The sequence below is a fragment of the Akebia trifoliata genome, chromosome 14, assembly GCF_017979445.1.
Source record: "Akebia trifoliata isolate Shusen 1 chromosome 14, ASM1797944v1, whole genome shotgun sequence".
NCBI classification, from domain to species: Eukaryota; Viridiplantae; Streptophyta; class Magnoliopsida; order Ranunculales; family Lardizabalaceae; genus Akebia; species Akebia trifoliata.
Window position 1 is genome coordinate 6,717,011 of NC_141388.1, and position 109,501 is coordinate 6,826,511.

At 34.6% G+C, this 109,501-nt stretch overlaps 9 protein-coding genes and 3 pseudogenes across 12 annotated transcripts; 7 read left to right on the forward strand and 5 right to left on the reverse strand.

The window, feature by feature from the left end:
* Window positions 1-4,930: 4,930 nt before the first annotated feature.
* On the forward strand, window positions 4,931-8,479 carry LOC147385875 (NAC domain-containing protein 53-like). The gene is made up of 6 exons (XM_086422148.1): window positions 4,931-5,309; window positions 5,388-5,665; window positions 5,774-5,965; window positions 6,735-7,325; window positions 7,422-7,536; window positions 7,753-8,479. Exons 1-6 carry the CDS (start codon window positions 5,159-5,161, stop codon window positions 8,196-8,198), a joined length of 1,773 nt encoding a protein of 590 aa, XP_086278274.1. The 5' UTR covers window positions 4,931-5,158; the 3' UTR covers window positions 8,199-8,479.
* A 1,567-nt stretch (window positions 8,480-10,046) lies between these two features.
* Window positions 10,047-19,336, reverse strand: LOC147385876 (phosphatidylinositol 4-phosphate 5-kinase 9-like). Of its 2 annotated transcripts, none has more exons than XM_086422146.1 (9): window positions 19,190-19,336; window positions 16,663-18,045; window positions 14,925-15,092; window positions 13,515-13,680; window positions 13,253-13,363; window positions 12,896-13,083; window positions 11,660-11,814; window positions 11,018-11,186; window positions 10,047-10,586 (listed from the first exon to the last, which is right to left on the reverse strand). In XM_086422146.1, the coding sequence occupies exons 2-9, from the start codon at window positions 17,913-17,915 to the stop codon at window positions 10,316-10,318; spliced, it is 2,481 nt and encodes an 826-aa protein (XP_086278272.1). In that variant the 5' UTR covers window positions 17,916-18,045; window positions 19,190-19,336; the 3' UTR covers window positions 10,047-10,315. The 2 variants fall into 2 exon arrangements, with proteins under 2 accessions (XP_086278272.1, XP_086278273.1); XM_086422147.1 differs by having other exon boundaries at window positions 10,048-10,583.
* A 3,005-nt stretch (window positions 19,337-22,341) lies between these two features.
* On the reverse strand, window positions 22,342-26,919 carry RPL9 (ribosomal protein L9). Its single transcript, XM_086423925.1, has 7 exons — window positions 26,716-26,919; window positions 26,451-26,578; window positions 25,377-25,422; window positions 23,403-23,500; window positions 23,272-23,319; window positions 22,850-23,033; window positions 22,342-22,642 (listed from the first exon to the last, which is right to left on the reverse strand). The coding sequence occupies exons 1-6, from the start codon at window positions 26,857-26,859 to the stop codon at window positions 22,913-22,915; spliced, it is 585 nt and encodes a 194-aa protein (XP_086280051.1). The 5' UTR covers window positions 26,860-26,919; the 3' UTR covers window positions 22,342-22,642; window positions 22,850-22,912.
* A 1,963-nt stretch (window positions 26,920-28,882) lies between these two features.
* LOC147385879 (protein fluG-like) lies at window positions 28,883-40,056 on the reverse strand. Its single transcript, XM_086423882.1, has 13 exons — window positions 40,005-40,056; window positions 39,812-39,907; window positions 37,942-37,990; window positions 36,743-37,008; window positions 35,374-35,546; window positions 34,269-34,389; window positions 34,130-34,182; window positions 33,916-34,045; window positions 32,521-32,666; window positions 31,751-31,939; window positions 31,037-31,267; window positions 29,725-29,869; window positions 28,883-29,098 (listed from the first exon to the last, which is right to left on the reverse strand). Exons 3-13 carry the CDS (start codon window positions 37,985-37,987, stop codon window positions 29,036-29,038), a joined length of 1,563 nt encoding a protein of 520 aa, XP_086280008.1. The 5' UTR covers window positions 37,988-37,990; window positions 39,812-39,907; window positions 40,005-40,056; the 3' UTR covers window positions 28,883-29,035.
* LOC147385878 (protein fluG-like) lies at window positions 28,883-69,761 on the reverse strand. Of its 2 annotated transcripts, XM_086423879.1 has the most exons (19): window positions 69,547-69,761; window positions 68,981-69,232; window positions 66,479-66,547; window positions 66,222-66,336; window positions 66,015-66,120; window positions 65,382-65,538; window positions 65,189-65,284; window positions 63,389-63,437; window positions 62,188-62,453; window positions 60,825-60,997; window positions 60,152-60,272; window positions 60,013-60,065; window positions 59,799-59,928; window positions 58,414-58,559; window positions 57,643-57,831; window positions 56,950-57,182; window positions 55,619-55,761; window positions 54,884-54,995; window positions 28,883-29,022 (listed from the first exon to the last, which is right to left on the reverse strand). In XM_086423879.1, the coding sequence occupies exons 1-18, from the start codon at window positions 69,709-69,711 to the stop codon at window positions 54,933-54,935; spliced, it is 2,526 nt and encodes an 841-aa protein (XP_086280005.1). In that variant the 5' UTR covers window positions 69,712-69,761; the 3' UTR covers window positions 28,883-29,022; window positions 54,884-54,932. The 2 variants fall into 2 exon arrangements, with proteins under 2 accessions (XP_086280005.1, XP_086280004.1); XM_086423878.1 differs by lacking the exon at window positions 28,883-29,022 and having other exon boundaries at window positions 54,780-54,995.
* On the reverse strand, window positions 40,009-44,244 carry LOC147385880 (protein fluG-like). The gene is made up of 5 exons (XM_086423881.1): window positions 43,998-44,244; window positions 43,437-43,688; window positions 41,068-41,136; window positions 40,811-40,925; window positions 40,009-40,160 (listed from the first exon to the last, which is right to left on the reverse strand). Exons 1-5 carry the CDS (start codon window positions 44,160-44,162, stop codon window positions 40,135-40,137), a joined length of 627 nt encoding a protein of 208 aa, XP_086280007.1. The 5' UTR covers window positions 44,163-44,244; the 3' UTR covers window positions 40,009-40,134.
* LOC147385881 (beta-phenylalanine coenzyme A ligase pseudogene) lies at window positions 48,801-53,833 on the forward strand (annotated as a pseudogene).
* LOC147385882 (thaumatin-like protein 1b) lies at window positions 64,729-75,535 on the forward strand (annotated as a pseudogene).
* Window positions 75,536-78,721: 3,186 nt separating this feature from the next.
* LOC147385883 (thaumatin-like protein 1b) lies at window positions 78,722-80,499 on the forward strand (annotated as a pseudogene). Its single transcript, XR_015172134.1, has 2 exons — window positions 78,722-78,885; window positions 79,800-80,499. The product of XR_015172134.1 is annotated as a thaumatin-like protein 1b (transcript).
* A 7,504-nt stretch (window positions 80,500-88,003) lies between these two features.
* Window positions 88,004-92,711, forward strand: LOC147385884 (beta-phenylalanine coenzyme A ligase-like). Its single transcript, XM_086424507.1, has 4 exons — window positions 88,004-89,419; window positions 91,646-91,713; window positions 92,168-92,270; window positions 92,459-92,711. Exons 1-4 carry the CDS (start codon window positions 88,004-88,006, stop codon window positions 92,585-92,587), a joined length of 1,716 nt encoding a protein of 571 aa, XP_086280633.1. The 3' UTR covers window positions 92,588-92,711.
* A 1,889-nt stretch (window positions 92,712-94,600) lies between these two features.
* Window positions 94,601-96,332, forward strand: LOC147385885 (thaumatin-like protein 1). Its single transcript, XM_086422716.1, has 2 exons — window positions 94,601-94,776; window positions 95,566-96,332. The coding sequence occupies exons 1-2, from the start codon at window positions 94,728-94,730 to the stop codon at window positions 96,240-96,242; spliced, it is 726 nt and encodes a 241-aa protein (XP_086278842.1). The 5' UTR covers window positions 94,601-94,727; the 3' UTR covers window positions 96,243-96,332.
* A 432-nt stretch (window positions 96,333-96,764) lies between these two features.
* Window positions 96,765-104,016, forward strand: LOC147385886 (thaumatin-like protein 1b). The gene is made up of 3 exons (XM_086422715.1): window positions 96,765-98,886; window positions 101,945-102,060; window positions 103,204-104,016. The coding sequence occupies exons 2-3, from the start codon at window positions 102,012-102,014 to the stop codon at window positions 103,878-103,880; spliced, it is 726 nt and encodes a 241-aa protein (XP_086278841.1). The 5' UTR covers window positions 96,765-98,886; window positions 101,945-102,011; the 3' UTR covers window positions 103,881-104,016.
* Window positions 104,017-109,501: the final 5,485 nt, after the last annotated feature.

Consider the following 109,501-nt stretch of genomic DNA (forward strand, 5'->3'; position numbering starts at 1 on the left):
ATAAAAATAATGAGAATAAGTAAAAGTTGGGGTGCTAATAGAATCTATCTCTTGTTCTTATTATTTTGTTTTTATGGGATTAAGACTCTATATGAGCCTAATTATAACTGTAAACAACCTCTGAAATTGTTTGAACAAGTGTTACAATGTTTTGTAAAGTTGAGATAATAATTTGAGCCATACCTTTATAATGTTTGATTGGTGCATTTTAATCTTTAATTGAGGCGTGACAAATAATTTAAGAAAATGGGGTTTAATAAGTAAAAGTTGGGGCATTAATTGTTATTTTTGAATACTGATTTCTTATGGCAAAGAGAGAAGAAGTTAGAACAAATCTTAATTTCGAAATTGAATGTAAAAGAAAAATATTACCTAAAAAGAAATGGTTGAGGTGTGCACAAAGCACTGTCCTAAAACGAAATTCGCCCCTGCTACGGTACTACAGTCTGTAGGCGTTCGTTTTGTAAGATTCAACAACCCACGTATCCAAAAGGGTACTCTAAATTGGAACGTAACTTCGAACTCGACGATGTTGTGTGCTCTCACAACGAATGGTTGAGGTGTAAATCCGAGAATTTGCACCTCCCCTGCGCGCACACGCATTAAGGTTTTCGGACCGGTGGATCCAAATTCCTATTAGAACCATGGGTTGCCTTCTTGGACCCCCGTGTGCGCGCATGAGCCCACCCACTACTTCTATCCACTTTAAAGCTATTAGAAGCACAACTACTTAAGAATTGCAAATCAATTCTTCTCCTAGTCGATGTGGGACTAAAATTACTTAAGGCAAAATCAAAACATTCAACTAAACATAAAGCATAAAACATAAAGTAAAAAGCAAAAAGCAAACATGGGATTTAAATACCCTATGGTTAATAGATTGATTTACCATATGGTTGCAATTACATGAATATTAAAGGGTTTTCTAATTCAACCCTTTAATTCTAACATTAATAACAACTCTCTAACTCTTTAGTTATTTACATATAAATTGGGGTGGCATTAGCAAAATTTGGTGCGGCAATAGAATATCTCAAAATAATTGAGAGATGCTATTCAACTTTTACTTACTACACCCCAATTAAAAATAAAGAAAATAAGTGAGTGCTTGAAAATAAGTAAAACTTGGGGTGCCAATAGAAGTTATTTCTCTTTTTTTTTTAATGTTAAATTTATATTTTTTGAATTTATGATTTTATATGAGCTAATCATAATCGTAAACAGTTACTAAAAGTGTTTGAATGAGTGTTATAATGTTTTGTGATGTTGAGATAATAATTTGGGCCAAACCTTTATAACATCTTAAAGGTGTTTTAATCTTTAATAGTGGGGTGACAATTAATTTAAGAAGGGCTTATCAAAGGCCCTCATTCGATACTTAAGTTAGATTTATAGTATATTTTATGTGGGAGTGATGATCCTACAACTCTTGACGACTTGTTTCATCACTTGGAGGTTAGATTCAGTTCCAATCAACACTTTAGTCTCATGGCAAGACAATGTCGTCTAGTAGTAGGTGATGAAGCATGTTCTCCCAACCCCTCCTCAGGATACCAGGAAACTTTCAACTTGATTTCTTGCCTTTCAATGCAGTTCTCTATGTTGTAGTGTATAGTTCCTATAGCAGCATACAGTGTCTATGTGGTAACTTTTTCTTCTTTTTTTTCCAAAGATTTAATACATTGGACTGCGTGCTATGTAGAAAATGGTTTGATTAGGAGCTTGATGTATTTTAAGCTCCTAGCAAAAGGTGCCATGTAGTAGAGACTATTTTTGATCTCGATTCTTTGTATGACTTCCCCTACATTATGTTGCCTGTACATCACTGTGGAGTATTTGATACTACTTTTCATGTTGGGTACTCTATGATGATCCCAACCTCCTCTCCTCCCGTGAACAACCAAATATTGTAGTTCATTTCAGGAATTACTACCAACTCTCAATTATGGTTTCAGAACTTGTACAATATTGATGTATTGCCCGAGTCGTCTCAATATTAGGCATGAACGAGACGGATGGACAAGTCAATTTTTCGAGCGCAATTTAATACCTCATGTTCATTTTTTAGATTTTTGGACGAGACATCTCAAACGTATCGAAAAGCTCGTCCAAGATGACTCGGTATCTGACATGGATGAAACGAGACACGAAACCAAGTTTTAAAACCATGCTCTCAATCCTCCAACTCCCACAACTTCAATACTCAATAGACCTTTTGTCTGGGTGGGGATTTCATTCACCATTTAAAACATTCATCCCCACACTTAATTAATCTTATTATGAGGTTTAGATATCTATTGGACTTTTCTAAAACGATAATTAATTCAATATATATTTGGACAATTGAGACACAAAGTTTCTTCATATTCTCTGTAAGGCATCTCTAGTTGAAAAATCAATTCCTAAGTATTCGAATGAAAACAACTAACAAGTCTTATCTTTTGCATTTCTACTATATATACGCCCAACTATGGCTATCAAATGATTTTTTCTTCATCGGGGGAACATAGTCGTAAGCCTCGGATACCACATAGAGAAGTATCAATGGTACCCACCCAAATATGAAATATCCAAGGAAATTTGATCAATCCATACCATCCATACATGGTGTTTTGATATAAGATTTCAATTCTTTCATGTTTCAGTTGTAGAATATTATTCTAAGGAGCTAAGGTCCAAAATATGAAAAAAAAAAAAAAAAACAAGCATTTCCACGACTCTACTGATTTATTTCCTTGCTATTGATGGTTAATGAGTCAGTCCATCAAGTTATTAGTGGAATACTTTAGTTTTGATAGATTGATATGAAATCAAGTGGGACTTGTAAATAAATATGGCTAATGTAATAGCTCATTTGGACCATGGTTTTATATCTCGAACGAGGCCCTATATGGGAACTGAATCACTCCCTGACAGAGATCGACAAAGATTTTGAAAAATCTCTTGCCTGTCATATTGATCTTGAATAATAGAGGAAGTGAACACTGTAGAAGATGGAAGGTTTCTTAGGTTGGGTGGTTGTCCAATTTCATCTATTTGCAAAGATTTTGAATTCAAATGTAAAGCAAGAGTAATTCAAAGAAGAGGTGTAAATCCAACTCAATTCGTGCCTCATAGTGGCCACATGAGTAGTCTTCCTGAGGTCAAATATAAAGCATTTCCTTTTGCACCAAATCTTTAAAAAAACGTTACTTACAAATGAAAACAAAATCTAAATAAAAAGATTAGAAACAGTAATAAAAAATTTTCAATTTTTATTACCTTTCCTCTTCCCCCCTTTGAAGGCGATCCTCTGTAGCCCATTTTTCATGTAATTCATTGTAGTTCTTGTTCTGCAAGCGACAAAACATCAAATTGAAGAAGAAAAAACAAAGGCAGTCCAATTGTACTCATGGTTTAGATCAAATTTGAAAATAATAAATAAATAATCTTTTGCCCTCAATTCAAGTTCTTGAAAATGAACGGTAATTGAATCCTTAATTTAAAGCATTGGATGTAATAGTCTTGATTATGTGGCATACTCCAACCGTTGAGATTAACTATAGAGGAGTTGTTCCATTTTTTCAATTGAGGCCATACTAGCTTTACTAAGTTAGTAAGGATTTCACCCTTACTAAGGGTCCTTGGGCTCACCTTGTGGCATCTAAAAACATGATCCAATGCTTCCAGAGTTGTAGATGATAGAATTCTTTGAATTTTTTTTTCTAAAATAATAGTTTTCACAGTTAAATTTTAATTTTAAATTTGGTAGTTTACCATTCTCAAAACCTTGGATCAAGCTCTAAAGGTTTTTTTTTTTTTTATGGATGTGATAATCCATTTGAGCAAAACAATCCTTAGTAAGATTTAAAATCTTATCATGTTAGTAAGAAAAGTGTTTCCCTTTTCAATAATACCTCACTTGCTTACTTGCTTTATTGTCTTTCCTTTTTGTTTTTTTTTTGTTTATATCTTTTTTCAATGACACCCTTTAATTTTAGTGAAACACTTTCCTTACTAACATAGTAAGATTTTAAGTCTTACTAAGGTCGTTTTGCTGAAAAAGATTACCACATCAATAATCCAACACCACAACACTCTAAGTTTCATCAAAAAACCTAAATCCAATTTTTTTTTTCCAAAAAATAATTTCTTTTGAGTTTGATACAAGATTTTGAAAATGATGGTCATTAAACTTCTACAAAACCCCCAAACTTAAAATTGAAATTCAATGGTGAAAAACAATATTTTTTGAATTTTTTTTTTAAAAGCTCATAAAATTTATCCTCTACAACCCCGAAGCATAGGACCAACACTTTCTTCACTATATAATAAGATTTTAATGGTAAACATGATTTTATAGTAATTTGTTGATGGTGAAATTTAAACCCAAGTCTCCCATATCATTACCTAAAGGCTTTATTAACTAAGTTATAGTTAGGATGTTCAAATGGATAATTACATCTACAATCTAACACCACATTCCTCTAAGTTTCATCGAAAAATTCATATAAAAAAAATAAGAATTTTTTTTTTAAAAATAATTTATTTTGATATTGATCCAAGATTTTGAAAATTGAATAGTTACCAAACTTTTACATAACTCCCAAACTTAAAATTGATATTCAAAAGTGAAAAATAATGTTTTTTCGGAAAAAAATTCAAAATATATAGAATTCTGTTCTCTACGACCCTGAAGCATCATATCACGTTTTTTTGATATCATAAAATGAAATCCTTACTAAGTTAGTAAGGCTAGTCGGACTCTTTAAAAAATAGACCATTTTAAACAAAACAGAATCGAAGAACATTGCCGTTAAGTTTTAAGTTGCACCAATCCAAATTTCTTAGATATGGCTTTCATTATGATAATGACGCGTGGCATTTATGATTAGAGTTTAGGGTACGAAGTATTCAATGGTCCGCGGAATATAACGTCATTGTCCCACCAGTAAAAAAACGGAAACGAAACAAAATCCACCAGTAGTACTCTCTCTCTCTCTCCGAAACTTTTCGGTACATCTTCGTTGCAATCTTTGATTTGATAAGATGTACAAGCTTAGTTGTCTACTTCAATGTTCTATTAAACCCTAATTCCCCCAAATCCCTTTAATTTCCACCTTCAAAATTCAGATTCACATTCTCAATAATCAAAATATCCATTTGAGACTCATATTCGATGGGATCACTCGCTCCAGGATTTCGATTTCACCCAACAGACGAAGAACTCGTTAGTTACTACCTCAAGAGACTGATCTGTGGAAAGCCCTTTCATGTCGATGCGATTTCCGTAATAGATATCTACAAATATGAGCCTTCGGATCTTCCAGGTCACTCATCATTTGATCATCTTCTTTGATCTGATTCTTTCTGTATTTTTGATGAATTTTTTGGTTAATTCTGTTTAGGTTTGTCGCGATTGAAGAGTAGAGACCTAGAATGGTACTTCTTTAGTCCCCTAGATAAGAAGTATGGTAGTGGGTTGAGGACGAACCGAGCTACGGATCAAGGGTACTGGAAGACGACCGGGAGGGACCGGCCGGTTCGAAGGGGAGATCGAACGGTTGGGATGAGGAAAACCCTTGTGTTTCACATTGGACGGCCTTCACGTGGGGAGCGGACTAATTGGGTGATGCACGAGTACAGAATCGTTGATGAAGAATTAGGGCAAGAAGGTTTTGCTTTGGTGAGTCAAAAGTTTATTTATGCTATTGGATTTAAATTCAGAGAAATATAAAATTGATTTAAATTGTTTGTTTATCTTATTTTTGTTGGGTTTCCTTTTGGTGGGAAGGATGCATTTGTGTTGTGTAGGGTTTTCAAGAAGAGCGGTTGCGGGCCGAAGAATGGGGAGCAGTATGGGGCGCCCTACGTTGAAGAGGAGTGGGATGTTAATGTGTTGGTTCCAGAAGGAGGAGTCAATGGAGATGCCGATTACAAGGTTGGCGTGGAAGAAGAACTTCAGAAGCTGAATGATGATGAAAAGGTTTTTTTTCTTTCCCGTATTTTTTATTCAATTTTATTTTCTAAGTTGTTCCTTTTGCAGTGGGATTAATGATTTTAGCGATTGAATGCAAAGGTTTTTCACTCCACTGTTAGCTTGAAACATAGCATATCTGTGACATATTTTATTATTTAAGACAAATTTCTTCAATCTATTAGAAAGCATTGGGATTTTACTTAAAGATGCTTCTCTGATGACTAATGGGAATCGGAGTTCTAGTTTCATGGATCTTTGCTACAAAATAGGCCAGTTCAAGTTATTTATCTTACTCATATATAAATGGATTAATATAACCAAGAATGGATAGAATGTTGCAAGAGTGGCATAATATACTAATTGGGTTGGAGAGTTCATTCTTCTCAAATTCACCTCCTTGCCCTAGATACTTTGGTTATTAAGATCTTAAGAGAGATTTGGAGTCCTTTAAAGTACAAATTTATTGAGTTAGGCACTTGTGTGGGTAATTTTTTGCTCCAAAAATTGGAACTTTAGAATTCTTTATGGTTTATGAACGCCATCTTTCATATCCAGCTTCATTATGACAAATAGTTTCTGATAGCAACAATAAGGAGGATGGTTTTACTGGCTGTGCTGGACTCCAGATGCATTCAGTTCAGTATTATTTTATATGCTTTTACTTATCTTTAGAGTTATTTGATTAATACATGTACCTATACAATATGCCTCCACAATCATTGAGTTTTTACTCCAGAAATTTCTTTATATCTGAAGAATTTTTATCTGTTTCCAGAATCTTGAGTTGGCAGATCCCTTTGTACATGGCCTTCCGGTGAGCTCTGATGGCCAACAGCCCATCATTGGTTTGGTAGAAAATGATGGTTTTCCAGAATTGCTTGATGAACAGCAGTTCTTTCAGATGGACCAGCCATCAATCCCAATTGAATATTTTGAACTGGATGATCTTTTGAATCCTTTGGATGCTGATTCCAATACCGTCGATCCGGTTGATGGGGAGCTGGCATGCTATGATACTCTTTCTCATGATCCATCAAGTGTAAATGGATCATTCCTAGAAATTAATGATTTAAACCCTGTCGATGCAGAGTCTTCAGGCTTTGAAATGCTTGATCACAATCCGGTTGATGGGGAGCTGGCATACTACGACGCTCTTTCTCATGATCCATCAGGTGTAAATGGATCATTCCTAGAAATTGATGATTTAAACCCTTTCAATGCAGAGTCTTCAGGCTTTGAAATGGTTGATCAGTACCTTGAATACTTTGATGCCACCGACAATTACTTGAACTATATGGTTAATGATTCTTCTATAGTTTCGAAGGATGAAGATCCTATTTTGAACCAATCAGCCCTCACCAAGGAGGTAATAATATTCTATCGAAGTTTTCAAGTGCCTTGCATATATCTCTTGCAATCTATAATTGCTACTCATCTTTAACATGTCACTCTATTGTAGCAGAGGACTAGAGGAAACGAACAAGCATACCTGGAACCCCCAGAGCCTTCAAAAACACATGGTGACAAAGGTGCATCCTCTTCAATGCAAAAGACACAGACCCCAAAGGTTGCACCAGGTATAGGTTCTGTTTTAGAAAGAATAATTTTCGCAAACGCACCTATAGTAGGCATTTGTGCCGTCAAAAGGGGAATAAAAAGATGAGCGATTCTGTCTCCTTACTTGAAAATTGTGCATCCAAATTTGGGATTTTGTATTAATAGTAGTGAAATATTATTTTCCTTGCCGTTTTACCTCATTCAATATCATTTTGTGTCTAATTTTTATGGTGCAGATGTCCAACACGGTGAGGGTTGGGGTACTACACTTGCCAAACAGGCCAGTGTCATATTAGGGTCCATTTCTGCTCCTCCCGCATTTGCTGCAGAGTTCCCTACAAAGGAGTCAACCTTCGGACAGAACTCGACCACACACTCATCCAGTTCAATCCATGTTACCTCCGGGATGATCCACATAAGTGGCGTGACAGTAAATGGCGATGGAAAGAGCTGGTTCTTTGAGAAGAGTGAAGATGCTGATTTCCTCCTTCCCTATGACATGAAAAGGGATGATGTGATGACTGTTGAACGCCTGATGAGTAATTCAACTGAACCAATGTCTAACATCTCATTAAGCAAGGCAGGAACAGTGATGGTGCGGAGCGGATTCTATTGTATCTTCCTCTGGGTTCTGATTCTTTCAGTGAGCTACAAAATTGGAAGCTACATTTATTCTGGGTAATTCAATAATTATTGGAGGGTCCGTTATACTACACAGGAGTATTTATCCCAAATACTCGAAACGGTGTTTTGGGTAGGAAAATGATTGCTGATTTGATGGATAAGGAAATCTTAGACTAACACTTGGTTCTTTTTTCTTGTTACTTGTATTTATGAATAATCTGAAATTACAATGTTGCAGCCTAACTTTCATGCTTGTATATTTTTGGGGTGCATGCTGTCTTTGCAAGACACCTTGAGAAGAATTCTTCCCCCCTAATATATTTGTCTAAATGATCTTAAGTTATAGGTGCCATCATGTTTAGTTGCTATAGGTACCAGTCAAGTGGCTTCTTGACTGGTGTGACTTGACATGTTTGGAGATCAGATGGATCAGATTGATGCTTTCTTGGAGCTTAGTATAACTGTGATCTGTTTTTTTTTTTTTTTTTTTGGACTAACGTCGAGGCCTCTTTATATGATAAGATATGTTTGGATGATCTGGGCATGTATGGCAATACTTGAGCATGTATTGGTTTATGTGCTGACAAAGGGGTGAAGAGTTGTCAACCAGCATAAGATTGAGTTTGGGTACTTCCAACTTAAAACGTCTCCAAATATTAGCTTAGCATGCCAAAAACTTGTTACTTCATTATAAGGATAAAAAGTTCTTACCTTGGCTTAACTAAACTGCTGGCCTTGAGGTCCCAATATAGGCCAAAGCTTGTAAGAAACCGTAATCCATAGTTCACTGTTTAAAACCGCCCAGAACTCTTGTTTATGCAGTGGTGGTGGTTATAGCCTGGTTTGGTTTTACAGGCTGTAACAATGGAGTCTGACTTTGAAGTGAGCATCCCCTTTCAAAATTTGAAGGAACCGTTCTTGTTACAAGACACGTGGCATTTTGAATTTATTTCATGCCCCTACATTTCTGCAGAAATTTGAAATAACTCCTTCAAAATGCTACAAGTAATACAATGGAGAGGGCTCCTTAAAATTTTTGAAACAGGGCTGCCCGCTTCAAAGTTTTTTCCATAATAATGGGTTGTCAATGATATCTGGACTCGTCAAACATTGTCAACCATTTGAAAGTTGATTTGAGTAAGGTTTAGGAACATATGGGTCAGATAATAATACTTATGGACGACTGGCCGAGGAGGACAGCACGACTGAGTATGCAAGTGGGATAGGTGAAGTAGCATGTTTAGCATGGCGGCGGAGACTAACGATGGAGATGAATGATCATTAATCTAACCTAAATAGGAAGGGTTGTTAGTGCCTTGGTTGACTGTCTTGCCTAACAGATTGATTTTGCTCCCTAGTAGGCAGCATCCAACCACCTGTCATTTATATGTGTGTTTAAAATTCACATTATGTATCAAAATTTGGTATAAAGACATCCCAAAATGTCATCACACCTTAGCTAATGTAACTAAACTCTAGACTGATAATTGATTTCTAGATGTTGGTTTAAAAATCCCAAATGTAATGGCTAGAAATCATTAACCGAAGTGCTTCCATAGGATGTACTTCTCTTTGTATCATTTCTATTAGACTTGCAATTGTGAGATTGGACCCTAGGGTGAATGTTAAAAATATTAATTAATGATCATTCATCTCCGTTGCTAGTCTCCTGCACAACATTTGATACAAAACTGCTTTTGTCGACTTTTTTTGATAAAAATATTAAGGGTCTTGTTAACATGTGCCCTTAGGGCACATGTTAAAGTCCAATAAATACACTTTGGAAATTGGTATCTGAGTGCTCGCCTGATGATTAATCACTTTTGAGGGTCCAGGACTGGGAATCTTGGCCCCAAAACACTTGAAAGCCATGCTGTTAGGTCCACTTGGGGGCAAAAATTCATAATGTTAATGGGACTGAAGAATGTCTTTGCCAAAGCTTTGAAAGGGTGTTTTTATTAATGTAAGAAAAAGCTCATTTTATCTTCATTTAGCTAAGAACATTCTATGAATTGAGAAGAGCTGATATTTTAACTTATTAGCTATACAAATCCTGAAGCAGTAGATATCCCATCTTCCAACTGAAATCTCCTACAAGACTTCCATAGCCATACTTGAAAGACTGGAAGAGTGGCCCTTGGCCTTACATTTGATGTCCAGAGGCCTTTAACTTTGCTAAGAATTTGAAGGGAATACCTTCTGAATGAATTCCAAGAAACGGCGAGAGTAGAACATAGGGTTGACTGCCGAGATGGATACCGAATCAAATTGAAGGGATTTATAAGCATGTTCAATCTTCTTACTCATGTTGTACTCCTGCAATATGTCAATGATACCCACGTAGAGAACAACGTCATATACTTTGTGGAACAATTGTGTTTTATCTTCCCTCGGAATATGCTCTGCTCTTGCAGGCATGTTTACTCCAAGCTGGATCTGGAGCCTGCTTCAAAAGATATATGGCTCAATAAATTTCTAAGAAGGCATACAAACAAGACATTTAAATTCAAAGACTAAAATTCTTTAGAATTTATTATATAAACAAGCATTTATTATTCAAAAGATCAACATACCCTTGTCTTTTTCACTAAAAGATAAGATGGACAGGGGTATTATTGGAAAGTGAATGTGGTGGAAAATGCTAACGTCCCCATGAAGTCTTGAACGTGTGTATATATATATATATATGTATGTATAGTATAGTAGAGGCCAACAACAATGCCGAACTTAGGATCAATTCAACATCTCGCAACCGTAAGCTTGGCACCTTTGGTTGAAGGCGTTATACGATATCCGAACAGGACAATAAATGTTTAACATTGCTGTATTGAAGGCTAACAAATTCAAGACCCACTATAAAGCATTAAAAGAGCATACCTTGCTGTACCGAGGAGGAGATCCACATCAACTTCATCATAGCCAGCAGCTGAAGAACGCAACCGGCTACCTCTGATGTGAGAACCCATTACAGCGCTATTATCATTGGCTCCACTTGGTACCAAAACAATTCCATGTGGGTAGTTGAGAATATCGTCCTCGTGGGCATCTGGATTGGATGATCATGATTCAAAATTAGAAATCAGTTTTGAGTACCAATGGACATGAGAAGTAGACTTTTTAACTGTAAGGTTTCCAACATTTCTCAGAAACATGTGTTTTCTACCAATATTTTTTAAGTGCATTATTGGAATACAAAGATAAGTGCAAAACTCATATATTTTAACAAAAGTTGCAGGCGTTTTCTTCATTCTTGTCTTTCCTATCCCTTTGTAGTTTGTACTCCATGTGATATTTAAAAGAATTGTACCTAAAATAATTCCATAGCAGATCCATCCATTTTGTTCAGTAATTACTATCTTTTTTTTTTTTCCTCATACTTTTCCCTATTTTACATCTTTTAATCCTTGAAGAAATCTAACACTCAAATTCTTGATACTTGCTTCTGTTTTTATCCAACTTAACCATGCAGGAATAATTTCATATGCATTTACTGTTAATATGATTGATTGTAAGGCATACCTTCTTCACAAATTCCCAATCCATCGGCTGTTATGCTTTGATGCTGAGATATTAGGGATCGCAAACGCTTAGGGGCTTGAAAATGCACGCCCAACAAAAGGCTGTAATCCATTATGCATTGTGTTTCCAAAAATCTACTATCGATCTCAATCTGCCTGCACAACATAGATAAATGAGATTGTGCATCCTTTGAACGATGACCAATCTATGTATTGCTGATGTTCAACATCAATGCTATCAGCATAAGAAGGATTGAAAATATAGCTTATATCCAGCTGATTCGTCAAACATGTTCATTGAATCAACTCCTGGGTTAGCCACCTAGCTGACTCCCCCCCTAAAGTAGCGCTACACATTGAATTGGACAGAACAGTTATTTGTTTCACCTGTACCCTTTTACTCGTGGAAAATATTTTTTTGATGGATATACGATTTATTACAAAAAGAACTGAAAGAAAGGAGATATAAGGGACCTACCTATTGCAGAACAAAAGAAAAGCCAACCAAAACAACAACCAAGAGAACAGAGCCCACAAATAAAAACATAGAATTCATCTAAGGATTTGCACCAATAGAAAATGAGGTTTAAAATTCTACTAACGACCTGAAGTATGGCATGCTTATTCCAACAAAAATGACTATTACTATCCTTCCAGATGTGCCAACAAACAACAAACGGAACCAAAATCATGTTGGAAAAAGATCCCTTTCCTGCATGAATGTTGGTCTCACAAAAAGGGCTTACATGAATTTCTTGGATGGAGAAATAGTTCATAAGGATCGTGTGTGCATGGGTGTGTGCGAAAATTTGCTTCTTGAGATATTTAATAGAACTATTATTTTTTAGTGGTCCTTGTGCTCAAATCTTGCTAACCTTTTGCATCTCTAACAGAGTAGAGTAAAAGTACCATGCAAACAGTTTGGTTTATTGTTAATTTTTATGTGTCTTTGAACCAAAGACATGCTTTTATATTTTTCTTGAGTCTCGGTGATCCAGAATAAGGGCAGATTTTGTTTTAACTAATATAGGTAAAAAAAGGTGAAACAACATTAATGAGATAAAAGGAGATTGTGGCTATCAGTAGCCCATACTATCAATGCTATGTGACACTGCCTGACTTGTCAGGTGATCCTCCAAACACCAATTAACCTATTACATGCCCATCAAAGAATAACGTAATGTAGCCTACGAAATGTCATTGAATTGAAATAGGAATTAGTAAAAAGTATCCTTACGTTAATAGAGCCTCCCGCCAAGAAGGCTCCAAATAAAAGCAGTAGTTTAGATCCAAATCTTTAAGGGTTGTATTCTCATCAATTTCAACCTTGTCTGCAGAACGCCCCAGGGAGGAACCTTTCAAATCAAATCTACGATGAATCCTCAATTCTGTGCAGAACATATTGCCCATTACTACGAAGCGAAACTGCAAAATCAGAATCAGTTTACAAAGATTACCTTTTTTGTAAAAGCACCCTAACATCTCTGAAATTTAGATTTTAGAGAGACGTATAAATGTAAAAGAGAAACAAACAACAAACTGTCTGATATAAAATAAACACGCGGCTTGAAATTGTGATTCATTGTATTATTACCTTTTGACCGCTTGAAGGTTTAATCCTGTGAAGACCAAAAAATTTAGTTATGAGTGTATTCTCGTATGTATGCACATGATGGTGATAGTTTGGAAGCATCCGCAGAAGAACCTACACATGTAGAACCTTGGTCAGTAGAAGGCTGGCTTATTTTCTCCTTTTGAGATGAGTTAAAATTTGAATGTCTGTGCAGTTCAAACTTTGGCTGCCAGTGTATGGGACGGATGGAAATATATTAAGTTCAAACAGAGATAACATGCACCTTCACTTCAGACTTTCGGAGGGTCTTAATCATGAATCGATCATCTTGAGACAGGAAAAAAACACTGCCACTCTTCCCAGGGGAAGAAAGTTCCCTAAGAGCATCATTTCCACAAATGGAAATCATGTAGTCTGCAGCATCAATCTTGAACATCTCTCTCAAATTTCTGAAAGGAGTGTACCACCATTTTCAGTAGATGATCTTACGTGAAAAGATAAAAATTTCATTAACCTAAGTTTGTAAATAGAAGACATTTCTGATGCTATCTTAACCAATGTACACCACCAAAGAAAAACAAACTCTGGTAAGAAGAATATCTATTAAGTTTTCAGGCTCATTTTCTTAAAATAGCTCATTCATTGCATATTGAAGAGAAAAAGCTGGTATACAGAAGCAGAGCAACTTGGTATCTGGTAAAGGTAGCACAGTTCAGCTTGATATACATAAGCAATAAGCAAGTGAAAAAAGGGCTCTGCAGCTTATGCATTAGGTTTAGAGATTTGCCGAAACATTTGACATAAAAACTTCCAAGGTGTCAAATTAATGGATGATACGAACAGGATCTATGTACTTGATCTCAAATTGCTGTAACCAATCTGTGTGCAAAATTTGTTAGCCTAACCAAGAAAAGACTACCACGGCTTTATTTTTATTTTTTTGAAAAGTATAATATATTGCAACGAAGAGAACAAAATACAAGGAGGCCGAGGAAGCCTCACAAAGCAAAAGAAAGAAAAGAACTAAACAACATCACTGGATACATAACAAAGGCCATCTAAAAACAAAATCAGCAAAAGAATTTCCCGCGAACTCAATGTTTTGCTTAGACCAAAGGTATAATAATCCCAAGATTTCCAAGAACCCTGCCTGTGAGCTTCTAATCTTGTCATTGAACACCCTGTTATTTCTCTCGTTCCAAATCCCCCAAGCAATAGCCGAAGGGAGCATAGTCCACAGGTAACGTTTTTTGGTGTGAAAGACATTACTGGTCCACTCATCCAACAATGAGGAAAACTTACGAGGAAGGACCCAATCAATACCAAATAAACCAAGGAACTTTGACCATATATTATAGGAAAATGAGCAATGAATTAAAATATGATCAATAGATTCCCCTTCCGACAAACAAAAAGGACACTACCACGGCTTTATTTAAATACGCCATAGTAACAATAGTTATTCATTAATTATGCCTTGATAAGAATGCTATATATTGGTGGGTGGGACTTGGGAGGAGAAAAAGAGTTATAAACAGGAGTCCTGCTAAAAATCCCTACGAGAACTGAAGGATATGAACTAATAAATTCCCTTGATACAATAAGCTCATAAGCATGGATCAAAACTGTAACTCATCAACAAAAAGACTTTTTTTTTTAATACAATTATCACAGTTAAAAGAGAACTGCAAACCTGAAAACCATTGGGCAGTAATCTTTCCACTTAAAATCTTCTGATTGGTGAGAGGGTGTCAATTTGGATCCTTCTTTAGGAAAATCCATCCAAAAGCTTGCTCGGGGACCAAAGTCTGATGTCCGAACTTCTCTTCTCTGTATTGGCGTTATTTTCCCCACAGTGTACCTACCATGTACTAATATATATTCAAAATAAAAAAATCTAAGAAAAACATGACATCGGGGATTGCATGTATCAAGAGATATTTTGTCTGCTGATAGTAATGAAATATATGTATTCTGCAAGCCTAAAATATACAATATCAATGGAAGGGAAATCATGACTCCAAAGGGAACATAACCAAATCGAACAAGATAACAACTGAATAAAGAAAATAAGCACTTAAGAAGTGATTTTCTTTTGATAGAGAGAAACCTCTAGAGATACTTTTACAGAGGGACATCATATAATTTACTTATATTTCTTGTGGTACCCCAACCAAGTGGACCTTCATATTGAATATCAGTTCAGCCAAGATGACAGGGTGACATATAACATATGACTATTATAGTGGTGTTCTTTGATTTGTTTTGATGTCTGCTCACTTCAGAGGGTTTTTTTTTTTTTTTCAGGACTGTTGTCCAAAAGTTGTTTCAAGTCTATGATGTTCTGACTTCTGAGAACCATGCTACAGTAATCACTACCGTCAAACAGAAGCAATGTTGCATTGATACTGTTACATGTGTAACATATGTACGGAGTGCCAGATTTGGCATACCCTGAAAAGAGGCTTTGAGGATTCATAAATACACTTTTTTTTTGGCTAGGCAAGCAACGGGTGGTTGGTAGTTAACATAAAAGTGGGCTCATTGAGACTTGAACCTAGGTTGTGGGATCAACACTCCACACCTTTACCAACTAAGCTAAGTTGGCACCTTCAGAAATGCACTTTAAATAATGTAAATCTTTATATCTTGCAAGAGGGAACAAACAAGTAGAAATTCAGAAGTATTGAAAAGAATCTGGGGCATGTCGGAGTCCATCACATTTCTGACACATACTTCTTCCATTTAGGAGGACCCATGCAACATAGCAGAAGCAAGATTTATTTAGAATCATCTAAATCTGCGAATACGTATATGGGTGGAAACTTGAACAATGGTGATGTTAGTGTTGACGACCATTTACCCCAAAAGACCAATCTGATGGAGAAGGCGCAACTATGAATACAAGAGGGTCACGGGTCGAACTGGAGCACGATACGTGAGCACGAGACACTAAGGAGAGGAGGCGGATAACACAACACTCAACAATTAGTTGTAGGATTAATTGAACATGATCCAAGTTATAAAAATTGAAATGCAAAAGAGTTATGTTTTGGTTAATACGCGCAACAGGCATTACGGGTCAATCCCCGAAAGAAATATCACTAGGAGTATTTTTTTAACCAAGAATATGTACATGTATATATAAAGATATATGTGATGCAAGGTAAACCAGTTACAATTATCATTACATGTAAGAGACTACAACATGTATTGAGAACAGTAGTTTGTGAGAGCCCAGAAAATAACTCACTTTTAAGTTATGTGGTGATCCAAAAATAAAATCAGTAAGAAAATGTGCAACAAATTGTCCTAAGATGCAGATAATAAATAAGTATAGATGTGTCAAAAAGGAGAAACTGGAAGCAGTTTGGGCAAGGGAAGTATGTGGAGAAATGCACTAATATGTAAAAATTGAAGGAGAATATTACCTGATTCCAAGCTGTAAACTAAGCATTAGATCATAGCTTCTGTGACCTTTAATGATTGTTTCTCCTGGCCTTTTGACCTCCTTCGAAAGTTTCTTCTGTCGCTTTCTATCTTTTGTGGACAATGAAGAAAAATTATTGTTTAGCGCAAGCTCACTAATAAGAATACCTTGCACATATTCTCGTTCAAGGGTTGGAACATTAATGCTAGTCTCTTTTACATCACTTTCTAAAATAGCTTCTCCTGAACTCGAAGTCAAATCATATCCAATTATTTTTTCAAAAGAGACCTCAAGACTCCAACGCCTTTCCAATGAGACATTTTTGAATTGAGATTGGTCCAAATTTAGCAGATTTCCTCTGGAGAGCATATCAGACTCATCAAACTTGAAATTTCCCATATCTACTGTAGAAGCATGATGAATGTGCAAACCATTGTTCTGCTTTTTCAGATATGGCAACAGCCCTCGCTTTCTCAAAGCATTAACGTAAAGTTCCTGTACAACTGGAAACTTGCTTCCATTTGGATAAAAAGCACCCTTTCCATCCTTCAAGCCCCTTGTCCAAGTTCCAACATAGAAGCCACCATCATTCCAGGTATAGACACCAAATCCATGAATCATGCCATCGAACCAACTTCCTTCAAATACGTCCCCATTTGTCCAAAAAAGAGTTCCTTTCCCAGACATTTTACCTCCTTTCATGTTTCCCACATAAACATTTCCATTAGCCCATACATACTTTCCAGGCCCTTCTATAGTACCTTGAATCCAAGAACCTTCAAAGACATCTCCATTAGGATAAGTTTGACATCCCAACCCATTTTTGAGATTCAACCTCCAATGTCCCTTGTAGGTGATTTTATCAGGTCCAATATATATTCCTGTACCATGCATATAACCACCTGAAAATTCACCCTCATAGACAGATCCTGAAGGCCATTGAATCGTACCATACCCGTGCTTCATCCCTCTTCTCCACTCACCATCATATATGGAGAAATCTGACCATACATACTTCCCTGAACCCTCAGGCATATTAAACAACAATGAACCTGAATATGAATCCCCATTGTGAAGCAAAAGCTCAGAGACTCCAAAGCTAGTGGGTTCAAGAGATGGTTGAGAAACTTGTCCATTAGTTAATATTAGAGGTTGATCTTTTTCATTGAAGGAAATGGCATCAAGAGATCTAGTTCTTTCAGCACAAGAAAGTACTCCTTCCATATCACCACCAAGGGCCACAGGGAAAGACATGCATAATGGCCCGAAGGATTCAGTCCTTTAGTGGATGATAAACTCTCAGAATTAACATAAGGTAATAGACATTATTAAAACACTTCACATGGACACGGTAAAACTCCCCAGAACCTTCTCATTCTTTGTTCTGCCAATAAAAGGAAATTAAGAAAAAATATAAACAATAGGGATATTTCCCTTTGAAATCCAACTAATGAAAATACTATTAACCACAAGAAATGAATGGGAATACCAGTGGAAATTTAATCACAAAAGAATTTTACAAAAATATTATAAAAGAAACTTGATAGACAACAATAGGACCAAGTCATACTCAACCACCTATCCTTCTGAGTGGAGTGTTGTTCTACATATTCCAAGCTGAAATGCACTACTGATTCAACAGTACTTCATCACCCGGAGATATAATTTGAATAATGAGATCATCTCAGCCAACAATATGACCAAGAAAACTCGAACCTAATTGTTTTTATCTCACTCAAATACACAGTATCTTACCATTTGGGCCTCACCCAAATCGTCAAAATGGCAAGTTAAGGTACATGATTGCAAGTAATTGACCAGCTATACATCACTAATAACTTACCCTATAAGACCAACTTAGAATTTCTTATTACCTGATTACATACATAGTCTTAATTCATTTATCATACATATACATCCCACCAATACAATTTTCATAAAGCATAACCATCATCATAAAAAAGAGAAGAAATAAACAGCATGAAAACAAATAAATCCATATATAAATATATAATCATAAACAATATGTGAATGACTGAACGGCAAATCGCCAACTCGAATAGACGAAGTATGAAGGAGTAAGAAAATCACAAGTACACAGTGCCACTGAAATTTGTCACACCAAGAAAAACTACATTTTTCCGGATGGTTCCTCTAACAAACAAAAGCGAGGATTTCGTCACTTATATTTTAAAAATTACATTTTTTTTTCGACAATCTCCATCTCAAAAGAGATTTTAAGAGACTATGTAGCTCGAATTCAACATTCTTCAGAGCATAAACACCCAATTTTTAACAATAAGTCTACTTCAATTATTTAATCCTTTTATTGGTCCTACTAAATCTCAGAATTAAAAAAAAAAAAAACACCATTTTTGACTAATCTAGTGTTCTAAAGATACAGAAGAATCAAATCAAACCAGAATTACAAACTCTGATATAAGAATTTTACTGATAAATTCTTCAGGTTTCTCTTCTTTCTAACTAGATTGATAATCGAAGAACAACAGAGGAGAGAGAAAGAGAACCTTGAGTGAAGAGTGAGAGGAGGCCAGAGCCAAATACCAGCAAGAACAAACTAGCAGGATTGTAGTTGTTGTTAGTGGTAGCGTTGGGTTTTAACGATGGATTTTGAAAGAGATATTCTATTGGAAAACCAAATTTTACTTACAACACACCACTCCTTTTTAAATTACATTGTTGTATGTGAATGTCTATACATATATATTTGTGTGTTATGGGTAAATAGTTGATGTGTTAATAGAATCTCTCTTAGATATACTAACACACGCGCTAACGCGCGTTGTGATTGGGCGAAACCTAGAGAGAGAGTTAAAACCACCGTTAAAACGTTTCTCACACGTACGAGAGCATCTTAGAACTGACTGTTTGACCTTAGTTGACTAAGATGTTTTGCTTCTTTGTGGTTCCCACGATACCATTTGACAAGACTTTGAAACCATCTCAGTGAAATCTGTGTTTTTTCTTCTTATCTCAGCCGTATGTTTGATAGAGAGGCGTCAAACGAGGTTGATGCTATGGTTGCATCTATTCCAAGAAGAATCTTCGGAGGAGGGTGCATAGTACATAAAGAAAGTTTCTATTTTACTAATGCCACACCAATTCCTATGTAAATTACCAACGGATTGCATAATTAATTGCATGCTATTTTAACAAAACAAACTCTTATATTATATTATATAAAAAGCTATTAATCATCATTTGAAATTTGCTGTCTAGTTGTTGGAAATGGATCTGAGGACTCAGGTGGGTCCATAGCTAATTACAGGATCAATCGACGGTTTTGATCATCCAATCATTGATTCTTTTATTATGGACAGCTGTGTCAACAGCCTAATAAGATAACAACATCTAATCAATGTGGGACATACTACTGACAACGTGTGGCCATCTGCCCGTTAGACAGCCATAGTCTGTGCCATGGTCAATGAACCTAGATCCGGGGGGAGGGGTGGGGCGGAATGCCACGTGGCACATTATCCTTGGCTCAGTGAAAATCAGCTGTGAAGTAGGGGCGGAAGGCCACGTGGCACATTATCCTTGGCTCAGTGAAATCAGCTGTGAAGTATGGAACTTCATGCAGAGATTCTGAATCGGAAAAAGTTTTGCTCCACCACTCTTAAAAATGTTTGATCAACCAATTCCCTACAAAATGCCACGTGGCTCTTTTTTTGTTTGTTTGTTTTTGGAGGCATGATGTGCCATGAGTGTTTAGCTCATCCAAGGCCAAGCCCCCACATAATAAAAGATTCCCCAAAATAAGCATTTTTAGCTTTAATTTCTAAAAAGTGTGTATATGTTTTAAAGTGCAATCAAGGTATAAAGTTAAGTTTAATCCTTCAAGACAAGTTAACTGGTGGTTTCTTGATTCTCCTTCCAAAACCAAAGTCAAGGATCATTGGAGGAAATACTTTGCTTCATAATTCAAATAGTTGACAAAGAAAGATGCACTAAAGGGTTAGTTTAGTCATTCTTCATTACTCCAGGTAAAAGTCAAGGGAAGCAAGTCAAATTAGCTTAATAATTAAGGGAGGTATGTTAAAAAAAAAATTAAGAACTTTTTATATTCCTTACCCTAATAATCCAATTGGAAATTTTTTACATATAGAATTTTGGCCCTAAATTTGGTAAGTGATTCCAAAAGGGGTAAGTGTCAAGTTGCAAAAGTGATTCACAATTGGTGGTCAAGTTGCAAGGGGCATCCAAGCTAAAATGGACTTTGATTTCTTTATGAATCATTTTTCCATTTTTAAGGAAACCATCAAAAAGACTTTGGAGGCATATAAAAAGGTAGAGAAATAAGATGCTGAGTGGGAGAATTTTGACATAGATGTTAATAACTTTTAGTGTAATGATTTTCTGACGCCCTCCATGATACACGTCCCCATAAAAAAAAATTGTAAATCATTTGCCTCGGGATACACATACACATGGTGAATTAGGGGTCTGTGAAAGGGGGCGTCATATTATCACAACTCTTAACTTTTATGACCTAGAGAGTACTTTTAATTGGGCTATCAGAGGTTATACAACAAAGAGAAAAATTACTCCTTATGGTAGTAAAGCATACAAAAAATGTAGGACTAGCTTCAATAGATAAATTGCGAAAAAGTGAATTGAGAGGAGTTGGACATGTTCAGTAAAAATCAATAACATCCCTGATTAGAAAAAATATTTTAGCTGAAAGTCCTAAAAATGTTTGAGAAAAATTCAGAAGAACGTAATTAGAGATAATAAAAGAAGTATAAAGTCACTTTTAGAACACAATAGAATGGAGTAACTCCATTCATTTAACCGACCCCAAATCTTCGAGAAAAGCTTTGTGATTGTACTGAGTGTACAATAGTATGCCATATTATTGTTTTTGTGAAATTAGAATTTGATCAATTAGATGATATCTAATGTAATTAATAATTATGCGCATTATTGTAACTCAATTCATTACTATTCAAATCATCCCTTTTTTTTTTAATTTATTTAAATTTTCTATTCAATAGTGCCTCAGAGGAGATCAGTTAATATTGATTATTTCGAAGTCCATTGCAGTAACAGATCCCCAACAGCACTGCGATCACCACTGTATACTTTGCTCCAACTTTCTCTTATATATGTCACTATGAATCATAAATTAATAATATGGTTTTCAGCCTCTGTTTGCAGGTATGGATACGAGCTATAACTCAAGCCCGCTGCTCCATGTATAAAACCTAATGTCAGTTAGTGATAGAGCGGTTATGTAGAACCCTTTTGGATAGAAAATAAAAAGTAACTTTTAGAATGTAGAAAATAATCTTCTTCTGCTTTTTAAAAAATAAATTTTTTTTTTTTAATAAGTAATTTTCAAAATGAATCCCAGCAGACTTTTTAACTTTCAAAAGTCAAAAAGTTACTTTTTTTTTTCATGTATCCAGACGGGCTAGAAGCTTGTACCAGAAAGAATTCTTACTCAAGAACCTCCCCCTCCCCCTTCCCCTTCCCCTTCCCCTTCCCCTCCCAATTGACCTTCAATATACAACAAACTATGCACCATACCTGATCATTCTCGCAACCTCTACCAAAGATGACCATCTCTCATGTGGAAGGCAACGTGGTCGACCAAAAATCAAGAAGGGTCTAAATATTTACGGGGCTTGTTAATAAATTTGCCCAAATTCTAAGCTGGTATCCAAAATAAAGATTTTGATGCAATAGTTCTTAAGAGCTTCCACAATTTTTTTTTTTAATAGACAAGGAACATAAACAGAACTGTAGAAAACATAACTCAAGAATGATAAAGCCTGGGCTTAGACCCGTAGCTTAAGTTCAGCTTTACCCATCTGAAAACTAAAAAGAGAGAAGGAAAAGGAATGATAAAGCTCTACATTATGTTTCTCAATACACCAAAAACACATATGCTCATCATCATTCCCAGGGTGTCTTTCAGCGTTTAATTGTGCATTTAGGTGCCTCCTGCAAGATAGCTGCAACACGGGGATTGATATATCGTTTAAGTGAACAATGATCAGCCTTGGATCCATAGCTAGCGTGGCATATTGTAATGCAATTTTGAGCACCCAAAACCATATTACTATATACCAAGATCCATAAACAAGATATTCTCCTAATCACCTTCATTTGCCTTCATAAAAAATCCTGGAATCAATAAATTGTATGGTGGGAGTATGTACCTTGAGTGATGTTAGCTGCTCACGCATTATTCCATCCAACATGGTCTTGAATGATGCTTTGTCTTAGTTGGCGTAAACATTCACCCTTACTCGAGCAGTAACTTCAGGGTGAAGCTTCAGCTCCGCAATGTATTCCCCAGTTTCACGAATCTCCGGGAGAGAAACATTCCGCTTGTCAACATCTCTACACATACAAAGTAACAAATTTACTGGTAATAAGGTGAGGGAATCGACTCAAGGCCATGAGAACCATTTCTGAATTATAATCTCTGAAGCGGTTGGATGCTTCCGCCTACCGAGTTTTGAGGGTAAGCATGTAAAATTCCAGTCTCATGATTGACATACAAAATGTCGGCATCCTATTATAAGGTTTGGTTAGGCAATATAGTTCCAGGTGGACTACAAGAATAGGAACACAATACCTCTGAAGCTGTGCCTTGATTATGTCAACAATATCTTGAGCTGTAACACTGAAAAAACAAACGTGCATTTTAGATATAATGTAGAGAATGGATAAAATTAATTGCTTTAATTCATAATTGATCTCACTCACGTCCCAAAAATTTGTTTTGATTTCCCACCCTTGCGCTTCACCTTGAAAGCTCCAACAGTTTCAAAAATTACAGCAAGTTGTTGAGCCTCTTCTTTCACCTGCAGATACGCCAATGCTGTTTAGTCCTTTTTTTATATTTATTATTATCTGTATTTAAGCCTGGCTTGAGTACTAGAATTATGGTTCCAGCAAAGAAGAAATCAAAATAAATGATCGAGTGTCATACATCCATTTTTGCAACTTAACAGTGACAGAAATGACCAAATTAGAGATATTGCTACATAGGGGGTGTTTAAATATATTTAATGATATTCAATATGCTGTTGTATCCACAAATATAAACAAAAATGTCACTATGAGAAATGAAAAGAACACAAACTGAGTTAGTGAGAGTAAACACTAAAAAAGTCATAAAACAGAATTGGTGGAGATTCTGCACCACCACCATGAGGTTGCGGACCAGCCTGAGACCAGTTTACCTTCCAAAAATGAAAGGGTGATTTAAACAAACCCCCCTCTTCATATTTCGGTGAATATTTGAGATACGCTGTGTTATCAAACTACTAACATGCCCCCCCCCCCCCAAAAAAAAAAAAAAAAAAACCAACCTCTCCCCAACCTTGATCTTCTCTTATAGGCTATTGAAAGGTGACCTAAATGCCCTCATCTTGAACTTCTAGCCAAAAACCCTTCTTTTTTCTCCCAGAAATATGTCATCTTCAAGCTCACCTCACCTAAACCTCTTGAAGCAAAGCCTTGATTTTTGTACCCAAAATTCCATCATCTTCTATTTCACTAAAAAAGTCCTATCTTTCTTTTGAGGTTTGAAGGTTGGCGTAGATAGAGAATCATGAGATTGAAGGTGAAGGTAAATTTTTTTTACCAAGAGGTTAAAGATGACTGGTTTTGGCAAGAAAAATCAAGGGGTTTTGGCTATAGGCTGGAGATGAGGGTATTTAAGTCATTTTTCGTTAGTATACGAGTATACTGAGGTCAAGGGCCATGTCATCAGTTTGGAAACACGGCCCGGGGGGAAGGGGGGGGAGGGGAGGTATATCAAATATTCACCAAAACATGGAGTATGTCTAAATCACTCAAAAGGAAAAAAAGTTTTATCCTCCAAAAATGTTCTTAAAATTAGACCACAATTGCTTTCTAGTCATGAAGTGGCCCCAATGCCATAGCAGCAATCATGATTTTTAGAAATCAAAACTCAGACTAAGGGATGATACTCTGGTAAAATCATCTCATATCCCCAAGAAATGTATGGTCATCAACAAACATTAGCATTATGATGATGTAATCATCAAATCAATGACAAGTAGTATTGCCTTGTTCATAATAGAACAAGAAGCATCGATGGCCTTGGAATTTTTCTATAAATAAAATGTAGAAGCCAGCTAGATATGTTGCCATGGTTGCTCAAGAACTGATTTGACTCGAAGTTTTTGGTTGGTTCACAAGCATTTCCTTAGTTGAAGGCAATTATCAGAAAAAGGCTTCAAATTTCTTTATTTATTCCCATAAGCTTATGTGCTTGACTAGGAGAGGAATTACTACACAGGATAGACTTTCAAGTTTCAACTGTATGTCCAAGATGAAGTTTTTTGGTGCAAAGTTTAAATGCACATAGATGATGACTGCCCAGATGTGGAGACAACTGTATGACATATTAACTTCTTGAAAAATTACATATGGAATACTTATCCAAATCATATAAGACAAGGTTAGAGGCAGCTAGAAAAGTATCTCCAGTCCATTATTTTTTTTTCCTATTCATGATTGGCTGGTATGATTTTCTCTTTTGGTAGGTAAGAAGCTAAAAACGCTGCATACAGTCTTTGTGTCAGTGTTTTATGATACAGCAGAACTACTCTGGCATACCAAAAATGCCAATATCTCGATCTATTTTCGAGTATGAGAACAAGCATTGAGCAAAACTTGCACCATTCTAGAATATATGAGAGAGATTACCCGCTTTTTCTCTGCTTCGATTCTCTCTTCTTCCATCCGCATTTCCCTGCAGAAATGGAACTACTAGAATGTCATCCCATTCACTAGTGCAAGAATGATCAAAATATACAGTACAAGCACATTGTACTCCATGTGAAATATTTGATCAGTAATGTGAAATATTTGATCAGTAAAAGCCCTCCTTTGATTTTATGTTGGTAGCTTCACGTATCTAATCCAAGTATGTAAAAGAAAATATTCGAGTAGGTTCCCCCTACTGAAGGGAGTTTTTTTAGCATATTGACTTTTTGTATTTATGAATAAGCTGGGATCAAACCTGTGACCTCATGTTGCAGTGAAAAAATGCCAACCACTTGAGGTACAAGCCTTACACTTCTTTATATACATTGATGATTGAAGGGATGACATATTTTAAACCAAAACTCTCGGTCAAGGCTTCAAGATACAACCCCTAAAAAAAAATCTAACCAGGGATTCTTCTATATGGATTAAGCCTTTGTGCAGAACTTAGTTTTCAATAGAATTTTTGTGGCTAAATTGTGATCATTAATATTTACAACTTTCCACCTCCAAGAAGGAAATCCAAGACATTTTCCGCTCCTAAAAGTGCTTGATAAGAAGTATAAACATCCAACCATTATTGAGGAAGCCGTGCTCTCTATTAGAAGACTATTAGATAAATCCGTCTTGGTTATTCAGTTTAATTCAAAACCCAACACACTCTCCACCTGTTTGATTAAATTTTTTTCCCTGACTAACAATCAATTCCCCACCTTTCCCACAAATCAACTAACACTAATAAATTCATTTCCTGATATGAGTTTCCATCCGACTTCGTCTAAGTAATTTATTCTAATTGATAACTTCAAATAATTGGAAGGACCATAGTTCAAGGAACACTCTATATTATGGGTTTATTTGTGATAAAATTGTTCACTAATAGTGCGAAAAATTTCTTCCTGTCTTATGGGTTACTTCTGATACCACACATACATACTAAGAATGTTAAAAATAAATAAATAAATAAAATAAAATCTGCAAAATTGGGAGATATGGTTTGTATTTTTATCTTACTTGAGAAGAACAGGGGTGACAATTTGAGCCTTCCCCATGGGGTGGAGGTAGTTTCTGTAAAATCCAGCCTTAACGTCTAGAAGTTGCCCCTTCTTTCCCAGCTCTGCTACGTCCTCCTTCAGAATTATCTGCTCTAACACACAAACAAACAAATGGGTCATCACCAAAATAAATAAAAAAACTGAGAACCCAATATCAGAAAAAAGTTTTAAACTAGAATCCCATTAAATTCAGTTGGTCTCAATTTTATGTCATTTCAACCTACCTTTCGAGTCTTGAGGGCTTTTTTTTGAGCTACCACCAACAAAACCGATCCCTTTTCCGAGATTCTCGTGGTTTCGTTTGTGACTCCGCCTAAGCTCTGAAACCAAGAAGACGAACTCCATGACAGAGCTGTTGTTGATGCCATTGCCACTCCTCTCTCTCTCTCTCTCTCTCTCTTATCTATTGAGACTCTCTAACGTTCAACTGTTAAAGCCTTCCAGTGTGGTAAGTGGTAACAATTGTACAGACCATTTCGTTTGCTAAGAAAAGACCCTTCTATTAAAGATAACTACAATATTGCCATCCTTCAGATACGCATTGGATAGACCGTAAGAATGGCCTACCATTTAAGGCTAGTGTCTATGTAGTATGTGGTAAAGCCTCGTTATATGAGGTCCCATCTTTTTCTTCTTTTTGGAGCAACAAGTCCACGAATTACGTGGGACTCTCAGGCGGCAATTAGATGTTTTGCGAATGAATAATGATTTTCTAACTAAAAAGTCTTCACTCGATCAAATACTCGATGTGTTATAGACACTGAACCATAGATTTGTTTTCTTGGGATATACAAATGCAAATCTCCATAAAATATGTGTATTCGTGTATCTCAAAAAATTAGATCTATGATTCTATGTCTATAACACATCAGCCGAGTATTAACCCAGTTAAGACTTTCCAATTAGAATAGCAGCACCCTTTGGGAATGAGGAACTCCACTTTGTCCATATTGTGAAGGAGAAAATTAGATTTCTTAAAAAAAAATGTTGAGTTCCAACTTTATTATTGTTGAATTATAACGACAGATATATCCGTTGTAATAACTCTTAAAAATTGTCAAACTCAATAATTTTTAAACATTGCGGAACTCAACAATAAAAATCTTAAACTTGACAATGTAACTATGATCTATGTTTTTGTCGATTTTTTTTTTTTCATTATTATTTTATTATTTTCATTTTTTCAATTTCGGATAAATCTTCTCAAGATAACCAAAATGCATATATAATAAGAGTTGCGATCCAATAGGAACAATGTTTGCGTGGCATGTTTGGATTGGCGAATATAAGTGCATGCACAGCTTGGTTATGAGCCCTAGGTGTTTTTAACTCCAATTGAAACATGCCACATAGACATCGTTCCTATTTTATAGGTACAAGATATCATAGTGGATCCTGAGTCATATTATAGTTGTGAAATGGCACTCGAATCAACAAATTGTGATGTAATATTTTTTAAAAATTAGAATCCCAATTTCATTCATCATTTTTTGTTACAAATCGTTGAAATAAAAAAAAAAAAATACATTGAAATATTCAAAATTAGAAGTATATCATTCTTCATTCGTCATTCATAATAAAAATGGTCGAAATAATTGTAATCGTTGTTGAAAAACCTAAGCAATGGAAGAAGATAAGAAAAGAGTAATTTAGATACTCCAAAAATATTATAATCAGAGATGAGGTTTAAAGACAATCAAGAAAGAAAACTTTAGCAAATGAACTATCAAGTCACCATCCAAAAGTTAGGGATTATTTAGAAGAAACACCCCACTTAGGGTCTATTAAATAATTTATCCTCACTTATAACTAACATTCCTAAATGAATCCGACTAGCCTTATTAAGTTTGTAAGGATTTCACCCTTACTAACGTTCCTTGGGACCACTTTGTGGCATCCAAAAACATGATCCGACATGCCAAGATTGTAGAGGATAAAATTCTATGAACTTTGAAAAAAAATGATGAAATACTGCATGACCTGGTCTTTTTATATAGACTAGTTGTCTTATCCAAGGGGTTGAAGATGATTAGTATCGGAAAGAAAAGTCGATGATTTTTAGATCATTTTTCATCAGCCTATTAGAGAAGACCAAGGTAAAGGGGCATATCGTCTTCAAAACATTACGATGGAATGAGGCATGTCATCATTTTGTTTGCATTAGATTAGCTAAGTACAGTGTACACATACTAACTAACCAATGCAATAGTTCAAAATTTCATGGGACCATTTTGACTTTTCTCATAACCAAAGATTTGGAGTCAAGTTGAAAAAATCGTGTTCCTTCATTCTATGTAATGTTGTCTATTATACCAAATAAAATTGAAGAAGATAAGAAAGCAAGTGCCCATGATATTGCCTCACACACCTATGTGAGACATGATAAAAATAAAAATAAAAATAAAACATAAAATTAAAGGGATCCAAAACATTTATAATAATAATCAAACAACGCAAATGCTTATTACATATGAGTATAATTTTGTATTGCTTTGCCATAAAAACTCTTATTAACGCCAACCTGTTTGAAACCGAATCAGGTTATTAGTATTTGTATATAAGTTGCTTGAATGCATCCTTATTCTTTGAATAGTAGTCAATCTCTGCCTGCAATCCAGTTAAAACAAGGAATCAAGGTCAGTGATCTGGTCTTGTACTTAGTTCACAATTCATTTGTGTCTCAATCTGAAGCGAAAAATTTCTTTCTTCTCTTTTACTTTGGTGGGAAAGATGGGATTAAACTTGCAATGTCAAGATCACGACATAAGTCTGCTTGATGGAGCTAATAAACTAAGATGCTTAAACTTTAAGGACTCCTAGACTCAGATCTAGTCTGTAAGAAATTTAAAAATAATAATAATAATAATTCAGTTGGAGTTCAAGTACTAAGGAGTCCATTGTCTTTGAGAACCCAATAGGGAAAGCCCTGGAGAATGAAAACTTTTTAAGGCTGTTTTTAGGATTTTACTTGTGGAGACATTTTCTTATTTCTCAAGTGTTTTGAGTGGTTGAATTCTTTCTACCAAATCCAATAAAACTACTCATTCTCTCTTCTTCTTCTCTAGTTTCTCTTACATTTTTGGATTAATTTGAAAATGGGTGTTCGTAGTGCTTCATATTCTTATTCGCTTAAAGTAAAAAGATGTTCATATATTTGCTCCATTTCATCATCATTCAAGGCAACATGTGTAAATTAAAACACTCAGAAGAAGGCTATTTGGAATATAACTTACCTTGCGAACACCTATGACAGCAGTCATAAGCTTTTCACCAATGAAATCTTTCAAAATCCTATCTTTCTCAAGAGCCTCTACAGACTCACTGAGTTCTTTCGGCAGTCTTTGAAGCTTTCCATCAAGAATAGAAGGATTTGTTCCTGTTCCATAAAATAGTGTCAATATGTCAGATTACTGATTAACCATCATCAAATATGTTTTGCATTAAAAGAATTCATAGAGGAGACCACAATGAGTTAAATGAGGACTCGGTGACACTCTTAAAAGCAAAAGATTCATCATCAAACTAGAAATAATAAGGCTACTTCATTGTCTTTGACAGATCTAGAAGTACAACATTATAGAAGACGCCACACTTTTCTGGCAAAACTTTTCCTTTTTTATTTTTTTTCGCTCACTAGTCCACATACTGAAGGTCAGTTAGTCACACGGCATTCCATACATGGATTTTTTTTTTGCCCTGATGCTTAAGCTTTCACAAAGCATCAGAACTGAAAACTTGGAAAGTTACAAACAAAGATGCCCTCAAACTCATTCTTCTTGGATTTGACGTGAAGAAAATGACGCTGAAAAATAAGATGATGAAACTTTAGAATCTCATTGATCTCCCGTTGGCACAAAGAGAAGTGTAATACTGTATTTTTACCAAAGAGCTTTTTGTTTTGTTTAATGAGTGCTTGCATCAAGGGGAAAGCCAAAATGAAAAGAAAAGGAAAAAAACATAAAACTTTGGAAGTCAAACCAACCTAAGGAGGTTATACATTGAAAGGAAAAAACCAAGATTAATTACTGACCATTTACAAATGTATTAGATAAAAATTAAAAATCTTCAAAGAGAAGGCAGATGCATTGATGATGGAGAGTGTTTTCAACCTAGAATGCCTAAGTAATATTATTCAATAGAGTCGTGCTGGAGTGACCTCAAGCTTGAACCTCATATCGCACATCTTGACGTGAAAGTGGATAGCAACCATAGATGCTTTTCACTCGTATCTCGATGAAAATCATCTATGGTTTCCATACACTTTCACATCAGCATGTGTGATGTGAGGTACAATCTTGAGGTCACTTCAGCATTATTCTATTCAATATTTAGAAATACTGATTATTTCAAAATCCAAATACTTGGGAGGAACCCCGTTAAGATATTAAAGTCTAAACATGGGAAGATGAATTGTTTTATAGATAACCATGATTGAGTCTAAAAACTTTCCAAGTTTGAAAATGGATATCTTATAAGAATAATATATTAAAAACACAAAAAGGAGAACTAAATCACTTTTCATGGTATAAAAAATTGCACAACTATATTGGCTCAGGCAAGCTCAGATGTCTACGAAGACCATCAATCCCAGCAGCAACTATTGAAGCCAATCCCAAGTGCGGATTTGCACACCCATCAAAAGACCTGAGCTCAAAGTTGCTTACAAATCCATAAGATATTCCAGGTGGACATGCAGTCCTCAATGGAGCTTCTCTGTTTTCCTTTCCCCAGCAATGGTATGCTCCACTCCATGTATTTGGTTGAATCCGATCATAACTGCACATCAATTAATCAGTTGCACAAGAATACATGAGATGATTGCAAGTGAAGTGCCATCCTTCCGGTGTATGTACAATAAATTAAGTTTGGGACCACTAATTAAGAAATTACAAACTTCAAGCCAAGTGTCACTAAACGGTATAACATCTGCATTCACATTATTCTAGGGAACTAGATAGTAATTATTCTAGGGAACAAGATAGTGCAAACAAAAATTTACACAAGGGGGTACAAAAAGAGTGGGAAGTAAGGCTAAAAAGAAAGAGAGAGAACATAGCATATTATAATAATATAGGAGTCATTGAAATGTTTAGTGGGAAAACAATATAATGAATATTTATCTAGTTTATATTCTAAGACTGTATGCCCATACATGAACTAATTCATTTACTGAGCATTATATATACAACACAAAAAGAACAATTATCGAAAAGCGCTTATAGTGGAATTGTTTTACTAAAAAAAATAAACAATCTTAACCTATTTGGAAGTGGGGCTGTAAATGCCATGATCGAAGGAAGATGACAGAAAACACCAGCCATAAACTCCTCCCCAACCTTGGACATCCCATATTCAGATGATCCACTAGATGCCGTAAAAACATTCTTCCCATTTTCCAACAGACTTATATGCACATGAGATCCCGAGCCAATATCACCCAATGAGTACCTGACATAGTAAGGGGCAACATAAATGTGATTCCATGAAAGAAAGAAAAAAGGTTTTAGAAGTATTCAAGTGGAAGTTTTGCTAATAAGGAACTATTGAGAGTTTGATCCATGTCTAAACTCAAAGTTTATTGAAGTAAATTGATTCAATCCAGAGTCGAAAGAACGTGAGAAAACTCTACTAGGGTGTGGGGAGAGAGAGTCGGGGAGGGGGGGCTGTTCGGGGTGGATAAATAACAAGGTAATTTATCAATGATAAAAGTTATACAAATTAGAATAATCATTCCTAATGCATAAGAGAAGCACACAGAACAAAAAAAAATCTATAGTATACAGCTCATTAAGGCTAGCGTACACAAGGAAGAATTCATGGCGAACAATATGAACACTAAGATTTTTATTTTATGTTTTAATTTGTGACCATATAAATAATCTCCTAAGAAAATAATTGTGGAAGAATATAAAGTTCAATGTTTATATCAATGATATGTTTTCTAGTACCATCGACGACCCAAAAAATAACAAAATCAAAAGGGATTTTAAATAAATAAGTAGAGAATTGTAGTGAATACACAAACTTACTTTGGCACAAATGTTGCCAATAACCCGTGCTTTCTTGCAACAGCCCTAATAACCTCGCGCGTGAAAACTAAGTTGTCAGCAGCATGAGTACAAACTGTATGCCCCAGTGCTATTTCAAACTGACCTTTCCCAGATTCTGCATGAAGCTGAAACATTGAGGAAGGTAACCAATAAAAGTCAACTACAAAAAGGAATTACTTACATGCACTTGTAAGCATTAAAATAATTATGTATAACTTCATAGGCTAGGATATAAAACTAGTGTTGCAAAGCAAGTAATAAGTCAAGAAAATGTGTTGCCCCTGTTAAGTAAATTAAATAAAAATCTTCTTGATTAGCAATTACCAGTATGATAGAACACTATATCAAAGGTGCGATGCACCGAGATGAAAGTTTTAAAATTACAATTATTTACAGAGTTACAGAAAAGATTTTTTAATGGAGAAACATGACTAGTGATGGGACTGAAAAGTTGATATTCCAAAGAAATACAAATACGGAACAATGTTCTACTGAATATTGATAATAGATAAACAACATAGAAGCATATATAACCAAGAGAAAGATATATATATAATCATAAAATCATCATGAATAATCTCTAGATATTTTCCTTTATACTGATACACTTGTACATATCTAATTTTAAGGTGATGTGGATGCAATGCCATATATCATTGACATGATTAGACATTTCTCAGCTTCTCAATTGAAACCTCACTAACCTTAATGTTTTGTTCCCAAAAAAAATCAGTTGTGGAGGCCACAGCATGGCAAAACTTAATAAGTTGAGCAAGACAGAGTTTTTGACTTTGAACTTCTTCAGCACAACATTATTTCACATCCAAATGAAAAAGATTCCAAGTTTGCATATTGTGGAATCAAAATCAATCTTCTTGCGAGTATTCACTCCTTGAAATCAGAATCAGTCAAGTAGAAGAATCCCCTAAGATCATATGTGAACCACATAAAAGCAATAAAAAGCTACTGAAATTCCTTTTACATTCTGGGTTGTGGGTACACTTTTCTTTACATGCTCTAAAATTGCAAAATGAGAATGTTACAGGGTTTCAATTCTACTCTAGTGACTCAAGAAGTGATGGCTAGAGGCAATATCTTAAAGTTGAAGAAAATAATAACATTTTCTTTTCTCAGCCTGAAGGTGCCAACTTTGTGAGTGGTTATAAATATAAAAATAATAATAAAATAGTTTCTACCAAAAAAATAAAGTGTATGCTTCATTATAGACATACAGTGTAAAATGGAAGGATTTATGAAATACTGGAAATAGATGGATATATAGATTGTACATGTCACACTCAAATACAATAGTGAGAATGCTTCCATAGCCCACAATATGAAAACATCATCTAATTTTCAATGGATCCTCTGTACCTGTTCCACAGAAATAGTCATGGATTGGAGAGCCGAGTTAACCTCTTGTAGTAAAAGGGACGCAGCATCAAAGGATGAAGTGGAGGCGTAGAGGGTGGAATCAAATGGTACCCATTCTTCTTTCCCTTCCCTGGAGAAGCTCGTCTTATGATTATGATGATGCAGATGAGAGGTATAAGCAATGTAAGACAAAAGAAAACATCGCATAACATACCTTAGCACATTCCTCAAAAGATAAAATTCATTTTCAAATCCTGCATCCATTTCCTGCACATAAAAGTATTTTTAAACAAATAAGGAAGATGGCTCCAAGCACTGGACTCGGAATATCTGAATTCTGATTTCTGAATTACCAAGTTAAATTCATCCTTCAAGACTTTTGAAACCCTTCGTAAGGCTTCTCTGGGACAATATTCCCAAGCTTCACCAGGTTTCAGTTGCATGTCAGCCAAAACCATTTCTTCCCGGGGTGCCCTGTTGGGGCAAAGGTAAGGAATTGATATAAATAACAAATATATACACATCTACATCAGTTTAGCATATTCAAATGTAAATCATATTGACATATAGAAACATAAATTTGATGGATCAAACAGTTGCAGTTAATGTGTACAAAGGATCAAGGTTCAAAATATCATTTTGATACAATGTTCGGTTATTAGAAAAATCAAGACCATATTGTCCAAAATATTTTGATAAATTCCGATAGAATCCAAAACATTCCTGAAACATTCAATAGTCCAAGGTCAATATTTGGGTCTTGACTGGAACTGGAATGTTCCACCAAAAATGGCACGATAATTTCAACCATGCCACGAATAACATAAAACATGTAAATAACTACATTGCCCATGTGGTGTGCAACAAGTGCAAAAAAAAATTATGCAATTTATACACCAAAAGGATGTCGAATGTTGTGTTATCCACCTCCACTCTCAGGTGTCACATGCTCGCGTATCATGCCCCAATTTGACCCATGACCCTCTTATATTCATAGTTGCGTCTTTCCCATCAGATTAGTCTTTTGGGGTAAAAAGGTTGTCAACATGGTATCAGTGCGCTACATTCATACAGGTCCATGGGTTCGAGTCTCCTCGGAGGAATTTTCCACCCTTATAGGTGAGGGGGAGTGTTGAGTGTTGTGTTATCTGCCTCCGCTCCCAGGTGTCACGTGCTCACGTATTGTGCCCCAATTCAACCCGTGGCCCTCTTATATTCATAATTACGCCTTCCCCATCAGATCGGTCTTTTAAGGTAAATGGTTTGTCAACAAAGAATACATACATTTCATACATAAAAAAAAAATAAAGAAAAAAGATAGAAGCAAGAGAAAATAATTTTGTTTGGCTATTTGAGCAGATGCATGTCCAAAATGTAAATAGTCGCAGCAAGCGTGAGAAAATAAGTGTCTAAGGCCAGATATGCCACTGATAGGTGAAAGAACATAATTTGTATTACCATGGAAGTCTCCACTTTGTTGACAAATCAGGCATCAATCTGATCTCACCCACACCAGTTAGATTAGTCCCATCAGCTGGTCCATCACAACTTGAACTCATTCCCATAGATGCAAACGTTAAACCTACGCCATTCTTCTTGACAACATCATAAAACCGCTTTACTGGGACTACCTGATACGATAAGTTGTTAATTGAACCATAATCATCTTACATCCTATCCCAAATATTGGGGTCTGAAACATGAAGCCTATTTCACCATTCCACTCTACATCAGACGGTATATTCAGTTGAGGCATTATTTATGTTGATAATACTACAAAAAATGTAGTAATTTGACATCTTTATTCTTACAATGTGACAAAAAAAATATCAGGACGGTAAGCATAAATTTAAATGCAGTGCTATAGAAAAGCATGACAATGCATGAAGAAATTGTAATAATAAATAACACATCAAGAAATATATAATTTGTTGGACTTTGCACTTAAATCATTGACATGAGACAATAACCAAGCCCAAGATAGTGTTATGCAACTGAAACTTATCTTTAACATTAACAAGTGAGTTGGCATCTTTCACCAATGATAATATTTCTTAAAACCCTAAAAAAAAAAGTTATACACCAACAAACCAAGTATATTCCTGGCCTTGGGCATGTGTTTCATACAAGATTTATGCAGACATCATTTACTGGTTTTGTCTCTCCTTCCCTCCACCTCAAGTCATCACATACAATAAATATTTCTCTAGCTAAAAACAGGAATGGCATCATCACCATCAGAGCCTTATTCCAACTATTTGGAGTTTCACTACACAAATCATGAAGGCAATCCTATTTTCCTCTGGCCATGTCTTTTATAAAAGTGTGCATCACCAAATCTCTTTTTCTATTTTTTGTATTGTATTATGTATGAACTGACAATAATCTAGAACAAGAAGAAAGAATAAATAGCTACACCTATGGTGAATGTTGTAGCCATCACCAAGGTGCATGGAATATGGTTATGACTTTAACACACAAGAGTTTCATCTCTAGACAAACAAGACGTGTGAATATGCCTATGAATTCCCATGCAAATACAAATAAGAAGAGGGAGGGAAGGAGAAGAAGAAGAAGAAGAAAAGTGATAGGTGTATGAAAGTGGCGTAGACAACAATGAAGAGAGTTAATATCTATTATTATTTTCATTCTTAAGGAGGATCTTGTCCAAGCACTTATTTGTTTTTCAACTAAATTCATTTTTCATGTGTTTCAACTAATTAACATATTCCAAAACTTCTCTTGGAGAAAAATGGTGATGAAAAAAAAACATAATGATATAGTAAGTGGTTGGAGCAAACATATATATGAAGAGCAAAGAACTCACACGACATCTGTGTTGTCCAGAAGCATCAACCCAAATAATGCGAACAAATACAATATCCTGTTGTGCAACATTATTCTCTATTGTTACAGGGTTGTGAGGTATAGAATTCTTGGAAGTAGATATAATCCTACTAATCTTATAAAGTCGAGCTGCATTTTGCTTTAAAATGTCTTCAGCCGCTTCAACAGCTTCAGGAATTGTAAGATCACCATCATCACAAGAATTACATAGAACAGAAAATATAACTTCGCGAGCTTTCTTTGCACCTATAGAATCAACCAAAAGACAATAAATAACTAGATATAATAGTTCATGTGACCCAGCAAACAAGAATATATAACATTCAATAGATTGAGAGAAGAGAAGAGAATCCATGTTAGCGCTACGAATTTTGAGCAAGAGACAAACTAACCTCTGCATACAAATAACATATAAATGGTAAATGACCAAAACTTACTTCCCAGGTATGAAGTGGCAAGGGAACTGAAGAAAAACATAAATATGCAAAGTTGATTTAAAAGTATTTAATGAAAGTCATAGAGACATGATGTTGTACACTGCAAGATAAGTAGATTGATACTCTTTAGATGGATTGGTACACTACCACTTGAGCTGACTACGTCACAAATCCTAATAACCAATATTAGACATTGGATACAACATATTTGAAAAGATCCATAAATGATGAAGGTGTGCAACACAGAACATTGCTAGTACAATCCTGAAGTTAAGTACAGGTCTGTGGCATGTACTACCCATACTACTGTATACATGAACCGTAAAGGGTTGCTCAAGGGTGCCAGAAATGTTGCTTCTTTTCTGTCATTGCATCATGTGACTTGGGTTTACTCTCCCTATGACACAAAATGTTAGATCATATTTTAATTTATGTATCAAGTATTTATTTAGTTTTTGAAGGCAAGTGGATCATTAATGATTAGTAGTTGTCACTTAGTGGGTGAAGGCAAGTTACAAAAGCAGGACATGGTATTGACAATCACGGCCAACTTAGATAATTGACAACTTCAATTTGCATATCAATTTATCGCCCTGTACATTTAAAAAATGCCATCAGATATTTTTGAATATGAAAAACCATAAATTAGGCTTTAAATGCAATGTTTTCCCATGAATGCACAATAATTTCAACACTGAATTATGCTAGAATGTCTTTTGGATAATAAACAATTTAAACATACCTAAGTAGAAAGTTTCAGGAAATGCATAGCCATCAGTACTGAACATCACCTGCAAAAAATAAGCTAAGGTTAACTGTTATAAATACAAAATGAGAAAACGACAGTACATAATAAATGCCCAGGCATTGTGTTATTCATCGATTTAACTATTTCCAGGACCATACTCATGGAAAAATAGTAAATAGAAACAATAGAAGTTAAAAAAAAAAAAATTAATTCATAGTGAGGCGGTATGAAGCTTATGTTAAAAGAGAATGCATCCACACGGCCAAGTTATTTGGTTGCTAAAAGTAGATTCACATTCTGAACAGAGATTTGAAGAAAGAGGTAATTTGGATTTAGCATCACTACTCCAACAAATACACAAACCTCGACTTTCAGCCTAGTATAGGCTTGAATCATCATCACAAATTGAAAATAAAGTACAGATTTCAGATCAGATACAATGCAAGGAATTGTCTCAATCAGAAAAACAATTATAGGCATAGATTTAAAGTTTTGTACCATCTCAAAATGTCTCAGCCGAGACTGAAATGAAACATTGAATGTTTCGGGATTGTCTCGGAGACAGCTTTGATATTCTCCAGATAGAGAGAATGTTTCGAGATGAGATTTTAAACTTTGATATAGGTTCACTTTGGTGAAAGTATAAGAGATGCAGAAAATATCATGTTCATGAATGTCTTTATCCTATTCATGGGGCATACTGGTCGTTTTTTGAGCTAATTGGCCTTATAGAACTGTACCCATTTTCATCTTTTCATTGATCATGGAACACATTAGAAGACCTTGAGATTTATCTGCAAACAGAGACAAAATCTGAACCTCAAATTAACAGGTCATCTACAGCCTCTGCTTGAGATTTTAGGATGCACTAGAAAACATTTGTGGAGAAATTTACTTGAGCCTGACCTTCAGATCACTACTTCACAGCCAAAACACCACCAAAATCTACTATTCAAAGTCTAATAATCAAGAGATGATATTACATGAGGTGGTCTTCTCTCGTCTCTCTCTCTCTTTCTCACATCTGATAGTCTCCATGAGCCTCACTCAAAGCAACAGGACAAGCAAGAATTCAAATTCAACATCTTCATTGTCACCTCAGCTTCTCCATCCTCTAAGCCCGTCAAGCAAAACCAATGTTGGATGATACATCTCTAATACCTCCTCTTAGAATTTCTCTCATGAATGTTCTCTTTGAGGATTTTCAGTGTGTCATTGTTGCAACTACTACTTGATGGACTTCTTTTATATTAATAATATAGGCACTTTCCTATTCCAGATTCCTCCTCAAACTAGTTTTTCATTCTTTTCTTTTTTGTGTGTGTGTCATGTCTGACTTGTAATTTGCCCAAACGAACACTGTATCATTGGAAAATAGCTTGAGAGTCATTGACTGCACTTCACAACCGGGGGTTAACCTTGTATTTTTTTTTGGATAGGTCACTCTTAACCTTGTTGAAGATACATTAACTATGTATCAAAATTATCAACTCCTTACAATAAATGAAAAATAGTATGAGAAAGACATCATTGGCGCTTGGTGCAAATATTTTTTGGAGCAGTAAATGCAATTGTATTGCAGGGTTTAGACTCATTGATAGCATCTCAAAAAGAGTGAGACATAATTAATAAATGAGAGACTACATCTGTAATACAATCTTCCTCCACTTAAAAAATCAATAATAGAAACATTATTATAATTGGTCAACATAGAAGTGGTCCTTGCTTCACAAATTTAGAGATCATGTACAACAGAAATAATCAAACAAGCATGAAAATCTTTTCAACATGATAGATGCATCAAAAATAACATAAATACAATGCACAATTGACCTAAAATATTAAAGAAAGCTCAAGTGCTCACCTTCTTTATTGGAGCTAACTCTAAAAGTTCTTTGACACAAGTTATCCTCCCATGGACACTAAGCTTTGGCACAGCCAATCCGAAATCAAGGTAAACCTGATTGTGAAAGCATTACTAAATCTGTGAAGGAACTTGTAAGTTTTGACTTGAATAAAAGTCCAAAAGGCCATATTCAAAGTACAAAATAACATACCTGAGGGTAAACAGAGGCTAGATATGATGCTTCCTTAGAAAAGGATAGGATGCATGTAGGAGCACAATACAACATTTAGAATATCTCTTGTCTTCAAGAAGGGCTCGCAGATGAAGGGGATTACTCAGCCTCAAATCCAAATCTCTATCTCCAAAACTGATACCCAATTTTTTTAAAAAGAAGTTTAGTATTTATGGAAAAAAAAAAAAGAGGTAAAAAAGAAAAAAGATCAATAAAAACTAATGAAAGTACAAGAATATAGCAGAGAATCTTGTAGTTCTATGATCAAATGCATACTCATGTTAAATGTATGGGGGACTCTCTAGCCAAAGAATGAACCTCTAAAGAAGAGAAGCCTTGTATGTAAGGATCGCTCTATTTTACAAAATAAGTGAAACTACACGAAGTATTTTTGTAACCACTAAGAAAATAAAAGACATCTTGGCTTAACTAAATTGAATAAGAAAATGATAGAATTAAATGCATATCTCTACAAGTGCCAACCATATTCCTTGCAAAATAAATAGGGATCTAGATAAATATGTGTGTTAGGATGCATTAGTTTGGTAAGTGTGAAGAAATCAAGACTCGTGTATTATCCTGTGTGTATTTGTATCGGTAAGTCAAAGCACAAAGCAAAGTTCAAACTACACATAAAGATATAGTCAATGAAGCTTTTATTCTTGATCCGAAAAGGCTTCCCAACTGCAAGAAGTGACAAAAGTATCATCTTCTGCTGGACATGAAAGAGTTATAGCAACGTATTTGATTATAGTTTATATTAAATGCATATATCTCATACTTACAACTTAAGACTTCAGTAAGTCCTTCCTCAGCATCTTTCTTAGTAACAAGTGGATTGATTTCTAGACCACTTCGGTAAGCAGCTATGCTCTTCAAGGCAACACATTTATGGACAACTGTAACAAAGGTGCTAAGGAAACTAACCAAATGAAGGACTGACATCTTTTACCAACAAAAGATCATCTTCTTCATAAAAGCCTTTTCTTTTACCATTTAACAATAAAAGATAAGATTTGGAAAACATAAATATGAAAGGATATGCCTTCAACTTTTCCCTGAAGATTTCGGTGAACGTATCCATTGTCCATTTTGATCCATATGGTATCTCCTGAAAAAAGAAAATGTATGGATACACCTCAAATTTTAAAAATAAAAATTAAATTAAATTAAGACGCTCTCTCCATTAACTTATTCAAGGTATTATAGTGAACAAAGAGGCTACATAAATATTAAAACTCAATTTATCATCGGGATCCCCAACCAAGAAATAGCAAAAATAACCGATACAGTAGCCTGAAATTTGTTATTTTAGTTTGAATCTGAAATTTACCATCTTTAGTAAATTACTACTTTAATGTTTTTAGGTCAATTTTAAGATGTTTTGTGTCCTAACTTTTTTAGGACAGTACTATTAAGTATTTTAAGATTAATATCAAAGTTCGAGTCAAATTAGGATTTTTACTATGCTTTGAAAATTTTATTTCGGTAAAATTTTTACTATTTTTGGAAACTTTCTATTTCTTCCTTAGCGTAGTTTCCTTCTTTAACTTTCTGTACTCTTCTCTTTATTTTGTTGAGAACAAACTGTGATTTGCATTAATAATTTATAATGAGATCATTCCTAACACAGGATCTATAGTTGACATTGTTCATACTCGAACTAATCTTAACTTCTATAACTTAATATAGAAATGGCATAATCAGAAATAAACATTTAAGCTCCATTATTTATTTATTTTATCTTTGTTTGCCTAGTATGATTTATATCTCTACAGCAAATAATTATTTTCTATCTCAATTTATTTCTAAATGCTCCCATTATTTTGTGTGCCAGCAATCAGGCTTCAAAGTTTTCATTTCAGAATGTTTCATTCCAGATATTTCGATTTCAACCAAGATCAAAACGAAACATTGACTCCTAAACATTGAATGTTTTGGATTTTCTCGGAATGTTTCGGTATGTCTCAGGATATTCCAAGACATACCATTGAGAGTCTTGATTTTCTCTCGGTCGAAACATTGCCTCGAGACGAGATTTTGAACCTTGCCAATAGTAACAAAGAAACAAAAGAAAAATAATGAAAAGTGAGGCACAAGCATTGGCCAAATGATGTAAGCCTCAGTTGTTTTTACATTTCTTCCTTGGGCCTTGTGATTTGTTTAATGAGCCTTGCCTTGAGAAGCATCTTAAGGCATATACCTCACACATGAAAAAATGCAGATTGCAAATATATAGGTACACAACATTAAAATATAAAGCATGAACATAGCCAAATTTAAGAAAATAAACAAATCTTTCTCTCTCTATGCAATATATATTACATAAAATTAGGATTTACATAAAATTAAATTATCATTTAAATAATTATTTTAGAAATTTTAAATAGATAATCTTATTTTATATCAAAGTTTATCATTTACTATATTCCTAGGGCAGTATTGTAATCTAAAATATTAACTAAGCCGATTTTGAATTTGCATTAGAGGTCCCACTATAATAATGGAGATGTAAAGGATATTTTTGTAATTTTAACATGACTAATGGTGAAGTGACCTCAAGATTGGACTTCACATAGCACATCTTGACATGAAAGTGAAAAAGCATTTGTGGTTCTTATCCACTTTCACATTAAGATGTGCGATATGAGGTCCAATCTTGAGGTCACTCCGGCACCGCTCTTTTAACATAATTAACTACCCAATTATGGGAGTGGTGCATTTGTAACTTATTTCATTTTTGAAAGAAAAGACCCCAATTATTAGTAAGTTTAACTGGATTGTGGGGGCACTTTTAAAATTTAAAACTTCAAGCAGGGGCGGATTTACAGTGGGGTCACTTGCTCCCACAAGAAGTTTCAATGTCTATGGATTAGTGACTTGTTAGGACAGATTTTAGCAACAGATAAAAAAATCTGTCACTGTTGCCTCCACAACTATTTTTTTTTTTCACTCTTAGTTGTCCCCACAAATTTTTTTCTACTCTTGGTTGTCCCCACATGAACAAAATCCTGGCTCGGCCCCTGGAGTCAACAAGTCTCTACTCCACATCTCCACCTTCTCTCATCTTTATTATTACAATGAGAAAAGGCTGAGTAGAAGTGGTCCGACATCAAAATTTGGAATCCCACAAAAGACCCCACCTTTACATTTAAGCTTAATACGATGAGAGTAATTTTCATCAAAAATCAATAAATTACAATCCCACGATACCTAAAATCACATTTGTCACTTTTCTAAAATTATAAATATACTTTTCTAATGTTATCTTCAAAATTCCCTTATTCAATATTTTAGATAATAAAAATATATCTCCAAGAAGAGAACATTTATAGAAAAAAAACATCGGAAAGAAGAAAAAATTCATGTAAAAAAGAGCAAAAAATATTCGAAAAATCAAAAATGTCTCACGTTATCAAGAATCTTCTCGGCCAGACGTTCAATTCGCAACACTCTACCAACAACAGGTGCAAAGCTCTTGTGCCAATCGAGATCATGCATTTTGTCGAACTCAATTCCATCATCAATAAGTAAGGTAGAGATCTTAGCAGCTCCAAAGCACTTTGAACTAATCCATTGTAATCCCGAGGATCTGCGATGTGTTTCAACCCCATCCAAGGATTTCTCACAACCATACAGTTCTGCAATCTCTCTCAAACTTCTCTGTCATTCATAAAATTCCAAAAAGAGAGGGAAAAAAAATCAGATTTTTATCGGTGTGATTGAGTTATACCGAAAAAACACTAATTTCTTGATCAAAATCAAAAGTTAAAAAAAAAAAAAAAAAATCCAAGGCAAGGATTGAAAAGTTTAACGAGAAAATAATAGGGGATCGCCCGATTGAGTGACTCAGAGGTGTCGTGCAAGTTCAACTCGTTTGACTACTAGTCAAACTCATGTTTTATACCATTGATGCTATTCAATCCAACAGTGACTGGTGAACAAGCGCACGACAGAAAGATTGAAGTTTACCTCGAAAGAGAGAGTGTGGGGTGCGTAGGATAAGGCCTCGCCTTCTGCTTCAGAGAAGCATCTTAAGAAAGGGAAGGTGGAGTCGAGGGAGATGATATTGTGCGCATGGGCGTCCACCAGCTCCACCTTCTCCACTGCTTCTCTCAGCTCCGCATACTTCTCCATCTCTCTGTCTCTCTGGATCAGGAGTTGGTCGTGTATGTAGTTGAAACATGAATCGTTGAATTTCTTTTGTGGGAGTTTTGATGCAATAGATCTGAGGTTCAAAAATAATCTTGCATCATTAAAATTTATTTCAAATATAATAATTATTAAAAAAAAATTTGAAAGCTGGTCCTCGAATTTTATGATATTAATATCGATGAATATCAACGGTTTGTATATTAAAAAGATGTTGATACGGTACATCTCAATCTTCTCCCAATAGAAACCTCCAAGTTAAGATTCAAAAAACTACGGCTAACGGATCAGCTCGTAAGTTATGCTCCACGACAGTCGATATTAATTTGCTATTTCCTTAAATAGAGAAATATGGATATTTCACAAGGCCAATCTCGACAATTTGCATCATTGACACACACACACACACACAGCCGAGTCAGGTCGATGTGGTGTGGTGAGATAAGGTGTCTTTGATTAGTTACTTATCTTTTTCTTACAAATTACATTTTAGATTGGGTCCTAACGGGGAAATTCTACACCAAGTTAAATCAATGACACACGCGCGTTGAGCCGAGTCAAATGTGTTGAGGTGAGGTGTCTTTCATTAATTACTAATCTTTTTATTATGAATTACATTTTATAATAATTAATTATTATTTAATTAATTAATTTTTACCATTTAAATTATACTAATTAAAGTATTAAAAACATATTAGCCATTTAAGCTTTTATTTTCTATATATTCAAACATAATCCCTAAGGGAAAGTAGATCTTTATATTCTTTCTTTCCTTTCGAGTGATATTCTTTTCTACTCAAGTTTATTTTCCTGTTCTATCTTCTTAAATTAAATAACTGTTTTTTACTTTATTTTATTTTGCAAAGATTTTGGGTGTGAATTTGGATTCTTGTCTAAGATGCAATATATAGAAGAAGATCTAATTGATATTGGACAGTTGTGTCCTTAGAGCGTCGTGTCATTGTTCTACTTGCATTTCTAAAATTTTACAAATACTTGAAACGCCTTAAAGAGAACGATTAAATTTGCGCCTCGATTCAATTCAGTTATTACATGTCAGATAACAATATTACTAAAATTTTAATACAATTCAAAAGATTCAAGGCCAGGTAATAAAGAAATTTTTTAGTCTCTGTTAATTTTACAATTGATCAACAACACTTATGGAAAAATAATGATAACTTGACTATAATTGAATTTCAGTTTAGGGATCAAAAAATAAATAAATAAAGTTTTAGCTCGGATTTGAAGTTTGATAATTCAATAAAAGAAGTGCAAGATGGAGAAAATATAATAAAATAACAAAAGTATAATTCAAATAAAATAATACATATTTTTTATAGAATTAATAAATAAGGATTTATTTATTGAAAAATATATTAAAGTCATGTACCAAAAACAAATAAAATCAGGTCCAAAGTCATACAAAGCAATATTAAATAATATTTTTTTCAAAACCATATACCAACAATCCCTATTCAACCACCCTAGATGTGTAATTAAATTAGCCTATGTAGATTAGTCTACCTGCCATGACCTAGGCATATTGGACAGCATCAATATTTGACCAAATGGTGTGGATTCTACAATTATCATCATCATCTTTACTATTATAACGAGAGAAGGTTGAGTTGAAAAGTTAATAATTCCAACAATTAGATTCCAAAAATGCCATCATCTTAACATATAAAATTAATATATTCAAATTTATTTTGGTCGAAACAAAAAATCTAAAATCGAGTTGAAAAGTCACATGTGATAAAATATTAAACTACATCTCCAAAATCAAGTTAATTAATTTTTGAAAGGAAAATGTTGAAGTAACATTGAAATTGACATCATTTGACATTGTCATCGTGGATGTGTGTACATAACCATACATGTTTTTCATCGATATACAAGTGAGAAGCATTTGTGGTTCTATGCACACTAATGTATGAAACGATGTCAATGTCACTCCAGCACTAAGATTACAATTCCATATTCACACTATCATGTAATTCCCTTTTTGTTTAGTTTCACTCACGCGCGTCGCACAGGCATTCCACTAGTCATGGTTTAAAAATATGTAAAGATTTGGTTTAAACCTCTCGATCTTGACGATGACAGAACAAGTCATTGGAGGATTATCTCGGTTTAACCCATAATGTCTCAGTTGAGAAGGTCTCAATACCTCGGACCGAGACAATGCCTTGAGATGAGATTGTTGTTATTCATAATCATCAAAGCCTTATCACAAAAATTTGGGGGCGAAAGAATCTTATTCATCCATTCAACGAAATGCTGTCTACATATATTTTTCCGAGGCAGATCAGACTGCAATTTGTACATGAAATTGCCTCAAAACACCTATTGTGAGACTGATAATGAAACGCAAAGCAAGTGATTATCACACATGAGTATAAATTTGCATTGTTTAGCCATAGAAAAGAAAGTAAGTAAAGTGCAGTTCAGATTGAAAGTTTATATACAACAACATTCCCTTACAAAGGCATACCTGTTCGAAACCACATCAGTAGCGATGTATAAGTTGCTCGAATGCATTCTTGTTCTTGGAATAGTAATCAATCTCTGCCTACGATCCAGTCAAAACAGAACATTAAGGTCAACATTCTCAATGTGTCACATTTTCATTCACAGTTAGTAACATAGTTTTGGTCAACAATGCAACATATGTAAATTAATAATTTAGTAGTCTTTTTTGAAAGGAATAATTTAGTAGTCGATTTGGAATTGTAACTTACCTTGAGAACACCAATGACAGCAGTCATGAGTTTTTCACCGATGAAATCCTTCAAAATCCTATCCTTCTCAAGAGCTTCCACAGACATGCTGAGTTCTTCCGGTAGTCTTTGAATTCCTCTGTCAAGACTAGAAGGGTTTGTTCATGTCTACACTGTGGACAACGGATTGAATACGTATTTAGGCTTTGCCTTGTCCATTGACCATGTTCTTGTCCAAGGACTAGTCCCGAGCACGTGCAACACCCGCACATCACACACACCAAGTGAGAGTGGTCCCGTGAGGAATTAATGCTCATTATTACATTAGTCAGATGGGTCCAAATAAGGCCCACTAATCACATAGATGGATCTCCAGGGAATCCATAGACAAATACTAAATTTTATTTGTCGATTTTTAGTTATTAGATTGGATTATTTTCATTTATTTATTTAAGTTCATTATTGGTTCCATCATCTCACAACGACCGTTGTATGACACACATAAAATGATAAAAATATACAATATTAATGATGGTAAAAACATGAAATCCAATGATTTATAAATAAAAAAATGTTTCTCAAAATATGTCACATAATAAGCGGCAATTGTTACTAGCAAGCTTTACTGTTTCTGTTATCACTATTAATCAATAGGGAGGCACTAATCTTTAAACATGGCCAACCTTAAGACTAATACGAGTCAATCGGGAGGGAGGGGGGCATAGAGTCTGATTCCATGTCTCTCCTTCTCAAGTCGTATCTGTATTGTTTATGTCTTCGTAGACTGTCATGCAGATTAGGTTTCACATCCAACAATCTGATCATTAAAAAGTCAGATCCATGCCTTCCTCTACCATAAGAAAAATTCTAACCATTGTTAGATTTCATGTTTTAATGATTGGAATTAGTTTTTAAAATGTCTTTCTTCATTAATCCTGACAAGATATATTTTGTTGATGCTTATATCAAGCATAAATCTCCATTGTTTGATTTTGTACTTACTTTAGTTAAGATCATGTGTTGTTTCTTGACTCATTATTTGTGAGTCAACTTGAGATAGTACATATCTTTAACTTGAGAAGTGGAGGCCTTGAGTTTGAATTCCCCTCTAAGGGCCACCATTAAGGATTTATCCCAGATTTATCAGGTGTGTGTGAAACAAGGGGACTACACGTGCCCCCAAGGATAAGTTGGGTGTTCTAAGAGGCCCAAATACCTGAGCTCCAAAATAAAACCAAAACAATCCATCTTGCTTAACTATTTGACAGAGGAGCTCACATCAAACTCGTTTCCTCAATATTATTAAGAATGAATAAAAATAAAATTTTGGAAGTTAAGAAATGTAGATATTATTTACATTTTATTTTCCTAAAGTTGAGAAAACATTTCTCCAAATCCTACATCTTCAACTTGATTATAAACACTTTCCTCTGTGTGGTTCTACAATATCACTTTCTCTTGAATAATATGACCTATCCCTAATGCTGCAGATAAAGAGAAGAGTGTTGATTTTCTAACTCAATCTGATATAATAACTCAAAAACTCACTAACATGGCATGTGCAAGAATCATAGATTTTTTTTCCAACTACACATGTTATTAGGGATGCAGTTGTGTACCCCAAGGGAAAAAACTACGGCTCTTACACATGCCTATACATGAGATTTTGAGTTATTCTGTCAGAGTTGAGTTAGAAAATTGTTACATTAAAAAGAATGGACTCGCTAAAGTTTGCAAGATCAATGCAAACTCCTCCCTCATAACTTATGCTTCTTTCACTAGGCAAGCAAGGATTTAACGGTCAAAAAAGATGAAGGTGGGTTCAATGGGATTTGAACTTAAAGTGATGGGATGAGTGTTCTTCGTGCCTTACCAACTTAGCTAAGTTAGTTGACACCTTTCGCAAGATAGAGAATATAGAGATCAATATATCATCAAAGTCATCAATTTGTTGTATCCCTAAAGACAAGAGGTTTGATGGAATTTTTTTGGGCCCATTCCTTCGAAAGGTCATTTTTCTTCAGCTATTCTAAATGCATCTCTACGAATCTTCCCTTGTGAAATGCCAAAGATGCCATGACTTGGCCGTGCCGGCCTCGGAACCAACTAAGCAAAAATCCAAACGTATTGCCAAGCAACGGACTTGTCGAGGCCTCGTTTCACATAAAGTAGGCTCTATGTTACAGAACTGAACTTAAGAACACTTAATTACAATGTCGACGGAAGACGGGTGGACCGCTGTTGAGGATGCACAAACCGGTCGGTCCAACCGCTCACTCAATAAGAGTGGGTTCTGTTCTCGCACTGGTATCTACCACTCACTCCATCAACTCAGCGATAGCAACCGAATCCCAACTCAACCGGATCTCGACACAGCCACATATGTTTTCTCTCAATTCCCACACCCTGACACATCCGAATCACGAGTTGCACTAATTGACTCGGTGACCAATTGCCGAGTCACTTACGCTCAACTCAGACTCTCAATTAAGTCACTCGCTTCAGGTCTGTACCCCGGAATTGGTGTTCGTAAGGGCGATGTGGTCTTCCTTCTCTCCCCAAATTCTCCTTTATATCCAACAATTTGCCTCGCTGTGCTCTCAATCGGAGCGATTCTCACCACTGCCAACCCACTCAACACAGCCTCTGAAATCGCCAAACAAGTGAGTGACTCAGCTGCCAAACTCGCCATCTCCTCACCCGAAGAGTTTCACAAACTAGTCCCCACTGGTGTACCTACATTACTCACCACTCGTTCCTCAGACAATGACTCACTCTCAGTAGAAGAACTAATCGAAGGAAGCGATCCATTAAACTCACCACAAATCCGGTCCACTCAGTCCGAGACAGCAGCGATTCTGTACTCGTCGGGGACCACAGGTGTAAGCAAAGGTGTTGTTCTAATGGTTTTTAAACTCGTCCAAGACCGAGACGTATCGCCCGAGTTAACTCGGTATCGGAGGTGAACGAGACCAACTCACAATGAGTCATGAGACGACCGCGTATTGTGAGTTATGCGAGTCGTCTCGGATGATATTTTCGCAAAACTCGTCCGAGACGAACGAGATATCTGAGACAATATAGTTTTTTCATTAACTCGTGAGACAAACGAGTTGACTCAGACGAGATTTTGAAAATCTCGTCCGAGTTAACCGAATTTAAATTTTCAAAACTAAATGTAAAGCTTATATTTAGGTGCAAATGGATACGGATGGAAAATTATAAATGGTTCGGTTTTGGATCAATTCTGTTTTTTGATAAATATCTAAAGGACCAATATCCTTAATCATTTTGCCCTTGATGGGTTGGGTTTGATCCGATCCATTGGTAATCTTAGCGGAATGACTTCCGATTCAATAAGAAATCTGAACCAAAAATCATATTGGATTGGTTTATGGGTAAATCATATCCAAATCCAATAATAGATGTGGATTGTGGATCAGTTTTATTGAAATTCGGTAGGTGAATCCAATTGGATCACCCTTTTTCTGATCTTAAAAACAATAATAATGCTGAAGTGACCTCACATAAACAGATCTAGTCATAAAAGTGTCATAGATAAATAAATAAAAAAAATAAAAATAAAAATAAAAAGGCATCTATGGCTCCTATCCACTTTTATGTCAAGATTGGGAAATGTTCGGCAACAAACATTTTGGCAAAACATTTTTTCAAAACATGGGTTAGAGGTTTTGGAATGGGCTGATTTTTAGTGAGGATGATCTCTACGGTGAGGAGATCATCATCACCAAAAATCAGCCCATTCCAAAACTTCTAACCCCATCAAAAATCGTTTACAAAAAATGGACGGTCCACGATTTTTCAACTTGTAAACTGGGGTAGAAGTTGTGGAATGGGCTGATTTTTGGTGAGGATGATCTCCTCACCGTAGAGATCATCATCACCAAAAATCAGCCAATTCCAAGACCTCTAACCCATGTTTTGAAAAAAAATTTGCCAAAATGTTTGTTGCTGAACGGGACCCGTCAAGATTTGTGATATGAGGTCCAATCTTGAGGTCACTCTAGCATGACTCCAAAAACAATGCAAACACAACATAGGAAAAGATGAAGCATTTTTCAAATTTAACATTCAAAACTTGAGAAGGGATAACTATGGGTGTGTTAATATGAAAAAGATAAGTTATTTTTTCTCATTTTTTAATTTTATAATTTTTGGGGGGTTCATTTTTTAATAGGAATCCATTTTGAATTTTTCCAGAATTTTTCAGAATTTTTAAATGGTTAAAAACCATTATTTCAATGTTAAACGAGACGACTCGACGAGACGAGACGTATCGTCCGAGTCAACGCGGTATCGGAGGTGAACGAGACGAGACGAAATACCGAGTTAAAAAACCATGGTTCTAACACATTCAGACTTCATATCCATCATGACTCTCCTCAAATGGAAGGTCGACATTACATCATCTCAAAACGATATCTTTCTTTGCTTCATCTCTATGTTTCACATCTACGGTCTAGCTTTCTTCGGTCTCGGATTGTTCTGTGTAGGAGTCACCATTGTTGTGATGCAGAAGTTCGATTTCCAAAGTATGCTCGAAAGTGTACAAAATTACAAAATCTCCAACATTCCTGCTGTTCCTCCTGTAATTCTTGGGTTAGCTAAGAACACAAATAATTCTAGGGTTTATGATTTGTCTTCTTTGAAGAGAGTTGGATCAGGGGCTGCGCTATTGAGCAAAGAAGTCACAGAGAAGTTTAGAGAGAGATTTCCATGGATTGAGTTGAGACAAGGGTACGGTTTGACAGAGAGTTGTGGTGCGACAAGTTATTTTGTGTTGGATGAGGAATCAAAGACTCGGCCTAGATCGGTTGGGCAATTGCTTGCTGGGTTCTGTGCTAAGGTGGTTGATGCAGAGACAGGGGTGACGATGCAGGCATATGGGGAAGGAGAACTTTGGTTGAAGAGTTGTACTGTGATGAAGGGGTATTTAGGGAATGATGAAGCTACGAGTGCAACGATTGATAGAGAGAGGGATGGTTGCATACTGGTGATCTTTGTTATTTTGATGAAGATGGGTTTCTTTATATTGTTGATCGAATTAAGGAGCTTATTAAGCACAATGGCTACCAGGTAGGGGTGCACATTGGATTGGGTAAATCCGAGATCCGAACCAATCCGAAGCTTTTGGGTTGGATTGGTTCGGATTAAACACACCCACGGTTCGGGTACGGATCGAAGAAAAAAAAATCCGATTAATTTGGTTCGGTTCCGGATTAGAATATAATATAACCGAACCAATCCGAAAACCGAACCAATTATATATAAATAAATAAATATATATATATATAATTATTTAAAAAATAAAAATTTCGGTTTTTATTTCTTTTTTCTTCTTCCTGTTCGAAGAATTTTGAAAACAAAATCCTAGCCGTCGTCGTTCTCAATCTCAGTCGTCTCTCTCACTCACCTCACCTCACCGCCTCGCCAACTCATTGAAAAACGAAGATTGAACTCTCTCTCTCTCTGATTCAAAAAGCTTCAATAAATATCTGAGCTATCGATCTCTCAGGCACCTTCAATTAATGGTAAACAAATTTAAATTCTTCTCGAATGGATCTTGAATATATTTCTTATTTATTTAGGAGAATAACATAAAATCTCCTAAATGCCATTATTTTAAACCTCAAGCCAAAACCCCTTCATTTTTCTTGGAGAATTTTTTTCATTTTCAACTTATTGAACTCATCCTCTATCTCATCTTCTATAAAATCTACTGTTTTCTACTTATTGAACCTCATTTGCATCAAATTTTTTAAATGAAATATAGAAAAATTTTAATTTTTTTATTATCCCAAAGTCCATGCTTAAAAAAAGTCCTACTTATTTTTAAGGTTTGAAGATTGGAGGAGATAGAATGTTTGGATTGACGAAGAATGTATCTATCTTCAATAAGTATGAGAACCGAGAACCGATCCGAACCAATCTGAACCAAGATTGGATTGGATTGGTTCGGTTCTATAGGATAATTGGATTGGTTCAGTTTCAAATTTGTAGAACCGATCATGTTTGGTTCGGTTCCAATTTTGCCAAAATCCAAACCAATCCGAACCATGTGCACCCCTACTACCAGGTATTATAACTAGGAAACAACTGGATTTCTTATTAATTAATTAGGAATAATGATAATCTGACTTAAAAAAAGACACTCAAACTTCACTCGATTGCACATAACCATAGATATTTTCTTTGTAAATCCCAAGGAAAAAGAATCTATGGCTCTGTACACGTGCCACATCAGGTGAGCGAATTTTGAGCTTCTTTTCTTAATTGAATCCTATTTAAATCTCTATGAATATGATTCCCTGTATAAATCATTAACCTGCTTTACAATAATTATTAGAGTAGTTTATAAAATTCACTTGCTGACATGGCATGTGCACATAACAGTAGATCTTTGAGTCGTGATGAATGCACATGATTTTTGGTACGCAGCTAACATGGTAAGGGCACAGAGCCATGGATCTTTTTCTTCGAGATACATAGGAAAAAGATTTGTGATTCTATGCCCTTGTCATGTCAGTCGCATACCAAAAATCACGTTCCTTCATCATTATTCTAGATCTTTTTCTTCCTAATAATTATTTTCTAACTAGAAATCTTCACTCGATCAATACTCAGTTGATGTGACATGGACACGAAATCATAAATCTTTTCCTCGGGATACACAACTCCACATCTTTTCGAGAAAAGATCTATGGTTCTGATCCAATAAGAACAATGTTTGCATGGCACATTTGAACTGGCAAATATAAGTGTGCACGGCTTGGTTATGAGCCTTAAGGGTTTTAAACTCCAATTGAAACATGCCACATAGACATCATTCCTATTTTATAGGTACAAGATATCGTAGTGGATCCTGAGTCATGTCATAATTGTGAAATGGACACTCGAATCAACAAATTATGATGAAATATGTTTTTTTTTAAAATTAGAATCTCAATTCTGTCCATCATTTTTGTTACAAATAATTGAAATAAATCAAAAAATACATTGAAATGTTCAAAATTAGAAGTATATCATTCTTCATTCATCATTCACAATAAAAATGATCGGAAATAATTATAATTGTTATTGAAAAAACTTAAGCATGTGAAGAAGATAAGAAAATAGTAATTTAGATACTCCAAAAATATTATAAGCAGAGATGAGATTGAAAGACAATTAAGAAAGAAAAGTTTACTAAATGGCCTATCAAGTCACCATCCAAAAGTTAGGGATTATTTAGAAAGAAACACCCCACTTAGAGCCTATTAAATAATTTATCCTAACTTATAACTAACATTCCTGAAAGAATCCAACTAGCCTTATTAAGTTTATAAGGATTTCACCCTTACTAAGGTTCCTTGGGACCACTTTGTCGCATCCAAACACATGATCCGACACGCCAAGATTGTAGAGGATAAAATTCTTTGAACTTCGAAAAAAAATGATGAAATACTGCATGACCTGGTCTTTTTATATAGACTAGTTGTCTTATCCAAGGGGTTGAAGATGATTAGTATCGGAAAGAAAAGTCGATGATTTTTAGATCATTTTTCATCAGCCTATTAGAGAAGACCAAGGTAAAGGGGCATATCGTCTTCAAAACATTACGATGGAATGAGGCATGTCATCATTTTGTTTGCATTTAGATTAGCTAAGTACAGTGAACACATACTAACTAACCAATGCAATTGTTCAAAATTTCATGGGACCATTTTGACTTTTCTCATAACCAAAGATTTGGAGGCAAGTTGAAAAAATCGTGTTCCTTCATTCTATGTAATGTTGTCTATTATACCAAATAAAATTGAAGGAGATAAGAAAGCAAGTGCCCATGATATTGCCTCACACCCCTATGTGAGACATGATAAAAATAAAAATAAAACATAAAATTAAAGGGATCCAAAACATTTATAATAATAATCAAACAACACAAATGCTTATTACATATGAGTATAATTTTGTATTGCTTTGCCATAAAAACTCTTATTAACGCCAACCTGTTTGAAACCGAATCAAGTTATTAGTATTTGTATATAAGTTGCTTGAATGCATCCTTATTCTTTGAATAGTAGTCAATCTCTGCCTGCAATCCAGTTAAAACAAGGAATCAAGGTCAGTGATCTGGTCTTGTACTTGGTTCACAATTCAATTGTGTCTCAATCTGAAGCGAAAATTTTCTTTCTTCTCTTTTACTTTGGTGGGAAAGATGGGATTAAACTTGCAACGTCAAGATCACGACATAAGTCTGCTTGATGGAGCTAATAAACTAAGATGCTTAAACTTTAAGGACTCCTAGACTCAGATCTAATCTGTAAGAAATTTAAAAAAATAATAATAATAATTCAGTTGGAGTTCAAGTACTAAGGAGTCCATTGTCTTTGAGAACCCAATAGGGATAGCCCTGGAGAATGAAAACTTTTTAAGGCTGTTTTAGGATTTTACTTACGGAGACAGCTTCTTATTTCTCAAGTGTTTGCGTGGTTGAATTCTTTCTATGAAATCCAATAAAACTACTCATTCTCTTATCTTCTTCTCTAGTTTCTCTTATATTTTTGGATTAATTTGAAAATGGGTGTTCGTAGTGCTTCATATTCTTATTCGCTTACAGTAACAAGATGTTCATATCTTTGCTCCATTTCATCATCATTCAAGGCAACATGTGTAAATTAAAACACTCAGAAGAAGGCTATTTGGAATATAACTTACCTTGCGAACACCTATGACAGCAGTCATAAGCTTTTCACCAAAGAAATCTTTCAAAATCCTATCTTTCTCAAGAGCCTCTACAGACTCACTGAGTTCTTTCGGCAGTCTTTGAAGCTTTCCATCAAGAATAGAAGGATTTGTTTCTGTTCCATAAAATAGTGTCAATGTGTCAGATTACAGATTAACCATCATCAAATATGTTCTGCATTAAAAGAATTCATAGAGGAGACCACAATTAATTAAATGAGGACTTGGTGACACTTAAAAGCAAAAGATTTATCATCAAACTAGAAATGATAAGGCTACTTTATTGTCTTTGACAGATCTAGAAGTACAACATTATAGTAGATGCTACACTTTTCTGGCAAACCTTTTCCTTTTTTATGGTTGCCTTTGTTTTTGCTCACTAATCCACATACTGAAGGTCAGTGAGGGTCACACGGCATTCTGTACATGGATTTGTTTTTCTCCTTTTTTTGCCCTGAAGCTTAAGCTTTCACAAAGCATCAGAACTGAAAACTTGGAAAGTTACAAACAAAGATGCCCTCAAACTCATTCTTCTTGGATTTGACGTGAAGAAAATGACGCTGAAAAATAAGAGGATGTAACTTTGGAATCTCATTGATCTCCCGTTGGAATAAAGAGAAGTGTAATACTGTAGTTTTACCAAAGAGCTTTTTGTTTTGTTTAATGAGTGCTTGCATCAAAGGGGAAAGCCAAAATGAAAAGAAAAGGAAAAAAAAAAACTTTGGAAGTCAAACCAGCCTAAGGAGGTTATACATTGAAAGGAAAAAAACAAGATTAATTACTGACCATTTACAAATGTATTAGATAAAAATTAAAAATCTTCAAAGAGAAGGCCTTTCACATTGATGATGGCGAGTGTTGTCAACCTAGAATACCTAAGTAATATTATTCAATAGAGTTGTGCTGGAGTGACCTCAAGCTTGTACCTCATATCACACATCTTGACGTGAAAGTGGATAGCAACCACAGATGCTTTTTCACTCGTATCTTGATGAAAGCATCTATGGTTCCCATGCAGTTTCATGTCAGGATGGGCGATGTGAGGTACAATCTTGAGGTCACTTCAGCATTATTCTATTCAATATTTAGAAATACCGATTATTCCAAAATCCAAATACTTGGGAGGAACCCTGTTACGATATTAAAGTCTAAACATGGGAAGATGAATTGTTTTATAGATAACCATGATTGAGTCTAAAAGCTTTCCAAGTTTGAAAATGGATATCTTAGAAGAATAATATATTAAAAACACAAAAAGGAGAACTAAATCACTTTTCATGGTATAAAAAATTGCACAACTATACCAATTGGTTCAGGCAAACTCAGATGTCTACGAAGGCCATCAATCCCAGCTGCAACTATTGAAGCCAATCCCAAGTGCGGATTTGCACACCCATCAAAGGACTTGAGCTCAAAGTTGCTTACAAATCCATAAGATATTCCAGGTGGACATGCAGTCCGCAATGGAACTTCTCTGTTTTCCTTTCCCCAGCAATGGTATGCTCCACTCCATGTATTTGGTTGAATCCGATCATAACTGCACATCAATTAATCAGTTGCACGAGAATATATGAGATGATTGCATGTGAAGTATCATCCTTCTGGTGTATGTATAATAAATTAAGTTTGGGACCACTAATTGAGAAATTACAAACTTCAAGCCAAGTGTCACTAAACAGTATAACATCTGCATTCACATTATTCTAGGGAACTTAGATAGTGCAAACAAAAATTTACACAAGGGGGTACAAAAAGATTGGGAAGTAAGGCTACAAAGAAAGAGAGAGAAAATAGCATATTATAATAATATAGGAGTCATTCAAATGTCTAGTGGGAAAACAATATAATGAATATTTATCTAGTTTATATTCTAAGACTGTATGCCCAAACATGAACTAATTCATTTACTGAGCATTATATATACAACACAAAAAGAACAATTATCGAAAAGCGCTTATAGTGGAATTGTTTTACTAAAAAAAATAAACAATCTTAACCTATTTGGAAGTGGGGCTGTAAATGCCATGATCGAAGGAAGATGACAGAAAACACCAGCCATAAACTCCTCCCCAACCTTGGACATCCCATATTCAGATGATCCACTAGATGCCGTAAAAACATTCTTCCCATTTTCCAACAGACTTATATGCACATGAGATCCCGAGCCAATATCACCCAATGAGTACCTGACATAGTAAGGGGCAACATAAATGTGATTCCATGAAAGAAAGAAAAAAGGTTTTAGAAGTATTCAAGTGGAAGTTTTGCTAATAAGGAACTATTGAGAGTTTGATCCATGTCTAAACTCAAAGTTTATTGAAGTAAATTGATTCAATCCAGAGTCGAAAGAACGTGAGAAAACTCTACTAGGGTGTGGGGAGAGAGAGTCGGGGAGGGGGGGCTGTTCGGGGTGGATAAATAACAAGGTAATTTATCAATGATAAAAGTTATACAAATTAGAATAATCATTCCTAATGCATAGAGAAGCACACAGAACAAAAAAAAAATCTATAGTATACAGCTCATTAAGGCTAGCGTACACAAGGAAGAATTCATGGCGAACAATATGAACACTAAGATTTTTATTTTATGTTTTAATTTGTGACCATATAAATAATCTCCTAAGAAAAAAATTGTGGAAGAATATAAAGTTCAATGTTTATATCAATGATATGTTTTCTAGTACCATCGACGACCCACAAAAATAACAAAATCAAGAGGGATTTTAAATAAATAAGTAGAGAATTGTAGTGAATACACAAACTTACTTTGGCACAAATGTTGCCAATAACCCGTGTTTTCTTGCAACAGCCCTAATAACCTCGCGCGTGAAAACTAAGTTGTCAGCAGCATGAGTACAAACTGTATGCCCCAGTGCTATTTCAAACTGACCTTTCCCAGATTCTGCATGAAGCTGAAACATTGAGGAAGGTTACCAATAAAAGTCAACTACAAAAAGGAATTACTTACATGCACTTGTAAGCATTAAAATAATCATGTATAACTTCATAGGCTAGGATAAAAAACTAGTGTTGCAAAGCAAGTAATAAGTCAAGAAACTGTGTTGCCCCTGTTAAGTAAATTAAATAAAAATCTTCTTGATTAGCAATTACCAGTATGATAGAACACTATATGGAAAGTGCGATGCACCGAGATGAAAGTTTTAAAATTACAATTATTTACAGAGTGACAGAAAAGATTTTTTAATGGAGAAACATGACTAGTGATGGGACTGAAAAGCTGATATTCCAAAGAAATACAAATACGGAACAATGTTCTACTGAATATTGATAATAGATAAACAACATAGAAGCATATATAACCAAGAGAAAGATATATATAATCATAAAATCATCATGAATAAACTCTAGATATTTTCCTTTATACTGATACACTTGAACATATCTAATTTTAAGGTGATGTGGATGCAACGCCATATATCATTGACATGATTAGACATTTCTCAGCTTCTCAATTGAAACCTCACTAACCTTAATGTTTTGTTCCGAAAAAAAATCAGACGTGGAGGCCACAGCATGGCAAAACTTAATAAGTTGAGCAAGACAGAGTTTTGACTTTGAACTTCTTCAGCACAACATTATTTCACATCCAAATGAAAAAGATTGCAAGTTTGCATATTGTGGAATCAAAATCAATCTTCTTGCGAGTATTCATTCCTTGAAATCAGTATCAGTCAAGTAGAAGAATCCCCTAAGATCATATGTGAACCACATAAAAGCAATAAAAAGCTACTGAAATTCCCTTTACATTCTGGGTTGTGGGTACACTTTTCTTTTCATGCTCTAAAATTGCAAAATGAGTAGGATTTCAATTCTACTCTAATGACTCAAGAAGTGATGGCTAGAGGCAATATCTTAAAGTTGAAGAAAATAATAACATTTTCTTTTCTCAGCCTGAAGGTGCCAACTTTGTAAGTGGTTATAAATATAAAAATAATAATAAAAAAGTTTCTACCAAAGAAATAAAGTGTATGCTTCATTATAGAAATACAGTGTAAAATGGAAGGATTTATGAAATACTGGAAATAGATGGATATATAGATTGTACATGTCACACTCAAATACAATAGTGAAAATGCTTCCATAGCCCACAATATGAAAACATCATCTAATTTTCAATGGATCCTCTGTACCTGTTCCACAGAAATAGTCATGGATTGGAGAGCCGAGTTAACCTCTTGTAGTAAAAGGGACGCAGCATCAAAGGATGAAGTGGAGCAGTAGGGGGTGGAATCAAATGGTACCCATTCTTCTTTCCCTTCCCTGGAGAAGCTCGTCTTATGATTATGATGATGCAGATGAGAGGTATAAGCAATGTAAGACAAAAGAAAACATCGCATAACATACCTTAACACATTCCTCAAAAGATAAAATTCATTTTCAAATCCTGCATCCATTTCCTGCACATAAAAGTATTTTTAAACAAATAAGGAAGATGGCTCCAAGCACTGGACTCGGAATATCTGAATTCTGATTTCTGAATTACCAAGTTAAATTCATCCTTCAAGACTTTTGAAACCCTTCGTAAGGCTTCTCTGGGACAATATTCCCAAGCTTCACCAGGTTTCAGTTGCATGTCAGCCAAAACCATTTCTTCCCGGGGTGCCCTGTTGGGGCAAAAGTAAGGAATTGATATAAATAACAAATATATATACATCTACATCAGTATAGCATATTCAAATGTAAATCATATTGACATATAGAAACATAAATTTGATGGATCAAACAGTTGCAGTTAATGTGTACAAAGGATCAAGGTTCAAAATATCATTTTGATACAATGTTCGGTTATTAGAAAAATAAAGACCATATTGTCCAAAATATTTTGATAAATTCCGATAGAATCCAAAACATTCCTGAAACATTCAATAGTCCAAGGTCAATATTTGGGTCAGTCTTGACCGTGGCCCTCTTATATTCATAATTACGCCTTCCCCATCAGATCGGTCTTTTAAGGTAAATGGTTTGTCAACAAAGAATACATACATTTCATACATAAAAAAAAGTAAAGAAAAAAGATAGAAGCAAGAGAAAATAATTTTGTTTCGCTATTTGAGCAGATGCATGTCCAACATGTAAATAGTCGCAACAAGCATGAGAAAATAAGTGTCTAAGGCCAGAAATGCCACTGATAGGTGAAAGAACATAATTTGTATTACCATGGAAGTCTCCACTTTGTTGACAAATCAGGCATCAATCTGATCTCACCCACACCAGTTAGATTAGTCCCATCAGCTGGTCCATCACAACTTGAACTCATTCCCATAGATGCAAACGTTAAACCTACGCCATTCTTCTTGACAACATCATAAAACCGCTTTACTGGGACTACCTGATACGATAAGTTGTTAATTGAACCATAATCATGTTACGTCCTATCCCAAATATTGGGGTTTGAAACACGAAGCCTATTTCACCATTCCACTCTACATCAGACGGTATATTCAGTTGAGGCATTATTTATGTTGATAATACTACAAAAAATGTAGTAATTTGACATCTTTATTCTTACAATGTGACAAAAAAATTATCAGGACGGTAAGCATAAATTTAAATGCAGTGCTATAGAAAAGCATGACAATGCATGAAGAAATTGTAATAATAAATAACACATCAAGAAATATATAATTCGTTGGACTTTGCACTTAAATCATTGACATGAGACAATAACCAAGCCCAAGATAGTGTTATGCAACTGAAACTTATCTTTAACATTAACAAGTGAGTTGGCATCTTTCACCAATGATAATATTTCTTAAAACCCTAAAAAAAAAAAAGTTATACACCAACAAACCAAGTATATTCCTGGCCTTGGGCATGTGTTTCATACAAGATTTATGCAGACATCATTTACTGGTTTTGTCTCTCCTTCCCTCCACCTCAAGTCATCACATACAATAAATATTTCTCTAGCTAAAAACAGGAATGGCATCATCACCATCAGAGCTTTATTCCAACTATTTGGAGTTTCACTACACAAATCATGAAGGCAATCCTATTTTCCTCTGGCCATGTCTTTTATAAAAGTGTGCATCACCAAATCTCTTTTTCTATTTTTTGTATTGTATTATGTATTAACTGACAATAATCTAGAACAAGAAGAAAGAATAAATAGCTACACCTATGGTGAATGTTGTAGCCATCACTAAGGTGCATGGAATATGGTTATGACTTTAACACACAAGAGTTTCATCTCTAGACAAACAAGACGTGTGAATATGCCTATGAATTCCCATGCAAATACAAATAAGAAGAGGGAAAGAAGAAGAAGAAAGAAAAGTGATAGGTGTATGAAAGTGGCGTAGACAACAATGAAGAGAGTTAATATCTATTATTATTTTCATTCTTAAGGAGGATCTTGTCCAAGCACTTATTTGTTTTTCAACTAAATTCATTTTTCATGTGTTTCAACTAATTAACATATTCCAAAACTTCTCTTGGAGAAAAATGGTGATGAAAAAAAAACATAATGATATAGTAAGTGGTTGGGGCAAACATATATATGAAGAGCAAAGAACTCACACGACATCTGTGTTGTCCAGAAGCATCAACCCAAATAATGCGAACAAATACAATATCCTGTTGTGCAACATTATTCTCTATTGTTACAGGGTTGTGAGGTATAGAATTCTTGGAAGTAGATATAATCCTACTAATCTTATAAAGTCGAGCTGCATTTTGCTTTAAAATGTCTTCAGCCGCTTCAACAGCTTCAGGAATTGTAAGATCACCATCATCACAAGAATTACATAGAACAGAAAATATAACTTCGCGAGCTTTCTTTGCACCTATAGAATCAACCAAAAGACAATAAATAACTAGATATAATAGTTCATGTGACCCAGCAAACAAGAATATATAACATTCAATAGATTGAGAGAAGGGAAGAGAATCCATGTTAGCGGTACGAATTTTGAGCAAGAGACAAACTAACCTCTGCATACAAATAACATATAAATGGTAAATGACCAAAACTTACTTCCCAGGTATGAAGTGGAAAGGGAACTGAAGAAAAACATAAATATGCAAGGTTGATTTAAAAATATTTAATGAATAGTCATAATGACATGATGTTGTACACTGCAAGATAAGTAGATTGATACTCTTTAGATGGATTGGTACACTACCACTTGAGCTGACTACGTCACAAACCCTAATAACCAATATTAGACATTGGATACAATATATTTGAAAAGATCCATGAATGATGAAGGTGTGCAACACAGAACATTGCTAGTACAATCCTGAAGTTAAGTACAGGTCTATGGCATGTACTACCCATACTACTGTATACATGAACCGTAAAGGGTTGCTCAAGGGTGCCAGAAATGTTGCTTCTTTTCTGTCATTGCATCATGTGACTTGGGTTTACTCTCCCTATGACACAAAATGTTAGATCATATTTTAATTTATGTATCAAGTATTTATTTAGTTTTTGAAGGCAAGTGGATCATTAATGATTAGTAGTTGTCACTTAGTGGGTGAAGGCAAGTTACAAAAGCAGGAAATGGTATTGACAATCACGGCCAACTTAGATAATTGACAACTTCAATTTGCATATCAATTTTATTGCCCTGTACATTTAAAAACTGGCATCAGATATTTTTGAATATGAAAAACCATAAATTAGGCTTTCAATGCAATGCTTTCCCATGAATGCGCATTAATTTCAACACTGAATTATGCTAGAATGTCTTTTGGATAATAAACAATTTAAACATACCTAAGTAGAAAGTTTCAGGAAATGCATAGCCATCAGTACTGAACATCACCTGCAAAAAATAAGCTAAGGTTAACGGTTATGGCAAAATAGTAAATAGAAACAATAAAAGTAAAAATAAATAAAAAATTCATAGTGAGGAGGTATGAAGCTTGTGTTAAGAGAGAATTCATCCACGTGGCCAAGTTATTTGGCTGCTAAAAGTAGATTCACATTCCGAACAGAGATTTGAAGAAAGAGGTAATTTGGATTTAGCATCACTACTCCCACAAATACAAACCTCAACTTTCAACCAAGTATAGGTTTGAATCATCATCACAAATTGAAAATAAAGTACGGATTTCAGATCAGATACAATGCAAGGAATTGTCTCAATCAAAAAAATGATCATAGGCATTGATTTAAAGTTTTGTACAATCTCAAAATGTCTCAGCCGAGATTGAAATGAAACATTGAATGTTTCGGGATTGTCTCAGAGACAGCTTTGATATTCTCCAGATAGAGAGAATGTTTCGAGATGAGATTTTAAACTTTGATATAGGTTCACTTTGGTGAATGTATAAGAGATGCAGAAAATATCCTGTCCATGAATGTCTTTATCCTATTCATGGGGCATACTGGTCATTTTTTGTGCTAATTGGGCTTATAAAACTGTACCCATTTTCATGATAGTCATCTTTTCATTGATCATGGTAAACATTAGAAGACCTTGAGATTTATCTGCAAACAGAGACAAAATCTGAACCCCAAACTAACAGGTCATCTACAGCCACACTGCTTGAGATTTTAGGATGCACTAGAAAACAGTTGCGGAGAAATTTTCTTGAGCCTGACCTTAAGATCACTACTTCACAGCCAAAACACCACCAAAATCTCCTATTCAAAGTCTAATAATCAAGAGATGATATTACATGAGGTGGTCTTCTCCTGTCTCTCTCTGTCTTTCTCACATCTGATAGTCACCATGAGCCTCAGTCAAAGTAACAGGACAAGCAAGAATTCAAATTCAACATCTTCATTGTCACCTCAGCTTCTCCATCCTCTAAGCCGGCCAAGCAAATCCAATGTCGGATGATACATCACTAATACCTCCGCTTAGAATTTCTCTCATGAATGTTCTCTTTGAGGATTTTCAGTGTGTCATTGTTGCAACTACTACTTGATGGACTTCTTTTATATCAACAATATAGGCACTTTCCTATTCCAGATTCCTCCCCAAACTAGTTTTTCATTCTTTTTTTTTTTGCGTGTGTCCCCTGTCTGACTTGTAATTTGCCCAAACGAACACTATATCATTGGAATATAGCTTGACAGTCATTGACTGCACTTCAAAACCCGGGGTTAACATAGTATTTTTTTTTTTTTCTGGATAGGTCATTCTTAACCTTGTTGAAGATACATTAACTATGTATAAAAATTATCAACTCCTTACAATAAATGGAAAATAGTACAAGAAAGACATCATTAGCACTTGGTGCAAATATTTTTTGGAGCAGTAAATGCAATTGTATTGCAGGGTTAGACTCACTATAAAATACCAGATACAAAAGAATAATAGCATCTCAAAAAGAGTGAGACATAATTAATAAATAAGAGACTACATCTGTAATACAATCTCCCTCCACTTAAAAAATCAATAATAGAAACATTATTATAATTGGTCAACATAGAAGTTTAGAGATCATGTACAACAGAAATAATCAAACAAGCATGAAAATCTTTTCAACAAGATAGATGCATCAAAAATAACATAAATACAATGCACTCTTGACCTAAAATATTAAGGAAAGGTCAAGTGTTCACCTTCTTTATTGGAGCTAACTCTAAAAGTTCTTTGACACAAGTTATCATCCCATGGACACTAAGCTTTGGCACAGCCAATCCGAAATCAAGGTAAACCTGATTGTGAAAGCATTACTAAATCTGTGAAGGAACTTGTAGGTTTTGACTTGAATAAAAGTCCAAAAGGCCATATTCAAAATACAAAATAACATACCTGAGGGTAAACAGAGGCTAGATATGATGCTTCCTTAGAAAAAGGATAGGATGCATGCAGAAGCACAATACAACATTTAGAATATCTCTTGTCTTCAAGAAGGGCTCGCAGATGAAGGGGATTACTCAGCCTCAAATCCAAATCTCTATCCCCAAAACTGATACCAATTTTTTTTAAAGGAAGTTTAGTATTTATTTATATAAAATTATAAAAGATTTATTGAAAAAAAAAAGAGGTAAAAAAGAAGAAAGATAAATGAAAACTAATGAAAGTACTAGGAATATAGCAGAGAATCTTGTAGTTCTATGATCAAATGCATACTCATGTTAAATTTATGGGGGACTCTCTAGCCAAAGAAGGAACCTCTAAAGAAGAGAAGCCTTGTATGTAAGGATCGCTCTATTTTACAAAATAAGTGAAACTACACGAAGTATTTTTGTAACCACTAAGAAAATAAAAGACATCTTGCATAAAACAAGCTTAACTAAATTGAATAAGGAAATGATAGAATTAAATGCATATCTCTACAAGTGTCAACCATATTCCTTGCAAAATAAATAAGGGCCCAGACAAATATGTGTGTTAGGATGCATTAGTTTGGTAAGTGTGAAGAAGTGAAGACTCATGTATTACCCTGTGTGTATTTGTATCGGTAAGTCAAAGCACAAAGCAAAGTTCAAACTACACATAAAGATATAGTCAATGAAGCTTTTATTCTTGATCCGAAAAGGCTTCCCAACTGCAAGAAGTGACAAAAGTATCATCTTCTGCTGGACATGAAAGAGTTCTAGCAATGTATTTGATTATAGTTTATATTAAATGCATACAGCTCATACTTACAACTTAAGACTTCAGTAAGTCCTTCCTCAGCATCTTTCTTAGTAACAAGTGGATTGATTTCTAGACCACTTCGGTATGCAGCTATGCTCTTCAAGGCAACACATTTATCAACAACTGTAACAAAGGTGCTAAGGAAACTAACCAAATGAAGGACTGACATCTTTTACCAACAAAAGATTATCTTCTTCATAAAAGCCTTACCTTTTACAATTTACCAATAAAAGATAAGATTTGGAAAACATAAATATGAAAGGATATGACTTCAACTTTTCCTTGAAGATTTCGGTGAACATATCCACTGTCCATTTTGATCCACATGGTATCCCCTGAAAAAAAGAAAATGTATGGATACAGCTCTAATCTTTAAAAAAAAAAAAAAATTAAATTAAATTAAATGAAGAAGCTCTCTCCATTAACTTATTCAAGGTATTATAGCGAACAAAGAGGCTACATAAACATTAAAACTCAATTTATCATCGGGATCCCCCGCCAAGAAATAGCAAAAATAACTGATGCAGTAGCCTGAAATCTGTTATTTTAGTTTGAATCTGAAATTTACCATCTTTAGTAAGCTCCTGTTTTTAGGTCAATTTTAAGATGTTTTGTGTCCTAAATTGTTTAGGAAGGTACTATTAAGTATTTTAAGATTAATATCAAAGTTCGAGTCAAATTAGGATTTTTACTATGCTTTGAAAATTTTATTTCAGTAAAATTTTTACTATTTTTGGAAACTTTCTATTTCAGGACTCTATTTCTTCCTTTGCATAGTTTCCTTCTTAAATTTTCTGTACTTTTCTCTTTATTTTGTTGAGAACAAACTGTGATTTGCATTAATAATTTATAATGAGATCATTCCTAACACAGGATCTATAGTTGACATTGTACATACTCGAACTAATCTTAACTTCTATATCTTAATATAGAAATGGCATAATCAGAAAGAAACATTTAAGCTCCATTATTTATTTATTTATTTTATCCTTGTTTGCCTTGTATGATTTATATCTCCACAGAAAATAATTATTTTCTATTTCAATTTATTTCTAAATGCTCCCATTATTTTGTGTGCCAACAATCAGGTTTCGAAGTTTTCATTTCAGAATGTTTCATTCCAGACATTTCGATTTCAACCAAGATCAGAACAAAACATTGACTCCTAAACATTGAATGTTTTGGATTATTTTTTTTTTATAGGTTGAATGTTTTGGGTTTTCTCGGAATGTTTTGGTATGTCTCAGGATATTCCAAGACATACCATTGAGAGTCTTGATTTTCTCTCAGCCGAAACATTGCCTCAAGACGAGATTTTAAACCTTGCCAACAGTAACAAAGAAACAAAAGAAAAATAATGAAAAGTGAGGCACAAGCATTGGCTAAATGATGTAAACCTCAGTTGTTTTTACATATCTTCCTTGTGCCTTGTGATTTGTTTAATGAGCCTTGCCTTGAGAAGCATCTTAAGGCATATGCCTCACACATGAAAAAATGCAGATTGCAAATATATAGGTACACAACATTAAAATATAAAGCATGAACATAGCCAAATTTAAGAAAATAAACAAAATCTCTCTCTCTGTAATATATATTACATAAAATTAGGACTTACATAAAATTAAATTATCATTTAAATAATTATTTTAGAAATTTTAAATAGATTATCTAGTTTTATATCAAAGTTTATCATTTTATGTATTCCAAGAGCAGTATTGTAATCTAAAATATTAACTAAGCCGATTTTGAATTTGCATTAGAGGTCCCACTATAATAGAGGAGATGTAAAGGATATTTTTGTAATTTTAACATGAATAATGCTGAAGTGACCTCAAGATTGGACCTCACATAGCACATCTTGACGTGAAAGTGTTTGGGAACTATAGATTCTTTTCCTCAAGAAATGAGTGAAAAAGCATCTATGGTTCTTATCCGCTTTCACATCAAGATGTGTGATATGAGGTCCAATCTTGACGTCATTCCAGCACAACTCTTTTAACGTAAGTAACTACCCAGTTATAGGAGTGGTGCATTTGTAACTTTTTTCATTTTTGAAAGAAAAGACCCCAATTATTAGTAAGTTTAAATGGATTGTGGGGCACTTTTAAAATTTAAAACTTTGGTGTCAACCAGGGCAGATTGACAGTGGGGGCGCTTGCTCCCACAAGAATTTTCAAAGTCTATGGATTAGTGACTTGTTAGGACAGATTTTAGCAACAGATAAAAAAATCTGTCACTGTTGCCCCCACATAAAAAAAACAAAAAATTCATTCTTAGTTGCCCCCACAACTATTTTTTTTTTCACTCTTAGCCGTCCCCACAAATTTTTTCCTACTCTTGGTTGCCCCCACATGAGCAAAATCCTGGCTCGGCCCCTGGAGTCAACAAGTCTCTACTCCACGTCTCCACCTTCTCTCATCTTTATTATTACAATGAGAAAAGGCTGAGTAGAAGTGGTCCAACATCAAATTTTGGAATCCCACAAAAGACCCCACCTTTACATCTAAGCTTAATAGTATGAGAGTAATTTTCATCAAAAATCAATAAAATCACAATCCCACGGTACCTAAAATCACATTTGTCACTTTTCTAAAATTATATATATACTTTTCTAATGTTATCTTCAAAATTCCCTTATTTAATATTTTAGATAACAAAAATATATCTCCAAGCAGAGAACATTTATAGAGAAAAAAAAACATCGGAAAGAAGAAAAAATTCATGTAAAGAAGAGCAAAAAATATTCGAAAAATCAAAAAATGTCTCACGTTATCAAGAATCTTCTCAGCCAGACGTTCAATTCGCAACACTCTACCAACAACAGGTGCAAAGCTCTTGTGCCAATCGAGATCATGCATTTTGTCGAACTCAATTCCATCATCAATAAGTAAGGTAGAGATCTTAGCAGCTCCAAAGCACTTTGAACTAATCGATTGTAATCCCGAGGATCGGCGATGTGTTTCAACCCCATCCAAGGATTTCTCACAACCATACAGTTCTGCAATCTCTCTCAAACTTCTCTGTAATTCATAAAATTTCAAAAAGAGAGGGAAAAAAATCAGATCTTTATCGGTGTGATTGAGTTATACCGAAAAAACACTAATTTCTTGATCAAAATCAAAAGTTCAAAAAAAAATTTTAAAAAAAAATTCCAAGGTAAGGATTGAAAAGTTTAACGAGAAAACAATAGGGGATTGCCCGATTCGGTGACTCAGAGGTGTCGTGCAAGTTCAACTCGTTTGACTACTAGTCAAACTCATGTTTTACACCGTTGATGCCATTCAATCCAACGGTGACTGGTGAACAAGCGCACGATAGAAAGATTGAAGTTTACCTTGAAAGAAAGAGTGTGGGGTGCGTAGGCTAAGGCCTCGCCTTCTGCTTCAGAGAAGCATCTTAAGAAAGGGAAGGTGGAGTCGAGGGAGATGATATTGTGCGCATGGGCGTCCACCAGCTCCACCTTCTCCACTGCTTCTCTCAGCTCCGCATACTTCTCCATCTCTCTGTCTCTCTGGATCAGGAGTTGGTCGTGTATGTAGTTGAAACATGAATCGTTGAATTTCTTTTGTGGGAGTTTTGATGCAATAGATCTGAGGTTCAAAAATAATCTTGCATCATTAAAATTTATTTCAAATATAATAATTATTAAAAAAAAATTTGAAAGCTGGTCCTCGAATTTTATGATATTAATATCGATGAATATCAACGGTTTGTATATTAAAAAGATGTTGATACGGTACATCTCAATCTTCTCCCGATAGAAACCTCCAAGTTAAGATTCAAAAAACTACGGCTAACGGATCAGCTCGTAAGTTACGCTCCACGACAGTCGATATTAATTTGTTATTTCCTTAAATAGAGAAATATGAATATTTCGTAATGCCAATCTCATGAAATCACAAAACTAAAATCGTGGATTTTAATAATTCATGTTGAAACATCGAGATCAAAGATTATAACAAGACTAATCTCGTCAATTTGCATCATTGATCCTGATAATTCATGTTCAAACATCGAGATTTAGGATTTACAATCATTGATAATGTTGATTTTAAACTATCAATCTAGACGATTGAAGCAAAGGTAGATCGAAATGATTTGAATTGTCAAATATTGATAATTTGAATTATTGATGGTAGAGGGGTTAAGAGTATTAAAAAAGAAAAAATTTATTATATAAATTATTAAATTACGATAGAAATTTTTTGATGGTCTTTTTTGAAAGAAATGTAGGTGCATTAAGTAATTTTTCCAAAATAGAATGGTAAAAAGGATTATGTTTGAGACTTATTTGTAGAGATATTTTAATATAAAATAAATAAATATAAATAATTTTTATAATTTATTAATTTTAGTAATTTGTTCTCCTCTAATTTTTATTAGTGGTATAGCATAGTGAGCACCGTTAGAGAGAGAATGTGACAGTAACAATGTGTACTATTAGAATCTGTGATAGTGATTACTAATGTAAGGCTCTCCATATTTTTTCCTACGTCCTTCATGAAAGACAAGGGTGATGTTCTCCTTTCAAGGACAAGAATACAGCTTTTGGTTGGGCAAAGAGGGAAAATTGTGCACCGAGTTAAATATATGACACACACTAAGCCGAGTCAGGTTGACGTGGTGTGGTGTGTTTGATTAGTTACTTATTTTTTCTTACGAATTACATTTTAGATTGGGCCGAACGGGGAAATTCTACACCTAGTTAAATCAATGATACACGCGAGTCGAACCGAGTCATATGAGATGAGGTGAGGTGTCTTTCATTAATTACTAATCTTTTTATTACGAATTACATTTTGTAATAATTAATTATTATTTAATTAATGAATTTTTACCATTAAATTATACTAATTAAAGTATTAAAAACATATTAGCCATTTAAGTTTCTATTTTCTATATATTCAAACATAATCCTTAAGGGAAAGCAGATCTTTATATTCTTTCTTTCTTTTTCGAGTGATATTCTTTTATGCTCAAGTTTATTTTCTTGTTCTAATTTCTTAAATTAAATATCTGTTTTTTATTTTATTTTATTTTGTAAAGATTTTGAGTGTGTATTTGGATGCCTGTCTAAGATGCAATATATAGAAGAAGATCTAATTGATATTGGACAGTTGTATCCTTAGAGCATCGTGTCATTGTTCTGCTTGCATTTCTAAAATTTTGCAAAGGCTTGAAATACCTTAAAGAGAACAACTAAGTTTGTGCCCCGATTCAATTCAGTTATTACAGGTCAAATAACAATATTACTAAAGTTTTGATACAATTCAATAGATTCAAGGTTAGGTAATAAAGAAATTTTTTAGTCTCTGTTAATTTATAATTGATCAACATCACTTAATGGTAAAAATAATGATAACTTGACTATAATAGAATTTTAGTTTAGGGATCAAAAAATAAATAAATAAAGTTTTAGCTCGGATTTGAAGTTTGATAATTCAATAAAAGAAGTGGAAGATGGAGAAAATATAATAAAATAACAAAACTATAATTCAAATAAAATAATACATATTTTTATAGAATTAATAAATAAACATTTATTTATTGAAAAATATTTTAAAATCATGTACCAAAAACAAATAAAATCAGGTCCAAAGTCACACAAAGCAATCTTAAATAATAATTTTTTCAAAATCGTATACTAACAATCCCTATTCAACCACCTTAGATGTGTAACTAAATTAGCCTATGTCGATTAGTCTACCTGCCATGACCTAGGCATATTGGACAACATCAATATTTGACCAAATGGTGGGGATTCTTCAATTATCATCATCTTCTTTACTATCATAACAAGATAAGGCCGAGTTTAATAATTCCAACATTTAGATTTAAAAAATGCCCTCATCTTAACATATAAAATTAAGAGAAAATTATAAATAAATAAAAACTCTAATAAAATAATTATTTCTCAAAAAGAACTGAATTTATTGCAAATTACCATAACGATAATAAATCGACCATTCAATAGTCGATTTTTTCTCTCTCTTGATTTTTTTTAAAATCGAAATTAAAAAAAAAAAAAAAACGGCCATTGAATGGCCAGGTTTTTATCTCTCCTCTTTCTCTCTTTTTATTATTTAAAAAAAAATGAATTTTTAAAAAGACATTGAATAGTTGATTGTTTTCTCTCTCTCCTCTTTCTTTTTCTTGATTTTTTGAATAGCTTTGCTTCTCCTCTCTTCTTCTTTAATAAACTGTAAGTTCTTTCTATTTTTACGCCTTTTCATTTTGATTTTTCTCTATTATTACATCATGGCATAGTTGTTTATTGGATGTTTTAATTTAAAAAATCCTAATTATCTAAAAGGGACTTTATAGGCCAATTTCGAAAGAATTAAGCTATCTATCATTTGCACGTTGTAAGTCCTTTAATTTTTTTTCTCTTTTATTTTTTCAAAGGTTTTTTTATGTATTTATTTCATAAAGAGAAAGAGGAGAGAGAGAAAAAAAATCAGTTATTCAATGTTTTTTTTTAATTCATTTTTTTTTTAAATAATCAAGAGAGAGAAAGAAAACAGGCTATTCAATGGCCATTTTTTTTTAAATTCGATTTTTAAAAAAATATAATCAAGAGAGAGAAAAAAAAATCGACTATTCAAAGGCCGGTTTATTATCATTTTGGTAATTTGCAATATTCAGTTCTTTTTGTGAAATAATTATTTTATTAGATTTTTTTTGATAATTTTCCCTAAAATTAATATATTCAAATTTATTTTAGTCGAAACAAAATATCTAAAACCGAGTTGAAAAGTCACATGTGGTAAATGCTATCATACATCTCCAAAATCAAGTTAATTAATTTTTGAAAGGAAAATGTTGAAGTAATATTGAAATTGACATCATTTGACATTGTCATCGTGGATGTGTGTACAGAACCATAGATGTTTTTCATCGATATACAAGTGAGAAGCATTTGTGGTTCTATGCACACTAATGTATGAAACTATGTCAATGTCACTGTCACTCCAGTACAACTCTTTCTGAAATTACAAAAAGAGTTAGAATCCAGAACAAGAATAGATCCTTTTGTAGTGAGCTTTTCTTGTAGCATTTTTTTATGGTTAGAAGAGTACCACGTCAACTAGATACAAAAAAATACATGGTTGAAAATTGGTTGAACATCGGTGGTTCAATGACCACCCATTTTCCATGTGTTAGATTATGCAAATAACACATTTTTTCGGGTTTTTTTTATTATATAAATAAGATCTAAGACTTTCATACTAGAGTTCTGTGTTTTTATTTTTTTTCTTAATATGATCATATTTCTACTATAGATAAAGCACTACAAGAAAATCTCATTACAGACAATCTGCTCCCATCCAGAATAGAGTCCAATTTCTTTATAATACAAACGGTGTCTACATAGTAAGATTTGATTCAAGGTTAAAACTCATAAGCTACTAAACAATCGTGTACGCAATTCTATGTGTTTTAATTCCAATAAAAAAGTGTTATGTAGACACTCAAATAGTTATGAATCATGTCAAAAAATTCATTTCTGCTTAGGCCATTTCTAAAATAGAAAATCCTATCTATGTCCCCAAAATAAAAAATCCGTTGGTAAAAAAATTAGAAAAGAGAAACATTTTCCTTACTAACTCAATAAGTTCTTAAGCCTTACTAAGGGTTGTTTTGCTCAAATGGACTAGCACATCAACAATCCAACGCTCCTCTAAGTTTCTTCTCTATCAAAGCAAACACTCCAAGCTCCAATCTACTTCTTCTTCTTGCTATTAAAATCTTATTTCTCCATTGGTCTCATTCAAATAGATTAGAGACTCTAAAAAATCACAATTAATTTATGATCATTAATCCTCTTCCAAAAAAAATTATTTCTAATTTTTTTGGGTGAATTTTGCATCAGATTAAAGTACGGATTTAAGGAAAATATTATCATATTTATTCATTGTTCTTATTTAAATAGATTTTAAAATAGTTCTTTTTATTTTTTACTCTTTAGGATTCTTGAGAAGTTGAAGGGACCCATTGTGGTCTCTCAATAGACCTTGAAAATAAATCAAGATTAACGTATGTTCTTAGATATATTTTAAATGGTAAAAATTCTGTTAGAAAAAATCTGGTTTTTTCTAGATTTTTGTGACCGAGTGGGTCTATTCGAGTTATGATTTAAGTAGGTCCCACAATTTATTTGAGGCGGGACCATTTAGAAACTTATTCTTCTTATTGAAGAGAATAATTTCATGTTTTTAGTTGTCAAAAATCACTTTTGATGAGGATGATCTATGTGGAGGATGATCTCTTCACCACAGAGATCATCCTCAAAAAAAAAAAAAAAAAAAAAAAATCAGCCCATTCTGAAACTTGTAACCCCTATTTTGAAAAATGTTTGACTCTCTTTACGGCCTCCGAATGTTTCCCGGGTTTTATATCTTATTTTGTAAAATACTTAAGTCATAAACCGTAAAGCGCTACAAATTAAGATCCACTCAATATCAGTGGGGTCAAGGCCAACAATCATTGATGATTAACGTTTTGACGAAGAATTTTTGTTCATGTTGGCTTGCAGGTGCATTCGGAGCTACATTTACATTTAAAAACAACTGCCCGCACAAAGTGTGGCCAGGCACATTGGCTGGTGGAGGCGCAGCCCAATTATCTTCAACCGGGTTTGAACTTGTACCGGGTGCATCATCTTCATTAGATGTCCCACCACCATGGACGGGCGATTCTGGGCTCGGACCCTTTGCTCCACAGACTCCTCCGGCAAATTCACATACCCCACTGGTGATTGCAGATCGGGTCATATTCAATGCAATGGAGCCGGAGGGGCACCACCAACCACATTAGTGGAACTAATAGCAGCCAATGCTAGCCAATATTTCTATGATGTTAGCCTCATCGATGGTTACAATTTACCAGTTTCAATGACCCCACAAGGTGGGCTGGGTTGCAAATCCACGAGTTGTGCCGCTGATGTGAACTCAGTTTGCCCACCTGAGTTGAGTGTGAAGGGGCCCAGTGGGAGTACAATAGCTTGTAAGAGTAGTGCTTGTGAGGCGTTTAAAGATCCAAAGTATTGTTGTACCGGATCGTTTGATAGCCCCACGACTTGTCCACCATCGAATTATTCGATGATCTTCAAGAATGCGTGTCCTCAGACTTATAGCTATGCTTATGATGATAAAACAAGCACATTTACATGTTCTGGTGGGGCCAACTACTTGATCACCTTCTGCCCTTAAACACATGAAGAAAAATAAATTAAATTAGATAAATAAATAAATGTGTATCTGTAAGCAGATGGAGAATCACTTTTACTTTACGTAAGTTCTTAATAAGAGGATGATGCATTTATGGAATAGTTGTGTATTGTTCCTATTTTCAAGAACATAAGGAACTCTTTTTTTATTTTTAATACAGACCCAAAGGTATCCCAGAAGAAAAATGGATGGTAATGATGATTTCTTACACCTTACTCATGTATACTTTGAGAACACTGAATCAATATGATACTTGCCAAAAGGGCCTCCGATGATAAAGTTGATTGGAATTTAAGCTAAAGAGAACATCGAATCACAATATTCTCTAATCCTTTCTACTTACCTTTTCCCTTCTAAATATAAGGATCTCTCCCCAGTTGTCTTAATTTGGCGGTTTTCTTGTATCATATCTCTTTAATTTCTATGATCATAGAGATCTTCTTTGTAATTATAGATTCCTTCCACCCCTAGACACTCCCTGTTGGGTGCTAGCTAATTCTTGACCCTTTCCCAGAGCATGAGGCACATGTGTCACAGATTTGTCCTTGGTCACATGGGCCTGTCAGTTGTTCTTATCCCTCACTTGACCCAATAGCAACTCCTTTGAGGAAGGTCATTTGCTCTCATTCCAGAGATTCCATTGCATCGCATTCAACCGAGCAGAATGCCTTCAAGCATTCAATACTCACCCTAGGAGCAAGAGATGGGGATTCAAGGGAATCTAGGTACTCGTCTTTGGCATCAGAATAGGAATTCCAATCATTATTTCGCCTTCAGGGGAGCGGTTGGAATAGATGGACCTGAGATGGGAGATGAAGGAGTTGACTCAGTTGCCCCCACCCCCCCTCCCCCTTTCTTGTGGTCAGCTTGGTTCACCAAGGTCAAATTCTGCTTCTCTTGTTGATGGATATACATCGCATCCAATGAATTGTCTCTCGGGGTTCAGTAGTTCCTGCTTGGATGCTGCCTAGTACAGGAACGAGAGAAAGGGAATAAACAGATTCCTTTGGATCGTGAGCAAAGGATCAATGTAATATGAGAGCCAATTTCAAGTGCTTCCATTAGTAGTGACATACATACACTTTGCTAAAGTCGGAGTGAGCAGACGCTGAAGTGAGACGGTTAGAGGTCATACATAAAGTGAGGTTGTCCGTGTGCGATTGAGTCAGTCTGTTCGACCTAAGTTACCTTTAAAAAAGCGTTGTAATTAAATCAATCTATCCTTCCTTCCAGTCCTAAGGTCTTAAGGTAAATAAAATAAGTTAATCAGTTCATATCTCTTCCTTCACCCACCCAAATAGAACTTGATTTGGTGGGGCGCAACGCAAATAGAAAACATCTCCGAGCGAGCGAAGGTTCAGGTAGTACTTTCTTTCCGCAACCTAAGCGAGGGTCTGCAAGAGAGCTTAGGTTGCAAAGCTGCGGGATCAGTCCCGTCCTTCAACCGCTTCCGCAGCGCTTTCAATTAGCTTCGGCAGAGTTGTCTAATAGCATATTTTTATGAAGAAAGATCTAACGCTTAGTAGCTTGTCGTCTAGTTACCTATACTTGACTCTCTCCCGAAACTATCTATCTAGACGGAGTCTCGTAAAGCGAGCCGTGCAGTGTGATGCATAATAAAGTGAGTTCTTTCTGTAGCTTAGGTCACTTAGTATAGGTTGCTTAGGTAGCTATTTCATAACCAATAGCTTAAGTACCAAAGGCTTTCGGAGCCGGCCCTAATCAATGTTCTCTTTGATTAGGCCCTTCGTCTACACCTACTCTTTCTTTTAGTTTCGTTTAGAAGCGAAGTGATCACTTATTTGACTTAGAATCTATATTTATCAATCCCTAGATTTTTGCAAGAAGTTGTGTCTTTATTGTTTCGTGTTGAGAAATCAACTCTCTTTAATGGGATTCACTCTTATCTATGATTCCGCCCTAGATGAGGCACCCGAGCACCTTGCCAAACTAGGAAATGCTCGTAATGTATAACTCAAATAAACTGCTCATTTTCCTTTGTTTTTTGAGGTCTATATAATCAAGTATTCTCCTCAAGAAATTTATTGAAACATTATTCAAACATACTTTAAATGCCCTTTTAAAGTTTTGAAGAAATCATCTCTTTAATATGACATACAACGCCTTTCACCTTTTGGTCAATATTTGACACATTCCTATGTTTGATCACCTCAATCTTCTCCTATAGACAATAAAAAAATGATCTAAAAGCATTTGATTTTGCTTTTCAAAATCAGTCATCTACAACTTCTTGGATGGTGATGATGTGATGACATTGATGATGATGATTATTTATCGGTAGTATGCAATAAGACATGCAAGATTAAGGTTAAGGGACAAGTCATCACTTTTAAAAAAGAGTTAGATACGTGAATCAACAAGATGAAGAGGATGATTTTGGTGATGGCATCTCATTTCATTCATGAATGATATTGAGATAACTCATCTAATTCCTATCAATCTAGGATGATTTTTAAAATCGTGAAACGTGATTTTTACAATTCATTTCTAATTTTTCATACCTTCGTTCAAGTTTACAATTGACTAATGGAATTTTGTTGTAAAAAGGGCTACTCTATACCATTTTACAACTACCAAAAAGTCTAAATATGCAGTTAAACAAGTAAGAATGTGAGACTATTAAACGAGCAGATAGCCAACGTATGTCCTTTAAAATAATGAAACATACTACTTCACCAACATTTTTATTATCGGATGATCACAGCCATCTATCATTTAGATGTGGGGAATGCTAAGGTCCAATGCTTCATAGGGATGTTAGCATTGTCCAATACTTTTTTCCCAATAATACCCCTTTTTATTTTGTCTTTTACTAAAAAAGACAAGGGTGTATTGGTCTTTTACACAATACATGTTTGTTTACATAATAAATACTACGAACATTTAAGTATTTTGAATTAAATATCTTTTTTTTTTTACGAAATGCTTTGACAATTAATACCAACATAATAAATGTATTTATTGTGTAAAAAACTAACATGTCTTTGTCTTTTTCACTGAAAAACAAAATAAAGAGTAGTATTATTGAAAAAAAAAAAGGGTTGAAAAATACTCACGTCGCAATGAGTTATTGGATATTAGCATTCATCTTTAGATGCGTATCGATTGGGTTTGAGTTTACCAACGAAAGTAGGTGTATTGATTAAATCAGGGAAAATTTGGACCCGTGATATTTCATCTTATCCTGAATATTTTTCCTCTATTAATAGACACTCATTTTTCCACCAGTAATAAACACTCATTTACATCTATATATATATATATATATATATATGCACTCCAATCCTCACCCTTTTCTTCATTCGTATAGAAGCTTTGGTAAAGAAGTAGAAAAAAAAAAAAAAGGTGGGGTTAGGCTGCTAAGCACTTGGTGATGGAAACAAAAAAACTGGTCGTCCTTCTCTTTGCCATCATGGCCTCAGGTTTGTTATCTTTGTATTTTTTTATGATTATTATAAATGTACAAATATATGATACAAATGATATTTTGAGGTCAGATCCATAGAAAGATCTAGTGAAATATGTGTTAAAATAATCAAGGAAACATTATATTAATGTTGTTGGCTAAGCTAATGTCATATTTGGTCTTCTATTAAATATCCCTGTTAGAGTTTCATTGTGTCCTTGAATCCGTAGGACCGTTGAACCCATTAATAGGGAGAACTCCATGCCCTTGCAACCCCAAGTTGGATGTTTGGGGAATAATATTCATGGGGACTTTAATTCAAAACATCTAACACAATATATATATATATTCTCTAACGATCGACTTATGTATTATAGGCGAGGAGCTCCTCCGTAGCACGTTTTTCTTGTAGTATCATGTAGTGTTTTTATACAATTGAGAGAGCACCATTTTCAAAGCCTTGATCCCCCCACACAAAAGAAAAAGGGGGGTTCAATGTATGATCAGTTACAAGTTTCAGAACGGGCTGATTTTTTGTGAGGATGATCTCTATGATGAGGAGATCATCCTCACAAAAAATCAGCCAGTTTCTAAATTTCTAATCCCATCAAAAATGGTTTACAAAAAATGGACGGTCCACGGTTCTTTAACGTAAACTAGGGTTAGAGGTTTCGGAATGAGCTGATTTTTTATGAGGACGATCTCTTCACCATAGAGATCATCCTCCCAAAAAACATCAGCCCACACTGTTTGGCTCTCTTTAGGGCCTCCGAACGCTTCCCGGGTTTTATATCTTATTTTGTAAAATACTTTGGTCATGAACCTTAAAGCGCTACAAATTAAGATCCACTGAATATCAGTGGGGTCATTGCCACCAGTCATTGAAGATTAATGTTTTAACGAAGAATTTTTGTTCATATTGGCTTGCAGGTGCATTCGGAGCTACATTTACATTTAAAAACAACTGCCCAGACAAAGTGTGGCCAGGCACATTGACTGGTGGAGGCGCAGCCCAATTATCTTCAACCGGGTTTGAACTTGTACCGGGTTCATCATCTTCATTAGATGTCCCAGCACCATGGACGGGCCGATTCTGGGCTCGGACCCTTTGCTCCACAGACTCCTCTGGCAAATTCACATGCCCCACTGGTGATTGCGGTTCGGGTCAAATTCAATGCAATGGAGCCGGAGGGGCACCACCAACCACATTAGTGGAACTAACTCTAGCAGCCAATGCTGGCCAAGATTTCTATGATGTTAGCCTCGTCGATGGTTACAATTTACCGGTTTCAGTGACCCCACAAGGTGGGTCGGATTGCAAATCCACGAGTTGTGCCGCTAATGTGAACTCAGTTTGCCCACCTGAGTTGAGTGTGAAGGGATCCAGTGGGAGTACAATAGCTTGTAAGAGTGCTTGTGAGGCGTTTAAAGATCCAAAGTATTGTTGTACCGGACCGAACAATAGCCCCGAGACTTGTCCACCAACGAATTATTCGATGATCTTCAAGAATGCGTGTCCTCAGGCTTATAGCTAGCTATGCTTATGATGATAAATCAAGCACATTTACATGTTCTGGTGGGGCCAACTACTTGATCACCTTCTGCCCTTAAACACATGAAGAAAAATAAATTAAATAATATAAATAAGTAAATGTGTATCTGTAAGCAGATGGAGAATCACTTTTACTTTACATAAGTTCTTAATAAGAGGATGATGCATTTATGGTTGTGTATTGCTCCTATTATAAGTAAGGTAGAGATCTTAGCAGCTCCAAAGCACTTTGAACTAATCGATTGTAATCCCGAGGATCTGCGATGTGTTTCAACCCCATCCAAGGATTTCTCACAACCATACGGTTCTGCAATCTCTCTCAAACTTCTCTGTAATTCATAAAATTCCAATAAGAGATGGGAAAAAAAATCAGATTTTTATCGAAGTGTGTTTTGAGTTATACCGAAAAAACACTAATTTCCAGCTCCACCTTCTCCACTGCTTCTCTCAGCTCCGCATACTTCTCCATCTCTCTCTCTCTCTCTGTCTCTCTCGATCAGGAGTTGGTCGTGTATGTAGTTGAAACATGAATCGTTGAATTTCTTTTGTGGGAGTTTTGATGCAATAGATCTGAGGTTCAAAAATAATCTTGCATCATTAAAATTTATTTCAAATATAATAATTATTAAATAAAATTTTGAAAGCTCGTCCTCGAATTATGTGAATTTATTTCGATGAATATCAACGTTTTGTATATTAAGAAGATGATGCTACGGTACATCTCAATGGCATTCAATTAATGATGGTGATGGATGTGATGATCATTATGATCATATAAATGAACCCTGAGTTGATATTTTAACTCTCCAATTAGTAAAATCATTATTTCATAATGCCAATCTCATAAAACAACAAAACTAAAATCATTGATCTTAATAATTCATGCTAAAACATCGAGATCAAAGATTATAAAAAGGCCAATCTTGACAATTTGCATCATTGATACTAATAATTCATTTTCAAACCTTGAGATTGAGGATTTACAATCATTGATCATGTGGCGGTTTTAAACTACCAATCTCGACAATTGGAGCAAAGGTAAATCGAAATAATTTTAATTGTCAAATATTAACAATTTGAATTATTGATGTTAAAGGGGATAGGAGTATTAAAAAAGAAAAAAGTTTACTAGATGAACTATTAAATGAGGATAAAAAATTTTGATCGTCTTTATAAAGAAATGTAGGTGCACTAAGTAATTTTCTCAAAATAGGATGGTAAAAAGAATTTATGTGTGAGACTTATTGTTAGAGATATTTTAATATAAAATAAATAATTTTTATAATTTATTAATTTTAGTAATTTGTTCCCCTTTAATTTTTACTAGTGGTGTAGCATATTGAGTACCGTTAGAGAGAGAATGTGACAGTGACAATGTGTACTATTAGAATCTGTGATAGTGATTACTTATGTAAGTCTCTCTATATTTTTTCCTACGTCCTTGTCCCACGCATTCATGAAAGACAAGGGTGATGTTCTCCTTTTAAGGACAAGAATACAGCTTTTGGTTGGGCAAAGAGGGAAAACTGTGCACCGAGTTAAATTAATGACACACACCGTTGATGCCATTCAATCCAACGGTGACTGGTGAACAAGCGCACGATAGAAAGATTGAAGTTTACCTTGAAAGAAAGAGTGTGGGGTGCGTAGGCTAAGGCCTCGCCTTCTGCTTCAGAGAAGCATCTTAAGAAAGGGAAGGTGGAGTCGAGGGAGATGATATTGTGCGCATGGGCGTCCACCAGCTCCACCTTCTCCACTGCTTCTCTCAGCTCCGCATACTTCTCCATCTCTCTCTCTCTCTCTCTCTCTCTCTCTCTCTCTCTCTCTCTCTCTCTCTCTCTCTCTCTCTGTCTCTCTGGATCAGGAGTTGGTCGTGTATGTAGTTGAAACATGAATCGTTGAATTTCTTTTGTGGGAGTTTTGATGCAATAGATCTGAGGTTCAAAAATAATCTTGCATCATTAAAATTTATTTCAAATATAATAATTATTAAAAAAAAATTTGAAAGCTGGTCCTCGAATTTTATGATATTAATATCGATGAATATCAACTGTTTGTATATTAAAAAGATGTTGATACGGTACATCTCAATCTTCTCCCGATAGAAACCTCCAAGTTAAGATTCAAAAAACTACGGCTAACGGATCAGCTCGTAAGTTACGCTCCACGACAGTCGATATTAATTTGTTATTTCCTTAAATAGAGAAATATGAATATTTCGTAATGCCAATCTCATGAAATCACAAAACTAAAATCGTGGACTTTAATAATTCATGTTGAAACATCGAGATCAAAGATTATAACAAGACTAATCTCGTCAATTTGCATCATTGATCCTGATAATTCATGTTCAAACATCGAGATTTAGGATTTACAATCGTTGATGATGTTGATTTTAAACTATCAATCTAGACGATTGAAGCAAAGGTAGATTGAAATGATTTGAATTGTCAAATATTGATAATTTGAATTATTGATGGTAGAGGGGTTAAGAGTATTAAAAAAGAAAAAATTTATTATATAAATTATTAAATTACGATAGAAATTTGTGGTGGTCCTTTTTGAAAGAAATGTAGGTGCATTAAGTAATTTTTCCAAAATAGAATGGTAAAAAGGATTTATGTTTGAGACTTATTTGTAGAGATATTTTAATATAAAATAAATAAATATAAATAATTTTTATAATTTATTAATTTTAGTAATTTGTTCTCCTCTAATTTTTATTAGTGGTATAGCATAGTGAGCACCGTTAGAGAGAGAATGTGACAGTAACAATGTGTACTATTAGAATCTGTGATAGTGATTACTAATGTAAGGCTCTCCATATTTTTTCCTACGTCCTTCATGAAAGACAAGGGTGATGTTCTCCTTTCAAGGACAAGAATACAGCTTTTGGTTGGGCAAAGAGGGAAAATTGTGCACCGAGTTAAATATATGACACACACTAAGCCGAGTCAGGTTGACGTGGTGTGGTGTGGTGTGTTTGATTAGTTACTTATTTTTTCTTACGAATTACATTTTAGATTGGGCCTAACGGGGATATTCTACACTAAGTTAAATCAATGACACACACACGTCGAGCTGAGTCAAATGTGGTGAGGTGAGGTGTTTCATTAATTACTTATCTTTTTATTACAAATTACATTTTGTACTAATAATACATGTAATTAATTAATTTTTACCATTTAAATTATACTAATTAAAGTATTAAAAACATATTAGCCATTTAAGCTTCTATTTTGTATATATTCAAACATAATCCCCAAGGGAAAGCAGATCTTTTTATTCTTTCTTTCTTTTTCTAGTAATATTCTTCTATGCTCAAGTTTATTTTTCTATTCTATTTTCTTAAATTAAATATCTATTTTTTTTTATTTTTTTTTATTTTGTAAAGATTTTGGGTGTGAATTTGGATTCCTATATAAGATGAAATATATAGTAGAAGATCTAATTGATATTGGACAGTTGTATCCTTAAAGCGTCGTGTCATTGTTCTACTTGCATTTATGAAATTTTGGAAAGGTTCGAAACGCTTTAAAAAGAACGTCTGAGTTTGTGCCTCGATTCAATTTAGTTATTATAGGTCAGATAACAATATTACTAAAGTTTTGATACAATTCAAAATATTCAAGACTAAGTAATATAGAAATTTTTTAGTCTCTATTAATTTTACAATTGATCAACATCACTTAATGGTAAAAATAATGATAACTTGACTATAATAGAATTTTAGTTTAGGGATCAAAAAATAAATAAATGAAGTTTTAGCTAGGATTTGAAGTTTGATAATTCAATAAAAGAAGTGGAAGATGGAGAAAATATAATAAAATAACAAAACTATAATTCAAATAAAATAATACATATTTTTATAGAATTAATAAATAAACATTTATTTATTTAAAAATATTTTAAAATCATGTACCAAAAACAAATAAAATCAGGTCCAAAGTCACACAAAGCAATCTTAAATAATATTTTTTCCAAAACCATATACCAGCAATCCCTTTTCAACCACCCAAGATGTGTAACTAAATTAGCCTATGTAGATTAGTCTACCTGCCATGACCTAGGCATATTGGACAACATCAATATTTGACCAAATGGTGGGGATTGTACAATTATCATCATCATCTTTACTATTATAACGAGAGAAGGCTGAATTGAAAAATCAATAATTTCAACATTTAGATTCCAAATATGCCCTCATCTTAACATATAAAATTAATATATTCAAAAATAAAAAATCTAAAATCGAGTTCAAAAGTCACATGTGATAAATGTTATCCTACATCTCCAAAATCAAGTTAATTAATTTTTGAAGTAACATTGAAATTGACATCATTTGACATTGTTATCATGGATGTGTGTGCAGAACCATAGATGCTTTTCATCGATATACAAGTGAGAAGCATTTATGGTTCTATGCACACTAATGTATGAAACGATGTCAATGTCACTCCAGTACAACTCTTTCTGAAATTACAAAAAGAGTTAGAATCCAGAACAAGAACAGATCCTTTGTAGTGAGCTTTTCTTGTAGCATTTTTTTTATGGTTAGAAGAGTACCACGTCAACTAGATACAAAAAAAAAAATACATGATTGAAAATTGATTGAACATCGGTGGTTCAATGACCACCCATTTTCCATGTGTTAGATTATGCAAATAACACATTTTTTCGGGTTTTTTATATATTATACAAATCAGATCTAAGACTTTCATACTAGAGCTCTGTGTTTTTTTTTCTTAATATGATCATATTTCAACTATAGATAAAGCACTATAAGAAAAGCTCATTACAAACAATCCACTTCCATCCAGAACAGAGTCCAATTTCTTTATAATACAATCGGTGTTTTATGTAGTAAGATTTGATTTGAGGTCAAAACTCACAAGCTACTAAACAATCATGCACACAACTCTATGTGTTTTAATTCCAATAAATAAGTGTTATGTAGACACTCAAATAGTTATGGATCACGTCAAAAAATTCATTTCTACTTAGGCCATTTCCGAAATAGAAAATCCTATACATGTCCCCAAAATAAAAAATCGATTGGTAAAAAAATTAGAAAAGAGAAACATTTTCCTTACTAACTTGGTAAGATCTTAAGCCATACTAAGGGTTGTTTTGCTTAAATGGACTAGCACATCAACAATCCAACACTCCTAATTTCTTCTCTATCAAAGCAAACACTCTAAGCTCAAGGGCGGAGCAAGGATTTTACTCATGTGGGGGCAACGTAAAAGTAGAAATTTTTTTGAGGGCAACAAAAATTGTAATTGTTTTGTGTGGGAGCAACATAACAATAAAAACTTTTTTGTGGGGGCAACTAAGAGTGTAAAACAAATTACGAGGGCAACAGCAATAGATTTTTTTTATTTGCCATTATTATCTTTCACAATAGCTCATTACTCCACAGAAGGTTTGAAAATTCTTATGGGGGCAAGTGCCCCCATTGCCCCCACACTAAATCCGCCCCTGTCCAAGCTCCAATCTACTTCTTCTTGCAATTAAAATCTTATTTCTCCATTGTTCTCATTTAAATAGATTAAAGACTCTAAAAAATCACAATTAATTAATGCTTTTCGTTATTCCTCTTCCAAAAAAAAAAAAAATTCTAATTTTTTTTGGATGATTTTTTGCATCAAATTAAAGTACGAATTTAAGGAAAATATTATCATATTTATTCATTGTTCTTATTTAAATAGATTTTAAAATAATACTTTTTATTTTTTATCTTTTAGAATTCTTGAGAAGTTGAAGGGATCCATTGTGGTCTCTCAATAGATCTTGAAAATAAATCAAGATTAAGGTATGTTCTTAGATATATTTTAAATGGTAAAAATTCTGAATTTATTATTTATTTATTGGTTTATTTGTATTAAAATGATTAGAAGGAAAAAAGTAAGATTCTATTATTTTTATTTATTTCAGGTATTGTTAGATTTGTGTTTATATAATTAGAAAAATTATAAATCTTATTCACATGTTTTATTTAATTCTTATATTATTTTGTGTTGAAATGATTAGAAAAAAAATATGATTTTATTATTTTTTATTTATTTAGGGTACTCTAATATTTGTGTTTATCTAATTAAAAATATTGTAAATCTTTGTCATATATTTAAATTAATTTTTTATGTTACTAAGATTATAATTCCATATTCACACTAGCATGTAATTCCCTTTTTGTTTAGTTACACTCACGTGCGTCCCACGGGCATTCCACTTGTCATGGTTTAAAAATATGTAATGATTGGAATTAGTTTTTAATAAATCTTTCTTCATTAATCCTGATAAGATATATTTTGTTGATGCTTATATCAAGCATAAATCTCGATCGTTGGATTTTGTACTTACTTTAGTTAAGATCATGTGTTGTTTCTTGACTCATTATTTGTGAGTCAACTTGAGATAGTACATATCTTTGACTTGAGAAGTGGAGGCCTTGAGTTTGAATTCCCCTCTAGGGGCCACCATTCAGGATTTATCACAGATTTATCGGGTGTGTGTGAAACGAGGGCACTACACGTGCGCCCAAGGATAAGTTGGATGTTCTAAGAGGCCCAAATACCTGAGCTCCAAAACAAAAACAAAAAAAATCCATCTTGCTTAACTATTTGATAGAGGATCTCGCATCAAGCTCGTTTCCTCAAGATTATTTAGAATGAATAAAAATAAAATTTTGAAAGTTAAGAAATGTAGATATTATTTACATTTTATTTTCCTAAAGTTGAGAAAATTTTCTCCAAATCCTATATCTTCAACTAGATTACAAACACTTTCCTCTGTGTGGTTCTACAATATCACTTTCTCTTGAATAATATGACCTATCCCAAATGCTGCACATAAAAGCAAGAGTGTTGATTTTATAATTCAATATGATAGAATAACTCAAAAACTCACTAACGTGGCATGTGCAAGAACCGTAGATTTTTTTCCACAGGATACACAATTACACATGTTATTAGGGATGCAGTTGTGTACCCCAAGGGAAAAAACTACGGCTCTTACACATGCCTATAAATGAGATTTTGAGTTATTCTGTCAGAGTTGAGTTAGAAAATCGTTACATTAAAAAGAATGGACTCACTAAAGTTTGCAAGATCAATGCAAACTCCTCCCTCATAACTTATGCTTCTTTCACTAGGCAAGCAAGGATTTAACGGTCAAAAAAGATGAAGGTGGGTTCAATGGGATTTGAACTTAAGTGATGGCATGAGTGTTCTTCGTGCCTTACCAACTTAGCTAAGTTAGTTGACACCTTTCGCAAGATAGAGAATATAGAGATCAACATATCATCAAAGTCATAAATCTGTTGTATCCCTAAAGACAAGAGGTTTAATGGAATTTTTTTGGGCCCATTCCTTCCAAACGTCATTTTCTTCAGCTATTCTAAAGGCATCTCTACGAATCTTCCCTTGTGAAATGCCAAAGATGCCATGACTTGGCCGTGCCGGCCTCGGAACCAACTAAGCAAAAATCCAAACGTATTGCCAAGCAACGGACTTGTCGAGGCCTCGTTTCACATAAAGTAGGCTCTATGTTACAGAACTGAACTTAAGAACACTTAATTACAATGTCGACGGAAGACGGGTGGACCGCTGTTGAGGATGCACAAACCGGTCGGTCCAACCGCTCACTCAATAAGAGTGGGTTCTGTTCTCGCACTGGTATCTACCACTCACTCCATCAACTCAGCGAAAGCAACCGAATCCCAACTCAACCCGATCTCGACACAGCCACATATGTTCTCTCTCAATTCCCACACCCTGACACATCCGAATCACGAGTTGCACTAATTGACTCGGTCACCAATTGCCGAGTCACTTACGCTCAACTCAGACTCTCAATTAAGTCACTCGCTTCAGGTCTGTACCACGGAATTGGTGTTCGTAAGGGCGATGTGGTCTTCCTTCTCTCCCCAAATTCTCCTTTATATCCAACAATCTGCCTCGCTGTGCTCTCAATCGGAGCGATTCTCACCACTGCCAACCCACTCAACACAGCCTCTGAAATCGCCAAACAAGTGAGTGACTCAGCTGCCAAACTCGCTATCTCCTCACCCGAAGAGTTTCACAAACTAGTCCCCACTGGTGTACCTACGTTACTCACCACTCGTTCCTCAGACAATGACTCACTCTCAGTAGAAGAACTAATCGAAGGAAGCGATCCATTAAACTCACCACAAATCCGATCCACTCAGTCGGAGACAGCAGCGATTCTGTACTCGTCGGGTACCACAGGTGTAAGCAAAGGTGTTGTTCTAACACATTCAAACTTCATATCCGTCATGACTCTCCTCAAATGGACGGTCGACGTTACATCATCTCAAAACGATATCTTTCTTTGCTTCATCCCTATGTTTCACATCTACGGTCTAGCTTTCTTCGGTCTCGGATTGTTCTGTGTAGGAGCCACCATTGTTGTGATGCAGAAGTTCGATTTCCAAAGTATGCTCGAAAGTGTACAAAATTACAAAATCTCCAACATTCCTGCTGTTCCTCCTGTAATTCTTGGGTTAGCTAAGAACACAAATAATTCTAGGGTTTATGATTTGTCGTCTTTGAGGAGAGTTGGATCAGGGGCTGCGCCATTGAGCAAAGAAGTCGCAGAGAAGTTTAGAGAGAGATTTCCATGGATTGAATTGAGACAAGGGTACGGTTTGACAGAGAGTTGTGGTGCTACGAGTTATTTTGTGTTGGATGAGGAATCAAAGACTCGGCCTAGATCGGTTGGGCAATTGCTTGCTGGGTTCTGTGCTAAGGTGGTTGATGCAGAGACAGGGGTGACGATGCAGGCATATGGGGAAGGAGAGCTTTGGTTGAAGAGTTGTACTGTGATGAAGGGGTATTTAGGGAATGATGAAGCTACGAGTGCGACGATTGATAGAGAGGGATGGTTGCATACTGGTGATCTCTGTTATTTTGATGAAGATGGGTTTCTTTACATTGTTGATCGAATTAAGGAGCTTATTAAGCACAATGGCTACCAGGTATTATAACTAACAACTAGATTTCTGACTAATTAATTCGGAATAATAATAATCGGACGTAAAAAAACACTCAAAATTCACTCGACTGCACAGAACGATAGATACTTTTCTTGTAAATCCCGAGGAAAAGAATCTATGGCTCTGTATACGTGCCACATCAGTTTAGTGAATTTTGAGCTTCTTTTCTTAGTCAGGTTATCACGACTCTTAATTGAATCCTATTTAAATCTATGTGAATATGCTTCCCTGTATAAATCATTTAACCTGGTTTCCAATTATTATTAGAGTCCCTGTACACGGACTTGAAATTTACTCTGGCATGGCACGTGCACATAACAGTAGATCTTTGAGTCGTGATGAATGCACGTGATTTTTGGTACGTGGCTGACATGGCCAAGGCACAAAATCATAGATCTTTTTCTTCGAGATACACATGAAAAAGATCTGTGGTTCTATGCCTTTACCACATCAGCCTTGTACCAAAAATCATGTGCCTTCATTATTATTCTAATTCTTTTTTTTCCTAATAACTATTTTCTAACTAGAAAGTCTTCACTCGGTCAATACTCGGCTGACATGACATAGACACGAAATCATAGATCTTTTTCCTTGGGATACACAACTCCACATCTTTTCGAGAAAAGATCTATGATTCCGTGTCCATGTCACGTCAATCGAGTATTGACCGAATGAAGACTTTTTAGTTAGAAAATCAGCACTCTTTTCTTTCAATTACACAAGGGAAAAAGATCTATGGTTTAGTACACCCATTCACATTAACAAGTGAATTTCAAATGGCTTTTTTCGAGTCAATTTATTATTAGTTTTATTATTAATATGGGAAATGCTAATGTTCAAGACCATATGGAGATGTTAGCATTCTCCACCATGCTTTTTTTTTCCAACAATAATTTCTATATTTTGTCTTTTAATGAAAAAGACATGAGTGTGCGTTAGTCTTTTACATAATAAATATATTTGTTATGCCCTTAATAAATGCATTTGATTGCCAGAGCCCTTAATACAAAAATACATTTAAATCAAAAAATTAAAATGTTGTTAGTATATGATTTGGCAAACAAACATTTTAAAAACCCAACATGCCCTCGTCTTTTTTATTAAAAGACAAAATATGAAAGGGTATTATTGAAAATTGGACAATGCTATCATTCCCATAAGGTCTTAGACATTAGCAGTCCCTTATTAATATATATTTATATGAAAAAAATTTACTTATTTTTTTATAAAATAAGATAGATTAGAAGATGTTTAATCATAACATTATATTTTATTTAGATAATAAATATTTTAATTAAAATATACAAAATCCCAATTGACTTGGATGAGATTTTCAAAATATCATCCGAGTCATCTCATTTGTCTTGTGAGATTTTGCACATTTGAGAGACATTGTCCATCTGTCTTATTTCATGGACAATACTGAGGAGATTTAAAACCATTACCACCATGCCTTGAAGTTCATGTTTGTGGTGACCCATTCTATGGAGACTTTGACGTTGGTATCCTTCTTGTTGGTGCACTTATTTGTGGCTACAAAAGTTGCCCCTTTCATTAAGGTCTCCGATTCCACTTTGTGGTGACTTTCACTCTATTACCCTTTATTTCTCATGGGTCACCATGAAGCCATTTCCCAGTCCGATGTTTGAATTTGAGATGTGGTGATAGCTCTGATACCAAATGATGAGAATCTAACTAATACACCAAAAATACCCAAATATTAATGATGCAAAAAAGTTAAGCCCATGTGGCCTTTGGGTTTTAACAATTTGGCAATGTGGGGATAGAGAGTGATAAATATAAGATCGACACGATACCATCTGCAGTAGTTGGTGTTTGATTTAACTATTATTTATGTTAGATAGGCCTTTCATGAATCAAGCACTAATCTGAATATATTTTTTTGAAAAAATTGGTAGAAAATCAATTTTCTAAGGGGGAAAAAATGTGATTTCCCATATCTATTTCTCCATTTCAGAGAAATTGATTTGTATGCTAAATGTTAAATTTTGATTAGTTTTCTCACTGATTTTTCATGTGCAATCAAGTGCCAAGCAAATTGCTAGGCAAATGATTTTCTCACAGATTTTCCCAACAACAAAAAATCAACCACTTATTAGTATTTCTATCTACAGTTGTAACAGGTCTACACACTTTTTAACTGCTAGTGAGAAGAAAGATTTTACAACATTTTGAATGCAAATGCAGGTGGCCCCAGCAGAATTGGAAGCAATACTACTTAGCCATCCCAGCATACTCGATGCAGCAGTCATACCGTACGTTTCTCTCTCATTTAGAATTTTGTACCTGAAATCAAAACAAAACATTGACACTGAAACATTGAATATCTCAAAGTATTTTAAAATATCTTGATTGAGTCCATAATAACCAAGTTTGGATTTGGCAATTATTCAGTTATTGGTCATTAATTCGGATAAATACCAGAAGGTTAAAAACAAATCGGTTTAGTTCCAGGGATTATATTGAATTTATTTAGTTTCTTCCCAAAAATTCATTATATGTAACTTCCCTAAAATCACTATATTGTTCCTGGGATTTAAAGGTTGAAGAAGAAAAAATGTTAAGGTTGAAGGATAAATTTTTTATCCTATTCGGTGATTAATTGGTAAATTATCAATTAATTCACCGATTTAATAGGCTGGTTCCCTATTCGGAGAAAATTTTGAATTTTTAGAAAATTTGAGAGACGGTCTCTGTCTCGAATCCCAGGGTTGAAGATGAGGAAGCAGGGCAGATACCAATGGCCTATATAGTGAGAGTAGCAGATTCTGGACTCACTGAAGACCAAGTCATTGAGTTCATAGCTGGCCAGGTTTGTGTTGTTGGTCCCTTCTATTTTATTTTTATTTTCCAATTTGTTCCCCTCTTTCTAGGGACAAGGATCCAATGTTTGAATCAAACTCCCAACATCATTGTCCGATCAACTTGATCATACAATAATTGGGACCATCTGATCATAATTGGGTTGACATTGTTTTTTTATTTTGATTTTTTTTCCAGGTGGCCCCATACAAGAAGGTTAGAAAAGTGGGGTTCATAAATTCCATCCCAAGATCTGCTGCTGGCAAAATCTTGAGAAAACAGCTTGTTACCCAAAGCCAACAACACCACCTTGTTTCCAAACTGTAACATTCAAAGATAAATGGATTTAATTTTGTGGTCTTGGTTGGTTGTTTAATACTAATGTTGGGAAAATGGAGTCTTTGAAGAATAAATGTGTTAGAATCTTGAGACTTTGAGGCATGGTTTCAAAACTCAATACAAGTCTGCATTTTAACTAGGTTTAAAATGATTGATTTACATATATTCAAATTAAAATAATTATTTTTTTAATAAAATTAGGTAGATTAGAGAAAGTTTAGCCATAAATCATGTTTTATTTATATAATAAGTATTTAAATTTTTTTGAAAAAATTAATTATTTTAATCAAAATCCAAGTTGACTCGGTCGAGATTTTCAAAATATTGCCTGAGGCATCTTGTTTATCTCGCAAGATGATGTGGATGTTTAGACAACTTGTATATCTGTATCTTTGTTGAACAAGACCGAGATGACCAGGACGAGTCATCTCGGTCTCGGACAAGATTTAAAACCATGTTGTGAAGTGTGAAAAGGTCGTTTTCTTTAAGACTTTATTTGTCTCCACTCATAGATGGGTTTCAGACAAAATAACTTTCAAGATACAACAAAACTGTAGTGAGAATTTGCAAACAACAATTTTGAGAATTTTCCGGCGAAACAATATATAAATTCTGGCTTAAAACATTTGTGCAAAACTTTTCTTTCCACAATACTATAATATCACATCTCACAATACTATGATGTATGTATTTGTATTTTATACCTCAAATCGAATAAGACTTGATCCGACTAGCAGTAGATTTGACTTGGATCCAAATAGTAAGTGTTGGATCAGGTTTAAATATGATTCTTATCCAAACCATGATCCATTGACAGTCTCAAATCTTGAACCAAAAACTTATCAAATTTGTTGGGTTTAATTTGGTTGGATTGAGCTACCTTTTTTAAAAAATTAAAAATATGTACTTAAAATTTTTTTTCCTTAATTATATTTATTTACTTTTATGGAAATATAAGGTTCATACTTCATAAATCCAAACCTGTCACTAACCAAACTATTTTTATTACAAAATCTAGTCAGACCTTTGATTTGGTCTATTTTTTTAAATACTGTTCAAAACATGGTTTTCAATTTTAGTATCTCATCTCTATCACCAACAATACCGAGATGAACTAATTTTTATAGATACATGAATCATGAAGATGAAAAGGATGATTTTGGTGATGGCGTCTCATTTCATTCATGAATGATATCGAGATAACTCATCTAAGTCATATCAGTCTAGGACAATTTTTAAAATCGTGAAACATGATTTTTACAATTCATTTCTAATTTTTCGCACATTTGTTCAAGTTTACAATTAACTAATGGAACTTTGTAATAAAAAGGGCTATTCTTTACCACTTTACAACTACCAAAAAGTCTAAATATGCAGCCACCAAGTGTGAATGTGAGACTATTAAATGAGTAGATAGCCGACATATGTCCTTCAAAATAATGAAACATACTAACACACCAACATTTTTATTATCGGATAATCACAACCATCCATCATATTGACTTCTATCATTCAAATGTGGGGAATGCTAAGGTCCAATACTTCATGGGGATATTAGCATTGTCCAACATTTTTTTTTTCTAATAATACCTTTCACTATCTTATCTTTTACTAAAAAAGACAAGGGTGCATTGGTCTTTTACACAATAAATACTTGTTTACCTAATAAATGATATAAACATTTAAGTAATTTGAATTAAATATCTTTTTTTTTTTTTAAGAAATACTTTGACAATCAATACCAATATAATAAATGCGTTTGGCATAATAAATGTATTTATTGTGTAAAAGAATAATAAATGTTTCCTTGATTAGTATCTTTTTCTTTAAAAGACAAAATGATGAGGGGTATTATTGAAGAAAAAAAAGTGTTGGATAATGCTTACATCCCCGTGAGGTCTTGGACGTTAACATTCCTATTTAGATATGTATCGATTGGGTCTGAGTTTACCAATGAAAGTGGGGTTAGGCTGCCAAGCACGTAGTGATGGAAATAAAAGGTCTGGTCGTCCTTCTCTTGCCTTATATATATGCACTCTAATCCTCACCCTTTTCTTCATTCGTATAGAAGCTTTGGTAAAGAAGTAGAAAAAAAAAAAGGGGGTGTTAGGCTGCTAAGCACTTGGAGATGGAAACAAAAGGACTAGTCGTCGTTCTCTTGGCCCTCATGGCCTCAGGTTTGTTACCTTTATATTTTTTTTTTTATTATTATAAATGTAAGTCAAATATATGATACAAATGATATTTTGAGATCAGATCCATTGATAGATCTAGTGAAATATGTGTTAAAATAATCAAGGAAACATTATATTAATGTGGTTGGCTAAGCTAATGTCATATTTGCTCTTCTATCAAATATCCCTGTTAGAGTTTCATTGTGTCCTTGAATCCTTAGGACCCTTGAACCCATTAATAGGGAGAACTCCGTGCCCTTGTGACTCCAAGTTGGATGTTTGGGGAATAATATTCATAGGGACTTTAACTCAAAACATCTAACACAATATTGAAAGAATGTTTGGCTCTCTTTAGGGCCTCCAGACGCCACCCATAAAACATGAAGAGGAGATCATCCTCACAAAAATCAGCCAGTTCCGAAATTTCTAACCCCATTAAAAGTGATTTACAGAAAACAAACGGTCAATGGTTCTTTAACTTGTAAACTAGGGTTAGAAGTTTCGGAATGAGCTGATTTTTGATGAGGAGGATCTCTTCACCATTGAGATCATCCTCACAAAAAAAAAAAATTAGCCCATTCTAAAACTTGTAACCGTTATTTTGAAAAATGTTTGGCTCTCTTTAGGGCCTTTGAACGCTTCCTAGGTTTTATATCTTATTTTGTAAAATACTTTGGCCATGAACCTAAAAGCGCTACAAATTAAGATCCACTGAATATCAGTGGGGTCATGGCCACCAATCATTGATGATTAATGTTCTAACAAAGAATTTTTGTTCATGCTGGCTTGCAGATGCATTCGGAGCTACATTTACATTTAAAAACAACTGCCCCGACAAAGTGTGGCCAGGCACATTGACTGGTGGAGGCTCAGCCCAATTATCTTCAACTGGGTTCGAACTTGGACCAGGTGCATCATCTTCATTAGAGGCCCCAGCCCCATGGTCGGGCCGATTCTGGGCTCGGACCCTTTGCTCCACAGACTCCTCCGGCAAATTCACATGCCCCACTGGTGATTGTGGATCGGGTCAAATTCAATGCAATGGAGCCGGAGGGGCACCACCAACCACATTAGTGGAACTAACTCTAGCAGCCAATGCTGGCAAAGATTTCTATGATGTTAGCCTCGTCGATGGTTACAATTTACCGGTTTCAGCGACCCCACAAGGTGGGTCGGATTGCAAATCCACGAGTTGTGCCGCTAATGTGAACTCAGTTTGCCCACCTGAGTTGAGTGTGAAGGGGCCCAGAGGGAGTACAATAGCTTGTAAGAGTGCTTGTGAGGCGTTTAAAGATCCAAAGTATTGTTGTACCGGATCGTTTGATAGCCCCACGACTTGTCCACCGTCGAATTATTCAATGATCTTCAAGAATGCGTGTCCTCAGGCTTATAGCTATGCTTATGATGATAAAACAAGCACATTTACATGTTCTGGTGGGGCCAACTACTTGATCACCTTCTGCCCTTAGACACATGAAGAAAAATAAATTAAATTAGATAAATAAATAAATTTGTATCTGTAAGCTGATGGAGAATCACTTTTACTTTACATAAGTTCTTAATAAGAGGATGATGCATTTATAGAATAATTGTTTATTGTTCCTATTTTCAAGAACATAGGGAGCTCTTTTTTATTTTTAATACGGACCCAAAGGTATCCCAAAAGAAAAATGGATGGTAATGATGATTTCTTACACCTTAGTTATGTATACTTTGATATCACTAAATCAATATGATACTTGTCAAAGAGCCTCCGATGACAAAGTTAATTAGAATTTAAACAAAAGAATGAACATCGAATCATAATATTCTCTAATCCTTTCCACTTACCTTTTCCCTTTTATTTATAAGGATCTCTCCCTAGTTATCTTAATTTGACGGTTTTCTTGAATCATATCTCCTTAATTTCTATGATCATAGAGATCTTCTTTGTAATTAGAGATTCCTACCACCCTTAGACACTCCCTGTTGGGTGCCAGCTAATTCTTGACCCTTTCCCAGAGCATGAGGCACAGGTGTCACAGATTTGTCCTTGGTCACATGGGCCTGTCTGTTGTTCTTATCCCTCACCTGACCCAATAGCAACTCCTTCGAGGAAGGTCATTTGCTCCCATTCCAGAGATTGCATTGCATCGGGTTGGAACAAATGAATAGAGTGCCTTCAGGCGTTCAATACCCGCCCCAGGAGCAGGAGATGGGGATTCAAGGGAATCAAGGTACTCGCCTTTGGCATCGGAATAGGGATTTCAATCATTGTTTCGCCTTCAGGGGAGCGGTTGGAATAGATGGACCAGAGATGGGAGATGAAGGAGTTGACTCGGTTGGCCCCCCTCCTTTCTTTTAGTCGGCTTGGTTCACCAAGGTCAGATGCTGCTTCTCCCGTTGATGGATAGGCATCGCATCCGATGAATTGCCTCCCAGGGTTCAGTAGTTCTTGCTTGGATGTTGCCTAGTACAGCAATAAGAGAAAGGGAATAAGCAAATTGCTTTGGATCGTGAGCAGAAGATCAAGGATCGTGAGCAGAAGATCAATGTAATATGAGAGCCAGTTTCAGGTGCTTCCATTGGCGGTGAAGTACATACATTTTGCTAAAGTCGGAGTGAGCAGAAGCTAAAGTGAGACGGTCAGAGGCCATACATAAAGTGAGGTTGTCCGTGCGCGACCGAGTCAGTCCGTTCGACCTAAGTTACCTTTAAAAAAGCGTTGTAATCAAATCAATCTATCCTTCCTTCCGGCCCTTAGGTAAGTAAAGTAAGTTAATCGGTTCATATCTCTTCCTTCACCCACCCAAATAGAACTTGATTTGGTGGGGCACAACACAAATAGAAAACATCTCCGAGTGAGAGAAGGTTCAAGTAGTACTTTCTTTCTACAACCTAAGCGAGGGTGTGAAAGAGAGCTTAGGTTGCAAAGCTGCAAGATCAGTCACGTCCTTCAACCACTTTCGCAATGCTTTCAATTAGCTTCCACAGAGATGTCTAATAGTATATTTTTCTGAACAAAGATCTAATGCTTAGTAGCTTGTCGTCTAGTTACCTATACTTGACTCTCTCCCGAAACTATCTATCTAGACGGAGTCTCGTAAAGCGAGCCGTGCAGTGTGATGCATAATAAAGCGAGTTCTTTCCGTAGCTTAGGTTGCTTAGTATAGGTTGCTAAGGTTGCTTAGGTGGCTATTTCATAACCAATAGCTTAAGTACCAAAGGCTTTCGGAGCCGGCCCTAATCGATGTTCTCTTTAATTAGGCCCTTCGCCTACACCTACTCTTTCGTTTAGCTTCGTTTAGAAGCGAGTTGGTCACTTAGGGGCTGTTCGTTTAAGCTTCAGAAGCCCGCTCATTTTGTTTTTATAGCTTTTAAGCTAAAAAAGCCATAAACACACCGTTCATTTGGGCTTTTTTTAACTCTTACGAATATCCAAAAAGCCCAAAGCAACTCTTTTCATGAGTCGTGTAAAGGGGGCTTTTTAATTTTGCTTCTACGCAAAGCCAATCACCGAAAAACAGTTGTAGTATAATGACCAAAATACCCTCTCTCTTTTTTCGAATTTTCAACGAAAATGTAACCTAAAAACACTTTCGTTTTATCGAATTTCAGGCTTTCAGCCACAGACGACATCACCTCTCTATAATCTCTTCTTCTTCCCCAAAATTACTCATCAACCAACTCCTCTCTTTTTGATGTTTGCTGTGAACAAGAAGAAGAGGAAGAAGGAATAACTCGACTTAACTTCCTCACAAAGTAGGGAGCGACAGGGGGACGAAGTGATTCGCAGCAAAATCTCATTTTTCGAAACAACTGTAACACCTGTAAAACCCTAGAAGACGAAGAAACATGTGATTTCTTCATTGATTGATCCTTATCGAACTCATTTCATTCGAAATGGTTCAACTTCTTTGACTGATTTGAGCTTCGAAGTTGACATGCAACATTAATGGCGATCTCAGTATTCTTTCTGCTATTTTTCAAAACAACATTAATGGGATTTTTCTCACTTCTTAGAAGATCGTTCTTGGAAAACTTAATGTTCATTTGGTTCCTCACACTCACGATGATGTTAGATGGTTGAAGACAGTCAATCAGTACTACATTGGAGCAAATAATTCGATTTGGGTATCTTTGATTATCTCACTCGTATTTATTATGGTTCTGTTGCTTTACTGTTTGCTTATCTAATTTGAATTTCATGCAATTTAAATTTAAAATGCTTAATTGTTTAATTTGATTCGTAGGTAGCTTGTGTTCAGAATGTTTTGGATTCTGTAGTTTCGGCATTGTTGGCTGATAAGAATCGGAAATTCTTATATTGCCTAGATTATGAAAATGAAAAAAATAAAAAATAAATAAAAATTCTCAAATTTCAATATCTAACACACTGGAGAAACCCAGGGTTTTGGAGGACTATTGGGCAATTCATTCAAAAATTGTAGTATCATATTACTTTCACATTGAGTTGCTTTTAAAAATTAAGGATGGTGTTTGTTTCCATTTGAAAAGGATGGGTTTTAATGATTTTTGATAAATTGGGTAAAAGAAAATATATAGGGGTTGGAAATTTCTGGCAATGGTATGGAGTTGAATGGTCTATTTGATTGTGGTTCTTCAGAAGGATTTGTTTGGAACACCATTTTTTTCCTTTAATAATCTTAAAAACATTCATTTTTGGTTGTAGAGATGGTTCTCCAAGCATACATTTAAATTTACATTTCATTACTTGTAAATTCTGAAACCAAAATGGAAAAATAGAATTAGTTTAATCTTGCATTGGATATCATAGATGATAATACAAACAATGATACGACACATTTGATGTGATCAGGTTGAGAGATCATTCGAACAATCTTCATTGACTTGGATGGTGGTTCTTTTATTACTAGGATTAGGTGAATGGTTAGATGAATTGTATATTAGGTATTTGTAAAATTACCAAACTTAAGTGAATTATTGTTGATGGTGTTTAAAGTATTTTAAAAATTGTAAAACTTAGTAGAATTTTATATTGAATAAATGTCATTTTCTTATTACAATGTCATTGTGTTTTGTGAATGTTAAACATGTCTATTTTGTTATCTATGTTATTTGAATGTTATAGTTTTAAATGAATAATTTGTAGTTATGTACTTATAAATTTTAAATTGTCGATCTCGTGTTACTATGGAGAGGACAAAGGCTGGAATAACTAATGCACTATATGCTGTTTATGATAGAGCTTAAGAACTTTGATCTATTTTAGATTTGTTATTAATGAAAATTATATTTCTCTTTTTGTATGACATTGCAACACTTTTGATTACCGTATAATATATATTTGTTTGAATGTTAATGTGTATGGGATATTATATGGATGTCGGATTGTGTATGAGATGTTATGTGGATGTAGGATTGTGTATGAGATATTATGTAGATATTAGATTATGTATTATGCAGGTATTTTCTTTATCAGGAAAATTTCATACGTCCATTTTTAAGAGGAGATACTGCCAAAATTTCAATAGAATTATAAAATTTATACATTTATTTAAATTGAAAATAATTATTTTTATAATTTTTTAATATAAATTTATTATATTCATATAAGCGTAATTATATATTTATTGTATTCTGGTCATTTTTTGTGCATTATGGGTGCATTATCAACATTAAGGGTATTGTAGTCATTTTACTAGAATCCAGCAATAAAAAATTATCAAACGAACAAGCTTTTCTTGCTTTTGTGCTTCTGAAACGAACAAGCTTCTGCCATACATGGCTTTTCAGGCTCTGGGCTTCTGCTTCTTCCAGAAGCCAATTTCTGGAGCTGGAGCTGGCTTATATAAAGAACAGACCCTTGCTTAACTTAGGAATCTATATTTATTAATACCTAGATTTTTGCAAGAAGTTGTGTCTTTATTGTTTCATGTTGAGGAATCAACTCTCTTTAATGTGATTCACTCTTATTAACGGTCTCGTCCTAGATGAGGCACCCGAGTGCCTTGCTGAACTGGGAAATGCTTGTAATGTATGACTCAAATAAACTTCTCATTTTCCTTTCGTTATTTGAGGTCTATATCATGAAGTATTCTCCTCAAGAAATTTATTGAAACATTATTCAAACAAACTTTAAATGCCCTTTTAAAGTTTTGAAGAAATCATCTCTTTAGTATGACCGTTTCACCTTTTGGTCAATATTTGACATATTCCTATGTTTGATCACCTCAATCTTCTCCAATAGACAATAAAAAATGATCTAAAAGCATTTGATTTTTCTTTTCAAAATCAGTCATCTACAACTTATTGGATGGTGATGATGTGATGACATTGATGATGATTATTATTTATCATTAGTACACAATAAGATATACAAGATCGAGGTCAAGAGACAAATTATCACTTCTAATTTTTCGTTCCTTTGTTCAAGTTTACATTTGACTAATGGAATTTTGTAATAAAAGGGGTTACTTTTTACCACTTTACAAATACCTAAAACTCTAAATATACAGTTAACAAGTGAGAATGTGAGACTATTAAATGAGTAGATAGCCGACATATGTCCTTCAAAATAATGAAACATAATTACTCACCAACATTTTTATTATCGGATGATCACAACCATCCATCATATTGACTTCTATCATTTAAATGTGGAGAATGCTAAGATCCAATGGTTCATGGGGATATTAGCATTATCTAACACTTTTTTTTCAATAATATCCCTAATTATTTTGTCTTTTACTAAAAAAGACAAGGGTGTATTGGTCTTTTATAAAATACATGTTTGTTTACATAATAAATACTATGAATATTAAAGTATTTTGAATTAAATATCTTTTTTTTTTTACAAAATGCTTTGACAATTAATGCCAACATAATAAATGTATTTATTGTGTAAAAGATTAACATGCGCTTGTTTTTTTCACTAAAAAACAAAATAAAGAGATATATCTTTGAAAAAAAAAGTGTTCGAAAATACTCACCTCCCAATGAATTCTTGAATGTTAGCATTCACCTTTAGATGGGTATCAATTGGGTTTGAATTTACCAATGAAAGTAGGTGTATTGACTGAATCAAAGAAAATCCCAACACGTTATATTTCATCTTATCCTAAAATCTATATTTTTCCTCTATTAATAGACACTCATTTACATCTATATATATGCACTCCAATCCTCACCATTTTCTTCATTCGTATAGAAGCTTTGGTAAAGAAGTAGAAAAAAAAAAGAAAAAGAGTTGGGTTTAGGCTGCTAAGCACTTGGTGATGGAAACAAGAGGACTGGTCATCCTTCTCTTGGCCCTCATGGCCTCAGGTTTGTTACCTTTGTATTTTTTTATTATTATTATAAATGTAAGTCAAATATATGATACTAATGATATTTTGAGATCAGATCCATAGATAGATCTAGTGAAATATGTGTTAAAATAATCAAGGAAACATTATATTAATGTGGTTGGCTAAGCTAATGTCATATTTGCTCTTCTATCAAATGTCCCTGTTAGAGTTTCACTGTGTCCTTGAATCCTTAATTAGGACCCCTTGAACCCATTAATAGGGAGAACACCATGCCTTTGTAACCCCAAGTTGGATGTTTGGGGAATAATATTCATAGGGACTTTAATTCAAAACATCTAACACAATATATGCATATTCTCTTATGATCGACTTATGTATTATAGGCGAGGGGCTCCTCTGTCGCATGTTTTTCTTGTAGTATCATGTAGTGTTTTTATACAATTGAGAGAGCACCATTTTCAAAGCCTTGAACCCCCCCCCCCCCCCCCACACACACACACAAAAGTGTGTTGGGGGGGTCAACGGGCTGATTTTTTGTGAGGATGATCCCAAATGATGAGGAGATTATCCTCCAAAAAAAATCAGCATGTTCTGAAACCTCTAACCCCATCAAAAGTGGTTACAAGAAACGGACGGTCCACGGTTCTTTAACTTATAAACTAAGGTTAGAAGTTTTGGAATAAGCTGATTTTTGGTGAGGATGGGGTTAACAGGCTGATTTTTTGTGAGGATGATCCCTATGATGAGGAGATTATCCTCCAAAAAAATCAGCATGTTCTGAAACCTCTAACCCCATCAAAAGTGGTTACAAGAAACGGACGGTCCACGGTTCTTTAACTTATAAACTAGGTTAGAAGTTTTGGAATGAGTTGATTTTTGGTGAGGATGATCTCTTCACCATAGAGATCACCCACACAAAAAATCAACCCATTTTGAAACTTGTAACCCCTATTTTGATAAATGTTTAGCTCTCTTTAAGGCCTCCGAATGCTTCCCGGGTTTTATAGAACCATGTTTTATATCTTATTTTGTAAAATACTTAGGTCATGCACCTTAAAGCGCTACAAATTAAGATCCACTCATTATCAGTGGGGTCAAGGCCACCAATCATTGATGATTAATGTTTTAACGAAGAATTTTTGTTCATGTTGGCTTGCAGATGCATTCGGAGCTACATTTACATTTAAAAACAACTGCCCGGACAAAGTGTGGCCAGGCACATTGACTGGTGGAGGCGCATCCCAATTATCTTCAACCGGGTTTGAACTTGTACCGGGTGCATCATCTTCATTAGATGTCCCAGCACCATGGACAGGCCGATTCTGGGCTCGGACCCTTTGCTCCACAGACTCCTCTGGCAAATTCACATGCCCCACTGGTGATTGCGGTTCGGGTCAAATTCAATGCAATGGAGCCGGAGGGGCACCACCAACCACATTAGTGGAACTAACTCTAGCAGCCAATGCTGGCAAAGATTTCTATGATGTTAGCCTCGTCGATGGTTACAATTTACCGGTTTCAGTGACCCCACAAGGTGGGTCGGATTGCAAATCCACGAGTTGTGCCGCTAATGTGAACTCAGTTTGCCCACCTGAGTTGAGTGTGAAGGGGTCCAGTGGGAGTACAATAGCTTGTAAGAGTGCTTGTGAGGCGTTTAAAGATCCAAAGTATTGTTGTACCGGACCGAACAATAGCCCCGAGACTTGTCCACCAACGAATTATTCGATGATCTTCAAGAATGCGTGTCCTCAGGCTTATAGCTATGCTTATGATGATAAATCAAGCACATTTACATGTTCTGGTGGGGCCAACTACTTGATCACCTTCTGCCCTTAAACACATGAAGAAAAATAAATTAAATTAGATAAATAAATAAATGTGTATCTGTAAGCAGATGGAGAATCACTTTTACTATACATAAGTTCTTAATAAGAGGATGATGCATTTATGGAATAATTGTGTATTGTTTCTATTTTCAAGAACATTAGGAGCTCTTTTTAATTTCTTACACCTTAGTCATGTATACTTTGAGATCACTGAATCAATATGATATTTGCCTAAGAACTTCCAATGACAAAGTTAATTAGAATTTGAGTAAAAGAATGAACATCGAATTACAATATTCTTTAATCTTTTTTTACTTACCATTTTCCTTCTATTTATAAGGATCTCTCCTCAGTTGTCTTAGGTTATGTTTGGTAATACTTCTGAAGTCTGTTTTCTGAAATCTAGAATCTGAAATCTTATTCTAGAAAAATTGTTTGTTTATCATTTTTAAGAGTTTCTGATTACAAACAGAATTTTAAAACATAATAATCATTCTGACAATATTACCCTTTTGTAATTCTAATAAATTATTAACCAAAAAACATAACATATTATGCATAATAAAACCATCCATATATTTAATTTTGATTTCTAACAAATCAAACACCCCAAAGGTATTGTTTTCAAATTGAAGCTTCCAAGCATGATCCTACAAATGAATCAGGCCTAGATTAACCAAGAGACCTAGATTAATACCTAAATAGGTTTAATTAAAATCTAATCCATGCTAGCCACCAAGGATGAAATAGGGAAAGAACCATTCTAATCATGGTTTTAAATCTCATTCGAGATCAAGATGACTCACGAGTATCGTCCATGAACAAGACTGATACACAAGGCAACTCACACATGCAAATATCGCAAGACAAATGAGATGACTTGGACGATATTTTAAAAATCTCAGACAAGTTAGTAAAACTAGTCTGAATCGATAGAGATTTTGTATATTTTAATTATAAAAAAAAAAAATTTAATTTAAATAATTATAATATAAATAAAAAATAATTTTATGATTAAACATCTTCTAATCTACCTTATTTTATATGAAAAAAAAATTATATTTATATATGAATAATTGGAAACCGAGTTACATGGTTTATCTCGTGTATAACGAGTTAACTTGTCAGAGACAACAGAGTTGGACAAGAAGGAGAGGTAGAAGAGAAAGGAGAGGTAAGGGTTTAAGGGTTTTTATAACGAAGGGATAAGTGATAGAAATAGGGTATTTTAAGAATAATTTATTTTTCCAAATTTCAGAAGTTCCATTCAGCGACTTTCCATCACTGATTTTTTTTGTCTGAAATATTTTTCTTGTTTTGAAATCTGAATCTAAACGAACATGTTTCAAACATTTTAAGTCTGAATTTTAATGGTGGACCACCTCCATTCAGACTTCAAAAAGGTTACCAAACACACTTAATTTGGCGATTTCTTGTATCATATCTCCTTAATTTCTATGATCATAGAGTTCTTCTTTGTAATTATAATAGGAATCTATATTTATCAATCCCTAGATTTTTGCAAGAAGTTGTCTTTATTGTTTCGTGTTGAGAAATCAACTCTCTTTAATGGGATTCACTCTTACCTATGGTCCCATCCTAGATTAGGCGCTCGCTTTGTCAAACATGAAAATGATCGTAATGTATGACTCAAATAAACTTCTCATTTTCCTTTGTTATTCGAGGTCTATATCATCAAGTATTCTCCTCAAGAAATTTATTGAAGCATTATTCTAACATACTTTAAATGCCCTTTTAAAGTTTTGAAGAAACCATCTCCTTAATATGACATGCAAGGCCTTTCACCTTTTGGTTAATATTTGACATATTCCTATGTTTGATCACCACAATTATCTCTTATAAACAATAAAAAATGATCTAAAAGCATTTGATTTTTCTTTCCAAAATCAATCATCTGCAACTTCTTGGATGGCGATGATGTGACGACATTGATGATGATGATTACTTATCATTAGTACGCAATAAGATATACAAGATCGAGGTCAAGGGACAAGTCATAACTTTTAAAAAAGAGTTAGAATCCTTATGATTATTTATCGTTTGTACGGAATAAGATATACAAGATCGAGGTCAAGGGACAAGTTATCACTTTTAAAAAAGAGTTAGAATTTTTATGATCATGTATACTTTGAGATCACTGAATTAATATGATATTTGCCAAAGAACCCCCAATGTCAAAGTTAATTAGAATTTGACAAAAAAACAAATATCGAATCACAATATTCTCTAATCCTTTTTACTTACCATTTATCTTCTGTTTATAAGGATTTCTCCCCAGTTGTCTTAATTTTGCGGTTTTCTTGTATCATATCTCCTTAATTTCTATGATCATAGAGATCTTCTTTGTAATTATGATAGGAATCTATATGTATCAATCCCTAGATTTTTGTAAGAAGTTGTGTCTTTATTGTTTTTATGGACACGTGATTTATTCATTTTTGAATATATCATCCACTTTTGGGTGTTTTGGAGTCGCCACCATTCATATTAGAAATGAGTGTGATTGATCATCCGGATTGCATTTTTTCAAAAAATCATATTTTTTTTGAGCATTTGATAACTTTCGTACGGATAAGGTGCATGATCTAACCTTTGATTCTACGTTAGGGGGTCCAGTTTATGAAGTAGGGAAGGTATTAGGCACCCTACTCCATCCATCGTTGGTGGTAACCTTGGATTCGGTCCTTTTGAGATATTTTTAAGAAAAAATGAAATCGAAAAGATTCGATATGTATCTTCAAGTATGAGAAACTTTGATATTGGTTCAACCCATTGAGGGCACCCTTATTGAAAAAGGGGCCCTTTGATAGTTCAAACTGTGGTGGTGTGTGCAAAGGTGTATAGAAAGAGAATAAGTAAAAGAGGGAGAGTTGGAGGGAGTGTTCTTTTGTCCAAACCCACTTTGTTCCTTCTTTAACCTCCCTTGACTTTCCTTGATGAGTCTTTCTTGACTTGCTTGAGAAGAAATTAAGAGTTGAAAAAGTTGAAAGTTGAGAGTTGAGAGTTGAGAGTAGTGAGATGAGTAAAGAATTTTTTTTAAAGAGTATTTTTCTCAAATTTTCATTAGTTTCTGAGATTTGAGAATGACGGAGTTTTTATAGAATTTGAGAGTTATTTTTAGGGGTAACATGGAGTGAAATGATGGGAAAGGATAGAATAGTGTGGGTTTTAAGAGAAAGGTGTGTGTAAATTGATGGGGATTGAAGGGTAGTTGTGTAAGAAGGTTAAATGGGTGATTTTTGACCCAAATGGTTTGGATCCTATCCAACCCATTTTGGTGGAATGTTTGGTGAAGTAAGATGATGGGTATTTAAGATGGTGATTGTGATTGAATGATGTTTGGTTTAAGAGAATGGAGGGTGTAAGAGGGTGGTTGGTGATATTTTGGGAAGGTGAGGGAGATGATACCATGTGTTAAAATGGGTATAAATAAAGGGTTGAGATGAGTTGATGGGAGAAGATGAGTGCTTGATTTGAGAGAAGGGTGTAGGTTTAAATTGTAGATGTGGGTTTTGTAATGAATGATAATGGTAGATTAGGGGGGGTATAGTTGTAAGTGTTTGATTTGAAAGAATTAATAGGATAGGTTAGGGGGGATGTGTAGGTTGGAGGTATGGGTAGATGATATTTAGAGAAAAGTAATGGGATAATTATTTTTTTAGAGAAAGGTAATGGGAGTTGGTGGTTTGATGAGGGAGGTGAGATGAGGTGATGACATGTGTCATACCTTGATGATATTGGGTGATTGGTTGTGATGTTCAGCTTGGGTAGAGAATTGGGCTTGGGTAATGTGTTGGGTTGAATAGGAATAGATTTGGGTTGAGTTGAATGGACTTGGGTAATGGGTAAAATAAGAATGGGTTTGGGGGTTGAGTTGAGTGGGTTTGGGTTTAGTTTAAGATGGATTGAGGAATATAAAGGAGTGGGGTGGGTTTTTTGTCTGTGGGCCACGTGAGAAACCTTGGGCCATTTATTGAAAGAAATAAAGATTTTTGAAGGTTTGGATTTTGGGGCCTATTCCAATTTTTATGATTTTTTGAGCATTTTTCGTCGAGGGCCCGATCAAATTTGGGTATCTATAGTTTCGTGTAGAGAAATCAACCCTCTTTAATAGGATTCACTCTTATTTATGGTCTTGTCCTAGATACGGCACCCAAGCGCCTTGCCTAACATGAAAATGCTCATAACGTGTGGCTCACTTCTCATTTTTCTTTGTTATTTGAGGTTTATATCATCAAGTATTCTCCTCAAGAAATTTATTGAAACAATATTCAAACTTACTTTAAATGCCCTTTTAAAGTTTTGAAGAAATCATCTTCTTAATATGACATACAACGCCTTTCACCTTTTGGTCAATATTTAACATATTTCTATGTTTGATCACCACAATCATCTCTTATAGACAATAAAAAAAGATCTAAAAGCATTTGATTTTTCTTTCCAAAATCAATCATCTGCAACTTCTTGGATGGTGATGATGTGACGACATTAATGATGATGATTATTTATCATTAGTATGCAATAAGATATACAAGATCGAGGTCAAGGGACAAGTCATAACTTTTAAAAAAGAGTTAGAATCCATATGATTATTTATCGTTTGTACGGAATAAGATATACAAGATTGAGGTCAAAGGACAAGTTATCACTTTTAAAAAAGAGTTAGAATTTTTATGATCATGTATACTTTGAGATCACTAAATTAATATGATACTTGCCAAGGAACCCCCAATGTCAAAATTAATTAGAATTTAACAAAAAACCAAACATCGAATTACAATATTCTCTAATCCTTTTTACTTATCATTTCCCTTCTATTTATAAGGATCTCTCCCCAGTTGTCTTAATTTTATGGTTTTCTTGTATCATATCTCCTTAATTTCTATTATCATAAAGATCTTTGTAATTATGATAGGAATCTATATTTATCAATCCCTAGATATTTGCAAGAAGTTGTGTCTTTATTGTTTCATGTTGAAAAATCAACTCTCTTTAATGGGATTCACTCTTATCTATGGTCTTGTCTTAGCTAGGACACCCGAGCGCCTTGCCAAACATGAAAATGCTCGTAACGTGTGGCTCACTTTTCATTTTTCTTTGTTATTTGAGGTCTATATCATCAAGCATTCTCCTCAAGAAATTTATTGAAACAATATTCAAACATACTTTAAATGCCCTTTTAAAATTTTGAAGAAACCATCTCCTTAATATGACATGCAACGCCTTTCACCTTTTGGTCAATATTTGACATATCCCTATGTTTGATCACCTCAATCTTCTCTTATAGACAATAAAAACTGATTTAAAAGCATTTAATTTTTCTTTCCAAAATCAGTCATCTACAACTTCTTGGACGATGATGATGTGATGACATTGATGATGATTATTATTTATCGTTAGTACACAATAAGATATACAAGATCGAGGTCAAGGGACATGTCATCACTTTTAAAAAATAGTTAGAATCCAGAATAGTGTCTTGTTCTTATAATAAATGTAAGGTATCTACATGGCACATTTTTGTTGGAGTTTAAAATACCTACGGCTCTTAACCAAGATGTGCTCGCATCCTAATATGTTTGAACTCCAATAAAATTGTTCCACGTAGAC

Bases quoted from the DNA above. Each gene is read 5' to 3' on its own strand.
- LOC147385875 (XM_086422148.1), top strand. From the start codon at position 5,159: ATGGGATCACTCGCTCCAGGATTTCGATTTCACCCAACAGACGAAGAA. The intron at 5,666-5,773 runs GTGAGTCAAAAG...TTTGGTGGGAAG, and splicing joins GGCAAGAAGGTTTTGCTTTG to GATGCATTTGTGTTGTGTAG. The intron at 5,966-6,734 runs GTTTTTTTTCTT...ATCTGTTTCCAG, and splicing joins AGCTGAATGATGATGAAAAG to AATCTTGAGTTGGCAGATCC.
- LOC147385876 (XM_086422146.1), bottom strand. From the start codon at position 17,915: ATGTCTTTCCCTGTGGCCCTTGGTGGTGATATGGAAGGAGTACTTTCT. The intron at 11,815-12,895 runs GTAAGGATACTT...TATGTTGTGCAG, and splicing joins TGGCGGGAGGCTCTATTAAC to GCAGATTGAGATCGATAGTA. The intron at 11,187-11,659 runs GTATGCCTTACA...CATCCAATCCAG, and splicing joins ATTGGGAATTTGTGAAGAAG to ATGCCCACGAGGACGATATT.
- RPL9 (XM_086423925.1), bottom strand. From the start codon at position 26,859: ATGGCATCAACAACAGCTCTGTCATGGAGTTCGTCTTCTTGGTTTCAG. The intron at 26,579-26,715 runs GTAGGTTGAAAT...GTGTTAGAGCAG, and splicing joins AAGCCCTCAAGACTCGAAAG to ATAATTCTGAAGGAGGACGT. The intron at 23,320-23,402 runs GTGAGTGAGATC...TTGTTTTTTCAG, and splicing joins TCAAAACAAATTTTTGGGAC to TGTTACAGCTCAAGATATTG.
- LOC147385879 (XM_086423882.1), bottom strand. From the start codon at position 37,987: ATGTTCAGTACTGATGGCTATGCATTTCCTGAAACTTTCTACTTAG. The intron at 34,390-35,373 runs GTAATACAAATT...TTGCCCCAACAG, and splicing joins ACAAAGTGGAGACTTCCATG to GGCACCCCGGGAAGAAATGG. The intron at 34,183-34,268 runs GTAATTCAGAAA...TTTTATGTGCAG, and splicing joins TGAAGGATGAATTTAACTTG to GAAATGGATGCAGGATTTGA.
- LOC147385880 (XM_086423881.1), bottom strand. From the start codon at position 44,162: ATGGAGAAGTATGCGGAGCTGAGAGAAGCAGTGGAGAAGGTGGAGCTG. The intron at 43,689-43,997 runs GTAAACTTCAAT...TATGAATGACAG, and splicing joins CCCACACTCTCTCTTTCGAG to AGAAGTTTGAGAGAGATTGC. The intron at 40,926-41,067 runs TATCCTTTCATA...ACCTTTGTTACA, and splicing joins TCAGGGAAAAGTTGAAGGCA to GTTGTCCATAAATGTGTTGC.
- LOC147385878 (XM_086423879.1), bottom strand. From the start codon at position 69,711: ATGGAGAAGTATGCGGAGCTGAGAGAAGCAGTGGAGAAGGTGGAGCTG. The intron at 62,454-63,388 runs GTATGTTTAAAT...TTGATTCTATAG, and splicing joins TCCTGAAACTTTCTACTTAG to GTGCAAAGAAAGCTCGCGAA. The intron at 58,560-59,798 runs GTACAGAGGATC...TCAATGTTTCAG, and splicing joins TGACTATTTCTGTGGAACAG to CTTCATGCAGAATCTGGGAA.
- LOC147385884 (XM_086424507.1), top strand. From the start codon at position 88,004: ATGTCGACGGAAGACGGGTGGACCGCTGTTGAGGATGCACAAACCGGT. The intron at 89,420-91,645 runs GTATTATAACTA...ATGCAAATGCAG, and splicing joins TTAAGCACAATGGCTACCAG to GTGGCCCCAGCAGAATTGGA. The intron at 92,271-92,458 runs GTTTGTGTTGTT...TTTTTTTTCCAG, and splicing joins TTGAGTTCATAGCTGGCCAG to GTGGCCCCATACAAGAAGGT.
- LOC147385885 (XM_086422716.1), top strand. From the start codon at position 94,728: ATGGAAACAAAAGGACTAGTCGTCGTTCTCTTGGCCCTCATGGCCTCA. The intron at 94,777-95,565 runs GTTTGTTACCTT...GCTGGCTTGCAG, and splicing joins CTTGGCCCTCATGGCCTCAG to ATGCATTCGGAGCTACATTT.
- LOC147385886 (XM_086422715.1), top strand. From the start codon at position 102,012: ATGGAAACAAGAGGACTGGTCATCCTTCTCTTGGCCCTCATGGCCTCA. The intron at 102,061-103,203 runs GTTTGTTACCTT...GTTGGCTTGCAG, and splicing joins CTTGGCCCTCATGGCCTCAG to ATGCATTCGGAGCTACATTT.